The sequence below is a fragment of the Mercenaria mercenaria genome, chromosome 6 (genome assembly GCF_021730395.1).
Source record: "Mercenaria mercenaria strain notata chromosome 6, MADL_Memer_1, whole genome shotgun sequence".
NCBI lineage: Eukaryota > Metazoa > Mollusca > Bivalvia > Venerida > Veneridae > Mercenaria > Mercenaria mercenaria.
Window position 1 is genome coordinate 2,484,349 of NC_069366.1, and position 144,179 is coordinate 2,628,527.

At 34.3% G+C, this 144,179-nt stretch overlaps 1 protein-coding gene across 1 annotated transcript; it reads left to right on the plus strand.

Moving 5' to 3' along the window:
• The first annotated feature begins 20,593 nt into the window (after positions 1-20,593).
• On the plus strand, positions 20,594-113,483 carry LOC123549843 (uncharacterized). The gene is made up of 6 exons (XM_045338283.2): positions 20,594-20,980; positions 27,714-27,812; positions 40,142-40,243; positions 61,795-62,090; positions 103,980-104,084; positions 109,270-113,483. The coding sequence occupies exons 1-6, from the start codon at positions 20,932-20,934 to the stop codon at positions 109,774-109,776; spliced, it is 1,158 nt and encodes a 385-aa protein (XP_045194218.2). The 5' UTR covers positions 20,594-20,931; the 3' UTR covers positions 109,777-113,483.
• Positions 113,484-144,179: the final 30,696 nt, after the last annotated feature.

Sequence of the window (144,179 nt, forward strand, 5' to 3'; positions counted from 1 at the left end):
ATTAAAAGATGAAATATTCTTAAACATATTATATTTACACAATAGATAATCAACAACACTACAACCTGTGTTAGTGACACGAGTATATTTTCCCACCTTCATAGCGTTACCTATTCTGCGGTTAACTAATCTCAAACCTGTTTGCCTACACAAATCTAACAGTAAATGACCATTATTATTTAAATGACCTTGATCTTGAGAAAATCTCTGCATACCAGTATCAATCTGATAGTCATCAGGCAAAATATCATCAATACAGGTGTCAAATTCAACAAAATCAGGAAGTGTAGATGTACGTGAGTTAAAGTCACCGAATAAAGAACAATACTATTCACCATGTGAGACATTTTCTACCCGCACAAGTGTGTCATTTAGCCTATCAAAAGCATTATTTTCAACCATAGCCTGTCTACTACTTTCATCAGGAATTATATAGCACAGACCGATATAAAAATCTTTGTCAATTGCCAACTTTTCGGCAGATAATTTAACCCAGATTATATCATCTTGGGACGTACAGACAAGTGTATCACTCGATACAAACTTATTTCTAATATATACAATAATGCCGCCCAAATTACGTTTAGCGTTACTTTTTACTAATGTTCTATGTAAAACATATTGCTCAAAACCATCAACATTCAAATCGGAATACAAATCAGTCCAAGTTTCAGTGAATAAAATAGTGTCATTCTCTTGAAATATTTTTCTAGCAAAATCTGTTTTCAATTTATCTGTCCTTCTGCTACAAAGTCCATTTATGTTCAAATACGCGCAACGAATATCGACCTTCTCCGCTGCGTCCTAGCTTTTAAACTCCTGATTGCGGTCACGTGATTGTCCTCCACGATTTTTCTCATTTGTTCTATTTTTAGAACCTGGGGAAATCCTGTTTATACTATGTGAATTATCGCGTCTATACGGACTAGCCGAATGTGTTCGACGAATACTGCGATTTCTGGCACGTGAAACATGCGACACTGGATTAGATGTATTATCGTCTAACACTTTCACTTTCACTTTCACATAAGTTTGTTCATTCTGCCCTGTGCCATAAGGATTTTGTACGCGTGAACTATTATCTGTGGATTTAATTTGATCATTTTCAAAACTAGCCAAATCAGAACTCACGGAGTTAAATTCAACCGGACATTGAATATTATGTGAATTTCCACATTCACTGGATTTGCACTGCCATCAAGAACCAGAGTAGTTTCTTTTAGCAAGGTAGGAATTTCACCAAAATGGTTATTTATAGATTCTAAATTTTGCTGTACAACATTTGGTATGACAGTTTGCGGACATGACATTGGTCTCATTTGCATTAAATCAGTCTGCTGGACAGCCGATTCATCAGTAATATTTGAAACAGTTTCACGTCCTCCGGCTTCCGCGAACTCTGACTCCAACCTTTCAACATTTTGACTAACTCCTCTGTTCAGTATTGGAAAACACGGTTGGCCGGACACATTCATAAATTCACCCTGGCACATTCCGCATTTTGCACTGGAATATACTGTTGCTGGCTGTTTATATTTATGGGCTGTATCCGAGCTGATGTTTCTACAGCCGTATCTGGGCCTTGAATGGAATGAAAGTTTTGATTACTAGCCTGTGTGGGGACCTGATTTCTGTTAATAAGTCCACCTTCTGTCAGTCTATTGTAGTTGACATACTGGTTCCACAACGGAAATTCATCGTGTATCACCTTTCCTTTTGCAATAATTTTGGCCGGGTATACTACTTTCACTTTGGCATTGGGGTTTTTGGCACGATATTTTTTATAAATGGACCACAGTCGAGCTCTTGCAGTCTGAATTTCCTTAGGGTAATCATTGTCAATGGATAAACCAGGATGCTGTTTCAGCATGTAGGCCTTACTCAGTATGTATTCTACATCTCCGTAATCACGGAAGCTCACTATTATTCCGGTATTCCTCTGAAAATTAAGTTATTTCTTCTAGATCTTTTTGTTTGTTTGTTTGTTTTGGGTTTAACGCCGTTTTTCAACAGTATTTCAGTCATGTAACGGCGGGCAGTTACCCTAACCAGTGTTCCTGGATTCTGTACCAGTACAAACCTGTTCTCCACAAGTAACTGCCAACTTCCCCACATGAATCAGAGGTGGAGGACTAATGATATCAGACACAATGTCGTTTATCAAATAGTCACGGAGAACATACGCCCCGCCCGAGGATCGAACTCGCGACCCGAGATCCGTAGACCAACGCTCTTACCTACTGAGCTAAGCGGGCGGGCTTCTTCTAGATCTCCCCTCTAAATCTATAGACTTATACGCCAGTGCTCTAGTTATTTCTGTTTGAGAATTTGTCACCTGTACTACCTGGCCTACTTTCTCATTCACGTGTGATAAGTTTTTTTGAAAAACAACAATATTCCGACTACAATCCACCTGTTCATTTCTAATATATTTCAGTTCGTCAAATATGTGCTCTAATTTATCATCTATTGTGCTAGAAATAAAGTCTTGCCTATTAAATCCCATATTCTGTTGAACATCCATTTCCCGCTCTGTGAAAATTTCAAATCTGTTTTGAACCGGCACACTAAAGTTCGATGCAAAGTTCATTTTGACCAGAAAAACGTTAATATTTCCACCTGTAGTAAACTATCAATTTCTTATCTCAACAGTAACAAAAGAGTTTTCAAAATCTCTACACGATTAATCACTAAAATTTTAAAATTATCCCTGCATAAATTTTACATGATCACACTGTCCGCCATCTTTAATCTGATATCATGAACATGAAATGTTATATGAAAAATATGTTTCTTAATATATAAATGGAACAAAAAATAGTATTAAGTTCTGAAGCTGTTAAAAATGATAATAAAAATACTCCGAGTGATTTTACAATCAGATTTAGTCGTTCTTTAATTTCAGATAAAAAACTTATGTTGTTGGTTTGGATAGTATTAACACTATGACTTACTCTTGGCATAATATAAGTGATGAATATGACAATAAAAGAATTCGTTACAATAATGGTAAAGAATGGAAAGATATTATATTTACAAATGGTTCTTATAGTTACACAGATATTAATAATTATGTAAGGGAAACATTAATAGGTAATGGTGATTTTGAATTTGATAAATCAGACATTGCTCCAATAAGTTTGGAATTTGATTTAAGTAGTTTTAAGGTTTTGATTTTAATTAAAGATAAATTTTTGTTAGATTTAGGAATGTCAAATTTTCATACATTGCTTGGATTTGAGAAAAAAGCATTGAGGAATACTGAATCGGGAACTACAACACCACCTATAACTAACTCTGTGGATACAATTTACATTCATTGTGATCTTATTGATAATTCACTTGTTGATGGTAATTTAAGTGATATTATCTATGCTTTAAGTACTGCAGATTTAACAAGAGCTTATCCATTTACAAAAGATCCAAACAGAGTCGGATATTCTGAAATTAATAAGAATATTATAAATTCAATAAGAATATATATTACAGATGTATTTGGTAGAATAATCAATTTTAATGGAGTTGGAACAAGTTTTACACTAATTTTAAAAGAAATATGAAATTATAAAATTTAGTTTTATATAATGTATAAAAAAGTTTATAACAAAAATAAAGGAATATTTATTTATGTTGATGGTCACACGGGAGAAGAAAATATACACGGTACAGGTATCTTTGACACTTTAACAAAATTGTTTTCAAGTGGAGTTGCATCTTCAATTAGCACAGCTGGAAGAAAAGCTCTGGAAACTGCAGGAAAAGCTGCACTAGAAAGTGGAACAAAAAAGATTGAAGCGGAAGTCGGAAATTTAGCTGCTGATAAAATTGTTGAAAAATTTAAAAAGAAACCTTCTTCGGCAGTTGGTAATGAATTACAAAAAAACAAATTCAAATAATGAGGGAGAGGATATTATTATAAGATTAAATAGATTATTGTCAGGTTCTGGGACTTCAGCTCAGCGTAAACGTATTAACAGATTAATTTATAAAAAATAAAATAATATATAATATACATGTTTAGAACAAAACAGTATTGTAATAGATACGAACTAACTCCTATTCAATTAGATACAGCTTTAATATCCGTCTTAGGAAATAATGTTAAACAACAAAAAGCGGGTATCACTTTACAATTAATGATAGAAGTTCAGATTTTGATTGGTTTAATGGTTATTTTGAAGTAAGTTTTAAAGTTAATAAGTTTGCTGATAGTTCTAATTATGCTGGTGGAGATCAAATTGCTTTAATTAATAATGCAGCTTCATTAATTGATCAGCTAATAGTAAAACAAAATGGGTAATAAATGTAAAACATTTAGTTGAACTATCTAAGGATTATGCAGAATCAACTGGAACAAATGAATTTATTTATTGAGATACTACTGCTACTGCTGCTGCTGCTGCTGGTGATAATAAAGGTTTTGCTTCTAGGAAGTTATTAATCCAGGGTGGTAATGAGGTAAATGCTAAAATTCCATTAAATAATTTTTCATTTTTTTCAGGGTTTGGAACAAAACATGTTACCCCCAAGTCAAATACAAATAACATTACAATTAACAAATGATGATGAATTAATTTACAGAGCTGGTGGTGCTGATACTGGTAGGGTAATTGTAACTAGATTAATATTGTGGGTTCCACGTTTAATTTTTAATCCATATGGACTTAATTTTATTTCTGAAAACTATATGAAAGCAACAAGTTGGAAATATCTTCGTGAAATGGTAACACAATCAACTGATACACGTCAGGCTAGCATAACTTTTAGAATAACAGCTGGTATAACAAAACCACAACATGTATTTGTTTATTTACAACGGCCTAACAAAAGTAATTCCCAAGAAAATAATCCACATTTATTAGATACATTTAAAATGCAGATAATAATAATTGTATATTGGAATCTTGCCGCCTTGAAGTTGGTAATGGTGTTTTTATCCTGAAACGGAATAAACAAGTCTATCAAGAATTTATAATGATGTTCGTAATTATTATTATAAACAAAATAACAAAACTACTGGAAGTCTCTTAAATAGATTTAATTTTCAAGTTTATTTGGATTTGTTCATTTTAACTTAGAATTCAAAAAGGAAGGAATGACAGAAGATCCTAAGCATATTACATTAACAGCTAAATTAAATATTCCACCAGCAGGTGATATTCGTGTTTATGCAATTGTATTGTATGAAGAAACAGTTAAAATAAATACTGTTGGAAATGAACTTGCTATTGTTTAAATAAAATAAATTTTAAATATATAATGGTATCAAATTATACTGAATATAAAGTTAACCTTACAGATGGACAAAAGAAAAATTTAGCACAAACTTATAATAATAAAATTCCACATATTTTTAGATTAAAACATGAACAATTACGTGGAAACTTACCTTTACTTTTAACAAAACACAAATTAATCAAATTACAAAGTCTATTAGAAATAACAACGGATTAGAAATTACAATTTCAAAAAAGCAAATGTCCAGTCAAGGTCAAAATGGTGGATTTTTAGGAGCTTTAGCTGGTTTGTTAGGTCGGACAGTACTTCCGGTAGCTGCAAAAATAGCTCCAAAAATATTAGGGCCGTTAGGGGTTGGAGCCCTTTCTGGTCTTGCCAGTACTGGTGTTAGTAAAATACTTGGAAATGGTATGATTTCGGTAGCTAATGATAAGAGAAATATGATAACACCCTATATTACTCCTAATCAAAGAAAACAATTGAGAGGAACTGGAGTGATTAAATTAACACAAAAACAAAAACAAGACGGCGGATTCCTGGGTATGTTGGCTGCTAGTCTCGGAATACCTTTGATTACATCTTTGTTAAGTGGTAAAGGAATACAAATTGACTCTCAAAAAAGACTTTACAGAAGATTATCTATAGTAAAAAAAAGTTATAAACAAACCAATTTCTAACTTTGAAATTGAACAATGGGTTAAACAACTCGGTATTAAAAACTTTAGGGATGTATTTAGTAGAAATAATTTACCAAAATCAAAAGCAAAGGCTGAATGCGGAATAATCAATTTAGATGACTCTGTTGGGTCTGGAACACACTGGGTTTGTTACTTAAATACTTTGTACTTTGACCCATTTGGACTTCCTCCACCAAAAGAAGTAATTAATTACATCCCGAATTTAAAATACAACAATGTTCAATATCAAGACAAAACAAGTATACTCTGCGGTTACTATTGTTTATTTTTCATTAAAATGTTACAAGACAAAGTACCGTTGTATGATTTACTGTATAAAATACTAAAAGTTAATAATCAAAGGAAAAATGAACAAACAATTATAAATTATTTTAATTAATAAGGACAAAACCATTGTAAATTGTTTTTAGTGCGAAGATTAAAGTTTCCTTCTGATTTTTTTTCATTTTTAAATATATGTTTTCTTCATTTGGTTAAACCGGAGGCTTTCATTTGGTTTAACCAAAGATAGAATCTTAGATTCTGCTAAAGATTTTCAGGGTAAAAGTGTACCAAGTTAGTATTTTAAGTTTAGGGTAAGGCCAAAGTGCACTTATAGAATCGGGCAAGGGGTCAAGTGAGGTCAAACAACGCCAATCGCCTTAATCATCTAACTACTCTTCAAAGCTGGGAAGTCGCGATATGACCTATAATTGTATTTCTAATTTAATCTAAGTAACACTGAATTTGATCCATGCTCTTCAAAATCAACGCCTAAAAGCAAGCTGCTTAAATATCAAGAAGTTTTTTCTCTGTAGTAACTAAGAAACGACAACGCAAAGCATGGTCCTAGAAAAGGCATCAAGTTTACCAAATTACATCACAATATCTCATTCCTAGCTGATGACCTTTATGTTCAAAGCGTGCCTACATGATTTAAAAGGTATACTATATATAGCAAACACCATGTCAATTCTAAGGCCATATATTGAATGTTCACTGTTAAACCTATGTTGAACCTAACCCTAACCTTTAGTCAGTATATAGTACACTCAGTACGTGCGTACATCCAATCGGGGCGATTTATCGTTGACGCAATGTTTTGATTCCTTTGATAAATCAGATTTAAACTTGATACCATATTCAAATATTTGCGACTGAAACGTTGAGGCTTGTGCACACTACGGTTAACTAATCTATACTTGTGAACTCAATATTGTTTACCCATTTTTAACTGATTTGAAATCAATGCCTTGAAATGTCTGTTGGTTGCGGGTTTTGGTAGATTTATTTTCTGTTTGAATGCCAGTCTATGAATATACATGAAAGAGAAACAAATACAAATTTAATGTGCCTCATATTTAAGATGAACACTGCCTGACCTTGCATGTGATGTAACCATGGGCTGGAATACCTTTTCATTGATAGATCTTATAAAATCTAAATTGTCAATGTGAGTGGATACAGGTTGAACAGGAACTGCTTGTTCATTGATAATTCATCAGCGTTGTTCATGAATGGAACTATTTTGTGTAGAACTGCTTGTTCATTGATAATTCATCAGCGTTGTTCATGAATGGAACTATTTTGTGTAGAACTGCTTGTTCATTGATAATTCATCAGCGTTGTTCATGAATGGAACTATTTTGTTTAGCACATGAACATCCTTTAGATGCGATTCGGAATGATGTAAAGATGCTATATGATCGTCAGAAATACACTTGTAACTTTGGTAGCGGGATATACCCGCAACCAAAAAGGATACTTATTTTTGTGGACAAAATCTATTTGGATTGAAATTGCACATTTGAAACTAAGGGAGGAAACTGAATCCCATCTGCTAATGCAATATCTACTCAATTTGACCAACCTTTGCAAGTATTGCTCTGGAAGGCCGGACAGTTCGACAAGTGGACGAAAAGAAAGTCGAGCATACCGAGAGGTCAGAGTGAAAATGTTTAAAGTACATACAGATTTGTTTAAAATAAAAACACTTTTACTCTCATCTCTCGATATGGACAATGGTGAAATCATATCCCCACGATTATCCGTAGATCTAAAAAGCCGTAATCATTATCATTATTCAAAAAGGATCGTTACTATCCTCAGTCTACTCAATTGCTATCCCCTATGCAGTAATTTTATTTGTTCCGTCTATCCTCAGTACACTTTCAGGTCATCAAAAGACACAAATATATCCGCAACAACATAACATATCGTATTGATATCTAACATAATACGGGACGATATAATTTCAATAAAATCGCTCGATTCAGTTTTTACTCTTATTTTCTATTTGTTGTTTTATGTTAGAAATCCTACCGCCTTACTGAACGTTTGTTAGTGACCATGCAACTTTTATCGAGGAGTGTACTATTATACAAGAAAGGAGACTCATTTCCATCATAGACGTACATTGCTTATGATCAAGCTATTCAAAACTCTTCAATTTTGATAAATATATCAACATAAAATACAAAAAATGATGTAAAACTTACCGTGAGTCAAAATAAAACGTTCATTTTCTTATAACTTTTTGAGCTATATCCTGTGTCCGTTTCCCCACAGTGAAATGAAAATATATGCGAATGATTACGCCTGCCTATCATAGTAAACAAGTAAAACCGTCATGAAAAATTACGTAAAATGGTATTTAGATATTTCAGAACAGATATAATAGATAACAGACCATTCTTCCTTATGATTTGTTACTTAATTTTGTTATTAGTCTGCAAATATCTGAGGAAAATGTGACTTCTGATGGCATTTTTTGTTAATATACGGATATTATCCTACAAATGTTTCTTAGGATCAAACATGAAATTTAAAAGGAGCTATCGCCTTCTAGAGTTCCTCATTACAGTATAATGGGGCTAAAGGTCAAATGAGTGCATTTACAAATATTCAATATTTTCAATATAATTTTGTATCAGATTTTTGACGTTATTAATGACATTAATGACAAAATGATTTAATCCCACAGATTGCAGTACTTGCCGCATAGAGACCAGCACCAAGTTGCATTAATTCTGTGACTTTTTATTTTTGGGTTATCTTATTTTAACTGCCATGGCTCAATGATTGTACGCACAGTTGAGATCACCGTTATGTTTATTTATTTGAACTGGTCATTAAACAATGTGTCCAATTGTCTTTCAACTCCTTCAAAATAAAACAAAAGTCAGTTGTCGAGTTAGAAAAATTGTTGAGTAAACGATTATAAAATGACACTGCAAATGCATGTCTAATACCTCAGGTGGCAAAAACATTTGAATTTAAGCTTTGCACTGACTATCAAAAGAATATTTAAATATTGTACACCTTTTGATAAAAGTTAGCGAAAGAGAAAATATGGTAGGTTTGGAGGAGGAAGACTACAACGGAAAATGGATTACATATAAATATATAAAAATTCACACATAAACAGATAAAATAACTTTACTGTCATGTATACAACCAAGTACATTTAGCCCAATAAGGAGATCGTAGATCTAATGATCGAGGGGTCGTGAGTTTGATGCCCGGGAGGGGTATATGTTCTCCATGACAATCTGATAATAGACATTATCAGGAGTAATTTCCTCCTCAAGTTCTGAATCATATGGAGAAGTTGGCAGTTACTTGCGGGGAAAGGCTAAAACTTGTAGAAACGCTAGAAACACTGACTAGGTTAATTGACCGCCGTTCCATGACTGAAATACTATTGAAAGTAACATTTACATATATGGAATGCTTCTCCAGCTCCTAACAAAATGATTTCAATACTGGTGATAATTCATTATATAATACATATTTATGTTAATTTGACCATGCGGTGATGATTAGATAGGACCATTTTAGAAGAATAACTGAAATATTGGTCACATTAGAGGTGCACACAGCACATGTACGGTAATATACAAAACAGAACAGACCTGTAGGATGTCAACTAGTTAATCTATACACCATGTCTTTGATTTGCTGTAATATTTTTCTATTTTTACTATCGGTCAGACATTTATCATCACATTTTATGCAATTGCAATTAAGTAACACATTTCAAGAACAATCACCGAAGCTCTTAATGCGAAATTGGCATTAATTTCTTCTGAAAATTCAGCACGCTATTTTTGTTTTGATTCTTATTATTTTAGAACTTGCTTCTACACTCTCACTTCCAGTTCAAAAGTTGAAAACGAATCAGATCGTAACAATTTACACATCTGACACTGGTTTCAGACAGGATGCCCTTGATACCACTGTAAAAACAAAGCTAGTATCTTCGAACTGAAACATTAGTCATTCAGAGTTTTACAAATTAAATTGTAAAAATAAAGATATAAAAACATCAGAAAAATTGCTTTCGATTTTTTAATAGCAACATAAAATAAAGGCACATTCACTGAAATATTGCAGATATACCTTTCGATATTTTACATGATTACTGATAGATGATGGTTTAGCTAATCAAAATGATGAAATATGTTTTTCTTTTTTTCTTTCTTTGTGTTTAACGCCGTTTTTCAACAGGATTTCCCCGTGTTCATGGATTCTGTACCAGTGTACCAGTACAAACCTGTTCACCGCATGTAACTGCCAACTTCCCACATGAAATTTTGTCAAATCGTCACGGAGAACATACGCCCCGCCCGAGGATCGAACTCAGACCCGCGATCCGTAGACCGACGCTCTCCCTATTGAGCTAAGTAGGCGTTGGTTCGATAATAACTTAGAGATATACAATGCGTAAAAATAACTCCCTGCAGGATGAGAATAGAATAAAGAAGAGATTTGAAATTTAAAACGATGGATTTATAATAAACACATACTGCCGATTGAATATGTCAGGCTAAGACGTCTATAGCTTGTGAAGTGAGATTATTATGGGGTTTATCAATTTTTTTAAATAAAGGTAAGAAGTTATTTTTATGTATTGGTAGTTCATTCTAGCATTACGCACTGAATTTAATTGACAATATATATTAATTTTACACGTTTAAGGCCACATTAGCGTAGGTCACATTTGTTTCATATTATAACATCAGTAGATTCCTTCGTGATAAATTGGTACATTTGCTCTTAGACTACCCAGTTCTATCACCAACCAATCACTCGGAGATCTAAAGGTGTTGTAACAGGAAAACCAAACATGCTTTACCCTTATGTTCACAGTCATGAAGATCATACTAATAACATTAAATATACTTCCAAATTCACTGACAATTATTAAGTTTTCTGAAGTGCTGCCATCTTCAGAACCAATATAAACAAATAGTTACAAAATTGTAATTATTGAACACATTTGAAGAGCGGTTACCAGTTCACATAATAGCCTAATGTTAATGTGCAAAGAACTATTTTAGCTAACTCAAAAATATGAAGAGTACCATTTTCATGCTAATGGAATAAAAAAATATAAAATCTGCGGTTATCTAATATCTACATCTAAACTCTGACATCGCTTAATTTTTGTACATAAATGGTATTTCTAAATGCCCACACATGCCTGAAATTACTACATCACATGCGTGAACCACTGGAATAGAGTTCTAATTGACAGCATAGAGTATTTAAGACAATTCTTGAGAGAATTTGCACATTCCATACTATCACAAAAACACACCTAATCAAACCGAGTTTGCTATTTTTACGTCCTTGAGTTCTATGTCTCCGAAGGAATCTTTAGATCTGTCAAAAATTAGTACAGTCAAACTATGTTTGATAGAGCTCGACGGGACAAGCAAAATGTGTTCGAGATATCAGTAGTACAAGCCAACGTGAAGTATACATTATTTAGACCTGACGATGAGTTCGAGCCAAGAGTAGTAAGCGAATATACCAGTCTTTATAAAATACGAGCCATAGATTTAACTACCTGTACTGTTCATATAGACAATCCTACAGGCAATCAGCAAGCCATTTTTTGAAATTGTTAGCCTGAAAACGGAAACAAGATGCCTTTATAAATGCAAATAAGTATCAGAGCGTACGAAAAGTTTTGAATTTTGCCTGTCCCAAATGCAATAAATCTACACAAAGTAATTCATTTTACTTGTCAAATTCATAATTATCACCGAAAAATTACAAGTTTATATTAAAAAGTAGCAACAATGGCGTCATTTTGACGTTTATAACAAAAATGCACTTATTGACCTTCGACCTTGTGCTGTGACCTAACTATGACCCCCAGAAGGCGACAGCCCCACAGAAACTTTTTTCAAATTTTATAAAGTTAACAATGAACATGGCTGTCGGGCATTAACAAAAAATGCCATCAAAGGCAATTTCTAGGCCTCTTTTCTGGATATATAGGTAAACTGTAGCCCTTTTTTGTTTATTTTATTACTTTGTATGGCAAATAATTTAAATACAGGATATAATAAACAGTCATAGTTGGGTTTGTAGCTGGTATTTGCACTTTTATGACACCGTACATAATAGATATATTTCTTTCAAAAAAACATTTGATAGCAGCTATTAAATAAAAATCCAGGAGTGTGACAAGACTGGCCGTACCGACGACAATAACTATCTGAACAAATCAACACCCTTTACAATATTTACAAATTTATTTACATAAAATGAGTATTAACAATAAATAAATGGTATGTAGAAAAGAAACTGATTATAAGAAAGAAAGAAAAAAATCAAAGTTCAGTATCTCCAGATACAAAGTTCTGACAGTTCCATTTTAATGTGACGTGGCACAGATCGTTCATTTAATTGCGAACTTTAAGTAGCACAGAAAATATATAACATATCTTCAAATCAAGTCCCTTTAAACCGTGATTACGTTGATTCCGTTTTGGCTCCCTATGGTGGTAGGTGATTGCATCCCTGAGCTGACTTCAGAGGATAACAAAAATCAGCATCTTTGCGGTTTACGACACAACCATGGGACGAAAGCTCTGCGCTAGGAATATCACATCCATAACTGTTTATGAAGTTGCAAATTATTGAAGATAATCCATTTTCTCGGGTATTCTTTTTTTCTCGCCGAATAAATGTATCAAAATATTTCTCAAAGGCCTCGCAGTTTCTATCCAGCTCCCATAATGTTTCCTTGACCTGGAAGAGATCAAATTTTATCAATGTGCCATCTCTGTAAATATACCATGCTATTCAATTAAAATGACAGAAACAGTCTAAAATCTAAAAGCAAACATTTTCTGTTGTTACTAAAACTGAAATCACAGTGACTCCAGAAGTCAACTATTGCCAATATCTCTGTTTATAAATTAAATTTCAGAGCAAAAATTAATGTTATTAACCAGAAGCATTTTCAAAAAAAAATAGGAACCACCACGGAAGGTGCTTAGTTATATGGAAAGTAGAATGTTTCGATCATAATATTTGACCTTCATGTGTGACGTTGGACCCAGTGACCTGGTTTGTGCAAGAATGTCTGGATGAAAATATCAATCAAGGTAGTTCTTCACGTTGGATAAGCCCGAAGTAATAGCAAAATACCACTTATCTGGAAAAACAATCTTCGAAGCAGTTTAGAAAAAATTCAATGGCCACAAAGTAAAGCTATTTGACATTTGAATACCAAGATTGACCTTGACATTGGAGATAGAAACCTCGATTTTCCTTTCTGCGTATCATTTTGTTGAGGTTAACACTTCATGCTAGGCTTATAAAAATTGTGAAGCCGGTTTAGAAGTAATATGGAGTTGACAGTTAGTTAAGCTGTTTGAGTTCCAGAGTGTGACGATATCTTGATAAGGTAAATAAACAATATTGCAAGCAGTTGGAAAAATAGTAGATATGATGATTTTTTATGTTATTTAACGCCATTCCTGAACTGTATATTAGTTTATAACGGAGGGCATTAACACAACAGGTGTTCAGACACTATGTCTTTCATCAAATCGTCACGCAGAATATACGCCCCGCCCGTGGATCGAACTATGGACCCAGATATCTGTAGATATGTGCTCTAGCTAGTACGCTGAGAGGGCTGGTTAAGCAGACATGATGAATTGATGGAGGGACATACATGACACTAATATAGCTTTCATATACTATGTATCTGGGGGTATAGTGACCTTGCACATTTATTTACATATCTAATGCTTATGTTTGCTCAAGGTTTCCACAGAATTGCATCATGTTAGCACGAAGTGAATTAAATAAGGCAGCTGACAAACATACTGAAAAAAAAGCCAACATATCTTTCATTTTTCTCTGGGCATGTAAAAGGAAAGAAAGCTTTAAATTTTATGCCTTATACCATGTGCCAAGAAAACAAGAGGAAAACGGACCACACAGTAATGACTGATATAAAAATATTTCAACTTTCATCGAAAATCATATTCAGTTCAAATATTTGTCATTCCATCTTACTTTCAAAGTAATAAAGGAATACTTACATAAGCATACAATTGAACGTCTCTTAAGAAGGCCTATACATTTGCATACTCAATAATTATTTGTAGCGTGTTAATCTGTGTTTTTTGATAATTTTTATGCAAACGCTAATTATACACACTTTTATGAATAGTTGTAAACTATTCATTGTTTTTCTTTACCATATAATTACCGAAAATGAGTAACTTCCCTTTGCTGCAGTTTTATTATTTATACCATACTACAGACAGCTCGATCTGTTTAAATTCTTTGCATCAAGTTAAAAATCCTAAAAGATCGATAAGAATACCAGTCTGAATCCAAATGACAAACCAAATCGTAAAAAATATATTATCCGAACGTTTTCTGACGAATACTGTAGAAAATACAAATTAATATTCGGACTAAAGTAATTCATGTGTGTTGTCATTTAGGCTTTTCCCCCACATAAATTGAAATCAACATCTTTCCTGACACATTCCAAAGATGAATATATAGACTACTTTTCTACTATTTAGTAATATTTCCCTGGAACTTATTGTATAGGAAATCGAAGTTACCCCAAACCTTATCAAATAAAGTGTCATTTAACGTCTGTAAAATATCTAGCAAAACTGGGGTGATTTAAATATACTAACGAATAACGTAAGTACTGTAAAAATACATTAAATTGACACAGGTTGCACATGGTGACTTTATCAAAGTTTACCCAACCCATAACCAAGGATGGAATTTAAACAGGAAAAGTCACACTCAAAGAATGCAGCCGCCCATTCAACATTTCAAAATTTGCCTTGATGTACGTTAAATGTAAAACATGTGTTACAGAAATAAGAAAACCTGCAGTTCTCAACTTAAAGAAAAGAATGCCACTAAAACAAAAACTTTAGATCATCAGAAGTTTATATTGGCGGCTATACTTAATCAAACGATATTCCGTCAGTGAGATTGTCATGCATAAAGGTTGAAGACTTTGGTAATTCTAATGCCTTTTGATTTTGTGTGCCTGATCTGTTCATAAAGTTTTATCATGTTGTAAATAATAAGACTGAGGAAGATATAGAAGAAACTTTCAGGTTTGTGTATATACTTTGTACTGTACTATTTCTCTAGCAAAATGGGTCTCCTTCAATACAGGGGTAATCCGACTATGATCTAATGTCCTAGTCATATGAGCTGCTGTATTTTGTACATGTTGTTTACGGTGCTATAAATACCATGAAATACTGCATTGCAATAGTCTAATATGAGGTAGAAAGGCACTTCGTAAAGGTGTTGATTGCATCTCAGGTTAAGTATCGTCTGGTCAGACCTATTATGTGCCATTATGGATATTCAGCTCTATATACAAAGTTGAAGTTAAAAAAGTCTAACACTGCCTGAGACATACATAGTTGCAGAGTCCCTGGCCTCGATGTGTTAACACTGTACCTGCTTTGATATCAATATTATAATTTCTGTTTTATCAGCATTGCATGTTTACATTATAGGGCAATACATAACTATAGCTTTTGTAGGCTACATGGACAAACACAACTTAGAGGCTTTGGTGAAGTAACAACATATCATACCATAGCATCTCCTTTTCGCACCAACACTAAATATATGTACATTTTGGGATCGAGTTTGTGACAGGTAGGTACAAAGTATTTTGTCAACATAGGGGTCGATAACTCCGCATCAATCAGTCCTTCAAGGGGTTTGTTCTTTTCCAGATGGTGCTCTTACTGGATATCAACGTCTGTCTCCAAATCCTATAAAATGAGATGGAGTAAGTTCTAGCCAAGCACATACTTGAATATCTTTGGTACGTTACCTAAATCGATGGGAAGTATTTATAGATTTTGCTGTTAATGGGTAGAGTTCATCCAAAAATTTATTAAAAGGTTATTGCTGCAAATTCTGTTGCAAGTATCAAATCACCAAACAGTTTGTTTAAACCTGACATTTTATAACGTTTTGATTCTAACCGATCTGACCTTAATGATACGTCTTGTGTAAGTGTGTAGCATTCCGTACGTTTTCAGATGTTTGGTAACTCAAGGAAATAGGTTTGGTTTAGGTTTAATGCCGTTTTTCACCAGTATTTCAGGTATGTAGCAACAGACAGTTAAGCTGACCGGTGTTCCTGGATTCTGTACCAATACAAACCTCTTCTCTGCAAGTAACTACCAACTAACCCAGACAAATCTGAAGTCGAGGATGAATGATTTCAGACACACTGTCCTTTAATTTTATCAAAATAGAGAAAAGTGGAAACTTCACAGGTCGCTCAACACGACAAAAAACGAAAATGTTGTAGGCTCGGTTTGATCAAGTAATCACAGGGATTGAACTCACAAATGGGCGATCCGTAGATCTGCGCTCTCCCCATTGAGCAAAGTGGGCGGGCTAGATAACTGCTGTCTCTCTATAGATTTTTGATGTCTTGGAAAAGCCCCATTCAGATTTATAATCCATTCTATTGTGTTAAAACGTATCTCTTAATATTTGATTATTTATTGAGCCTTTCAGTTTATGCCGTTTACGTTTGAGCTTGCTTTTTAGTAGTTTGGCCTCCTATAAGTAGTCTGTAAATCGGCGCAACTTGGTTAAAATACGACTATTTTGAGTGAGCAAATCAATGTTGTCTATCAGTGAACATTAGCTGTTATAATACACACTCATTAGGCTTTGCCTGGCAAATTCATATAATAAGAGGGTAGTTTTCAAAATAGTTATAAGACATGTTGATAGTTTGATAACAAAGACTAAGATAATTAACTGCATATAATCTAAAACAAGAGCTGTCACTAATAGTGACAAATGCCCCCTCAGCGCCTTGACCTTTGACCTGGTGATCCTAAAGTCAGTAGGGGTCGTGTACTTAATAAGTACTATCAGCATGTAAAGCTTGAAGGTCCTGGGTGCAGTGGTTTGCGAGTAAAGTGCCTTCATGCAAAAAGTTAACGTTGTGACGAACGAACGAACTTACAAACGAACGGACAGTTGAAAACTAATATGCCTCCCTTCGGGGGCATAAAAACACATGCAATTATAATAGTTTGTAATCAAACCCCTAATAGTGCTTGCCTAATAAAAACAGACAGTGGATTTAACTATACACTTGCGATATAGACGGGTATGGGATGATGTTTAATGTCCTTGAAAAGGCATATATTACCTCATATGCAAAGGCAGTAATTCTATGTACAGCTCTTTGCCAATATTGTAGTGATTGTTGTAAAATTTACTATATGTCAAAAAATACAGTATTCAGTCCTAAATATCATACGGTGTAAATGCTGAGAATTCTTTACAGTTTATTTAGAAATATTTGGCGTGATAACAGATTATTGGAAGAAATTTTGAATTATGGCGGCCATTTCTAAAATGGCCATCTAATCGGCTATCTTGGATATAACATCAAATTATTTTTGTTTTCTTATATAGATAATAGTAACATTTGTACCAAGTTTGATGATTTTTCCCAGAAATGGCACGATTTTATGACATTAAGTCACCATACGGCTGCACTAATGCGAAATAAATTCTAACAGATCGATACAATACATACAGAATCCAGTTTTTTTTTTTATTTTCAAACCATTTGTTGGCATACCAACCACATTTGTGTTCAATGCAACATAATATTAATGCTCCAAAGGGCTACAATGTTGAACCTGCTATTTTGTGACACATCCACTCGATTTCTCAAACAGTTCAGCCAGTTTAACAAATAGATTCATATTTACATTTCTGGTAAGACCTGAGATGACCTTTGACTCCATAGTGTCCCAGAAGCAGGAGTATTTCCCTCAATGTTAAAATATCATTTAGTTTTAAACACCACAGAAACATGTGAAATTTAACTTCAGTATCTGCATTAGGTTTGGAGAAAATAACTTGCCTGCAAAACTTAAAACAGGATCGTCTAAGTCTAAAAGGGTCATTCAGTCATGTAGAAGTTATGGCCCCTGACTTTGTAAAAATAGGTCATTTTAGTGTTGTGTCGCGCCTAGCTCCAAAAGTATATGATATAGAGTCACAAAACTTTACAGGCATGTTGGTCTCCATGTGTAGTTGTGCACCTGGGGTTTTGCGTCCGGATTCATCCAGTCATGTAGAAGTTATGGCCCCTGTTTTGGAAAAAATTGGTCATTTTAATGTTGTGTCACGCAAGGCTCCAAAAGTATTTGACCTAGAGTCACCAAAGTTTACAGGAATGTTGGTCAGCATGTGCAGCTGTGCACCTGGGGTTTCGCATCCGGATTCATTCAGTATTGTAGGAGTTGTGGCCCCTGACCTGGGAAAAATTGTCATTTTAATATCATGTAGTGGGGGCATCTGTGTCCCATGGATACATTTCTAGTTTCCGTTTTGATTATATTATATTTAAATATTTTATCCGAATTAAAAAGTGCAGAACATGCAAATACACGAAAAAATTGCTTTATAAAAAGTACTCTTCAACTGTCCGATAATAACATGTGTTCACAAACATGTAATGGTTCTTACAGATGGCCACAGGTAAAATATTTCGTCATATTTTGGTAGCGAAATAAAACAATTTAAAAAAAGGAACGGTAAATATTAGACATATTCTGATTGTGTTTTGAAGACTCTTTTTCATACGAGCATTTCCATTTGTATACCTTCCACTGTGAAAAGGATATTTAACACGAAGGACTGTGCGGGATTCCATATATTACCCATATACGGAAAGAAATACGGGAAAACTAAAAGTGAAGGCGTGTACGGTGCCATATTTGAAAGTCCGTATACTAATAAAATACGGATTCCCGTGTACTATAAAATACGGACTTCTTGATAAACGTTTCCGCGTACATTATTGAAATACAATCTTTTTAAAAGGGTTATTCTGATCATGTACAAAATCGTATTTTCCCGTATATGTCTGGTGTACGGGAAAACATTGACTCTTATATTTCGGAAACACGGGATGAATATTTTCCGTGTATGTTTCGTATACTCCGTATATTTTCCGTATATACTGGAAATACGGGATATGTATAATTTGAATATTACGAAAATACGGGATAAATATGTCCCCTACATGTTTCGTATACAACCCCGTTTCCCGCATATTCTGAAAATACGGGATTAAGATAATTTGTATATTTTGAAAATACGGACTTTTATTTGCCGTATAATTTTTGTATATAAGTAGGTATATTTCCCGTATTTGCCGAAAATACGGGATTTAAATAATATGTTATACAATTTAGAAAGTTCGGACGTTTATTCCCGTATATGCTTCGTATACATCTGTGTATATTCCATGTGTATGTTGGAAATACGGGATTTAAATAATTTGTATATTTCGAAAGTACGGGACATATTTCCCTTATATGCTTCGTATACAATCCTGTTTATATTCCATGTATGCCAGAGATACGGGGTTGGAATTTACACGTCTTCATGGAAAATACAGGACGTATATTTCTGGTATATGACACCATATATTTATATATACACATATAGAATATTAGCTCAGGTTGAAATAAGCGTTTTATTTCTGTGAAAGATTGTTTACTTACTTTGATCATATTTGCATTTGAAAAATAGATTGATTGAAAGAGAAAAGAACATTTTAGGAAATAATAGTAGTTGCTGATCATGAAAGATCCCTTATTTATTAGTGGAAAGTGTTACTGTCTGTTGCTAAATATAAAAAGTTAAACAGTTGTTAATTTGTTGTCTACTCTTTTTTATGAAATCTTAAGTTTCTTATTTTTTTGTATAGTCACCAACTTGAAATCAATGAAACCTGCTGGGTGTCGGGTGTTATGGGTTCCAATATTCAACATTCAGTGTAAATATTCTTAGATAAAAAAAGATGGATTAATCCATCTGTATTTCTTACAGTTCAAAAATATATTCGCTAATCATATCAAATTTAAATAAAAGCACCGCAATGCAGAGCAATATACAACCACAGTTTTGACATTTGGCTCCTAAGAGTGACCTTGACCTTGCAACGAGCCATCCAAAACATGCACTCAGCACGTCGTCTTGATGTGGAGAACAATTCTGACAATTTCTTTAAAATTCCTTTAAGCACTTTAGGCACATATGATATTTGACCTCTAAGTCTGACTTCGACCTCGAAATCAATAAGGGGCTCAAGAGTTACAGAGCGGACACGAAATTGCTAACGTATGAACAGACCTGCACAGCGTCATTACATAATACGTATTCTATCTGAACTATAATCATTGAAAAGCAATGATACATGTATTTTATATGTATATATATATTTTAACTCTTGGTGTTACATGTCTCTCTAGTGGGCATGCGCTCTCCCTGAAAAATATAGATCCAATACCATAAAAATGACTTTACTTTTGCTATCACTGAATGTATTTTGAAATGTGTCAGTGGCATATTGATCGCATAAAAATGCTATCAAGTTGAACTAACATTAGCACCACGTTTAAGGAGCAAGCGTCTTGAATTTTTCTTGTTGATTTTAAATATTCGTGAAATTCTACTCAACAACTAATGTAGCCTTCGCCGTTTATTTTCCACTATCACTGTTATGAGCAGTAGCTTTCCAACATATCTGTGGACCGACGACATTTTACAGCTTTAATACATATATTTGAAATGGAATACGCATACAATATGTACATTTTAGTACTTATTGCTTAAAAAATATATCAAAACCACAAGGACTAAAAACATGTATTCTGATTCAAATAACAAAGTGCTGAATTTTATCTTGGAAAAAGGTTAGTAAATGTTTTGTTTCGATTTTGTTGTTTTGTTCCTAATGGATCGATTTGTATCATTATTTTATTTTTAGCCATAAAGCGAGTTTGAGTAAGGTATCATGAAACAGCATTTTAACTAAACTATATTTTTATTTACAGAAAGTTTTGCGATACGATCAAGTTTAATTATTATTTTCTGAAATGTTTACAGACAATTGATCAGTGAAAGATTAAATAATGAAAAAAAAAACCTGTTTTAAGAGTCATATATGCTTGATTTAATGTTTTGCTAATACTGCTCTTTTATAGATTTGATGTAGTATATTAAATGAATAAAGGTATTGCATACATATTCTGAACAATTTTTAGACGTTGTCTAAGAATGTAGAAGTAAAACTAAATTAAACTAAGACAGTCATTTTCAACACGAAATCCATTTTTTACTCCTTAAACTTATTTTAACTACTACAAACATTTGGAAAACTTCAACATTATGTATTTGCAGATATACGACCATACCTCAATTGAAAAACAAGCATAAAAATGAACTTTCTAGACTTCGTAAATTAACAGAAAAGCTAAACTGATACAAAACGTCTACTAATCATTATACTGAAATAGATTTAAATAACTAAATTTCATTATTTATACTAGATAGCCTTCACAAGCTTGACCTATTAACTTTACAAACAAAAGCTTATATATAATTAACAATTATACTAATATATATAATAATAATACCATATATAATATTAAAACACATTGATTTTCAAAAGCTTTTAAATTTCCGAAACTGTCTATGGATATAGAAATGAGAAAATACGATTAAAAGTAAAATGAGTTAAAAGTAAATGATTGTTAACATGAAAATTTTTGTTCATTCACAAACACGGTCTTATTTATAATTTGTTTATGATGATAAAACATCAAAAACTTTGATTTGAACAAAGACTGAAGAAAATAGAAAAGAAGTTAGACTTCATAAAATAGAAAAAGTGGAAACTCCACAGGCCGCTCAACACAACAAAAACGAAAATGTTACAGGCTGGCTCGGTTTGATTGCGCCTGTTCATGGACGGTAGTTAAAATGCATGCTAACGCCCACGCCCTCTAGCCCCGGGTTGAGCAGAACTCAACATTTACACATGCTAAAAAGTACATAAAACAATTCAGAGACATCCAGATGTGTTCATACGGCGGTGCACATGGAACCTTCAATGCTACACTAGCGTGTAATTCCATGAAAAGCGGTGTATGGTCCCCAGTTAAAATAATGGGTTTGCCCTAAACGAGAAAACAATGAGCAGAACTAAACAAACTGGAATTTAGAAAGGGGAACTGAGGTTATGGAGCCTGCATATCACAGGCACTGCCAACAGACACAATTAAAAAGCAGGCACCATATCCAAGGGGCGATTAAACAATACCCAAAGCTATGAAAGCGGGAGTATTGGAACCACCCAGGCCGAAATGTTCATGCTGAGAAACTAAACAGTACCAGTAACACGACATAAAAGTCGTGCTGAACGATCTGAGAAGATCGAAATATAACAGCCCTGATTGAATGTACGGGGAGATTTTCATAAAGTTAAAAACATTTGAAAGATCACTCCTGTTTTCTTAAAAGATGAAAAAAAAAAAAAAAAAAAAAAAAAAAAAAAAACAACAATTTTCAGACTTTGTAAACTCATGAACTTGCTCTGGTCGACAAACATTTTCTGTGTTAGCAAAACATTTAAAATCGTTTATAGTTTTGTCTTCGATAATTTTAGAACAAGACACCTCATATTTTTAACTTGACAAGGATTATTAAAAGTAGAGAAGTCATTTGAATTTTCAAATTTAGAAAACATAAATCAATCTTATTTTTCCACATGCAAAGTCCATTTCCTAAATGAAAGGACTAGCTTGTTGGTAAAAATCATGTATTACCAAAAACATTTAAAAACCTTCAATGGTTTGACTTCGTAAATTTATAAACAAAACTTATATACTTTGAAACCCCATATATTTTAAATTTGTAATTTTACAATCTTCTCTAAGAATACAGACAGAAGAAAAAAAGCTGAACTTGTACGGGCGGCTGTTTTATTTTATGTGGCTTTTCCTGACCGACCTTTGCACTTTTCATCAATTTAAAACCAGTCCTCTTCACATTAAAGACTTTGTAACGTTACGAACTAGATACCTAACACAGATTAAAACTGTCTTGAAAGAAATTGACTTTCCAATAAAAATAGTATTTGTTTCTTTTTATAGCTAGGCCATCGTCAATTTATAATCTTTTAAGTACAAAATAGAATTGTATGACCCACAAGACAAACTATTTGCTATTTAGAGTACACAACTTTAGGCAAGGACAACTTTTTTACTACTCACCTCAACTTGTTGTTTTTTGCCGACATTGTTGCTAACGCAAGTGCTTGTGATGACACAGATGCGTTCTCAAGCATCTGGCTCGAAAAAAAAGCACTTTTAAGTCGGTGGCCGAATATTTATGACCTGGCCGAATTTACGACTCGAACCAGAAAAAGTAATATTTCTCTCCTATATGACAACCAGAAATGGACGAAACATAACCTTTAATATATGATAGTTTTAGAATTGCCATATTATTCGAACGTAGAACCATTTGATGAATTCAGCATATATTGTTAGTTAATGTGTGTATTTGGAAGCCTTCTTAACAAAATCAGACAACGATTGTAATTCATCTTTTCAGTGTAACAGTTTAAAACGGGCCGAGGAGGAGGAACAAGTGTTTCCTCGGTGATAGTGATCAAGCATTTATCTACATGATGTCATCGGAAAATAGCTACAGTGATTATGTAGTAAACTGATTTGCAACAAAATACAGCCTTTGTTAACAGAAGTGTTATATAAAGATTACAGTTTTCTTTATTTGCAAGTTTCTTTAAGTATGTTGTCTTTCATACCCATAACAAGTACTTATAGCATAAACCTATGACCAATCTCAAATATTGAATAAAAAAATATTCCAAGAATGCGGATAAGTATTATACGGGCTCTTTTTTATGAGAGGTTCGGTTGATATTTGATATTGATTATAAAAATTGTTTCTTGGGGGCATTCGTGACCTAGCGGTTAAGGTAGCTAAATTTAACGGGCAGGCTATCAGAAGGTGGGTGGTTTGAACATAAATGTACAAATACTAATAAAGCCTGTTAGAAGACCCTTCGGAAGAATAGAATGCAAGTAAGAAAAACAATTTCAGGCAAAGTTTGATTAAGTCTGTCCATGAGAGGTAATGTAAAGTTTAACACCCCTAGCAACGGCTTAAGCGGAATTCTATTACAAATCTCTTGAATAGACACCATGAATTCAAAGGAGCGTATATGTGTGTTCGCTAATTACATCTTTAAATATTCACGTCTTGTTTAGACAGTTTGATAAAAATGAGTAGTTCGTGTACAATAAAAAACAGTATTGTCAATGATAAACTGAAACCCATTCTAATTAATGAAATCAGTAAATCTAACACCTGTTTGTGTACGGCATAGATTCTTATTAGGGTGTTATGTTTACTAACTTTGATAAAAAAAACCAAAACAATATGATTACCAATATATGAAATACCAATAAGAAAAGTAATTTTCGTCGTTGTATTTCACAGCACACTTTAACGTGTATTCGATCATTCTGTTAAGTAGTAAAAAGAGAAAACTATTTCTGTAAAGAGTCATGACATGTGCTGTTTATTTTCGATCAAGAATTTGTTAATAATTTTAAGGCAAGAAGGGTGTCTTTTATTACAATTACGACATCATAATGCGGAAAATCTGTTCTTGTATTTCAGTTGTGTTCAAAACCATATCAAGACAAATATGTGTTTGTATTCTATATTAATGATGCTTTTACGTCGTGACATATTATTTTAAAGTTATAGTCTGTTTTGTTCTGTTAAAATGACAGCAAATACAACAGACACAGCTTTCATGTCAAACGCTGCGATAATTTACATTGCATTGCGTTATTACATATTTTGTAAGTGACGACATTTAAGATTGATACAGTAAATTTTGATAAGTCAATTACTTATTCATAAATGTTGCCTCATTCAATCAATATATTTTTCAATTATCTTCAGATTACATTATGTAACCAAAGATAATCAACAATAAACAGTTATTTGCTTTTACAGGCAGAAATCTAACATTGTTCCATGTTATCTGTGCAAAATTTAATACTTATATCTACCCTATTGCACTATACCATTATATGAGTATGAATTGAGTAATATTAATAATTTCTAAAGTGTGATGCGATTCGGAAAGGCTGCGGTTTCAGAACGTTTCATTTTTTTGTTGGATATTTATCCTCGTTTTTCTCCCACTCGAGTATAAGCGAATGAAACCTTCAAGTTCTATTACTTAAACACTTTTAACATTTTAACATAAGGCATACCTAAAGTAGGGACAATTTTTAGTTTAAAAAGTAAACGTCAGATTTGACTACATCGCCAGCGGACCGGGTTCGATTCCCGGTCCCAGCTGATATCCCGACTAGTGTTCAGTGCTTGGTGATATGCTTAAACTGGTACTGTTCCCAGAAGTATCGGCCTAGACTGGATGATTTGGAGGTAAGTATGACACCTGCCGTTGGCTCGCCTGGAAATAAGCTGTTTCATCCATGGGGACTTTCGTAAACTACCCACGTTAAACAAGAAACTTCACCTTTTTTACCTTTAATCATTAAGCACTTTACTTATCTTTTAAGAAGTTATTTAGATCAGAAGACATGGGTGTTGTTTGTTTGTTTGTCTCTTTTGTTTAAATTTAAACACTTCAAACACAATTTTGCATATCTTGTCAGCAATTATTGTTTTTACTGTTTCCGTCCACAATGAAAGATATTTGTAAATATGACGATAGAAAATAATTTGTTAGGAAATGTTAAAGTTTGCACAGATTCAACATAGAAAAGTTATTTGGTGCATTTGCCAAAAATATCATTTCTTGAAGGCATATAAATGTATTTCATTCATTTACAGTTACTGTAGCTTTATGCCTATCTGTATCAAATCTAAATACCATTTGTGTTCATGCTAAGTGGTAAAAGTATGTAACAAATGTTTACCAAAACTGTTTTGTACCAAAAACTGTTTTTAGTAACGTACAGGGTAGGTACGACGAAGGTCAATAAGTTCGTAGAACTAAGTATGTATGATACAAATCAAAATTCATTTTTTTCATTTTTGAGCAGTATACTCAATTGTTAGTTGAATGATAACAGTCTTTCAGTCAACACTGACAATTTTCACTCTTGAATCAGAATTTTGAGTTTAGAGCTCTAATTAAGTTCCTCACTGAAGAGTGATCAAATGTCAGAGAAATCCATCGCCGCATGGCTGATGTGTATGGTGATAGTAGCCCGCAGTATTCCACAGTGGCAAAGTGGTCAGTCGAATTAAACGTGGACAAAGCTCTTTGGAGGATGACCCTAGGTCAGGTCGGCCTGCTGATGCCATCAGGAAGGAGATGGTTGATCTTAATAGGGGTCTTGTAATAAATGATCGTCGAATCAAAGTCAATGCACTTGTTAGAGAGTGTGGCATATCCCATGGAAGAGTTTGCACTATTATTCATGAATATTTGGGGATGTCAAAGACTTCTGCAAGATGGGTTCCCCAAAACCTGAACATACAGGACCGTCAGCAAAGGTTGGAATCATGTTGAGAGCTTCTTGAAGTTTACAATGCCAATCCAGAAAACTGTCACACTCGCCTCGTAAGAGGAGATGAATCATGGATTCACAATTGGGATCCAGACACTAGAAAAAGAATCAATGCAATAGAAGCGCCCTTTCTCACCCCAATCTAAAAAATGTCGTACACAACCATCAGATGGCAAAGTAATGGCCACAGTATTTTGAACTCAAAAGGGGTGATATTGATAGATAAAAATCCGCCGATAGTGCAATAACTGGGGCCTACTATGGAGATCTTATCAAACAGTTAAGGGCTGCTATTAAAGAAAAAAGAAGGGAGATGCTAGCCGCTGGTGCACTGCCTCTGCATGACAATGCCCCTGTGCACAAGTAAAGACTTGTATAAGCGGCTATTCGTAAGTGCAAGTTCGAACAATTGAATCACCCTCCTTACAATCCAGACTTGGCCCCAAGTGATTATTATCTGTTTCGAAATTCAAAGTCGCACCTGCGTGCAACGACATTTCAAGATGATGATGAACTTAAGGCTGTCACACAGGCTTTGTTTGAGGACCAAACAGAGGACTTTTTTTAAAGGCATAGACTGCCTAAAGGAAAAGTGGGACAAGTGCATTGAGGTAAAGGGGGATTATATTGAAAAATGATATGGAAACCGTCAGCCTACCTCTATTATAAACCTCGAGTTCTACGAACTTTTGACCTCCCCTCGTACCTGAATTCTGCTACAGGTATAAACAATATATCAACAAGATTTGAATACCTTGTTTTTGTTGTAGATGCCACTAGTTCATTGACTCTATGAGCGTTGGATTTCTATTCTTAAGATTCTTGAGTGTGACACATTTTCTTTAACTTAAAATCATACACAGTTATTTTATTATCTTGAAATCGCTTCTCTTTCGAGACATTATTGAACCATTGTTATACTTACTTTGATTTTGTTTTTTCAGGTCAGTAGATTGTGTTTAGTGCATAAATAGAATTGATTTGATAATATCTATCTGTCACAACGTAATCCCATTAAAAGCTGCAAAACGTATTATCCTTGCGCTTTTGTTTTCAGGTGATGTTACAGGTATATTGCATTGGCGATTTCACATAATGAACAACAAGAAATCAAACTCCATCGTTTGTATGCTTCTTCTCCTTGGTGTCTGTTTATGTAAGTATATTAATTTAAATCAGTGCATGTAAACAAAATTACGCGAGTAAACAAAACTATAAATATTTGAGTTTATGCACTGTCTGCACATGGAAGCAATGTAATAAAAAATAGATATAGTTTCTGAGAAATACGACATAGGTAAAATATCATCAATTTGCTTGTATGAAGTATTCAAAGTCAAATCATGAATAAGTCTATGAATATTAGTTTGTGTTTTGTCTTTGTATGAGAATTGCAGATCTGCTCGCTCCGCAAATCGGTAGTGTAAAAGGCATACATGCGTGTTAGTTTATTGTTCCTGCCATATCTTGTGGAAAGAACTCATCATCTGAGAAGTGATCCCCTCTGTTATTCTATCACTTACAGCGCGACATAAAGAATATCATAACAGACTTAAAAATGTTACGCGACTCTTATTCTTACAACAAATTTAGCCATTTAGCATATCTTGATGTAGTCAGTAAACTACCAACTGTATTGCAATTTGAGCATAGTACACGGTTTGACTAAGGAAAAAAACCATCAATTTTGTAAAGCAAACGAAGCACAATCGTAACCATTTTAATTATATACTCAGGTATATGTGGTGTCGTGATGATAATGCTTTTTATCCCGTTCGCGCTGTGGATATTTTATACATTGAATAAATAAGATTGTCTTAGTCTTTTTGATAAAAAGCTGATATATGAAAACCTTATCTCAAAGGTGGTTCTTTCAGGAAGCCAAAGACAATTTTTGCTAAAAAGCTAGTGTAGTAAGCGCAACAAGTCCAATATGCGTGTGGTAGGTGTAATATGGCGCAGCAAGTCTAATAAGCTTGTAAGTATAAGAAGTGCAGTAAGTCCAAGACGGTCTGAGAAGCACACAATGTCTTAGAAACGTGGTTAATGTAATAAGTGCAGCAAGTTTAAGAAGCTTGGTAAGCGTAGGAAGTACAGCAAATCTAAGAAGCGCAGTAAGTGTAAAATGCGCAGAATGTTCAACACACGTCCAATACACAAAAGCATCATTCTAACCCCCACCATGTTCAAAAGTCACAAGACAATGCAAATAAAAGTTAATCCTGAAAATTGAATCATAACACACGCACTTGCAGAATGCATGTTTTGTGTAGCACAAAATTTCTTTTGAATATATATTATATATATATATTCCTTAAGATCCAAAACGCACGTACTCAATACCTTTGCAAAAGACAGAGCAACAAGGGAAAACATCCTTAAGGGCCGACGCGAAACAGCTACATAATCCTACACCTGTTCCGTCAAACACAGTCAAAGAGGAAAGCATAGCATCCAGCTGTGAAAGGGATGAACATACCATATATACGGTATGTCTCTATACAGAAGAGTCATAACATTTTTAAATGAAACGTTGTATAACTTTACTACATACAATTTAAAATTGCCATTACCCAAACCCTTACGAAGTTTGTAAACCACATGCCCGTTAAATCGGGTTTTCTTATTGCTACTCTCGCATAAGTTTCTTCTAATTACTGTTAGTTTTCAAAGTCAAATCTGAATTGCGATAGTAGAATTTAGCAAGTTATAAGCGTAATTTAAACAAAAGTAATATTTTTCTTTGAAATCTTTAATATGACTACACGCTCTTGGGTGCATGATTAAATTGAGAAACATATATCCCATTGGATGTAGCCTGGGGACTACATTCTGATCCAGATAGAGAAATTTACAATACTAAATTCAAAACCATCCTTTATAAATTTAGGTATGTATATTATTGTCATAAATAGAGAAAAGTATATCTGGAAAGGACGCAGCAGTATCCGAATTATTACTTTTATTTTAGTAGAGCTCCCTGTGTATTTACCAATTGAGCAAAAACACGGACTATCCATATTAAAAATATTGTCCTGATAGCGTGTAATATCAAATGCAGTGATAATGTATTCGTGTGTATTTAGAGAAAGGCCCAACATAAAATCTCTTTCATAACAATATAAAACAGATCTGCGACAATGGGGATGGGGGAAACAATTTGATCCTATGAAATACCAGTTACTTATCTTAAAACTGCATTCCCAAACCTGACGTAAATCTTGTCAATAAAAAGGAAAGGGGTTTACACATTTTTTTATCGTAGGTCCACATAGCATAATTTTGCACCTAGTTATAATTAACGCAAACCTGGCGAAACGAAATAAAGTCGCGCACTACCTCTGAAGTGTCAGTGACAAAATGAAACGAAATTATATAACAAGGGCCACAAAGTGGAAGTCATTGTAATTGCAGAAGAATATATATAAGCATTTTTTTTTCAGTCATATAAACGACGGTGTCTACTTGTAGCAGTAAACACTTTGCCAAACTTCACTGGAATACTAGGCCGTAGACACGAGACATGATACGCCACTCAGTCACATTATACTGACAACGGGCTGACCAGTCCTAGTACTATCCTCTAAATTCTGAGCGCAAAGCAAGGAAGCTACTAGTACCATTTTTACGTCTTTGGTATGCCGCGGTCAGGGATCGAACCCACGACCTCCCGCACTCAAACATATACAAGAAGGTACATCTAACCAAACTACGTTTGCCTTCGGGTATTCATTCTCTAAGTGTTAAAGAAATTACTGTAGTATGACAGTACTTTGATACGGTCCTGTTTAAATATATTTTATATCTGAAACTGAAACTGATTAATTCGATTAAATGCCCTCCAGTTAAGGACAAGAATTTCACACATCTTTTGAATACATTGCATCTTACGCACCTCACCGTAAGCTACACCATACAGTATGACATTGCAGAAATTCAGGTGTAAAATAACTAAAATTTCAGTGGCAGCTTTGGTTAAATCTTTTCGGATGTTTTTAAATTGGTAGGAAATTCAACATCGCTGTACGACATTTGCGATTTACACGATCTTTAAAGTTCAAGATTTTATCCAGAAATACAGCAAGATATCTAATTGTGCTATCATTCGAGGTGTCCGACCGCTTGTGATTCTACGGAAGCAGATGTGAGACGAAAGCTTTTATTTGCCATATGGTCGTCAACAAAAACATAGGCTATTGTGGATTAGGGAATCATATCTAAAACAGTTCCAGCATAGGTGAGATACAGCCACTGACGGAGGCACTTGCCTTGAGCACACTGCATCCTAGCTGTCGGTCTGTTTAATATGATTTGTTGATATTAACCTTGCAAGTCAATGCCTTAAGCAGCCGCCTATCCATTGGAGATCTGTTTTACAGACAACATATTGTATTTTTAGGACATGTAGCAGAGTTTGTGGTTGGCAGTGTCAAATGCCACACTTAAGTCAATTGCAAGAAAGCCGTGACTTCCTGGTTGTGCATACCACTTAGAAGATCATTATCGATTCTTCCTGTGGTATAATAATACTGAACTAGTTGTTCAGTCTCGATTGAATGGTATAATATTTCAGCCGATAAATAAAAGTGAAACTAACTAAAACATGAATTAACTGCTCTCTATATATGAACTCTTTCGTAGCTTCAGAGGACAAATCTAGCGGATACATGGTTATCTGACGAAAATCTTATTTGAAAATGCTGTAGAAATCATTTAGCTCTGATGTTCAAAACCACTGTTCTGCAGCTAATCAGATTTGAAGAACCGCATTATTTGTCGGTATTGTTGCATATCTTGCGCTATACCGAAACAGCTAGAAAGAAGTGCTAAGGCCAAAGGGGGTGCATGACCTAAATAAAAAAACAACAAAAACAAAAAAAAAGGATGGATAATTGCACAAAAGATAAAAGATAAGGTTAGATAAGGTAAGATTTCAAAACTCAATGACTCGCATGAAAGTATAAAACAATCTGTCTTAGCTTTAAGCTCAAATTGTCGCAGGAATAAATGTATATTATGTGCTTTTACCGATGATACTCCAGATATATTTCATCAAAGGATATTCAAAATGATTTTGTGGAAGTTATCGTATCTAATGCGTTAAGACAAAATGTCTCGGTCAGATAATAAACAAACAGTCACGCTTAAACTCAATGGCTCGCATGAATAAAATGTATATCTTGCACTCAAACAAGACCCGCAAGAAATATATAAGCAAGCGGCTAGCTCTTAAGATCAAATATCAGCCATTTTGTTAAAATTTAATTGCTTCAACAATCAGAAGGCATAAAAAGATTTTTTGGAAAGTATATTTTACGAATAGCCGGATATATTTTAAATATAGCTCCAACCGAAAATAATACAAAGGTATATTATCTGAGTGAAAAAATCTGATCTTGGCTGACTGAACTCGGTTAGAGCTGTATTTAAAATTTATCCGGCAATTAGTGAATAAATATTTCCAAAAAAAAAAAAGCTTTTCACGTCTAATAAAATTTTGAAAAAATGGTCATAATAATTTCTTGTCGCCGTTTTTTAGATTGCGTCGGAGATTCCTAACAAGCAGATTTTTTATGTTTATAGTGGAGGCTTAATGGTATAAAAAGACATTTAGTTAAACATTTAGCCGTTCATCCGCTATCCTACCGCGCTTTTGGTTTTAACGTTGAACATATGGGTTTTAATTCTGGAAAAGGGCGCACATGCCCCTTTTATCTTAACAATTTAGTTATCGGTATTCAGATTCAAACATTCCGAGTATGAATTCATTTGCTTAAGTCCTAGAAAATTTTGATTTCAAGCAACAAGTCCGCACTCGAAACTAACAATTTAGCCAAAGTCAAATACCTTTGGCTTCAATACGGCCTATATTTTCTTGTTTTACGCTTGTTGTCAATGAAAGTGATATTCTGGAAACACCTTAAATTCAGCTGATTATGGATCATCTGACATAATTACCTCCCCTCCTAGGGCGGCTATCATGGAAACAGCACAGTTTTAAACCTGACTATCAAGGAAACTGCACACTATTAAGGAACGACCTCAATACTAGAATGGATAATGGAACCCGAATCTCTTGTTCAACCTGTTCACTCTTACAACACTGAGTCATTTTACCGTTTTTTTTTATTTACATTTATACAATATACATAATAATTTAAATACATTGCAGCTAATTACATGACTAAATACATATATGAAAAGTTTCCTTAGTGTTATACAATTTTAACTTCAAGTTAAATGAGCCTTAAATGATCATGGAAAAAGTAAGAATAAGAAAAGATCAGAAAAAGTAGTTAATCAGAGAAAATAGTAACGGCTTTGATAATAAACAACTTTTGTACAAATTAAATATCCAACACTAATATAAACATTCCAATTATTGTTGAAGCTACCAAGAGAAGCGTTTTAGAATGCCCTATACCTTTTGATTTTTAATCTGTTGGACAGTTGTATTGTTATTGTCGTTTTACAACTATATATGTAATAGTTAGAAAACAAGAGAATGAATGATCTTATTCTTTTTTCTTGAATAGAAAAAATGATAGAAATGTATGTTGTGTAACATCTACACAAATTTCAGTTAGCCATTGAAACAATTCGTTCCAAAATATTTGTGTTTTTGGCAGCACCAAAGCGTATGTTCTTTTCTCTCTATTTCCATATTGCAAAAGGCACATAGGCTGGACTTATTTAACCTGCAGTTAAAAAGATACTCGTTTGTTGCAATATTTCTGTGAAAAAAAATGTAATACAAATTTGCAGAGTGTTTTCCTTACAGATAACAAACACATATTACATGCCGGTAAATTATTTTTCTGGGAAATGTTTCTCAGTGTTGGTATATTGTCTGGTCCTTCGGGATCATTGATTTCAACTCAAAGATTGGAAAATTGAGTACTACTTAAGCCGGTGCTAGGGGGCGTGGGTAGTGTTGCATTTTACATTACTGGTCAGGAACAGACCCCATCAAACCGATTCTGCAATTTTCACTGTTTGAATTGCTCTCGGTGCTTCCGAGGGATCTTCATTTCAACTTTTCATTTGGTTTTACATTTTGAATTATTCACCTTTTCTGTTTCTTATTTGTAATAGTTTTTATACGCCCGTTTGAAAAACGGGACGTATTATGGGAACGCCCCTGGCGGGCGGGCGGATGGGCGGGCGGGCGCGCGGTCGGGCGGGCGGTCGGGCGGCGTCCACAGACTTTGTCCGGAGCAATTCTTCCACATGCATGGAGGGATTTTGATGAAACTTTGCACAGTTGTTCACCATCATAGGACAGAGTGTCATGCGCAAGAACCAGGTCCCTAGGTCTAAGGTCAAGGTCACGCTTAGAGGTCAAAGGATACAAGAATGAAAACTTTGTCTGGAGCATTTCTTCTTCATGCATAGAGGGATTTTGATATAACTTGGCACAAATGTTCACCACCACGAGACAAAATGTCATGCGCAAAAACGAGGTCCCTAGGTCTAAGGTCAAGGACACACTTAGAGGCTAAAGGTCAGATACAAGAATGACTGTCCGAAGCATTTCTTCTTCATGCATGGAGGGATTTTGATCTAGCTTGGCACAATTATACACCACCATTAGAGGAAGTGTCATGCACAGTTCCTTTCTTTAGAATTACTTCCATTTGTTGTTACTATAAATAGCTTATATTGTAACTTCTTCATTACATGTCGTAGGAAAAAATTGAGACCACTTTTCTGTAGTACAACATGCATGCTACATCCAATTTTGAGGTGTATTTTGACCAATCTTCACCTAGTAAAGATTTTTGTGTGACTTACAATTTGTTTTTTGATTTTTTTTTGATTAACTTCCCTTAGATTTTAAGGTATCTCTACCTGGTAAAGATTTTTTTGTGGACTTAGGAAAACAAAATACTTACAATGATTACTAAACAACCACAAAATTAAAATTCATTTGCAATACAGCAGCTAGAGTAAAGAAATTTGCTGTGACGGGCGTATATTGTGACATTCTGGCACTCTTGTTTCTTTTTTTTTGTTTAAGACTCGATAAATAAGTTTGTTTCTATTTTGTCGGATATTATGTGGGTATTTCATTCATTAACTCTTTTTTCCATTTTTTTGGGGATTGATGAGATAAGTCTATGACAGTTCAAGAACTCGTTATTAGGAACGTGTACTCTATTTATAACTGGGTGAAAGTTTTGAAATTAGTTGTGCCCATAGTTTAAATGTCTTTAATACGATTTATGTTTTTACTTTTCACTTTTCCATAGCATAAACGTAAGTGGAGTGTCATTAGTCTTTACATACGAACTTTGCTAAACAATTTGTTCTAATATGTTTGGTGGACTTTCAATAAAATTTATTTTACTCCATGCAATTAATATGTCATTTATGAATTTGTGTTTAAGCTTTAATTCTAATATGTCTCTTGTATTTATATTGCATTTGAATGGAAACATTTCTCCTGAATGCTGTGAGAGCGTCTTCACAGAAGCGTTATTTGTGCCGTGTGGCGGCCGTAAAATGTCTCTCCGTACATTCAATCAGGGCTGTTATATTTTGATCTTCTCAGATCGTTCAGCACGACTTTTATGTCGTGTTATTAGTACTGTTTAATTTCTCAACATGACCATTTTGACCTGGGTGGTTCCAATACTCCCGCTTTTATAGCCTCGGGCATCGTATAATCACCCCTTGGATATGGCGCCTGCTTTTTAATTTTGTCTTTTGACAGTTCCTGTGATATGCAGGCTCAGTAACCTCAGATCCCCTTTCTAAATTCCAGTCTGTTTAGTTCTGCCCATTGTTTTTTTTTTTTTTTTGTTTTGGGCAAATCCATTACTTTATCTGGGAACCAGATGCCGCTTTTCATGGAATTACATGCCACAACACGTGTATCATTGAAGGTTCCATGTTCACCGCCGTTTGAATACATCTACGGATGTTTCTAAATAGCTTTTTGTACTTTTAGCATGTGTAAATGTTGAGTTCTGCTCAACCTGGGGCTAGAGGGCGTGGACAGTAGCATGCATTTCCAAAACCGTACAAGAAGAGGCTCAATTAAACCGAGCCTGCAACATTTTCGCTTTTGTCTTGTTGGGCGACCTGTGAAGTTTCCACTTTTTTATTTTATAGTCTTTCCACGGTTCATTATTTGAATCGCTTGTAATTCTTTTAATCTAGCTTGCTTTTAATGAGTTTGAAAATATTGGTACGTCAATCATAATCAAGCCCTGTCTTCAAATTCTTGTATTATTATATCCCTTTTAACTGTATCCCTTTTTTGAGTTTCATTTGAATTCATAATTCGTTTCTTACGGGGGTATTTCCTCCGAAGGATAGGCAGAATAGAAAGGTCAACTTTTGAAGAATTAACGATCTACCTATACGAATATTACTTATAGTTGTAAACTGTCTAGCTTTCCATTTATTTTTGCCCGTTTGAAATTGTAATAATCTATTAACATAATTTAGATTTTCTGAGGACCATGTAATGTTTCCAGATTTTTTTTCTACGGTATACTAGGTCATGCTGGTTTCGGAGTAAGCCTATCCTACGAACAGTACATTTTTTATAGTTGAGTTTAAGACCTGAGATAAACAAAAAGTTTTCAAAAGTAATTATCGTTTCTTCAAAGATGTTATCAGAACCATCTAAAAACAGAGTGACATCGTCTGCATACATGCTGTTTTATACGTCTATATCAAATTTCTTATAACATTTAATAGTCTGTTTTTCTCAAATTGCTAAAGAGAGTAGTTCAATAGCTAAAATAAATACATAAGGGGAAAAAGGGCAGTCTTTTCTGACTCCTCGTTAAATATTAAAGGAATAGGACAAGAAATCATTATACAGTAAACATCGTGTCGGGCTTTTATAAAGTATATTTCCCCAACTTTTCAAATCTGGGCCAAGATAAACGTGTGATTTAAACTATTATACGCTTTTTCAGAACCAGGAAAGAATAAAATGTCAGGCTTGTCATTCTGTTCTGCATACTCTAGTACATCATATATCAATCTTTTCTTTCACCAATATATCTTCCTTTGATAAATTTGACTATTATCAATTAAATTAGTTAACACTGGTTTTATTCTGCTAGCAATTGCTTTACTTGATACATTGTAGTCAATATATAACAAACTTATAAGTCTCCAATTTTAAGCTGTTTATAGTTTTTTACTTTCTCATATATTGAAAGCTAACCTTGGGGAATTTTCATCCATGTACTATGGACTTCATCAGCCAACAGATCTTTTTTTTTAAATTGACTGGGACACAGTTGAATTTTCATTTAAATATTATAGGTCTCCACTTCGACAACAGCGATAAAGATTTATTTGGTGTTGTGATTAATGTTATCAAACTTTATGCTTGCAATAGGCTTATATGATTATTTTCGTAAAAACAGTAAAAATAATTAATTTGACTGTTGTTAATGCATATATCTTTTACATTATTTTTTGATTAACTTGGTTGTATCAGGGTTCTGTCAAATATTTGTTTCGTTGAGGAAATGTTTGACCTTCTGTCATATATTTGTATATGTAAGTCTGTCAGGGTACATACCAATGAGTAAGTTTAATTCAACTACAATTGAACATATATAGATATAGAAAGTATGAATTCAATCTGAAGAATGATGAAAATTTATGCTCTTTTTGTTAAAAGCATTTTTTTAAGTTACTATAATTATAGTAAGAGGGGTTTATATTCTATGACACTTGTAAGATGTACCGTAGCCGCGCCTTAAATCCGCTGGATAAATAACTCAGTACACTGTTTTTTGTTTCCATCTAGTTTATTTTCCGTCACTAACAGGATAACTTCTAACTGACAGAGCTAACAAAATTCCATCTAGCACAAATAAGTCTATAAGCACTTCATAACTTCATTACTCCATGTCTCCGTCTTCATTCCTTCTCAGGCTGTGCATAGCGCAAGGCCTCAGCACTGCCTGCTTCCAAGCCACCACAATATTCCAAGATATTCCTATTTTTGACAGTTTAAAAGATCTGAGCGAGGAAGAAGTTAGAAAACTAATAAACCAACTACAGACGAAATCAGGTGAACTGGATATTCTACCAACAAATGTGCTAAAACATAATTAGTTGAGCTGTTGCCTGTTATTAACAAATTGGTTAATTTGTCGTTGCGCGACGGCATCTTTCCAACAAAATGGAAACAGGCAATTGTAAGACCTTTGTTGAAGAAAATGGGACTGAAACTTGAATTCGCAAACTACATGCCTGTTAGTAACCTATCGTTTCTGTCAAAATTAATTAAAAAAGCAGCTCTGTTCAGGCTCAGTGATCATGTAAACAAACATAATCTTCTACAAAAAAAAAAAAAAAAAAAAAGAAAAAAAAAAACAGAAAAAAAAAACAGTCTCCTTACAGGAAAAACCATTCTTGCGAATCAGCATTGTTACGTCTAGTAAATGATTTACTGGATGCTATGGAGAAGAAAGAAGTTACGGCTCTAATTGCCATAGATCTCAGTGCCGCCTTTGATACTGTAGATCATGACATACTTGTTGATGTGTTAAACAAGCAGTATGGCGTTCGTGGAACAGCACTGAGCTGGTTTGATTCCTATCTGCGCCCCAGAAGTTGCCGGGTAAGTGTCGAATAAGCCATGTCATTTCCACGCCAATTAAATTGTAGCGTTCCACAAAGGAGCTGCTTAAGACCGTGGCTATATCTGACATATGCGGGGACACTGTTTGATGTTATTCCGCCGTCGATTTCAGTTTACTGCTTTGCAGATGAACACACTGGTAATAAACGCTTTAAACCATCATCTCCAACATTAGAATCCCAGGCAATAAAAGAACTGGAATAATGTGCTAAAACAATCAAAAACTGGATGAATGAAAATAAGCTCAAAATGAATACTTCCAAAACCGAGTTCATCATGTTTGGTAGTAGGCAAAAGCTCTCTAAGTGACAAAATATGCATTGTAGGTGATGAAGAGAAAGTAGTGAGCTCTATTCGATATCTAGGTATATACCTGGATGAAAATTTAAATCTAAAAGAGTGTGTAAAACGAAAGTGTAGAAAAGCAATACTCAACCACTTTAGAATAAAATGTATCCGGAAATATCTTACCAAAGAGGCTACCGAAACCCTTGTGCTGTCATTGGTGATATCCCATTTAGATTATTGTTAGGTCATACTGTATGGTATTGCTCAAAGCGAAGTAAACAAAATGTAGCGAATTCAGAACATGTGTGTAAAACTTGTCCTAAATCGAAGAAAATATGACAGTTCCAAGCAAGCGCTGTATGATCTTCACTGGCTACCAATCAAAGCCAGAATCACAGTCAAAATGCTCACCTACATGTATAATTGTTCATTTGGAAACTCTCCAGAATATCTTTCTGAATTTCTCATAAAACAAACACAGACAAGGAACTTGCGTTCTTCAAATTCCGTTACTGGGTGCTTTGTTGTTCCTTCCAACAGGCGGAAAACGTTCAGCGACAGAAGTTTTGGTAGAGATGAACCTAAACTCTGGAATAAATTGCCTTTCGAAATAAGGAAATCAGACACAATAGATGTTTTCAAAACGAAGTTGAGAACTCATTATTTTGGAAATTACTTCGCACTCTTTTAGAGATTGTGACTGAGATTTTTAAGAGATTGAAGTAACTTGAACTGGATGATTTTATTGTGTCAATACATTCGAATACTTTTTTGGTTTATAACAAATACAAAAATACAGATTTTTTTTTGTAATAACTTTTGGACATGTCGCAATAACCCACTTATACTTACTTAATAACAAACAGCTATCTTACTGTATCTTAATACTCTAATATTTAATTAATCTTATATGATGTCTGATCTTTTGTTTAATGCTTACTTAATAGTTTATTCACAATGATATCTATGCTCATTTATGTCATATGTCATGTAAAATGTCTTAATTTTTGTAAAAATAGGCGTTTAAGCAAATAAAACAGTTTCAGTTTTTTTTTTTTTTTCAGTTTGGTTACTGTGTGAGCGGGCGTCCCCTTCAGCTTAGTCTGACAATACACATTTTGTCCCCATATTTATACCGATTGGTCAAATACATCATTTACATAAACAAAATTAATGAATTCTGATACAAACCGAAAGTAATAAACAATAAAAATATTTCTCGTAAATATAGATAAATTTTCACTCAAATTACACCCTATGTCAATCACTTTACTGCATTATAACACTTATATGACCTGAATAATAATTTTAGATGCATTTTATGTGCACTTCGTGAGAAAAACAACATGTTTTTTTTATAGTGACGCACTTATTAATTAATCTAGATCTTAACCTGTTTAGTCTCGCCTTTTTGTAAGAAAAGTGTTTCTTTCTTAACTTTTGAAAATATATAAGGAGAGTGTGTTTTCTTTCAACAAATAGAAATTATATCAATTTCTAAAGAAACCTACAAATATGAGAGATTGCTCATACGCTGTTTGATATAAACATGTGATAAAACGTACATTCTACAGATTTCAGATTCATCTACCTAAATTTGTCAACCAACCGATACGATAAGTCTGCTGCCAGAGTGTCTTTTAATAAGACAAAATACACTTCATTAACCCCAAAACGTAAGTAAATGCAGCGGAATGCCAGATGCAGTAAGTACTTGAATTTATCATTGGTCATATTTGTTTGCAATACGATGTAATTAAGTAAGCAAAAAGGCTTTAAGATGTAAACAGAAATAAATGAAAATGATAAGCAGAGACAATTGATATGAACTTATCTTATATAAAATGACCAGGATGTGAATTCATTTCAAAACATGTTTTGTAAAACTAGCTCTGTTTCGAAAGACAGCATATCTATAGTGTCGCAATTTTTTTCAAACGTAACATTCTGCTTCCTTGTATCAGCTCTGTCTCCACCACACATAGACGTAGATCAGCTTCTGGGCGCAAACTGCACAACGATAAACAAACATGTTCTCTCCCGCACATTTCAATTGTTGTTTAGCCAAGCTGCTCCTGGAATTATAGACACAATTTATAGGACAAAGTGGCAACAAAAACTAACTAAACTTTAATAGAGACAACTATGCAACTTCACATCTTTTAGTTAAGATTTCAATATGCCAACTCTTTCCTATGTTGTTTTAAGAAGTGCATTTGTGCTATTTGTATGTAAGATATGCTATTAATTATAACACTAAAATTTTATGCTGTAACCAATGAAGATTAAAACGACTTCAGTCATTAGTGTTCATATACAGATATTTCAATAATAATTAAGTATTTATTTTGTTAACTGTGCCGATAATATGAAAACCGTTGTGTTATGATTAATTTTATGGACTTTAAATGCAAATATCTTAATTGTTATTACGAATTTATTTTGCTAACTTTCTCATTTTAGATATGCTTAAAATGGCATTGATAAACTTCTTATTCTGATTTGGTCATATGAATGACACTTTAGTCATCGCAATCGTACATTGAAAATCTAAATTCGTTTCTTTGAGCTACATAAAATAATAAACGCTCCCCGTACTGCTGTCGACAATATTTTACACTAAGAAAATAAGTCCGCCTTCAGCTGTTGTAAGGAGTATTCGTACATAGAGGTTCCCTTCAAAGTTAAATGTTATCGAAAGTTCAAATGATGACACCTGGTATCAAAAGTACATAGTTGCAATGACCAAAGAAACAGTCAAAGCTCAAACCGGTTTGTTCCATAAACATCTTCCATTTGAGTAACAGAAGGTGGAGGGGTTAGGCTTGAAACTTTGTCGGGCTTTTGGCCTTGACGACCTTTACTAAAAATGTTACATTTTCGCGGAAGGGTTGATTACGCGAACCGCCCTGAGGGGTCAAATTTGAGGTTTAATTCCGACTTAGAAAGTGAGCCCGGTCGGGATTTTCTGACAGACTTTGGTTGGTCCCCATATACTAAACGTTTGGACTTGACCCATCCCCTAACTCTAACCAAAAACAATCCGCAAAATAAGAGTTAAAAAATTCAAGCTCCAAGAATTATGTACTTTTTTTAGATTTTCACTTTTCACCATCACATTTTTTTCAGTTCTACAAAATATGGTCATGAATATTTTGTAAAGGGCTTGAATGATGTTGGGCAACACCCGGGCAAAATTCCGCATGGATAGCGCAGTCGGTATGCAAAAGATTAAGGTCAGATTAGAACCTTTTCCTCTGATCCCTATGGTCCAGGGATTGAATATGTCCCTGACATCTATTTTTCGAAATAAAAATGTCAAAATCTGTAATTTTCTCGTAGGGTTCGACCTTTTTAGCTAGATATTTTTAATACTACACAATCAAATAAATTTACGAATTCAGAACCCTTTGTTGAGTTAGACCAGTCTCTAGAGTCGTTCGAGTCCCTGGCCTGAAATTAATTTTTTTCTCAAAGAATCGGTCGTTTTCAATCAAATATTATGGCAAAAGTACTAAAGATATAGTAGTAAATGTTAGATGTATTTGTAGAACTATTCAAGAGCTATGTCATAATATAGTATAGCACAAGATCTAAACCTAACTCTAAGGGTCGACCGGGCTCGAATATGGGCAACAGGTTCAAAGGTGAAAAATACACGGAAATATACATTGTTTCGCTAAAAACTATTTTACAACAACTAAGGCTCTCAAGTAACACGTTTTGGTGTATATCTATTATTTCTATGGAAATATATAGTTTTGTCCGTCTGTATGATCAGAGACTGTATAACAGTATTTCTTTCGAAAATTTCATCAATTTCATTTTATTAAAAAAGCATTAGGAGTAAGATATCAAACTGAAATTTCTTTTAATAAGTAGTTTGCACTATCACTTAAACGAATCTGAAAAACATTTTTCCCGATAGACACTTCGTCGGGATCATTTGTTGAACTTTGCTTCAAATATTAGTAAAATTAAGAAAAAATGCCTATAAAATATTCATTCAGTGTTAATAAATGCAAATAAAAACTTGTATTGATAGAAAAAGTACAATATCTGAAAGTTTGTGTACGTAATTTAGGATAAAATCTGTATTTATGTACTTTCCCTTTCGTAATAAGCCAGTTTTTTTATTTACTTCAGTTGAACGCAGAACATTCCAAACAAAAGATATCCTAATGAAATAACTTTTATAAATTAAATATAAACATTGTCGAAACAGATATATAACTTGTACCGCATACGGTTTTGACGGGGAACAGTGTCAAAGTGTACCATTTTTCAAGAAAATATTTATACGTTTTTCATATTTTAAATACAGTGATGGGCCTTGTTGAAGGAGTCATATCTTCATAACTTAATGCCCGATTTTAATAACAGATACCTTATTGCAAAAGGCAAATCAGTACCCAGAGGGAACAAGCCAAACCGGGTTTGAACCCTGTAGGCTAATATTCTCAAAATATGTACTTTTCAAAGCAGTCAAGGAAGCCTTTAAAACTCAAGTTATATCTTCACTGACGACTCCAGAGACGCCATTGGAGCAATTGTCACGGCTCCTCTCGTCAGGCCAGCTTAGTTTTGGCCAGCACTCTACGTCAGAAAACAAGTTTGGTCCCTCTTAGACATGTCCTGAGCTCCATTGGCATCATATTGGCTTATAATAGTTTATATTTAAAGCTTAGACATCATCAAACATAACCATATATGATATAGGTATGTACCCGGCGAGACTCGAACAACGGTCAAAATCTAACATAGTGTCAACTGGAATTCACTTAAAATTACAACACCGAGAAGCAGGGTATATCATTGGACGACTGTCCTGTAAGTAACCTCATGTTATACAAGGGTATATTAAATCCCAAATCTGTTCATCAATGTGTGGATAGTGTTATAAACTAATTCCATATTTTGTTTGCCAAACATAGCAATATTCGAACCCAATACCCCGATGTAAGTTTTATAAGACAGTAGTTAGGTTTTGGCTAGGTGTCCGGTAATCAATTTAAATCCTTAGAACGGTATTTACAAAGAGGAGAATATATCTTTTTCTTTAAAACCGGTAAATGATTTCCGGAAATCATTGTTAAAATTTCATATTCAATAGATATGCCTCGAACACGAGTAAGATTAATTATAAATAAAATATTTACCCCCCACCAAAAAAAATGTAATAACGGCAACTTTATGAAAACTTATCAAAACTTTTTACCAGCAATTACCTTATACACAAAGAATGCAGTTCATAACAGTACACGTGTATTGATATCCGGACCTCAAAACTCCTAGGAGAAGAACACGATAGGTTACATTGTAACTTTTTTCATACTCATTATTTTGTTTCTAGAAATGTTGTATCATGTTATGCTTATTTGAATAAAAATACTGTTTAAACTAAAACTCCGGGTCTAGAGGTGCCGTTACCGTACCCCTAGCCACTTCCCTTTTATTGCTGTTTCACAACAACAGGTCATCAAAATATTTGCTTTGAATAATGTGAAAAGCTACTGACCCACCGAAAAGATATTAAACTAGAGTTGTCACAGGAATGACCCCCACAATATGGCCTTGTCACAGAACTAAGCCAATGTCAAAGCCGAACTTGCTTGAATTTTGACCTACTGACCAAAAGATCAATAGAGGTCATCTGCTAGTCATGATCAACCTCCCTATGAAGTTCCATGATCTTCCGCCCAAGCGGTCTTAAGTTATTTCTGTAAAAGTTTTAAATGACCTTTGACTTTTGGAACTCAAAATTAATATGGGTCATCTTCTTGACATGACCAACCTCCAGATTAAGTTTCCTGATCCAAGTCTCAAGTATTCTCAAGTTATTGTCCGAAAACTGTTTAAATGTTCCGGGTCACTGTAACCTTGATCTGTGACCTACTGATCTCAAAATCATTAGGAGTCATCTGCTAGTCATAACCAACCTCTCTATTATTTTTCATGATCCTAGGCCCAAGCATTCTCAAGTTATCATCCGGAAACCGTTTAACTGTTCCAAGTCACTATGACCTTGACCTTTGTCGTACTGACCTCAAGGTCGAACTTAACCTGTATTTTATAATGTTACACATGTGTACCAAAATTTATGATCCTAGGCCCAATCGTTCTCAAACTCTCATCCGGAAACCATTTAAGTGTTTCGAGTCACTGTGACCTTGACCTTTGACCTATAAACCTCAAAGTAGACCTTAACCTTTCATACTCTTGCTCCTGTGTACTACAATTTATGATCCTGGGCCCAAGCGTTCTCAAGTTATCATCCGGAAACCATTTAACTTCTCCGAGTCCCTGTGACCTTGACCTTTGTCGTATTGACCTCAAAGTCGAACTTGACCTGTATTTTATAATGTTACACATGTGTACTAAAATTATTTAAATTGGTCAAGCTTTTCATGAGTTATCATCCGGAAACCATGCAAAACCAACGGACCGACCGGCCGACCGCAAAGCTAACTCCTACCGACCGACCGACCGCCAAGCTCACTCCTAAATATCCCTCCAAACTTTGTTTTGTTGGGGTATAATATAAGATTCTTTTACTGGTTGTAGGCGCAGATATCCGGCCTCGAGGGTAACTTTTTAGGCGGTAACGAGGCTCCCTACCGAGTTACCGCCTAAACAGTTAACCGAGAGCCGGATATTTCCATCTGCACCTATAACCAGTGACAGAATCTTTTTCTTGCATACCGATTTCAAGAAATAATAATAAAAATAAAATCAATCGAACAGCTTTCTACTTAGAACTATTTCTTATAGCAGTATATTTAAACAAAGCGCGGGAAAGCAACGTCCGTAAACAGGAAAGAGCGTAATGACGTTTCAAAACAAATAACAATGTTTAGTTCCGGTTTTGTTTTATCAGTTGCAACGCAACGTAATGAAGATAAAATAATAATATAATGATAAAATAACGTGATTTGAATCGAGAAATATATTATCAGGAACCAACAGGAACTGTCAAGGTATTGATTTTTATTCCGTTTTTTAAATAAAATATAAACTACTACATAAATCTTCTACATATATGTAGTTCGTCATACGTCATTTACAGCACGAGAGTCATCTTACACCCAAGGGTGTAAGATGGATTTTTCCAGCACCGGTAAAAATACCGGAAATCCCCGTCTGGTATGCAAGAAAATATTTTAAAGCACTTGCCAACAAACAACATCTACTTTATAAAACAGAAATCTACCTACATTTATTTCATGATTTCTGGATTCTGTGTCTAAATGCATTCAAATGTAGCTAACAGCAGGGTGAATATCATCACCTGATCAGCAGATCTGACGAATTTAGAATTTGCTTTTTCGTTGCTTCCTACTGTATGTACATGTTTACTCGACTTCTATGTTCAGTTGGTGAATGTTCGAGAAGTTAACCTTCTCCAAATGCTGAAGTACACGTAACTCGTTCTGAACACTTATCAATTCAGCAAATGTACAGTATTTACTTCAGTTACGTATTTCCATTACTACAGTCAAAGATCTACTCGAGAAACACGAAAGTAGCTGTCATTTTCCTGCAAACATGTATAATCCCATTTGTAAAACCAATTTCTTCTGCATCAGAAAAATGTAAACACACCATACGTATTTTTCCGCGTCTCTTTCGGAAACGCACGGAAGACAAGTGTGCACTGAGGCACCACGTGGGGATTTGTAAAAATAGTAATATTTGTCAAACTAAGCAATATTGCTGCTAATGAGACCAAATACGCAGATTTGCAGTATTATAAATTCATTATAAAGCTTTTTGACGGGATATCATATAACCCTCCGCTATCGCCTCGGGTTATATGCATCACCATTAGGCTATATTCCCACAGTATATCAAATGTCAAAAACCTTAATAACCAATAGTATAATACATTTATATTTCTATGGCATAAGTGCTCCATTCCGGTCGAAAACCCATTAGTCATGGACAAAATACAATGTTAGAAGGCCAAAGGGTTTTCTTATTCGATACGCCCATACCCCTAGGGCTATCCAAGGTACTCGCACAGGGTATCAATTGATAGCTAGGACCCATATCGACACATCCATATAGACACTTATCGCTTGCATCCAATAATCCAATAACCTGCCGAACGAATAGCACCTTCTGTAAAATGCCGTCCCTGGTGACAAACTTTTCTATGTAAATGTCTAACAAGAAGTGTAGCATTATAACACTTGTTTGGAATGATAAGAGGGTTTTTATCTTCAATAGCTCTACGCAATCGCCCACCTACTCTCAGCAGTCCATTATTGTCAATGATTGGATTCAAAGTGACAATTCTACTGTCCCTTTTTGACAGGTTTGTTGCTTTCAAGGCTTTCAAATTCATTTTGGAACGATACCCTCTGCACATTTGAAATTATCAATTTCTCTGCTTCAAAGCTGATTTGCCTATTATCAAACTCTCGAGCCATTGACCGCCTACTGATTTCGCGACTGTGTAAGCCACTGCTGAAATAGCGTTTTCAGACGCATCAGATGTTGTTCAACTCTTCCTGTCAAAGACTGGAGAAAGTAAGTTCTAGGAATTCTTAAATCTTATTCTTTCAGTGAATCCCTCAACTTAGTCCACTCATCAAGTTTGTCTGCTGGAAGAGGTTTGTCCCAGTCGGTGACACTTCGCATAAGAACTCTAAGCAGTAACTTTTCAGTGATGACTACGGGCGCGACAAAACCAATGGGATCAAAATATCGTCGATAGAACACCTCGACGGGAAAAAGATTTTTCTTCTGGTAACACTCGAAAAATAAATCTGTCAGACTTTATATCCCAGTGTAGACGTAGACCAAGGCTTCTCTGTTCAGACATTTCTTCTGAGGTAGGTCTAATTCAGCATGATCCTTCGCGAGGTCATCTGGAGGAAAGGCATCAAGTACTTCTGTACTGTTCGAAGCAAGCTTGTGTAATCGTATGCTACCATTTATCTTCAGAGCCATCTGAGTTCGTTGAATCAAAACAACAGCCTTTACTGGATTTGGTAAAAATATAAGTCCGTCATCAACATAGAAATTCGAACATACAAAATCCTTGACATCAACCCCATACTTTTAATATTTTAATATTTTATAAAAAAAACACTGATTAGTGTTATTATTAAAATACAAATAGGGATAATGCGCTTTTAAAAAGTAGCAGGAGAAATGATTGGCATATAGAAATATCAACTAATATATTGTGTGAAGTGGCGGATATCTCCTTCCTTAGATACCAGCTGAATGTTTGCATTATTCCATAGCGAACATCTAATCAGAAATAGATGAGGGAAAATGATATCAGTCTTGACTATATAAAATTACCATCCGAAAGTAGTATGATTGTACCATCAAAACCAAACATCAAAAGGAAATACATTTTACAGCAATTCCGTAATAACAATTAATTTTTCGTTTAGCTTTACGTGATTCGACTCATTATTTTTAATCGTCTGAACAATACATTTCACAAGTGTATAGTTCTGTTTATTCACTCTAAATTCACGTGTAAAAATGATGGCAAAATTAGTGTATACAAAGGATATTGTGGTTTATCAAATCATCATCCCAAAGAAGTTAGACTGCACCCTTGGAAAAATGGGGTGCATTTTCCGATACCCCTCATATATATGAAATCTGAACAATATTTATATAGATTATTTATATAGATTAGGTAACAATAGGCCATAAATTATTAAGAATGTGTTTTTTATGATATCAGTGGTGAACTAGTCTTAAGTTTCCGATTGCCCTATTTAAATTTGTTCTACATGTATAAAGAGCAATGTTCTGCGTTCCATACAGAAATATAGCATCTAGCATCTAGAGTGTTAAGAATGTTTTCCACAATTTATCTTTCTGGTCTGCCTTTTAAATGCCAATTGAGCGAATTTCATGACAAACATGATGTTTATGTTTCCTATAGGTCAGGTAAACAATTTAGTGTCTAGAGGATTGACACGCTTTTTTCTATCATTTGGCTTTAATCCAGCTTTAAAGTTAGCCTTCGTTTGATAAAAGCAAACATTCTGGCCTGCACCCGTATTCAAAAAGCATCTGAAGGATAAGTTTGACTGAGGTTGAAGAGTTTGTAGCTTAAGTCTAAGTCAAAGTCCTATTCATTAAACAGTTTAAACTTAAGAAACATAAAAACGTATTAAGTTGGGTCAATTTTTTGCGTAAAGTAAATTCTACTAGCACCCTGACTTTGCTTATAAGAAACTGCATAAGCCGTAAAACAAAATGGCGTCAGGTGTACGATTAAATCGTTTGTTGTTTTCAGATAAAAGCATTTTAAACATAATAATGCTTATTGTATCTTGTCTGAAAGTAACGTTTTTAAAGCTAATTGAAAACTAATTTATTCCAAGATGTAACAGTTTACAAATTTAGGCATAAAAACATTTTCTTTTTTTTATTATTTCTGAAAACTATCATTTCTTCCTAGCAAAAATAGAAAGTAGGGATAGAAATTGAAAAAAAATATTCTATTCGTGTACAATCATTGAAGCTTTATGCCTATTTGTATTACAACTGAACTTTATTATCTGTTTTCGCGATATGCAATAGCTGTTACCGAGTGGTAAAAGTCTATGTTAGGCATGTTATATGAATCTAAATGGTAATAAATGTTTATCAAAACAGTTTTTTTTTAAAGTATAAGTTTTCAGTTGCTCTAGCTCGGCAATGTGCCCCTTCTGTCTGGTCAAAATATTCAAAAGAAACAGAAAGTGGAGTCGAGATTAAATGAACGGATGCAGGATTATTTGCACCGTGAAAAGTAAGCTTATTTTTATTTCAGTTTCTTAATCCCAAACAATAGATAAGCAATATGGAATGACCCCTATGAAAATACTTGTTTGCCAGTTTTTATTTCAGCTTTGCGACACATGCTGTTTCGCCGGCAGCAATTTGTTACTGTTTTTTTCCCGGCACTGACTTTATCTGGCTGCATCGAAGCGCATCATTCTCTGGCAAAGCTGTAAGCTAGATTTTTACCGCAAGATAAATGTGGATGAACTTCAGCTTTGTGGTAGAAATATATTATAATACAGGTTTCTAATTTGACCAAGCCGCACCAAAAGCATTTGCCATTTTCCTGAAGCTCACATGACCGGCGGATATTCTGCCGGAGCATTTATTTGATAAGAAATCGGCGGACCTCTTAGCATTTTTTGTTACAAATACATATGAGTTGAATAAGACGATTAGGCCCTATTATTCTGAGAGGTGTAAACAGGATCAGTGAACAAAATATCAAAGTAATTCTCTTAGATAACATTTCCAGCACTGGACGTATTACATTTGTATCTTTTAATTGCACTTGACTTATTAAATTGATTTTGTCAAGCGATCAACTTAGTAAATGTATCTGGAGATCGCAACTTATTATTTTGAGCACCCATATTGTAATCTTTATTACATAAGTGAATATCTTTGGCACTTGAGAAGACATGCCATGCGTTTGAGATGGAACGTCATGCAGTGCTTAAATTTTTATCTCAGTTCTTCTCTTATTTCGATCAGACAAAATAATTATTATTTTAAGTGCTTAACTTTTTTCATGGGCACATAATGCATCATATCAAGACATCTCATACCAAGCATATCAGTTTTGGTAGATACAACATATTATAGCTTTAGTCATCAAATATTAAATCTAGGCTTTCGAGCAGTATTTCATCCATGTTGTACAACAGAATAAGAGGTGTTGGGTTTTCAGCATGGCCAAGAACATAAAAAAGTACAAATAAGCTATTTATAGGAACGACAAAGATTGATCAATGCATGTCAAAGTTATGGACTTAGGTTTTATATCACCTTTGGCCCTAGTTGTAACCATGACCTCTGAGATATGGGACTGGGCTTTGTACTTTACACGTGTTTGTGTGCAAAACTCCGTCTCATGGAGGCGAACCTTCATGCCAAATAGTAATAAAATTTCATCAGTACTTAAATTATGACCTGGCCAAGCTCTAAAATGATTTTTTGCCATTACGTATGAACTTGACCTTTGAGATAAGAATCTGGGGTTTGCGCCTGATAAAGGTATACATTCATGCCAAATATAAACAAGATCCCTTTATGCATATCAAAGTTATGGCCCGGTCAGGATCTGACATGACCTTTGTCCTCTGTGTGTGACCTTCACCGCTGAAATAGAAACCTGGTGTTTGCGCATGCCACTCTTATTTAGGTACACAATCATGCCAAATATAAACAAGATTGCTCCAGGCATGTCAATGTATTTGTCTGGATAGAAGATAATCCGGAAGGACTCAAGCACTAACGCACATACGTAAACAACCATTCAGACGATTATGTCTTCACTCTCATCAAGCGGGTCCGGCAACTGGCATCATTTCTTGACCTCATCAAAACGACGTGCACAGTGCACAACCAAGCTCGCTCTGTGAAATTTTGGCAATTTTCATTGCTAACTCGCCTTCCATAGAAACATGACTGATATTGTAATCTTTATATCATTATAAAGAAACCTTGCAGAAAGACTGTAGGTATGTCAGGCCGGTATGTGATACTAATTGCAACATGTTAAAATGCCAAATAGATTACGCAAAGTGGTTAATGTTGATTATTGTCTATCAAACAGACTTGTTAAATGATAAACGCTAATTATTAATTGCGAATGTGAAACACTAAATGTCAAATGCTTAGTGATAAGTCCTTATTCAAATTAAGAGCTGAATTTATAAATGGAAACTTAAATGTATCTTTACATAGTCATTGTCCTCTAAATACATTAATGCGTTTCTGATTAAAACTTTTTCTAAACATTTAAAGTAAAATATTCCCATGACCCATGAAGTTTCAATGTTCTGGGTCAAGTGGTTCTCAAGTAATGGATTGGAAATGTGCATTTTTCGTATTCTTGTCCCTGTGACTTTGACCTGTTATAAAGTTACCTTAATATTAATTGTGTTCATTTACACTGTATGTCCAATCACCATATGAAGTTTCAACATTCTGGGTCAAGTGGTTTTCAAGTTATGGATCGAAAACTGTTTAGCATGTAGACCACTGATCGAATGATCCCCAAAACAATACGAGTCGACTACTCTGTCAATTCTATCACCTTACGAAATTTCAATGTTTTCGGTCAAATTGATGTTAAGGTATTGGTCTGAAACTGTTTCCTACGTTCTGGCCCCTGTGATCTTGACCTTTGATGGAGAGATCCCGAAATCAAAAGCGTTCATCTTTTCTGTATGTCAAATAATTCTATTAAAGATTAAACATTCTGGGTCAAATTGATCGGAAACTGATTTCAATATTCATGCCCCTGTGACGTTGACCTTTGATGGAGAGACCCCCAAAATAATAGGTGTCTTTTACTCTGTAAGCCCTATCACCTATGAAACTTGAAGGTTCTATGTCAGCTGGCCATCAAGGTATTGATCTGAAATGAAATGTGGTAGCTTTTGATCACTGTTGAGTGATCCCAAAGTCAATAGGGTTTATTTGCTCCGCAAGTTCAATTATTCTTTGATATTATAAAAACGCTTAATGTCAAATTTATATACATGTACCATTTTTAGTTTCTTTGACCCGAAGTCATTAGACATCATCTACAGACCATCGTTTAAATTTCTCACTTGATAGTTGTTATTTGACATAAAGCATTTAGCAGTTATCATTACATTGTGCATTTAACATTCAGCAGTTAGCATGGAGCTTAGGCCTTCCCTACATTTATTAGAAAAGCTGTACATATAGAGATACAGATCTTTTACTCGCCAATCTAAAGAAATTGAAAATAAGCATCACTTAAACATTTGGCATTTACCATTTAAGCAATGATTTTATAAATAATTATGGCAAGTGCCGGTAGGTATGGTGCGGCCGTCCATTCAAACTAAATCAAACAAATGGGATTTAAACCAGCTCCGCCAAAACAGCAACAATCAAATTCTTTATGTCAGTTTTGTTTTTTCTCTCTAGTTTTAAAGAGCTCGTGTATTGGTCTTTAATTTATTCCTTGCATGAACTTACATATTTGTCTATTTGTCAAAAAGAATTATTGAGAAATGGAAACAAAATAAAAAAAATATTGCAGCAAAGAGAAACAGTTCAAATGGGTCCATTTAAGTATATATGTACTAAATTGACTCACTGCGGAGCATTATTAAATTTTCCTCAAATATGTTGTATAAAAATGCTCATACATGTTCCTTTGGAGTGTTTAACTATTTTTGTGGAAAGTTCCTTGACAGGCTTTATTAATTTGAACTTAACTCAAAATAGTCTTTAAACAGATCCAAGATGCAGGGACCTTACATATTTAGAAATTCAATACAAAATCATGTTTATTTATTTTTGAAATGTTTCTGTACGAAGAATCTTATTCTGTTCAAATATGTTGTATATATCTAAATTCGCAACACAGCAAAGACTAGGCATTTCCTTATTAAAATATAACAGTTGAAACATGTATAACTATTTTTTTAACTGAAATGAACTGAATATGCGCTAAATCCTAAGAATATTGGCATTATCATAAGTAATTTCAATGCAATGTGCATTCTCTGAAAAATTTCCTTGTTCCAAAGTATTATTATATATCCTTCATTGCTAGCATATATGTTATGTTTTTCAAATACATTTTAAAATAACCATTGAAGAAGACTAAAGTGATGCTATGGTATCTACTTACTGAATAGCTTGCCGGTCAATAGTCAGAACTATTGCTCAATGTTTAAAGGACTGAGGGTCAATGAATAGTTTTTATTATTGACCGGTAAATCATTCAATTTCTACAAGGCTAGACCTATTTTTAACATTTACACATTTAAAGTGTATATTGTCTTAAACATCCATGTTCAAACTATGTCAGATGTTGGTCAGATTGCATTATTTGAGGCAAACGTACCAAAATTTTTCCAAGGAAGCATGCTTCCAGACACCCATACGAACTCTGCAGCCCGTAAGTGTAAGTTACAAGTTATTTGAAGCATCAGAATGTGGTTTAAAGCCCAGGGTTTGAATTGCGGTAATTTAGCAATTTTTTCTTGTCCAACTAATTTGACGTTTAAGGTAGTTCTGCATGTTTGATAAACTGGAAGTGATGGCGTAACGTCATTTATCCGGAAAACGTTTAATAAAGCCCGGATTCGGCATACGGAAATAAAAAACAGTTTATTAATTAAAGGCAACATGTGAAAAAAAAATTCTCTATCTTTCTAAAGTTATAATATGATATTAAAACATTTGAAACGTTTAATAAATCAAAATAATGTCTTAAAATTAGCTTCAAAAAGACGGTTCATTTTAATCATGGCCAAATATCTCAGAAGTAAGCACACGGACCTATACATTTTATTTACTATATCATAAGCCATATGCTAATCTAAGAATGTGGAAAGTTTCATTAAAATCTACATTGTGGAAAATTTTCTATTCGCGAAGATGTTACGAAAGTTGCTATTTTCCCATAGACTCCCGTTATGCAAAAAAAACGCATGAGGTCCTAATTTTTCAAATCTGTCTAGCACAAAATTAATCACACTACCCTATCCTTTTTATTTGCTGAATTTTCTAGGTATATGCAAGTTTTGAAAAATCAGAGTTTAATCAAATTCTACATTGTAGAAAAAGTTTCAATCCAAACGTGCAGAACTACCATAAGGTAGCATTATACATTTAAGATGGTCGTTGTCTAATATGACTTAGAGGGATGACAACCATAAAATATCAGAATCGTAAAATAAGCCATCCAGTAAGGCTATAATAACAGGTCCAAGGGAAGCAGGCTTCGGAGTAGCAGAGCAGCGACAGTCAAAAGTTGTCACACTGTCCTTTCATATTTCGACTAGGGTCTTGGTTTTAGATTGTTTCCATAATTTTGGGAGATAGTAAATTTATATGCAGGGTTACATCTCAACTTGAATCAGAATGGTTTCTTAGCCTTGCTTCGAGACGCGGTCTGGGTGCACATTTTCAGATTACAATTTAAAGTCAGATATATAATTATTTGAAGATAGTGGATAGGGTTATGGTGGCATAGTGATACACTGACCCAATGAAAATATTTGCATAGTATATCAATTATATTTACAAATCTTCCACGGTTATTCCGGTTAAGCACCATTTATAATCGAATTCTACTTTTTATTTTTTTCATTTGATCAAAAAGAAAACAGTTATCACTGAATGACGTAAAAAATAATGTCAGAATTTCTAGTCTCGGAATCTGATAGCAGTGACAGATCGCTGGTCAATTGTAAAGCAAACACATGATGTGACCTTCCAACCTAATTTAATATCCCTAATGAGCTGCAGAACAAACTGCAGATTAAATGCAGCTTTCTGTTTCTTTACAGAATAGTGGGGTTTCAATGGTTAAAATTTGTGGTAAAGTTTTAAATCTTTCTGTTTTTTTTAAAGTGGATTTATTTTGTTCTATGAACCTTCTACTTCAAAAAAGTATCATCCTCAAATTTTCATGTCAATATTTTGGCGGCCATCTTGAATTTAAAATGGCCGCCATAGAATTCAGTGATATAACCAAAGAGAACTATCTTGGTCAATTTTAGGTATATAGGAACCAAAACAGTATCAAAGTGTTTCTAAAGCATTGCCCTTCCCTTTACGATTACATTATTTAAATTAACTTATTAACTTAACTGCATATTTATGAATATTAATGAGTATGTAAAAAATATGACCAAATTTCGCACAAAATGGACACATATTAAAGTTATACAAATTATTTCTTGGTACGTTGTAGTCAGTGAAGATGTCAAATTGTATCAAATTAAAAGGTAAGACAATGTGCTTTTAATATTTTATCTGTTTATGGCAATATTTAGCAGATACAAGGCTTTAGTTTAATCATAAGTGGGTGGGGTAAGAAACTGGCCCCTGAACACGAAAATCCACTGTGTCGATTTAACTTGGTCAATTTAAGGTATATAAGAACCCAACGAGTATCAAAAATTTCCTAATCCATTGTCGACTCCTTTACAGTAGCTTCATGTAAATTAACTAAATCAGCATATTTATGAATATTAATGAGTATATCTAAATAATATGACTAAATTTCGCATAAAAATTGGACATATATTAAAGTTATACAAATTATTTTTTTGTAAGTTTTAGTCAATGAGGTAGTCAAATGGTATCAAATGAAAAGTAAGATACTGTGCTCTTCATACTTTTATCTTTTTATGGTCATATCTAGCAGATACCAGGCTTGAGTTCAATCATTAGTAGGTGGGGTACGAAATTGACCCCTGAAGACGAAAATCCATTTATGCAATCATATCTTGGTCAATTTTAGGTATATAAGAACCTTAAGAGTATCGAAATGTTCCTAAACCATTGCTCTCTCATTTCCAGTCATTTTATGTAAATTAACTAATTAGCATATTTATGAATATTAATGAGAATGTAAAAGTATGACCAAATTTCGCTAAAATTGGCATATATGAAAGTTATATAAATTTGTTCTTGGTAAGTTTTAGACAGTGAAGGTGTCAAATGGTATCAAATAAAATGGTCCACTGCCATTGATTATCCCACTCAGAAGAAGTTGAGAAGTATGGCCTTATATACCAAATTATTCCTTGGTCTAATACAGATATAATAAGTATGTATCTCTTCTAGAGTCCGCGACTGATCCGAAAATGACGTCATCAATATGGCGACCGATTACGAAAGTGAATACTGCTGAATATCTGAGAAAAAGCGTTACATTGCTTATAATATCGGCTATTATGTCATTAACCCAGCCATTGTGACATTTCAAATGAAATTTACATTTTATCAGAAAAAAAAACAAAAAAACTTTGTTTTTCAAATTTATTTGAAGACTTTTTTCTACCCCACCCACACAATGCATTTTATACGTCGCTTCTACCTCTTGATATTAGATGTTTTTAACTATTATTATGGTGTTGAATTTGAAACATGATTATCACCGAAATTTAAAAAAAGATTGTACAAATTACATGTATTGTTTACAATTTTATCTTGATCAGATTTAAACATGATCAATGCAATTATGCTTGTAGAAGTTATACCGAAGTTTTAACTTAATGCAAGTGTTAAATTCATGGAATATTTTTAATTACTCAAAATGACTGGTTAATTTTATTCAATCAAACTTGACATCAACTCTGAGAATGTTTTACTTAATTCGTTATCAGCCCCGCAATACCAAAGCTGTCTAATCACAGTATTATTTATTACCCATACATTCAAATTTTTTAGGCTTTTCACGATTAAAGTCACCGTATTGCAGAAGGAAGGGCATCAGGGGCAGATGCTACTGATAAAAAAAATCTTTTCATCATCTTTCTTTCATTAAAACTTTAAACTATAACACTGCAGCTTTAGAACACGATAAATACATGATCAAAGTAAAGCATATAGACAGCATGCTCAAAAGGTAAAAAATAAAGAAACGCAGTGCAGCAAGGCCTGCAAACAATGCTGGTATGTTTAAAACGGTAAGCTGGCAAATATTCTCACACTTATATCCCAACCATATTCCGATGTTATAGAACAGTATACATAAAATTAAGCCCCTGGCAGCTGAATGTCTTTTTTCACGCAAGGATATCTAAAGGCACGTTATATGAAACACAAAAATGATATGGTAAAAAATTATATAAAAAACCTCTGTTCCTTTAACATTCTGGAATTCATTTTCGCTTAAGCAGGTGCTAGGGTGCAAGGGGTATTTCATCTTTCTTTCTAAACCTGTCATAAGCACACTCTGTCAAACCAGGTTTTCTATTACTTTAATTAGTTGAGTTCAATACTTTCAAGGGATCTAACAGCTTTTAACAAAATAGAAAAAAGTGGAAACTTCACAGGTCACTCAACACGACAAAAACGAAAATGTTGCTGGCTCGGTTTGATTGAGCCTGTTCAAACCATTTACGCATGTTATCCATGCTGTTGCAGAAAGCAGAACGGTATTAAAGATACGACGAATCTTGAAAGCAGAAAATATCAAAGCAGTTTAATACCAGTTTATGAACGACCTATCATGGCGTTGTTTTCTTTTTATTGTTAGACACGATAAAAGAGGAAAGTGTAGCATCCAGCTGACAAAGGGCTGAACACCAAATATGCACAGTATCTCCAAAAAGACGGGTCAGATAAAACATTTTATTATTTTATCAAATACATATGCGAACTTTTACATTGAATTTGGTATAAATAACTACTGTAATAATACACCTTGTAACAGAAGTGTTTTCAATTGATAATTAACTTAAAACACACACACACACAAGTCTAAATTACGATAGTGACATATTGTAGAATATTCGCGTAGTTGATAATAGCGGCCGATAGTTATGCAAAATAACATATTGATAGTGTCCATTTAATTCTTGAAAGTCGTTCTTGCAAAAATGTATTGACAATTATCTAAAGGTACAGGAAAAGGTATTTATTTAACGTCGCATATATAACTGACATACAAAATAACATATAAAGCTATTGTGCGGCAAACCAGGTATCTAATACTAGATACTTACTTGGGCTGATATATTTCAGAATTTTGTATGGGCAACATCCTAATTTATATAGAGAAAAAATCGAGTAAATCTGTGAGCTCAAATGATTTTTTGTATAGAGATATGTTAATCACATGCGATGCAATAATGTAGTCTTTGAATTGTTAGTTGCATTTAATAACTGCTGCACCTCCCTGGCATAAAAAATCAATTATTTGGGCAACAACGGATTGTCCGTATTTGAAAACATCATCAAGAATGCATTATTGTTAATCAAGTAACCGCTCTTGACATTGTATAATGTTTTCTAATTCATCCAAAAAAAGTCTGTGACAAGCTAGGTAAAGTAAATAGTAGATAGTTCACACAAAATATTAATTACCTCTCCAAGAACTGCATTCCCTAACCGGACAAAGATGTTGTTCAAAACGGGAGGGATTTACAAACTGCCTCACAGGTTCACATGGAAAAAGGCTTAACTTAAATTAAATGTATAAAAGGTGTGTTTAATTAATTTTAAAAACAGTTCCTTTCTCATTTATTAGATTATTTGGTAAGTAGGTATCAAGAGCAAAGAAATCATATGAAACTTCCAAATTGGACTGGATTTTAATTTTTCTAGATTTTGCAAGACTTTATACTGATTCAGAATGTTTTTAGCAGTATTAGTCTAAATTAAGTCGCAATACCTGTTCACGTGGTGTAAAATAACAGTTCGACGTGAAATTATATGATTAGATAAATAAGAAGTGGGACATGTTAAATTATCTATTTAGCGAGCTTAATGTGACATGCAGTTAAGAATCTAAGATCATCTTGCTGATCATCTCTGCCTTAAAAATACATACTTCAGGGATGTGATGAGTGACCAAATCCTGTTTATTGGAAGGACTCAAGTTGTAGGCTTTAGTACTATAAATTTCCTTATGTAAAACGTAAGACTTTTCTATTTTAATCGAATAAACTGCGTCATTAAACAAATATATGCTCACTTAATATCGTTATTTATTCATTTTCGTACTCTCCTGGGTATTGTTTTTTAATTTTAAGCATAACAAATTCCATCTTCTATGTCATAAAAATGTTTAATCTGCTAGAATGAATAGAATAAACATTACCTTCAGTAAATATATAGTTTTCAAGGACGTTGTCACCTGTAATTATTCACGGTCATACATTTTCTGCCTTTTTTATTTTCTCTTTAGCCGCCATATTTATGATGTCATAACTTTTTCTAGTCGCTTGTCTGGAAAGAGATACATGGGAAATAACAATAACTTACTTCAGTCTACAATGTGACATAGGTCTCTACATTTTTTAATATTTTTCTCACGGCGGCCCATATATCCTCACAAATCAGCATGTACTATAATGATTTGGTAACTCATGTTATTGTAATAATTTGGTAACATATTATTTCCATGGACATTACATGATGCGGTAGTATGTACATTGTAACTGTCCTAGAAAATATGCTTTCGAACAAAGGTAATGAATCCTGCATAGAATAACCCAGTTATGACGCTAGTTGTAAAATTTTATTTTAAAACAAAAACTTATATTTTTGTAAGATTCTTGTAGCGTAAATTACAACAGTTACATAGTGATGTAAAACTATTGTCACACAGATTTAAAAATCTTGAATATACCACATATCATAAATTAGCAATTATACCAAGCCAAAACTAACCTTTTGTTTATTCAAGATGCATTGTTCGAAAAATAATGGAAAACATCCTTTGAAGCTAATATCGGCCTTTTTGAAATGAAAAATGGCTGAAATGACCTATAATGTTGATGAAAAAAATTGACATTGTATCTGAGCTTAGACGAATCATTAAAACAAGAGCATTATGCGCATATATGCATTCAAACCCATCTTCTCCATCATTTAGAAGGTATTTAAAGCATAAAAATGGCGGCCATTTTGTTTTTCAAGATAGTCGCCATAAAAGTGACATGAAAATTTGAGGATGATACTTTTCTTTTTTATGAGAGGTTATCCTTTCATAAAAATCCAGTTTATGAAAATCCAGGAGGATTTAAAACTAATTCTCCATTCACAACTCTCTAGAAGACCTCTTTCTGCTACTAAATATAGATAGACAAGTACTTCCGTTACTTTATTTAGATATGGTCTACCCTTGTTTTAAAGCTGTAAATATTACAAAACTGACGTTGAACGAAATATTTTTACTTAAGTATTCTTTTATACTTAAGTTTGGTTCATAGCTAAGAATTACTTAAGTAAATAAGCAATTATCCTACACTTATAAGTTGTTTTATGCATAACAAATATACTTGATTAAAATATATTTCTTACCTAAGAAATACTTCAGTAAATAAGCAATTATCTTACCCTTATACTTAAGATGCTTGCTTTATGAATACGGCCCCTGGAGCGTTCTTAAATAATTTAGTTCCAAGCTAAATCTAGGTTTCGTAAAGACAATCGTTCCATCCAGGTTTCAAAAAGACTGACTAAAACTTTCTACAATATCCCTTTCTCTTTCTGATATAATTTCTGACTCCTTATAACCCAGTTTGATAAAAATTCAAGAAAACAAACAGTTTGACCAGGTCAAGTATGACTATAACAATGACAAATTTTACTTGCTCTAAGGCCACCGGCTCATGTAAAACATATACAACAAATATTTTCAAATTGCATAGCAAATGCATTGTAGGTCAAGTAAAGCTCAACTACCAAAACCGAAATCTAGATATAGTTGTTAAATAATTCTATCTGGTCACCTAATGTTTCAGCCTGTATTACCCAGTTTAAAAATTTGCCAAAATTATCTTAACACAGCGTTCTGACCAAGTTTCTTTACAACCGGGTCAAATGATAAACCCTTGAGTGTAAATAGCGAGATTGTGAACGACGGGAAAAAACGGACGACGGACACAGTGCTACCACAATAGTTTACTTTGTGCTCAGGTAGGTGCGCAACTCCTGTCGTTGAAAAACTTTCAGATACAATTTTACGATGGTCGTTCAATACCTTAACGATATGTGTAAAGCAAACTTTTACTGACTGACAGACGGACTGACGGACGAACAGACAAAGTCCAACTTATATACCCACCTCATTTTGGTGGTAATTAGCCCGGCGGTATTATCATTATACGCATGTTTTTCATACCGTTCATTATAGAATTGAATTATGTCGAAATGACTCCCTTAAAAATTGATCGTCCTAAGAGTTCACAGTCCATTTATCCAATGTCTAATATTAGTTTCTTGAGCAGTTATCACTCTTGGTCTAGCATGCTCTGATTATACTGATTTCTTCAACGTAGATTTTGAGATTTGTCGTTTTATAGTCAAATACTGCTTATTTGTCCTTTATAGGTATCTCTTTACATACATGTTTTTGTAGAAATGTGCTTATATCACGTTTAAGAAAGTTCAATAGTTTAATTCATAATAACAACGTCAATAATCTCATGCCATAGTAGATATGACGCGATAACTATCTTACTTTTTCAAAAAGACACGTGTAGTTACACCATTTATTGCTCAATTTTTGCATATATTTGCAAGCATCTACGATTGTAGTTGCACTACTATTTTCCGTAGAATAACCATTATTGTTTTAATGATTTCACATCTAAATATATATTATGACTTGACGGTTATTGCGAAAAATATACCGGTAGTAGTATATGACAAAAATGACAATGATACATTAAGAATAGTCACATTACCATTCCAGTGATAATTATTCTTTCAAATGAAATTCCAGAAAATAGTTGCAAAGAAACATTCAACAGAACGCTGGAAGATAACCTAAATGTAATACAGAACTACCCAGTAGGCAACGCATCGAAGTATTTAATGCGGCTTGGCATATACAGAGTAATACCAAACCAACTTAGAAAATTTCCTGTTTTCGTCACGGCGTTTGACAGCTCACACTATAATGAATCTCAGGGCTTTTTTAAGTGCCTGCATGAAAACTTTTTGTACAATCCAAAGTACAAAGGAGACGTACTTATAGTAGTTTACGATATGGGATTGACGGAATTGCAAAGGAAAACGGTAAAGAAACATATTAACATAATGATTTATTAAGTTAGCTCTGTAAATTAGGCATAGATGTAAGGTATATGAATTAAGATAACTTAAAGAGTAATGTTAAGTAGTTCATGACTTTTCCATTTTATTCGTATTACATACGAAGCAACGTAATTGATACAAGTTGAATTTAAAATCACTTTGGAACATTATCGGGCGTAACAGTTAAATGTTAAGTTTGCAAGCATGGTTATTTATTTTCAGTCGTATAAAGATTTTATGCTGTATGATATTGCATTTGTTTACAAAAGCTAACATCTACGTCTGTTTTGATGATGTAATTTTAGAATTAAAGTGCATTCCCTTTTATAACTTTTTAAGACTCTCGAGACATTTTGTTTGTATTTAGTTTACTTCAAAGTCAAGTTGATGCGTTTAAATGTTTTCTTAACTTCAACAAAATTATATTATGGTTATTTTATATCTAAGTGCCATATTTATTTTTTTAACAAAACAGTAATTGCTAAAGAATCATGACGAATCTTCGTGTGGCTAAGTATAACACTTGATTACTTTGCTGTCTTTTCACTCCAAAGAAAATGTTAGAAAGGTTAAAGTTCAAATATATCATGCAAACATTTTATCATGGTTTATCTGCATTTTTTCTGTTTGCCGTTTTTTTCTTAATATATTTTATTTCATAATCATGTGATCATTAAAAAAATATATGTTGTAATATAATTATTAGCACCGCCTTCCTAGGAGATAAATTCAGTTGGTGAAAGAAAACACGAGTACGGGATTAGACTCCGACTCGGGGACTAACTAAAGCTCAGACCTTGAAGTGAATCAACTATTCCAAAGTAGATCTCACATTTAATTTTTCAACCTGTGTCTTATTCCACTAATTAATAAATTACCAAATGTACACGAATCCTACATATTAGTAAGTAAAGGAACTCGACGCTTGTGCAGCGAGAAAAGGAACCCTTCCGAACAGTCATTGTTTTCACATTTATGCTCATTTTACCGCGTAAATAATCTAACAATTGTTTCATTGGTCGCAGCAATAGTATCTAGGCAACTTATTACAAAATAAAACTATCTAAATTTCCGTTAGTGCAGTTGGCCAACCATGCCCAAGATGAGATAAGTAAGAATAATTGGTTATCAGCGGTGCGTGTTCCAGTCAAATGCCTCGTATCAGCAGACGACAATTACCAGATGTTAAATAATAGAAAATTAGACGGTGTAATACAAAATAGGTATGTCATCCGTGCAGGTCATTTACACGGTTGAAGTAGAAAAGATAAAGGTTGGTATCGGGCCTGATACACAAGCATAAAACGCAAACTAGTAAAATACTAGCACACTAGATTAGTTTGAGGAAATGAAATGTACAATACCATTTAAGCCCCCTTCTACCGGCTAAAGTGGAATTTTCTAACTGTGGCTGAATGTTTTCAATTATCCCACTGGACCAAAACAAATTACAACACTGAGTCTAAGCACGTAGATGCTTTTCAGTGCTGCAACAAGTCACTTTAAAACTACTGTTCTACGCTTAATAAAACAATAGGAAGATCATTTGAAAGCATAGAGCAGAATCAAGCAAAGAAGGGCAGTCTCAGGTTATCAGAATTCGTTAATGAGAGAAAATGAACCTTGCAAGTTTTTAATTCAGTGCCGACAACCCTCACGCCCCCGACACCGGCTTGAGTGGAATTCTAATATTATAAAGTTCTCCATGATCCAAAGGACCAGAAAAAAAATCAACAGTGAATACATGTTACACTTCAGTTTCTGTGTTCATTTGTTAAGAAACATTTTAGCCGATAGCACAGGTTAGATATTTGCATCTTTGAGATAAATGTTTTACAAAAAATGTAACAGGTAATAAGCAATCTGAGGAAAAACTTATTTACAGTTTCGTATTTTTTTCGGCTTTTAAACGCGTTTGCCTTGTGTTGAAAATGGCGGTCATTCTAGCCTCAGCATGATAAGGTGAGTATAAAATAAATTACTTTTGTTCAAACCAAACAGTGCACATGTTTCTTTATAGTGCAGGACTAATCAAAATGACAGTTTACAAAATAAATAATATATGAATCTTGTATTCATCAGCTGGCTTATTATACATACATGCATATGTAAATTCCACAAAAATTTATACTGAAATATATATGTAAATGTAAATATATATGTAAATGAGATCAAAGGCGCGGTTGCTGGCTCTAAAAGCGTTCGATAATTTTAATCTTTATAATTTTTAAAGCATTCCCAGCCTAGGTCTATAAACTTTCACCATTTTCGTTCCCTCTGCAAACGATGAAGTACCACTAGAAACTACTGAGGTACCGCCTTACAGCTGAAATGAAAACCGCACTGGTATTATATTTGTTTCCAGCGAGCTATATTTCAGTTCTGTAAAACAAATTAAAGTCGCAGCGGGCAAGATCTGGGATGTACGGAAGGTTCGGACACAATTGCCACTTGGAATTGATATGTTCTACTGTAGATGAGGCATAGGCATTATGGGACGGGACATTGCCTGGGAAGAAACTTTTTTTAATTATTTTTGTTTGTGTAGAATAGTATCTAACAGCCTCAATTTGACCTTTTTGGATGGTAACTACGAGGCTTAACAAGCCGTATATTATAGCAACTTGTAAATACAGACAAACAATTTTTCCTCTGACGTTACACAAGCAGCGAATATACATAAATTAGCGGCATTTTTGTGAAAGAAATATTTTCGCAGTTATTTCCTACACTAAACTCTAGGATATCATAGCGGTCTTAAAATAGTATTTAGAGGAAAAGAAGTTCACTATAGATATCTAAGCTAAAAGAAAAACTGTGTATAAACGATTCGAGAATAAACAAGGTAGCTGATCACTTATTCTACTGATCCATAAGAATGTCTTAATTATAATTAAGGATTTACATTTATAGAAACATTTTAATGAATAATTATATACTGAAATGTAGGTCATGACGGCTTATAAGCATGTGTTTGAGTGCCAGACCAATGAAGGTTATTCAAGCTATTCGTTTTTGAAACGACATGTTCGATTGCAAGCCAGTCAACCGTCGTGGGGATGATTAAGTTTTAAACAAAGTATCTAATGTTCACTTGTCTACAATATTTGATATTTGTCACTTGTTTTTCGCAAAAAATATTCCAAAGCGGAGATTCACGAATACGCATTGCTATTTCCAACACCCGTCCATCGGCGTCCAGATTTGGTATATTCTGTATGTAAGCTGTGATATATCAGTGACTAGTCAAAATTTAATAAAAACTAAAAGGTATAGTCCACTGTGTTCATCTGACATGTGATGCACAGGTGCTATTACTCTAGCTTGCTTTTTGTGAAAGTTCTGCCTTTTTTCAGTTAAGCAAGTTTTTAAGGTATTGGTATGTACGCAGTTATCTCGGTAACCTCTACTTATGATAGATTGATCTTACATTCAATCTACAGGTTTCATAACTCAGATTTCCGCTAAAAATGTTCTGTCGCTTTTTAAATTGAGTTTTTTGATATGCATGTGGGTATATTTGTTTTATATTCACTATTTTAAAATAATCACAACTTCACGCACTTGTTCACTGTGATTATCGGACATGATGTGCAGAGGGTCCAGCATTCTATTTTGCTTTCTTCAAAGACTAATGCCTCCTAATTTGAATAAGCTTTTGGTTAATTTGTTTTATAATAGCAGTTATCTTATACAGCTTTATGTGATAGGAAAGTTTTATAATTTTATCATAAGGTTAAGTCATTGATTCATTCTTTTAGCTTTATCTAGTGGCAAGGCACTGGAATCGTTTAGCGTTTGATAAAACAAGCAAGTGAATGTTTATTAAAGAAGTTTTAACATTCCTTTTCCTGAAATTTAGGATCAAGAGACGGACAACGGGAAGGGCGACTCCTGTCAATGCAGCTCCCTAGCAAAAGATGCATAATTCATGATTTTACGCATTGTTGCATCTTACGGTAATGAACTTTGAGTGAGTGAGTGAGTGGTTGGGTTTTACGGCGAATCGACACAAAATGGTCATATATCGCGAGAAGAAGTCATATTGCAAACGCCAACTGTAAACCCTAAACATTGATGTAAAAACGTAAAGCATACCTAAAAACATCCATTTAAAAATGTAAAAACACTATGAATAATGAAAACATATCTAAAAGCATCTGTAAAATGTAAAGATTCTAAAAAACAGTAATGAAAAATTTTTGTCTGTGTCAAAATAGCAGCTGAAAACAAAATATTGCAAGATGTAAATAAAACAAGAAGTGTTGATCTTTTATATTTCCCTATCTTTGAAAAACGATAAAATTTTTTCCGACGAAACGTTGTCAAATTTTTCTCTCAAAGATTGAACGCATAATATGTACTGCTTTTGTGTAGAAAAATCCACACAGTCGAGAAAATGTGTTTAATAGTTAGCGGTGTTTGACATGGTACCATTCGGTTGTCTTCTTTTTTAAAAAAGGTAAAGGTGAGTCAAAGGGTATGCCCTTTTCGCAGGAGAAAGAACAACTTCCCCGGAAAGATCGTTCCCTTGGTGCCTTTCCCCCCAGGTAGGTTTTTTTCATGAATTTAGAATGAAGCACGGTTCCAGACGACTGCCATTTAGAAAAAAATGTATTTGTTTATATTGGGCCAAAAATCGGATGGGGTAATTTCAAATTAGAATGTGATAAAAAAAGGGATTTCTTTGCTGAATATCAGATCCTCTTTTCCCATGAATACCAACATTACTAGGAACCCAACAAAATAGAAAAAACTTTTTAAAGAAGTTCATGAAGCTGGAAGAATATTTTGAATAAATGGATTTTCCATATTTCGGTTTAAATTGAGAAAACAAAAGCGAGTGGGAAAAAAGAAATAATTTTTCTGCATTATTTTTGGAAAAAAAATTTTTTTAGGGGAGCTAAACAATAGTTTTGGGCCTGGGCTGAAAATATTTTGCATTTTGGCAAACGAAATTTTTGATTGATGAGGAGGCTGACAGCCCAAGTAAAACCTTTTGATTATTTTTGAACCGTTGTGAAAATTGCAAAATATCATTGTAAGTTATTTGATTTCATTTTTGGGAAATTAAAAATTTTCGGGTTGTTTCAGATTTTCTAAGGCAGTTTTCAAATCGAAAAGAACTTAGGGGTATAAAGGGGTCCAGGTGGGTATCGGGAATTGAATTTTCTTTAATCCCACGAATTTGAAGTCAGTTGCGTCTAGAAGATTGTATGCGAAACCCCAAACGGTTTGTTTTGTTTTGGTTTTTCCTCATTGAATCGGAGTACTTTGGTTTAAAAATAATTTCATGGAGGATTGGTTGTTGGCGCCACTTTTAAAGCATTTTGCGTGAAAGTTTTTCTCGGCGTTGTAAAAGATGGTTCGTTTGCTTCAGATATAAACTTTTCAACTGGCGATGTTGGGAAGCCCAAAGCAAACGAAGCTTGATTATGTATGGTATCTAACATTTGTAAAAAAGATTTTTTTGCGGAACCAAAAACAATCACCCTAATCTAGCTTGATCAAATTAAACCCTTTTAAAAGTTTAATAAAACCGTGCGATCGGCTCCCATCAGTTTTTTGAAATTACCTTTAAAGTTTTAATGACTTCAAAATTTTGGGCTTTAAATATTTTATTGCGGTAAAAAAGAAGTTTTTTTACAAAGAAACACCAAAAATTTTGTTCATCAACAACGGGAAATTTTTGTACCATTTAGAAAAGCTGGGGTCAAATGATGTTTCGTAATTTGAAAAAGTGGACACGTTGAGTTTTCGATTGGAAAATTTAAAAACCCTTTTTCCCCAGGGCCCCAAGTTTGGACTTTATTAAACATTGTTGTATTGGTTCAATCGTACGCATATTTTTTGAAGATAAATATAAAAAAAATCGAAACATATAATAAACAGCGCCCCTGGTAACAAACATTTCACAATTTTATTAATTTTGATGCTAAAAGTGTAACAAAAAAAATTGAACCTTGTGGAACCCCCGTTCTTGCTAAAAAAGAGTCAGTAAGGGTATCACCAACACGTACTTTAAAACTTCGACAGAAAAAAATTGTGATATAAATTTTGGGCAGACGACCTTTTAAACCAAACGTTAAGATATAATAATCCCCATATTCCATGTTTTTCTAATTTTTTCAAAAATCAAAAAAGACAGACCAGATGCTTTTTTTTAAAAATGCATCACAAAAAAAATTTTCCAGTGAAAAGATGATCGGTTGTGCGCGTGTTTGGAAAGCCCCTTTGAAAGTTTGAATTAAAAACCTTTTGATTCGAGGTACCAAAATAGTCTAGAATTAATAACGTTCCAGAGTTTTACATAAACAATAGTAAGAGTATCGGTCTATAATTTTGGGTTCGTGCAATTTTTTCCGGGTTTTTTGTTGGGAATAAAAATAGCTTTTTCCCAGGATCTGGAAATATACCCTTTTCCATGTGATATTGTAATTTCAGGGAAGGTCTAATGATTTTTTGTGGGAAGTGTTTTTAAAATTGTAAGTATTTGGTCTGGACCAGCTGCAGTTCATGACATTTGTTCTAAAGAGTCAATTAATCTGTGTCGAAAAAAGGTTTATTATAATCTTCCTCATTTTTTGAATCAAAATTTTAGAGGTTTGCTTTCTTTTGATAATTTTAAGTTTTGAAATTTTTTGGTCATAATTAGTGGAAGAAAATTTTTTTAAAAAACTTCACCCCGGTATAACAATGCTTTTTTTGGTAGATGCTGCTGGTCAGATTTTTTAAGTGAGAAACATTTGAGTTTTTCCTTTTCCACTTATTTTACGAATCATTAACCACACTTTTTAACCGATGACCTAGAATTTAAATTTTGAAACGTTTAAGCCCGGAGTTTTCTTTGCTTGGTTTTTGCGAGCTTTGCTCTGAAAAAATTAACAGATTTCGATTGTCTTTTTGTCGGGCGAATATTAAATTTTTTTCGGGCCCCTTCCTTTTTTGAATGGCGGGGTTTTCAATATCGTTATACCATGGTTTATTTTTTGATTTTTCATTTTTGAGTTTTTTTGGGAAAGGGTTGTCTGCAATAGCTGATAAAAAAAACAGAAAACCGATCAATAGGATAAAAAAAATTTTCGAAAATTCTCCAAAAAAACAAACATTTTTGCATAAATACTGAAATTTCTGCCAGTCGCTTTATTAAATTTTAAAAAGAGGAATCAGCTGATGTTTTTTGGAAAAATTTGATAATTATTGGGGGAAAAGTCATCCCCTTAATCATCTAGCACCTCCATTGAAGTCAAGAAAAAGCTTGGTTTACAAATTGACAATCAAGAGAAAGTATGCCCGTAGCAGGAGTAGATGTTTTGGATTTATCATTCATAAGCGAGAGAATTTTTTCAATAAAGGTTTCAATAATTTTACCTCACTTGTATCAGAACAACCCCAAAAACCCTGGTGACCACTGAAAACTCCCTCAGAAAAACGGTTGCGGTAGTTGTTTTGTCAGGTTTTCAGATCTTCAAATTAAGTTTAAAAATTTAAAGGGGGTATATGCATTTAAAAAAATGTTATAGGTCATCCTGTTACATGCAAAGCAACTTTACTAAGGTAGTTTCAAAAAAATTTCCATGCAGGTGCATTATTTTTAAAATTTAGCGCCACCAAAGCCTTTCTAACTTTTATTGATAAATTTACTTGAATAATTTTTAAAGGATATTTGTCACTTTCTTTTAAAAAGGTTTTTACTTAAACACACAAAAAGGGATATATTTTGATAGAAGGAGAATTTCATTATAATTGCTTTAAGTCCACGGGAGTTCCACTGGTTATTTTATTCGCATAAAATATGTTCTATCGGGGAAAAATGGTGTTCCAATTCAGCTTCTCGGGGAAGACTCCAGAATCTTTTTTTCCGTTAAAGTTTAGGAGGGATGGGAGGAGGGTTAGACGAAGTCCATCCTCCCCGCCTCCAATACATCTACCCGCTGTGTTTAAACCCGGTTTTAGTGGTTAAAGGGGTTTAGGTCCCTTCCCCACTCCCCGGATTTAAGTCAATTTTTTTTTAGGGTTTTTTTTTCCCTTTACCGAGATGAAGACTTGTTGAATTTTATAACTTGTTTTTCGTTGTTTTTGTGGGTGTAAAATTTGGGTGTTTGTATTGCAGCTGGAGCTTTACCTTGAGGATTTTTCTGTACATTTGATTGTTGTTGCTAGGTTCCGAAGTTGGGGGCTGGATTTTGAGAAACGGGCACTGAATCTGTTTGAGTAAAAGCATCAATACACGTGTTGTTTTGTTAGCGACAGATTAGTGATTGATGAATAAGTTTGTGCGAGTGATGGAGATGTAAATCTAGCATTGGCAATATGCCTGGCTTCTGGAAATCCAATGCCTTGTGTGAACTTGACATGAAGAACTTCCTTCTCGAGTTTCCACGTCTTGCAGTCGCGAAACCTGGCTGAATGTGGCCCGCCGCAATTCACACAACGCAATGTATAATTGCACTTGTCCTCGTCATGGGAATGGCCAGCTCGACAGCACTTTGGGCAAATGTGATCACTTTTGCAGTTTCTCTCATTGTGTTCGAACTTAAAGCAGCAGTAGCATTGAAGTGGATTAGGGATATAGGTTGTAACTTTTGTCATGAGGTATCCAACTTTTATGACTGAAGGAAGGAAAGGTATGCCGAAAGTAAGAATAATAGTGTTTGTGTTTATTTCTTTTCCTAATCGTTTAATTTTGATTCGTCTAGCTGCCGTGACATGTTGATCAGCAAGGCCGTGCACAATTTCCGACTCCGAAACTCCAGCAAGATCAGGACAGCGGATGACCCCCTTGAGGAATTCAGAGTGCAGTGTGCAATGCACTTACATGGCCGGTTGAAGAAGGATGTTAGTTTAAGTAAATTTTGAGCATGTGCTGCTTTTTCTACTTCAACGAGCAGATCTCCTGTGCGTAACTTTTTAACGGACTTCGGAACACCAGCTACACTTTGAAGTGGTTTTTCAATTACGAATGGAGAAAGACTTGTCATTTTAAAAGTTTCATCAGTTGACTGAATTACCAGAAACTTTGGAAATGCCATGTTGGATGTGAATGGTCGGTGAGAGGGATTCTAACCTTCCGTGCCATCTGAGTCTGTTTCGGTATGCGGTCGTTTGTTTTTATTTTGATTTTCCATGATGAATTTGTTAACATTCGTCACTCGCAGCCCCCACCCGCCGCGGAGTGAAAGTAGATTTTGCAAAAAGGAAAAATGCCTAATCTGGGAAGCCTCGCGCTACGAAAACCGTACACAGCAGTTTAAAAAACAGTCATATACAATACGAAAGTTTTACTGTTAGGAATAAAATTGGATCAGGACAGGATTTGGACTTTTCTTGCATATAAGGCTGGATATTACGGCTATTTGACAATTTTAAAGTATTTAAATTGTTACTTTTATGAATAACTTGTGTTATTGTTAATAGCAACTGGTTCGTTTTTTGTTACTTTCGCTTACTGTTTCAAGTAATTGTTAACTTATGACGTAACAATATTCCCTTGAAAATGTACATATTTAGTTTGGAAGTGTATGACGTTACGCACGATGTTCATTAATTTTTGTCTTTTTAGGTGACATATACCCCCTAAATTCGGATGTATTGAGCGCTGTACCCGACGCAATTTGATGACCAATACATCAAAATAAAGAGACATAAAATCTGTCTACTTTCAACAACATCTAAGTTAGAAATTCACTACATTTTATTAAAAAACACCAAGTAAAGTGTTATATATTGAGTAAAAACGTTATGTAAACGGGTTACAATTTCAAACAAGCGCTTACTTAAATTTGTTAATAACGCCTTTGTTAACGCGGGAAAAAGTCAAATAACGTTACCCTGAATGTTGTCTGCAGATGACCTCAGTGACGGAGCTGAAAACATTTGATGTCGTACGCACAAAACAAATCCTAAACAAGATAACTTCAAGACTAGACATGTAGACGATTGGATATTTTGCGAAAAGTTTAGAACGATAAGCCAGTTTATTTGAAAATTATATAAAATTTATATATCTTATTTTAGATTTATTTTCATATTTTTATTGTTGCAGGCTCAATGTGCATGCAAATAATTTTAAATGCTACAAACGTTGTTAGAAGTTGGCATAAACTTCAAAAGTCGGTGTCTAGTAATAATGTCACAAAGTAGAAAATTAACGTAGCCTTGGAAATTTTGGTGATGTATATACTATTTCAGACCTGAATATTAACTTTATCGTGATAGATAGTTCACAAATGTAAATATTTATACAATGTTATTTTTAAGATAATTTCGAAATTGTACTTGGTAATTAAATATTTAGATGTATGATTACTTTATCGTTTTAATTGAATGTCCGGTTAAAATGTCACCAAACTGATGTAACTCTTATTTCCTCGACGTTACAGTACTGTATGTAGCGTTTTTCTATAGTTTATGGTTATGTATTCATTCATATAAGTAGAATAGTTTTAGGAAACTGATCCCATGTATTTTGTCAAATATTGACATTGCTTTCTTTTTACTTAACGTCTATATTTTATAATAATACACTGCATAATATTGCTTTAGGAAAGCTATTATGACTTTAACAGATAGTGCCAGAATTTGTATACATGACAAGACAGCAATTAAAGCTATATACTTTTCTAAATAATCTTATAAAATATTGTCATTTACAGTTTTGTTTCTATTACGATAACGTTTTTGCATAACCTTTAAGAACGTCAATTTTGACGTTTTCGACGTTACCATTCGGTATACCAACAACTTTCGTAACGTCTGTACATTTACAATAACCTAAGAATAAATGATTGTTGACCACATTTGTTTATTTGAACAAATACCACTAACCGCCTTTCTTCTCCTTAGAAATATGTGAAGCAAATATTGTTGTTTTAGAATTAGCAGTGAAAACTGCTTTTATCAAATTAATTGGGTTCACACTTGGTAACCAAACCGTTACATTCCTGTTTCTACTACACTCCTCGTTTAGTGTCCTTTTGAAACTATTTATGCTTTGTACATGACATTAGTACAGTTGATGCATACTTATACTAGAGATTAAGATTAGCAAAAGGTATACTCACATCTATGAAATTGAAAGTGTTTATTATGTTTATTAACAGTAAAATAGAAAATTTCGATCATGTGACATAAAATTAAAAATTTATTAAAATTTTGAAGACACAAATTCCATTTAATTCGCAATGTCAGTGTTGCGATTACCTTTTCGGCATTACTGAACAGCTATTGATAACAAAATTTGAAATAGGAAATATATTCAAGAATTAACATTATGTTATATTGATCCAAACAAACTACCAGGGGTAATGTTACCATAAAGTTACAGATTTCTAAATGCTGTCAAAATCTAGTTGAAGACGAATCAAGAAAAGACGAAGATAGTGTGTGGACAATATGGTATTTCATTTAAGACAAAGTTTATTACACTTCATATACTGGTCAAATTATAAAATGTTTAAACCTGGTCAGCTTCAAACAACCAGCTATATCTTTCAACGACTTTTTCTTTTTATGGAGGACCTACCAGGATGTGATGTATGGCTCTGGCTGATTTGCTGTTCTCTCTACTTCCGAGAAATCTACCTTTGCCGTTTTTATTTTGATGGCTAAAGATCTTTTCAAACTTTTGTTTCGATAGAGCCATAGAGCCATGTAACGCAAAGTAGTTCCACAACAAAAAGAAACTGTAACGGAAAAAAATATTGTAGACGAAGTTTCTTCAAGAATCCAAATAGAAAAAAAAGGAAAGGATGGTTGCGGAGGGGTAAGTGGTATATAATAAGGTCGGATGGTTAGGAAAAGGTGGAAAAGGGAAGGTAAATATTCAACAGCAGTGCAGACACGCACGTATACAAGACACGATTTTTGAAGTTTTTGTATCTTCCCCGAACAGGACATTTATAATTCTGGAGATGTAGATTTTGAGTTAAGGTGGAGTACAGATGCTTAAATAAAAAATCAACATGTCTATTTTAGACTATCGACTATCTTGAACTGTAAAAGCATTTATTGTATATCTACCACTGTCTCCTTATCTTGGAAATATTTACGCACTGGCAAATGTGTCTTACCTTATTTAAAACCGGAAACATTGTTCCATGAACATGAAAAAATCAGCAACAAAAAGCAATTCCAATTTTTTACTTCAAAGTTCAATATTGAATGTATACAGTTTACATTACCTATTGGGAACGTTCAAAACTTTCGAAAACAAAGTACATCATACACAATTAAGAAAATAAAATTGAAGATAGTGTAGTTGAAACATACAATATTTATGATTTTCATTAATCTATTCCACGTCGATTGTAAAAAATGTTATAAAAATCATATTAATTACATCCGACACCTAATAACTGAATGTATCATCGCAACGAGGGTACTAAAAACAACAACATAGAAGCAAATTTCCTGACAACGATCATTCCATGGAGCGTCGCGGTAATGCTTAATGCACTTGCCGCGAAACCCCCTCCGGTAAAGAGAACTGTGTCATACAGGAAACTCCGTTCGATTGACGTTGATACGTTCAAACCTGATATTCTCTCATCCGATCTTTTGAAATTGTCACAAAGTACATCAGATGCAGAAACTCTCGTCTCATTATACAACAGTAAACTTTCAGCTTTAATTGACAATTATGCGCCTTTGTGTTCAAAAACCATCACATTAAGACCATCTTGTCCCTGGGTCTCGGAGGAGCTCCACGACGCCAAACATTTAAACGTAAACTAGAACGTGAATGGCAGACTTCAGGACTCGCCGTTTACCACTTAATGTATCGGAACCAATGCGCAATCGTTAACAAAATGTTAAAAAAGGCAAGACTTGATTATTACCCAGAGAAAATAGAATAAAGTGAACGAGACCAAAAAAGCTTGTTCAAAATAACGAAACATTTATTGAACGGTCCAAGTGAAGCGGCACTTCCATCAGGCAAGAACCCAGAACTACTAGCACAGGAGTTCAGCGATTTCTTCATAGATAAAATAGAAAAAATTAGAACTAATATTGCATCCCTTGATCAGAATGAATCATTTACTCCAGAAGACGGACGCATATCACTATGTGATACCGCGCGTTTGACTAGTTTCAGTCCAGCAACAGAGGAGGAGGTGAAAAAGCTTGTTCAAAAGTCAGCTAATAAGTCATGTGAATTAGACTCTCTTCCTACATGGCTCTTGAAATCTTGTATAAACGAACTTCTCCCAATATTGACGAAAATTGTTAACATCTCTCTAGAAAGTGCAACAGTGCTAGAATCATTCAAAACATCACGAATAATACCATTGTTAAAAAAGCCAAGTCTTGACCAAAACACACTCAAGAATTACAGACCTGTTTCCAATCTGCCATTTCTCTCAAAAATCCTTGAGAAAGTGGTAAACAGAAGAATTGAGGAACATCTGACGAACAATCAATTACATGAAATAAACCAGTCAGCATACAGAAAATTTCATTCAACTGAAACCGCGTTATTAAATGTTCAGAACGACATTCTCGAATCCCTTGACAAAGGTGACGTCACAGTACTTGTGATGTTGGACCTGTCGGCTGCATCCGACACCATTGACCATAACACCCTTCTTCACAGACTCGAATTTAATTTTGGATTCGCCGATAAACCCCTTCAATCCCTTCATATCTAACAGACCGCTACCAAACAGTATGCATCGATGGCAAACTGTCTGAACCAGTCCTTATGAAATTCAGTGTTCCTCAAGGATCTGTTCTAGGCCCAAAATTCTACACGATGTACACAAAGCCAGTCGGGTCCATCTGTAGAAACCACGGTCTAAACCACCACTTTTATGCAGATGACTCCCAACTCTATCTATCGTTTAAACCAGTTGACCAAGCATCAAAGGCAGCCACAATCACACGAGTTGAACAATGCCTAAAAGAAATCATCTCATGGATGAATTCAAACATGTTAAAATTGAATGCAGACAAAACTGAAGTAATTCTTTTTTCGAGTCAAAAACACTCCAAACATGTTGAAAATCTAGAACTGAAAGTTGGCGAACCGAGCATAAGACCATCAAAAACTATTCGAAACCTTGGTGCTACGCTTGATTCGAACATGCACATGGACCATCATGTTAATTCTGTGACTCGAACATGCTGGGGCCAAATTCGACACGTTGGTCATATTCGACCATATTTGACAACTGAAGCCACAAAAACCCTGATAAACTCGCTTGTGACCTCACGATTAGATTACTGCAATGCTCTTTTGTACGGCGTGCCAAAATCAACAACGAGCAAACAGCAAAATGTCCAAAACACAGCTGCACGTCTTATTACGAAAACAACCCGTTTTGAACATATAATACCAATCCTTAAAGATCTTCATTGGCTTCAAATACAAGATAGAATCAAATACAAAATTCTCATTCAAACATTCAAGGCCTTGCATGGACAGTCGCCGGTGTATATGAGAGACTTACTGGAGGTGTACATGCCAACTAGAAACTGAGGTCAGCAAGTGCAGCAACAACCCTTGTGCCACAAAAAAGTCGACTGGTTACCTACGGGGATAGAAGTTTCAGGGTTGCCGCCGCAAAACTATGGAACTCTCTCCCTGACAATCTCAGAAAAGATTCATCACTTAATTCATTCAAAAGAGCTCTCAAAACACACCTTTTCAAAATTTTCTACAACACATAGATACCAACTGTGACTGTTTCAACCCATAATAAATATGCCACTGTTATTTTGTAATACAGAACTACGGCAAGTCATTCGTCGCTGACGAAGATCTCTTAACTGTACAATTCATCATGTAATTAACTAAATTGACAATCCAGCTTTTATTTCATCATGTCACATTTTAAGGGTTATGACCTTCTATGTGTGTTTTTTTTTCGCAAGACTTGAGTTTCACTGGTATTTCTATTTAATACAGTACATGGTGACACCATTTACCGGGAGGTTGAACCACTATATGCAGCCCGTCTGGGCGTACCAGATGTTTAAAGCATTGGTATTGGCAATAGGGGTAAAACGACCTCAAGGGTGCGGTCATGGCTGTTTGTTACAATAAGGCTGTAAATAGTATCATTGTTCATTTATGATATTGTTGTAATAACTATTATTTTTTTATTATTATGTACAACGCCATTGAATATATCATTTATAAAAAAGGCGTTTAATCAATTTGTTCAGTTTCAGTTTTGTGATTGCATATGTCATGTTTTGTTATTTTCCTACATATCTGCGATGTGTCACATGTTTAATTGTAAAGCGCCTTTGAACGTATATTCCATATGAAAAGGGCGCTCAACAAATCTGGTATAATAATAGTAATAGTACATATGTTTTTCGTTTTTGGTATAATGCTGTCAGAGAGCAAACAAAAACCTTCCGAACTCCTATCAGCTACCACTAGACTTATATTTCTGGAAATATTACTTGCGAAAATGAAGAAGATGCCAGTGAATTAGACAAGTCGTCTTTCCATTGATAGTGGAGATGGACACTTGGTGCCATTTCGTGCATTAGTTTAAAGAAGAACCACTGTACTTCATTTAGCCTCCCGGATTGATTTCTGACTCTCAAGAGTTATAACGTCCAGCAAGAATACCAAGAGTAGCGATTGGTAAGTCAGTCAGAGCCAACGTCTATATTCCTTGTTCGCGAACGCTCCGCTTCCGCTAATATTTAAAGCATTATATTATTAAACTAGATCAATAGAAATAGAATTCCAAGCAAAGGAAGATCAGAAACGAGAAAAAACCGAAAACTTCTACTCACAGCCTTTTGAAAGTACAGGGCACTTACATGAATTAAAGCTAATAAAATAAACCAATTTACCAATGTTGTATTATATAACATACAAGAAATTGGGATTAATACAAAATTTGGTATTTCGAAGTATAAAAATATCAGACTTTTCATCATTATTGTTGAGGTAAATATTAATTTCTGTGATCATACCAAATTGTATGGACAAACTTTACAGAGGGTGACAGTAGGAAACATTTGCCTATTCATTTAACAAATCTATATAAATTCGTTTAAAACTATAAAATAGAATCGAGAGTAAAATATTTGTTAGTCTGGTTTTGTTATATGCTTATAAACTGAGATACAGAATCAGATATAGCAAACGAATTAAATTAGAGAATGTTTCACATTTTATAATGATGTAGGTATAAAATATGGCACCGAATATTAATAAAATAGCATGTTTTATGTATATTGCACAAATGAAGGAATCGGGTTCGGGTTTGTGTTTTTTCCGTGTTGAATTTAATAAATTTAATCCTAGAAAAGTTCGGATAGATATTCAACAGTAATGCCTATGCCCAAGAGCACTGTGAATGGATTTAATTGAATTCCACTTAATCTGGTGTATGAGGCGTTATAGGTTTTGCGTATTTCATAAGCTCTCATAAACAGTCAAACCGAGTCTGTTATTAATGCTTCCAAAGAAGCTTCTTATAGATGTTATCGTTGAAATGTTTACAGTATTGTCTGTCACCTATTCCTTCAAACAAATTCAAAGAGAAAAGGAGAGAGCACTGGTAGCCTCGTGGTAGAGTTTGGGAAGAAACTTCCTGAGCCGCGTCATACCAAAGACATGTTAGAATGACACAAGTAACCGTTTCGTAGGAACTTTAGCTTTTAGTGCCGGTATAGCGTGAATATCACACGCGTGGTAATAGACCCACGCGTGTGATAATTACGCGGCTGCGTGATAGTCACATGGGTGGTTAGGTTTAGACATATATATCATTATGATACACCACATACTTTGCAAAGGGTTTTTTATAAATAATTATTCAGTCTCTCTTTTTAGAATAGTTTTAAAATGCCCCTCTATATTCATTTAAATAGAATATCAATGTGGTGGACTGATATGAATAATAAGAATCCAAAGGAGGGTAGTGATGGGTAAACACATAAGGTAAATGGTTATGGCTTTATTATAACACGGCGGGCGGCTTGATGTTATGTATATACGATTATAATGTACTTATATAATGCATCAAATGATTCAGAATGTTTTCTGAATCTATTCTCAAAAATCTCTACTCAGTTGCCTAGCATGACATCACAGGCGTGCATACTAAAACATAATAACAATTTAATTACTTTTTTATATAAAGAAAACATTATTCTGTATAAACTGTTTGAGTATTTTTGTGCATGACAACACAGCATGCGCATGCGTCGTATTCATTTAGAAATAATATTTTTCTACTGCATTAAAACGAAATGTTTTATGATGAGCTGATACGTCTTTTAAAAAATAAGGGGTGGAAAATAATAGGCCCTTTTTCGATTGAGAAAAAATGCGGTTCAGTGTGTGGCCATTATAATCACACGAGAGTTAATTTAGCGATATATACCAAAACCACGCAAAAATTATTCAGGAAGGATTTTACAGGCATAAAATATTTGATCTGTTTTACTGGAAACCAGGCATGGATAATGACTGGTGCTTTTTGATCAAGAAATATGCGGTTCAGCATGCGTTATAATCACACATGCGTTGTTAATTTTAATGAAAAAGAAAACAGGTCAGGGGCAGTACTAGACATTTTTTTCGTTGAGAAATATGCGGTTCTGATTGTGGCCGTTATCACCACATGATCGTTCTTAGTTTAAGACATATATAATAATTCGATGCATACACTTATTCAGGAATAATTCCTGCAATTACTGGCGTACAATATTTGGATAATCAAGTGCGTAGCAACTCGGGTGTGCGCATCAAAGCAACATATGTTGAAAAATAAATGGGAATTTTTTATAAAAAACAGTATCTCTTATTTAAAGTTCGTTTTAAAATGTGTTCGTGTATCTTATTTAAATAGAATACTATTATGTTGGACTAATATGACGTTTAGATTTAAAGGGGCAGGTAATGATGGGTAAATACACACTAGAATCACCCGATTTATGTATATTAACATAACACCGCGGGGGGCTTGATTTTAGGTATCAATTGTATATAATAACCTATAAAATGCATACTATGCATCAAATAATTCAGAATGACTGATGTATTTATTCTAAAAAAAAAAGCTTGTTCAGTATGTACCATAATGCATCGCATGTGTGCATGCTAAAATATAATAACATTTTGACACAACTTCTGTTTTTCTTTTTATCAACAAAATAATTATTCTGTTTAAATTGTTAGGGTATTTACGTGCGTGGCAACACAGCATCCTTTGAAATAAATTACAAAATTATATTGTGTGTACTGCATTAAAATTATCATGTTTTAAAATATGCTGATACATTTCATTTACAAAACCAGGGACGAATAATACTTGACTATTTTTGATTGAGAAAAATGCGTTTCAGCGCATGGCCGTTCTTATCACTCGGGTGTTTTTAATTTTAGACATATATACCAAAACCAAGCAAAAAATATTCACGAATGATTCCTGCATTTACAGGCATAAATATTTGATCTTTTTTATTGGAAACCAGGGACGGATAATAAATGGCGCTTTTTGATTAAGAAATATGCGGTTCAGTATGTGCTATAATCGCACGGGTGTTGTTAATTTTAATGAAAAAAAAAGGAAAGAACAACAGGTCAGTGGCGGATACTAGGCATTTTTGGTTGAGAAACACGTGGTTCTGCGTGTGGCCGTTACCATCACACGGGCGTTGTTAGTTTAAGTCATGTATAACAATACGATGCTAGTAAATAATATTCAAGATATATTGGTTCAGAAATTGTTGACGGACATATGACGCTCGACTGACGGACATCGAGTGGTTACAACAGCTCATCATGAGCCTTTGGCTCAGGTGAACTAAATTGGGACAACCTAGAGTAAAATGTCCTTATCACTGCACTTCCTCACACTGACCTCTATCAATGTGTAAAGTATGAAGTCAATACCTTTACAATGTTCGATTTTGCCATGGACAATGTTTTCAACAAAAAGGAGATAATTCAATAATAGGAAAAGCTAGATTTCTGATTCATTGTCACTGCACTTCCTTCAAATGAGCTCAATCATTGTCTGAAGTTTTAACTTGGTTTGAAAATGTACTAGTAATCATCCGTGTGACGGACGGATAGACAGGCGTTCCCAAGTATGGGTACTTATATGGCTAATCTTCTGTTCTATCTATTGTTCTTTTAGCTACGTAAAAGCAAATAGCCACATAAAAGCTTACGGAATGAATGGAATCAAAGAAAAAGTACAGTTACCTATTGTTCCCATAGCCACCTAAGTACGCAAATGTAAGTTCGGACAGACAGATGGAGGAACGGACGGATAGACAGACAAGGCGGTTACTATATGCACACCTATTCCCTTCCTCCTCCCCCTCTCGGGCAGCATAAAAATGATCTCACAAGTTTTCACGAGAAAGTAAAAAATGTTGTCCCTAAATCGTGAGACAAATGCTAGCAAGACCTAGTGACCTATTTTTTTCCCATTCTAAATGTCACAGTACCAAACCAGTGTATTGAGGAAAATAATGTAAAATAGTTTTATTGACATTGAACAAAAATATTGCGACATCTAGAGTGTTAAATTCATACATGAATAATTATTCAATTACCAAAAAAAAAAGAATGCATTAGTCTTCATTGTTAAAACTTATAATGCATTAATGTTCTATCTGTAATATCTGACAGTAAACACACTGCGATCTGTAGACTAGCTCCTTGACTATGATATATAATTAATTATAAAGGTTTTTACAGGATATACGGTGGGCATATAGCCTAACTTTTATTCATTTAACCCGAGGCGATAGCCGAGGGTTATATATATCTCAGCAGGCCAAATGCCCATCGTATCGCCTCTGGTTATATGAATCACAGTCAGGCTATATGCCCACCGTATATCCCGTCAGAAACTTTTATATAACGAATTTATAGTCTCAATAGCAACGATTTTCCTTAGTGTGACAAATATTACTTTTTTGTTCAATTACTCACTTGGTGCCTCAATCCACCCCTTGTTTTTTTGTGCGTTTCCATAAGTGACACGGAAACATACGAAGATAACGGTGGGTTTGCATTTTTTTTTTTGGTTGCGGAAGAAATTTGACTTGGAAATGGAATAATAAATGTTTTAAAGGAAATGTACAGATAGTTTCGAGTTTCTCGAGTAAGAACTTGGACTGTAGTAAAGGATAACTGAAGTAAAACTTGCATATTCGTTGAATTATATATCTCAGCTGTTCAGACTTGGGTCACGTGTACTTTTAGCCTGAACACGGAAGTAGAGTGAGTATGTCATTATGTGGATATAACGTGGAAATCTGGGAAGAATCAAATGTTTGATGTCAGGTCATCTAAGTGTAAGCTGAACAAATGATGTTATTCAACTTGCGGCCGCATTGAACTAGAAGTCATTTTAGAAACAGAATCCAGGAATCATTAGATACTAATTAAATGATAACACCATAGCTGTAAATAAAGAACAATGTCTAGTCGTCCGTTAATTGGAAGTGTAGCCTGTGTTTTAGCTGTGCAGTAACCTGACCTATAGAATTTTCTAGCCGTCCGATATAACGTTGTTGATAACTTCTGTATTATTCTGTTAAAATTTTACTATGATTAAAATTAATTTAGATAAAATTGGATAGCTTCATCTAACCGGTATTTTTGTAAAAATGGTGCTGCTCATAAATATCTGTCATTGATTAAAAGCGTTCTATTTGTGTTGTTGTTGTTAAAATGTTATGTCAAGAAAATAGACAAATATAAGGTTTAAAATAATGTAAAGGTTGATGCCAATCCCTCTAGAAATTGATTAATTTTATAGAATATCTATATACTTCAGTCGCATTTAAAAGCAATTTTTGAAAAATATGCTTTGTTTGGTCTTTGAAATAAAATACTTTTTTATATTTAATGCAGGTACCAATGATGATGATACCCTCTGGTCAATCACTGCCAAAGAATTAGCTATTCAAAGAAATATGGCACCTATCACACATATGGAATGGAACATTTTTGCCAAGATGCAACATAAACTCTGACACCGACCGTACTTTATGACCAGTGAACAATACTGGTATCATAAATTACACCATATTAAAAACTCTTGTCTTCGGTATTGCTGCAGCCAATCAGATTTTGGATTTTATAAATGTATTTCATGAAGTAACTTACAGGACAGTAACTGTTGTCAAATTAATTGTGTCATATGACATAAACCCTGTTAAGTCATTACTAACACTTGTCAACAAATATATTTATTGCTTTGTTGATAAGGCTTTTTTTTCGAAAACTATGCATAATTTCTGCAGCAGAGCATAGACTTGCGCAGTATTATTCTGAGAAAGAGCAAATTCATATTTCTGGATGCAAAGCTAATTTTCATTACAAACACATAGTTATATTTAATCTTAGAATTATTTTGGTCGATGAAATAAATAAGTTTTTTAACCAAAGTAAAATTGAAAATTTTGAAATTAAAAGATCGAAACAGTGATGTTACAAATGACGTCACATACCCGATACGAAAATTGAATGTCAGAACAGTCAAACCTGCTTAAGGGGTCATCTCTAATTAGCAGCCAACTTGTCTTAAGCAGCCTGTGTCTCATTTCCCAAAATGGTCACTTATTCCATAAATTACCTGCATTAAGCAGTCACCTGATGTAAACAGCCATTTTTCCCCATGCATTTGGCTGGCTGTTTAAGACAGGTCTTACTGTATGGAAATATGTTGATGTATGTAATTCGCTCGTGACATTTGGTATACATGTAAGAGTATAATATGAGTATGTAATTCAGGTATTGATGTTTTCAAGCTTCTGTTTAATTTGTCGGTTTGTAATTTCTTTACTTTTCAAATATTACACATTATTTTAAAGTTCTTTAGTTGGGGTAGTAGGACTTTTTATTCCGGATTTCAGAATTTAAACACTTTTAGACTGATGTATCCAGTGCCTGGCTTATTTTCATGTTGAATTATTCTATACAGATATTTATGTCGGAACAATGCCGAATTACCTGAGGATATTAGTCGAACTAATTTGACATTTAGATTGTTTTATAATTTGTGCCGGAAATCTAAACGTCAAAACTTTGAAGGACCAAAAAAATGGAAGATAAGTCAAAGAACACAGTCATGTAAAGTTATTGGTTTAATCACTTGCGCATATTGGCGTGTTAATCGTGTATAGTACATACATAGATTCGTAATTTTGGATATTATTTGTTAATTTTGGCATAAATCAATCAGGAATTGAATCCGCTTTCAATATATGTAAGTTGTATTTAAATTTATAGCCAATCCGTGAAATAATCAGCATTTAAATCTATAGCATGTTATGCGTCGGCAGCGATGAAAATTTCATCGAAAATTGCTTCAACTATTTTGGTCTTTCGAGTGTTTGATGCGAGCGGGGATACTACCCATATGAAAAAGAAATATCTCAATATTTCCTAGGATCGCGTCAAATTAGTTGGACTACTGACGATATATAATCACGGAAATGGCAGTCATTGCGTGTGTACTATATTAAGTTAATGATATATCTTAAAACAATGAAACGGTTGTAAATGATAATGATAATTATTGTTGTTTGACCTCACTGTAAAATAAATAATTGTTTTATTATCAATTTATTTGGATATTTGAAATTAACATCATTTCCGGCGAGCACTGGAATACACCTCGTGGCAAGTGCTGGTTTGACCACTCTTCTGTTGAATTTATTTTGTATTTTAAATTCATTTCTAAAGACTTAAAACTTCTTTGCTGTTATATTCATTTTTTTTTTAATTGTTACTGTCAATGATTTTTACTCTAATGAAATTTGCTTACTGTATTGTTATTGTTTATTAGAAATAAATAAATGAAGTGATACAATTTAATTAATTTAATGTGTAATGAGAGTAATTCATTTCGTTTATTGAATTAGTTTATACAGACTAAGTAGACTTATTTGCAGTGACCATTATTTAGTTCCCGATGTACACAAGCTTAAATGCTTGTTTAAAGCAATTGGTGAATATTCCCATTATTGGCAAGAAAAACATGACTCCTTCTGCTTTGTCTCCTGTGAATAACTATAAAATGACGATCTTTCCAGATATTAAACTTTAATTAAGGTATAGAATTACTCCATGATTGATATAAAACCATCTCAAATAAGGGTAATCATTGAATTAATTTTCGAATCGAGAGACGTCCGCCATTTTGTTTCTAATGTAAACTAAAAAATGGCCTTGCTCAACGGCCAATCAAAATCGATATTCACTTTCCATATATAGCGTCTGTATAGAGGGTCCCGCTGAAGGGGAAAATCGCTCACGGGATGTACGGTTTTACAAAACGTGCATTTTAACAAATGAAGATCTGGGAAATTCATTTGCAGTATTATGATATTTCATATATTTTATTTTTTTTTATTTTTAAAATTGTGAATATAGCAAGCCTACACCAGATGTCTAACATCATAATGATAATATTACAATCAATTCTCATAAAAAGCCTCTCAAACAGACTGGCATTTGTCACTAATATATAAAATAACAAAGGTTAAATGTTTTGACGATTTCTTTATTATCAGTTTGGTAACTAGTCTATGAGATCTGTAACATATATTGTATAAATTGCAAATACCTTTATAAAGAACAGTCACCATGTTCATATAGATCTGTGTTTCCATCCTTCTCTATACTATGTAACTGTGGGTGGTGAAGTCTTTCCATTTGCAGATGTTAACACCTTGGTTAGTATTTCCACTAATAAATGCTGGTCATCATGATCAACCAGTGACTTTAAAGTCCCAATCTGAAATATACATGTTTATTTTTTGATAACAGTTACATCAAAAACAAAAATATACATCTTGCCAAATTAAAACCAATGAAAAAGAAAACAGAACAACAAAATCTGAAAACTTCCTGTTTTCATGAAATCTTGTAACTTAATAAGCAATATTAAGTTCTCTAAGTGATACATTATTATCAATACTTTGTAATCATATCACACAGCTAACACTTACACTTTTTTACGCAAGTATGTCACTAACCGGAAAAAAGAAATTAAGTTCATGGTTATGGACACTGTACAGTATGCATGATCAAACGAAAGTAAACATAATTATCTATAATCTTTTAGTAACTTTTTTTTCAAATTTTCAGGTGTCTTGGTGTTGAAAATGTAGCCCTATTATCAGTTATAGTAGATTCATCTATAAATGCAACAACATTGTCTCTTATCGCCTATGACAGATCCTATTTGTGCGGACACATAAATTTCTTTCCACTCTTTTTCCTTCATCCTGTGATTTTGATATTAGTTGATTTCTTAACTAATCTAGTTTTGAGTTACTCTTCTCTACTTCTTGTCGCTGTCTCATTGTACAATCCTTCTTTCTTTCTCTCTTATTTTTCATTTAGTTTTCACATTGGCCTGTATTGAGTTTCTGCCTTTCTTGCCATTTAACCTCTTATTACATATTCAGCATTTTTCTGCCTTTTAAGTTCCAGAACTGCAGCTGCCTCATCAGATCAAAACTCTATATCTGAATCACAAATGCACAATGAAATCAGACATACTTCTACATAAAAAGCAATTAAATTTCAATATAAAACTAGATATTATAACCATATGACACAGATGCGCACACATACTGTGCCATTCTCTACAAAGCAAAAATGATCATAACTGCCGCCAGAAAAAATATACTCAGAGAAGAGTCCTTCCCCCTATGGTCATCTGCACACAAAGCTTGTTCCTCTGTTAAAGTTTTGAAGCAAATCAGGCTAAAAGTTTGGGAATCGTTGGACACACAGGATTTCCCCTATCGTACTATATTTCATTTAGCAAAAATTATCAAGGGCCATAACTAAAGTAAAAACAGTCACAGAAAAAATTTATTCCTTTACGATCCTCTGCACATCAAGCTTGTTCATCTGTGAAAGTCTGAAACTAATCAGGCTACTAGTGTTAGAGGAGTTGGACACATAAAAATGTTTTTCTATATTCCTTATGATTGAAACAGAAACTATCAAAGAGCCATAACTGTAGGAAAATAGTCGCAGAAAAAAATTCCTTGCTTTATTGTAATATACACATCTTGAGCTGTGAAAAGTTTGAATCAAATCAGGCTAATAGTGTGGGAGGAGTCGGACACACAAGATTTTTCTAGATGTATTCTATATTTCTATATAAACATATCATAGTATCATAACTGTGGTTAAAATAGTCACTGAGAAATTCCTTCTTTTATGGTTATCTACACATCAAGGTTGTTCATCTATAAAAGTTTGAAGCAGAACAATCTAATGGTGGGAGGAGTTGGACACACACGATTCTGAACGAACTGACGGACGTACATACATAGAGCAGCAACACTATATGCCCATCACATAAATATAAAATCTCATCTAAATGAATATACATGTACCTGTCATCACATGTTTATTTATTGTACTGTACTTTTTGAAGAGATTTTTCTTTCATTTGCAAGTTTTTAGATATTCTTTTTAATCGTTAATACTCATAAAGATTTATTCACTTGAACTGTAAGATGTATAATAATTTAAACAGACATTTCAGTAATACTGGCTGCTTTTTTACATTGTTTTAATTTCTGTAGTGTCCGTAACCAGATAACGCTGCCGCTCTGAAACATTTTGAAAAGAAACATTATTGTAAGCTACATGAATTTGAATTATCTTAACAATGATGCTCCTGAAGAAATTTATCTTAGTGAATAAGTATTAATTATCATTATCACATCTTTACATTTTTAATATGTATCTGTGCAATTTAGATGATAAACATGATTTTTAGCACCAACTGTATCTATATGTTTATATCTGAAAATATTTGTCAACAAATACATATATTTGTTTTTTTCTCAATAATGATATACTTTGAAATGATAATTTTTCATTTTTCTGTTAAAAGATGCAACTTTTTTTTTTCAGCTCTGGTTACGGACACTACAGTTTCAAGTAGCATTATTAAATATACAAAGTGTACCTTTTGTAGTGAAATTATCAATAGACTTCGTTAACTTTGTCATCAGTGATACTACCATATTGAAAAAAATAGAGATTCTTTTCTTTATCTCTCGTCGCTTCAATGTTTGTTATGACATCTTTCAATTTTATGCTGCAGCAACAGAAAATGATGCTGTATATAAAGATGCCGCAATAAGGGTTTTCCAATGTGGTTGCAACATCAACAAGTCTATGAAAAATAAAGTTGATAAATTAACTTGTGAAATTAATTATTACTTTCATAAGAATAACTATAAATAAAATTAATTTTTTTTTATTTACGCCATTGAAAGACAGGTTACGGACACTACAAGGTTTTTGTAGTGTCCGTAACCATATTAGTGGTGCTACAGAAAAAATGTAGTTAACGATAAAGGAAATAGCATAAACAATTAATGTCAACAGTTAAATTTGATAAGAAAAAATCAATAAAGACTCTCATAATATCTTACTAATCTTCAAAATACAATTGGTTACGGACTCTACATCTTTTCATAAGAACATTGTTTTCAATTTTAAAATTCAGTACATTTCAGAAATACATGACTTTAAATACATCTGCGGATGTCTCTAAATTACTTTTTGTACTTTTAGCATGTGTAAATGTTGAGTTCTGCTCAACCCGGGGCTAGAGGGCGTGGACGGTAGCATGCATTTCCACTACCGTTCATGAACAGGCTCAATAAAACCGAGCCTGCAACATTTTCGTTTTTGTCGTGTTGAGCGACCTGTGAAGTTTCCGTTTTTTTCTATTTGATTTTTTTTTTTCTGTAAGTACTATTACAACAGAGAAATGATTCTGGACAAAATATGAAAGAAAAACATAATGTTAACATTGCAATTATTCTGAAACTGCAGTGGTTTGTAGGTGGCGCCTGGTGTTAGGCTGCTTAATTTGAGGCTCTCAATAAAATTGGATTTTAAGTGATTTATACTGTTCACAGAAACTGGATTTTTGGCAGAAATAATTATGAATATATACTAATCACGCAGATGAATTTAATTTTTGGAGTTACTATAGCATTTATGTTTTTGAATCAATCAATTCATAACAAAAGATTTCATAGGATTCATAGTGACCTAAATTTTGTGAACTCCATCTCAGTGATCATAATGGATGATCCCAATCACACATTTACCGTTATAAAGTATAGTGTTGACCAATTGGTGAGATTTTCTTCAGTGCCTAGACAATGGATTAAACCTGATCAGAATGTATTGACTAGATTAAAAAGCCTGGGGATATTGAACTTTAGAAGGAAAAAAGCAGGTCGCCCAAGGACTAAGAAACAAAATGGTGTAAATCTAAATAATCTTGTGTATCCAAAACGTTGTAACACCTTAGGCAGTTATAAACAGAATGTTATATGTATGACTTTAAATTGCCGGTCCTTAATCAGGAAAGATCTGCTTGTTGGACAATTGCTCCGCGAAGAAAATATTTACTTTGTAATATTAACAGAAACTTGGTATTCAGATGAGAAAAAACACCAATTTGAATCCTCAGACCTTAACCAAAATGGTTATAAAATTAGTGTATCAAACCGTAGAAACAGGGTTGGCGGGGGTGTTGCATTGACTTGTCGAAGTGGTATTAACATGCGTAGAATGTCAACCGGTGTGACTCAAAGTTTTGAGTACGGAGTATGGCAACTTATTTTCAAAAACATCACCATGCACTGTGTGGGTATATATAGGCCTCCTGCGTTGGCTACGACCAACCAGTTTGTGGCGGACTTTTTCCAGTATGTAGAAGATGTGGTTCCAAAGTATTCCAATCTCATGTTCATGGGTGATTTTAACCTACATATTCAGGATGATAGTAATGCTATAGCGGAATTCAAAAATTCATTATTTGCTCTTGGTTTGACGCAGCATGTGGATTTTCCCACCCATGTCCACGGTCACAGTCTTGACCGAGTAATCACCGAAGTTGCCAATGGCATTGACATACTTTCATGTGAACCGGATCCTTTCTTGTCCGACCATAGTGCTGTCAAAATCGTAACTAAGGTGAGTAAGGAAAATATTGTCAGCAAATCTGTTGTTTTTCGGAACTTTAAAGACATGGATGAATCTGAGTTTGCTAAGGATCTCGCAGATATGTCAATTTGTAGCGAATCCGTCGATCAGTACGTAGAGAAATTTGAAGATGAAATTAATATACTTCTTGATAAACATGCTCCGAAAAAAGAAAAAATGCAAATTTATAGAGCTCCAAAACCCTGGTTCACTGAGGATATTCATTCCATGAAACGACTGGTCCGTAGATCTGAGAAATTGTGGAGAAAATACCGCCAACCCAAAAACTATGAAACTTTCAAAGCAGACCTAAATAACTATCACTATGCTCTAAAACGAGAAAAGGAGTTAACTATAAGCCAGAAAGTACTCGAGTCCAAGGGAGACTCAAAGAAACTCTACCGCTTTGTAAAAGACTTAACTGGGAGCAAGTCTGAGAACCCCATGCCAACTGTGGAGGGCGGTAGTAACTAAGCTGATAAGTTTGCTGATTATATTATGGATAAAATAACGAAAATACGAGAGTCTTTGAAAGATTTTGAAAACTTCAGTCCGGTTTGAAAACTTTGAAGAACTCACAAATGAGGAAGTTGGAAAACTTATCAATCAATTACAAACAAAATCATCAGAACTTGACATTCTCCCTACGAATGTTTTAAAGTCATTCCATAATGAGCTGTTGCCTTCAATCACTAGGCTTGTGAATCTTTCCTTGACACAAGGAGTGTTTCCGATAAAATGGAAACAGACGACTGTCAGACCACTTTTGAAAAAGTCGTCTGGCCTTGAACTGAAATTTGCCAATTATCGCCCTGTCAGCAACTTGTCATTCTTATCAAAATTAATTGAAAAAGCAGCACTTTATAGACTAAATCATCATGTTAATAATCATAACCTCCTCCCAAAGAACCAGTCTGCTTATAGACAGTTTCACTCGTGTGAGTCTGCTTTGCTCCGACTTGTGAACGATTTGCTCGATGGGATGGAACATCAGGAGGTAACAGCTTTAATAGCTATAGACCTTAGTGCGGCATTTGATACCGTTGATCATGACATCCTAGTCGACGTACTGAAAAATCAATATGGTGTTTGTGGTTCAGCACTGGAATGGGTGGATTCGTACCTACGACCTCGTAGCTGTAGTGTGAGGGTTGATAAAACATCATCATCTCAGCGTGATCTAACATGTAGTGTTCCGCAAGGAAGCTGTTTGGGCCCCTGGCTCTATTTGACCTATGCCGGGACGCTCTTTGACATTGTACCCCCATCTATTTCCGTGTTTGGATTTGTAGATGACCATACTGCGAACGTTCGTTTTCAGTCAACAATCATCGCAGAAAAGACTGCAATTCAAGACCTTCAAAATTGTGCTACTGTTATTAATGATTGGATGAACAGTAACAAACTAAAAAAGAACACATCTAAAACAGAATTTATAATGTTTGGTAGTCGCCAACAGTTGAATAAGTGTTTCACCACAGACATTGAAATATGCAGTGATAAAATCAAAGTGCAGAGTTGTATTAGATACTTAGGCGCTTTTCTAGATGACACACTTAATTTCAAGGAGCATATAAAAAGGAAATATAAAACTGCAATGTTGAATTATTTCAAGATCAAAAGTATCCGTAAATACCTAACCAAAGAAGCCACTGAAATATTGGTTTTGTCATTAGTAATTTCTCACTTGGATTACTGTTATGTTATTCTTTATGGTGTTGCTAATTGTGAAGTAGGTAAATTACAACGTATTCAGAATATGTGCGCCAAACTTGTTCTCAACCGTAAGATGCGTGATAGTTCAAAACAGGCATTATATGACTTGCACTGGCTACCTGTGTAGGCAAGAATCAATTTTAAGATCCTTACTTATATGTACAACTGCTTTGTTGGTAATGCTCCTCAATATCTAATAGAACTTTTGTCTAGTAAAATTTCAAAACGTACACTACGTTCGTCAGAATCATCAGTAGGATGCTACGTTGTCCCTTATAACAAGAAAAAAACATTCAGTGACAGAAGCTTCAGTACGCTTGGACCAAAACTTTGGAACGAGCTGCCATTAAATCTCAGACAAAGTGAATCAGTTAAAATCTTCAAAAAGCAGTTGAAAACTCACTTCTTCAAAGACTACTATTCATTGTTCTAAAATTCATACTACAGCAATTACATTGAAGCAAATCAAGACTTTGTGTTAATACTGATGAATTGTTTTTACTGTTTTTAATGCATGAGTGTACAACGCCATTGAAGATGCTTTGTGTGTTGAAATAGGCGTTTAAGAAAATTTTCAAGTTTCAAATTTCAATTATTCATTATAACAAAAGGAAGGAATTTCAGTGAAAAACTGCATAACATCTTACCCATTTCACATTTTTCTCGACAGCTTCAACAATTTTCATCCAGTCATGACAAATCAGACACCAAAATAATCCTTAAAAAATTGTCTTTATGCTGATAACACACATTTACATGGAAATATATAATATCGTACCATTATTTTATTTAAAATATATGGACAATTCTAAGTGCAACAACATAACGCTTCAAAAATGACTTTTTCTAGATGCGTTTTTTTTTGTCACTGCTTGAAAACTATTTGAGCTAGATCAATAAAATTTGGTGCATAACTTCTTCATATTTAATGTTATGAAGTGAAAAGGTTAAATTGCAATAATGTGTTATGAAATGTATGAAAACCATGTATAATGTGATATTCTAAATGCTCCCTATATTGTGTTTTACCCGCTACGTATAGTACTGCCGCATACTTTCACCGTTGATAACATACCCTACGATAATGTAAGATATATTTTTTGAATTTGTATTTAGCCAATTATTTAGATATATGTAATAAGAATAAAATTCCTGACAAATGATCTGGAGCACATGCTTTATTGAATAAAATGTACTAGTAATACACGAGAGAGTTTCTAAAAATATGTAGAAAATGTAATACTAGGAGTGGTGAATGTTAAGTTATGCAACACATGAGCTTGGCCATGTTTGAACCTAAGGAAATTATTTGGACACTTATGGTAAACAGCCAAAACCTGATATATCACCGGCCAAATATGCAAGAAACATGTGTGTAAAATAATTTTAGAATCGGACTATGCTGTTTCTGACCAGAACAACTTTAAGGAGGTAGGTTACCTTGTTACCAGGGTAAATTCAAATTAGTTGAACCGCAGCATTTTTTTTTTGTATTTTGTGAAATTTAATGTTTTGACTGCTACAATCTCAATTTCGTTTATCTCTTGCTCTTCAAGTACAATTGTTATACAGGTTTTAAGAACAAGACATTCCAAAGGTATTTTATAGAAGGAAAATACGTATATTTTGCAATTTTCAGTGCATTTTGGTTTCATTGTTTTCCTTAGAGGTCTCCATAATTAATAATTTTACTAGTATGCGCGTTAGCTTTCTAATATATGTTTAAAATATATATGTCGCGGGGCTCGTGTTTCCATTTGCTCTTGTTTTTAAACAACTATGCATGAAAATAGGGTTTTGTTTTTCTACGGTTTCAATGCAATTCTGTTAATGACCAACATGGAATATTTGTGTAAATTATTAGCAAAATACCAAGCACTTTACATGTCACCCTATTTTTCTTAAAATGTAAAGTAACCATGGCAACAGAGATGTTTAAAATAGCTTATATCTTGCTTTATATCGTAATTTCTAATATATCAATATTAAATAAGATGATCTTTCTTGTTAATGTAGCTTAAAAACATTTTATTTCTAACATAAGTAATATTTTCGTGTTATTTGCATTTATCTTAACAAATTTCACCGCTTAAAATACTTACAGCAATACCCCTCGTCGGACATTGTTTTATGGAAAAATCGTTCTGCATGCTGCTATTATTATTATGGATATTGTTGAAATGCAAATAAAATGCCGAAGCTGTGTTCCTAGATAAGACCAGTGTCAACGCTTTTGAGTTTTAGATTTAGATATATAGGTCATGGGCTTTGTTTCCATGGTAACATCAATTTAATTCCAGAAACCACAATTTTCTACTGAACAATTTGAACACTTTTAGAGCTTAGTTTTAATATATAAGTAACAAATTATCAAGGGAAACTGAAAAATAGGTATTACAAAACACACTGTCGAATTTTAATTTGAAAATGGCCGTATTAAGGATGTACGAGCGATTTTTTTCTAACGTTAAGAAATTTTTCATACCCTGTGAGCTTGAAGAACATTAGTTTCTAAGACAAACAAGAGCGGAAAAATCATAGCTCACCGTACTCGTTTTAGTTTTATAGGGTATTTTCTTCACCCACTGAAATTTTGTAAAATGGAAAAAATTGTTGGTACTTTATAAAACATATAATATCCTATTTAATCTTATAGGGATTTCAGGTCTTACAGGTTAATATGAATATATGGTGATGTCAGTATTATATAAGCATTAATGTCACTAACAGATATATCTAATTTTTACATGTTGACATAATTACCCCACCCACTTTATTTGGATAAAACGTATTTAGATCTACAAAAATAAAATTCTGAAGTGAAGATTTTCAAAATATTTGGCAGCCTTAATGACACACAAAAAAGCTTCAAAAAAGAAAGAAAAAAAGTTGGGTCACCGTGCATCTAAGAGGTTTATTAAGAAAAAACTGTTAAAAAGTGGTGAATTTTGATATTTTTTGTTCTTTTTGTTTTAATTTATATTTTCTAGATAATATAAAGTGCTATCTTCAAAACTTTATTTGTTTTATAGCTGAACATTATATGTATCAGTCAGATAAATATCAAAACCAAACCTGATCTACTTTAATAAATATTTGAAATTACCTATCCCTTCCCATTGTAAATCTTACGTCAATTTTCGGCAAATGCCAGCCAAAAACAAGGGTGATTTTTTTTTCGCAAAAAGCATAATATATTTGGTTAAATGGTACTTTATTAGCAATATTTTAATTATTTAGCATTAATATTTGTCGAAACATTTGTTAGAAAGCAATATTCAAAGAAACATTTTTCAAAATGGCGGATATCCTGAAAAGAAAACGCTCGTACATCCTTAAGTAACCTTTAACCCAGCTATATTCCTAATAGCATTGGTTACCATCATCCATTTCTTACATTCCGCATAACATTTCAATATAACTACATAAAAGAAGCAAAATATTAATAATTATTCCAAGCGAAAGACACATGAAAAATATTTCAGCAAATAATGGCTGTTTAAAAATATTTAAAATATAGAAAATGCTCAGAATTACGTACTTTCAAAATAAATTGCGCGGTAACTGACACCTAACGTCATGACGTCAATGCCGTCATTTTAAAGCAGCAATGTTTTGAAGCGTTTTGGAGGCAATTTATTCATTATTTCTGCATTATCAAACCATTAAGCATCAGATCGGAGATTCATGATTTTGTTTCTGAAGAATGGATATACAAACACATTTATTTAAATCGTCACGGTAGCTTCCGGTTGGACATGCGCACATGAAAATATTAAAGTAACCCACCTCCTTAAAGTTTCCAATATATACATAAAGGGATAAAATAACAACTCCGCCTGACGGCCATGTGTATGACAAAAATAATAACTTGAACAGTCTTTGTATAAGGTCACACAAGGACAATTTGTGTCAGATTATTTCAAAACCCGGCTAGCAGTTTCATACAAGAAGATTTCTTTTTAAGTTTCTAATATATACATAAAGGGAAAAGTGACCATGCCCTCTGGCAGCCATGTTTTTATGCATAAAGAGACAAGGGTTCATAAAAGATGTAACTGAACCAAAAATGTATTTTTTTTAACTAGAGCTCGCGGGGATACACAGTATCAACAGCTGTAGGAAAGTATGTAGTATCAATGTCTATAATATTACCCAAATAACGTGATGTATTGTTGATTGTAGTCATCACATCTGCATGCGAATCGGATATTTTACAGACTTCATCAAGTCGATCTCAGTTCATTGTAATTTTCCGTTTATGTGTAAAAGCATGTTTCATTAATAAAACATGTAATGTCTGTTAGGTGTTCAATCCTTTGACATGTGGACGCTATGACTATTCAAAATTAAACCTGCACCAAAATCCTTTATTTGATAAGTATATTGTAATACTTACTAATTTTAAATTCATGTACACATTGACGGCTGACCGGGAAACTATTGTATCTGACATCCTGACCAAAATGTTTTTATTGCATTTTCCTAAGCCTTTTATTGTCACACATCTACTGCAAAAATATTATAGAGACTTTCCAACAATATCCTTTTTTAATAATGTGAGAATATTGTATCTGCAACCATCAACTATTTTGACTGGGAAACTATTGAATCTGCCTCGTAGCACATACAATATTTTCCCGGTAACATTTTTTGTTACAGTCTCAATTTGAAAAAAAAATCATTTGTGACATTATGGTGTGTAATTTAAACACCGAACAAGGAGAAAATAGAGAAAGGTGGAAACTTCACAGGTCGCTCAAAACTTGTTATAGTTGTTTAGGTTTTATGTGAATATTAAAGAACCAATATAAATAATAGTGTACATTAACATTTTCACAGAAACTGGTTATAAAATAACATGTTGCATCTGCAAACTTGTATGGAGGTGTCAGGTCCTGATTTACTTAGAACAAACAGTGAAGACCCTGATCATATGTCACGTTCTGTTGTGTCTGTTGTTGGTCTTGAGTATTTGCCAAAGTCCTCTTTCGCAGATGCTAGGCATGAATTGTTTAAACTAAACCTGTCCAGAAATGTTTCTGAGGGGACCCTCTACCACGATGTTTATGCCAAGATATTTCTGTTCTTAAAATCACTTCTTTTACATATATTTATGTAGGAAAAGATTCAAACAACTAGTCTAAAACCAAAAGGGCAAGCGCTTCTATATTTGCTAAATTGGTATCGCTGAGGGGAGCGTTTCATGACCCTGTGGATTCTCGTTTTATTTTTTTGTTGGAAAATTGTAATTATTTTTTCAGAAAGAACTCGACATGTAACCTTCAAAGCTAATTTCCATTTTGCAGAAAATTAATGCTGAATACCATTACATAATTGAGCCATGTCATGCAAAAAAGTATTCATGGCTGGGTAAATTTTTGACAGGACTTAGTGTAGATCCAGGCTTTCCTGTGCCTCTAGGTTGTTGAAATAGGATCAGAAATTTGCTTCTTGAAACAGTTTAGGTCTTTTGTTAGTTAGCAAACAGTGTGGGCCCAGATCAGACTGATCTAGACCCGCACTGGTTGCAAAGTCCTGAAGATTACCAAAGGCAGTTGTTAGTGCCTGGCTCTATTATAACCATGTTAATTTATACATTCATGGCTTACACTTTAATGGCTATGGCCTTAATTTCGTACATACTTTTTTTTGAAAATATAGAAGATGGATGCGGCCATGTGTCATTCTGTTATGTGACATATGGCTTATCTTGTAGCTTTTTCCTGTCATTTACCTTTGAAAATGGCAGCACAACCAAATTAGGTCAATGGTGCATTACCATAAAAGTTTCCCTTTTGACTCCTCCCTGATTATGCTGTTCTATCACAATGGAGGGTTGTCTGCTTCTGAGAGGGTAAGGACATGACAAAATGCCAAAGTTACTATTCATTTATCGCACCTGCGTGTGGTCATGTGCTTGCTTTCTGGCTTTTCATTTGGTGTCTGTCATTTTTGTAATTTTAGTCTCAAATATTGATAAAGTTGATTGAACTTATTGTAATAAACTGAAGTTCTGTTAGAAACATTTTTTCGATTTTGCCATTTTTTATTTGTACTATAAAGATTTTAATTTTTGAGTGTACATGAATACCTTTGTCCAAAAGAAAAAAAAAGTAAAAAAAAAAAAGAAAAGAAAAGAAACAATGTCGTGTAGAAATCTCTGTTTTCAGAAGTTATTTTTAAAATGATTCTTGAAAAAATATCTAAGGCCATAAAACATTAAGGGTCGTGCCAAAAATTTTGGGTCGGTCGGGATACTCTAAACAAACAATGGAAACAAACAATGTTTTATGCCTTACACAATCACTTCCAAAGCAACAGGACTCTGTAACCATGCCGGTGCTGTAACATTACTGAAATAATGAGAGTTGAATTAATCGCCTGTCCTGGAAAATTAAATTCGTGTTAAAGATATGGAATGGGCGAAACCTGTCCGAATTGAATTTACCTAGTAAATTTCAGCCGTACCATGAGAAAAACGATATAGTGCATTTGCGACCAACATGGATCCAGACCAGCTGTGCATCTGCGCAGTCTGGTCAGGATCCATACTGTTCACTTTCAAACCTTATTGGAATTAGAGAAACTTACAACAGTTAGCAAACAGTAAGGATCATGACCAGATTGCACAGATGCGCAGGCTGGTCTGGATCCATGCTGGTCGTAAATACTCTATGTTGGTTTCTCATGCTGCAGCTCATTTTTCCCCTTGTATAGCTTCATTTTAGCATTTCTTGATTTCTTGTATGAAGTTTATATCTGGATGTAATGAAATATGTACAGTCAAGTATTAATGCATACGGTTGCATGAAAGAAAAAAGAAAAACAAAGATTATTAAAGGTATTGATAAGCATATTTTTACTTATTTGACCAGTATTTCTGGCTTAAAGTATTGTTTAGTTATTTTCAGAGCCTTAACAAATATTTGTTTACCAATTTATCAATGGTTAGATACAAAAAGTATAAATACAGATAATGAAAAAAAAAAATGAAAAAAAAAAAATCAAGTGCAGATACAATAGTTTCCCGGTCATCAGAAAGAAAATACTGTATCTAACATTATTTTCATTGTATATTTGCAATTTATGTTATTTATAAGTAAAATAATAATTCTATGCTTAAAGCAATATAAATTGTATAAATAATAGCGTGAACTAATAATAATATTTAATAAACAATGCAGATACAACAGTTTCACGGTAATTTTTTAAATTCAATAATGTCATTTTGAACGTGAAACTATTGTAAATCTCAAAAAATGAATTATTTGAGTGCATTTTAAAAGCCAATATATTATTTCTTATTTCAATTGATAATGATTTACTAAGAATGGTAATACTAAGCTGTGTTTTCAATAAAATATACAGTTTTTTTCTTTTTCCTGTAAAATTTACAAAACTGCAGATATAATAGTTTCCCGGACAGCCGTCGACATCCGTACCATACATAAACTGTTAAAGTGTTATGCTTATGGATGTTTTTATTTGTTCCTTCCTATATTTTATCAGTTAATAAAATATGGGCAGGAGTTTGGATGCGTTATAATTAAATCACGAGTAATAATAAGAATAATCAAATTAGGCTAGTTGACCTTGTGTTATGAGTTACAAGCTTAAGTTTTATTATTATTATTATTATTATTATACCAGATTTATATAGCGCCCTTTTCATGATCAATTTCACGTTCAAAGGCGCTTTACATAGTTCAAATGCAGCCACACAGGGCGCATAATTCATCCTCTACTAGTACAGACACAGAGCGATCTGACCAGAGGGACAGAGTGAGACAAAGCCCCCACGACAGAGAGATCAGAAATCAGATACAGGCTTGTCCGGCTAACTTAGCCTAGCTCGTTGCGAATAGACAGCCTGGTTCTTTAACGTGCCCAGTGTATAGCACTGATACACGCAAGGATAACCTGGGTTCCTGACCAGTACACCTCTAGTTAGGTGGGAAACACTGAAAAGCGTTTCTGAAAATTCCCGAGTAGCTGCCGGGGATCGAACCCCCGACCTCAGGATTGGAAGGCCAGTGTGCAAACCACTGAGCTATCCGTCCACCTATCACAGAATGATATGGACATACAATACAACACAAAAAATATATCAACAATAAAAGGTATTTAGCCTGAATCAGGTTTTACTCTACATTTTAATTGTACTAGATATTGTAAAGAACATTTAACATTAGGAAATAATTTCCATTGCAAAAGCTTGTTTTCCAGTGCAAAGTGAGTTTCAATAGACCTTGAAGAAAAAGTGTGTTTTCAATGATCGTTTGAAAGCATCCAAGCTTTTAGCGTCTCTAATGGTAGCCGGAAGAGCATTCCATAACTTCGGTGCAGCTGATGAAAAACTACGATCACCGTACCTCACAGTTTTGCTTTTTGGAACAACTAGTTGTTTTGAGTTGTTCTTGGATCTCAAATTTCTTGCTGGCTGATACAGTTCCAGCAAGTCTTTAACATAGATCGGTGATTGGTCATGCAATGCTTTGTATGTGTGCACTAGAATCTTAAAGTCAACTCTATGAGTAACTGGTATCCAATGCAGTTCTTTTAATACCGGCGTAATGTGATCATAACGCGATATTCTCGTTATAATTCGAGCTGCAGTGTTCTGAAGACTTTGAAGTCTATTCAGCAAGACCTTCGGAACACCATACAAGAGCGCATTGCAATAATCAAGGCGTGAAGTAACGAGTGAATTTACTAGAGATTTTGTAGCATCTGTATTTAGATATTTCCTGATGTGGCCTATTTGACGTAGCTGTCCGTACCCTGATCTACAAACTGAGTTAATATGTTTTTCCATGCTCATTTTGGAGTCTAGAAAGGCACCAAGATTCCTTACACATTTAGATGGTTTAATGTCCTCTTCTCCAATTTTCACAGTAACCGATTCAATATGTTTTTCGTTTTTTTTGAGAGGTAAATACAATGACTTCAGTTTTATCGGCATTGATTTTCAACATGTTGCTGTTCATCCAAGATACGATTTCTACGAGACTGTTTTCAACATAGCGTAAAGCACCCTTTTGAGAGACCAGATTTGTTGGTTTAAAAGATAAATAAAGCTGCCCATCGTCGGCGTAAAAATGATGATTTAGTCCATGTTTCTTGCATATTGTACCAACTGGTTTAGTGTACATTGTGAAAAATTTTGGTCCGAGAACATACCCCATGTGAGACACTGTATGTCATTTGCACTGGTTTTGACAATTCACTATCTATGATCACTGTTTGGTAGCGGTCGCTCAGATATGAAGTTATCCATTCAAGTGGTTTCCCTGCGATACCAAAGTGGTCGTGGAGGCGGTGCAATAGCGTCTTGTGGTCGATAGTATCGAAAGCAGCCGAAAGGTCAAGCATCACTAACATTGTTACATCATTTTGGTCAAGGGAGTTGAGAATGTCATTTTGAACCTTCAGTAATGCAGTCTCAGTGGAGTGAAATTTTCTGTATGCAGACTGGTGTTCTTCGTGGAGACTGTTCAAAGACAAGTGGCTTTCCAAACGAGCATCGACTACCTTTTCAAGTATTTTAGACACGTACGGTAAATTAGATACAGGTCTGTAGTTCTTCAGAACATTTGCATCTAGATCTGACTTTTTGATGAGTGGTCTGATCAACGAACTTTTGAAGTATTTCGGTACATATGCTTTCTCCAAAGAATAATTGATTATTTTAGTGAGAAATGGTAGCAGTTCTTTTAAGCATTCTTTCAAAAGCCATGTTGGAAGTGGATCTAGCTCACATGATTTACTTGCAGATTTATTAATCAAAGTATTTAGAGTGGGACCTAAACTTGATACATGTTTTTTTTTAGATCAATCAGTACAACTAATGTTATGTTAGTTTTTATTCATCAATTATGCTTTCTTTTTGCTTAACTGTGCAGATATGTTGCCATGCCTCAGTACACTACTTACCTCATATACTGTTAGAGACATACCTTTGAGTTATTTTGGAATGATTATCTAAAATGAATACTTAACAATTATACTTTTGTTTATTTATATTATTTGGACGATTTTGATGTTAATTTTTTCTTATAAGAAGACGTGCTTCTGCATATGTTTTCTTTTTTTTCTGTAAAACTATTATTTGTAAATATTTGACCTATTGTAAAATGATAGTGTGTGACCTTTTTGATGTTTTAATATGCAACAAAATTTTATCTTACAAAATATATAGAATAAAAAAATCGCGAAGGAAAAGAAGAAGAAGGATATAGAATTAAAAAGATGAAACATGTCTTTGCTTTTGGCGGCTTCCTTTTATAGGCTACAATCACAGTAATCAATAGTATGGTATAAATATAACGGTTACATTTAAACTTTGACCAAATCAATATTATTCAATACTTTTCCGGCGCATGCAAATATAGGATATCAAGAAACGAAATAAAACATTTGTTATTGCATCACCTATTACGTTTTATGCTATTTTTTATTTATGAGTCATTGTTTACTGTAAAGCATGTTCTAATCATCGTTAATGATAAACGTTTACATAAATGTTCTAATTATGTGTGTCAATAAATTATCTATATTTTATGGTTTTCTAGATAGTTCCATCACAAATGCGGATAAACAGGGTGTTAAATTTACATTCTTTTTCAAAGTCTAGATTTTTGTGAGTTTTGCAGACTCCTCGTTTTTACTCTTGGTGATACACGGAAGTAATGGAGTCTTTCATGATGCTTTAAATATGAAGCTGTCGGAGGACAAAACGGAACCTAAGCAAGATCTTATTGAAATACTTTGGACATTTAACACTTGGTGGATTAATATTAAGATTATTCTTTAGAAATATTTTTAAAGAGAGTATTGATATTCTTTAAATATACTTAATTCAGATTCGTGTGAGATTTGGAAGAAGTATTGATTTGATTTAAATGTTTACAAGACATGATTTGCACTATTCTAGCATAATAGATTTTGAACTCATGGCTAGTTATCATTTTCTAGGTACTGAAACTGTTCCTTTTCAAAAAGAACATTTTATTGTTAAAAGCTCCTGGTTTGTTTTTTTTCCGTTACCTTTAATATTGTAAGTATTAAACCTTTGGACGTAACATTTTAATGATGTTCCAGTTTTGCAGAGCTTATTTTTTATCGCTATGCAAGTAAAGTCACTAAACGACGTAAACAGAAAGCATAATTGCAACAACGTTTATACTTTCAACCAAAGGGTCTTCCGTGGTCAGGTGGTTAAGGTTGATGACTTCAAATCATATGCCCCTAATCGATATTGGTTTGAGCCTCGCCTGGGAAGTTAATTCTGTATGCATGGAACCCATCCAGCTGGCATCTGGAAAGTCGGTGGTTCTATCTAGGTGATCGCACGTGATGTAGTGGGGCACCTTCAACTCGAAAGTCGCCATATGATTTATTAATGTGTCGGTTGACGTTAACCAAAAAGAAAGAATGAACGGTTCAGTAAAATTTCTGATGTTATTTTTCTTCTGTCAAAAAATGTATAAAGAATATGTAATTCCGAAACAAATGTTTGATTTTGGAAATAGTGGAAGAGCTCAAAGACTAATTATTTGGTGGTATGAAGTTAAACCTATAATGTTCGCAAACATTTTACAGTCGTGAGTGATTGTGTTTATGGCAACTATTTCATGTCGGTGAAACAAATAATCAATTAGGTTACTTGTTTCATTTTCAAATGATCCTGTGAAACTGACTTTATCAAGGCAAGGCCCAAGTCTTCGATTTTTTTCTTTCTTGTCTAAATGTTTTACTTTTTACATTGACGTCAACGGATAAAAAAGCCGTAATTGTACAAACCAATATTGGAAAGACTGATTAAAAAAGGTTTACTTTAATTTACAGATTTTTAAATTAAACAATTCGTAGCTTTATGCAACATGTACATTTCGACAGTGCCAGTTGTAATAAATTGACCGATGCAAATGTCAACACGCCTTTAATATTGTTTAAAATAGAAGGTTGTATCTGCAACTTTCTTTCACTACATTTTCGTGTATTTTGCATTACCTACACATCCATGCATCCATAGTTAAATCGTTTCTTTGCGATGTAGCTGCGTTCTTTACTGTGGATATTTTCTTCCTGAATTTCTGTCAATGACGAAATAAATAAAGCTATTGTTGAACAACAATAATCTTTTAAATTATATTATATATTCACAGGTACAGAAATACTGCAAATGTGAGATGCGAACACTTCAATTTGAACGATATCCAACTCATGTCAGAACACTTTCAACGTACGCCTTCAAGCCTATCATAATACAGGTTATACATTTTTAGATATGGGATATAGGCAGCAATGTTATAATTTTAGTGTGGTCTGTCATCTGCCGTTTGGTCTGACGCTACCATTTCTGTCCCATTCGCAACATCTTCCCTTCATGATCTATTAAAATAACTCGGTGGCATTTTCAAGTTTTCAACTGTCCGCCTTAACATATCAACATATAAAAAACGAGAAAGCTGATCCCAACTGCAAACGATGTCGTCATAATTGTTAGAGAAATTTGTCTCAGCAAATGCAGATCTCGCTAAAATACGCTTTTTATCTTGTTTATACATTTTACTTTCAGGAACACCCGCCCGCTTAGCTCAATAGGGAGAGCGTCGGTGTACGGATCGCGGGTCGTGAGTTCGATCCGTTGGCGGGGCGTATGTTCTCCGTAACAATTTGATTAAAGACATTGTGTCTGATATCATTTGTCGTCCACCTCTCTGATTCATGTGGGGAAGTTGCCGGTTACCTGCTCGCCGTTACATGACTTAAATACTGTTGAAAAACGGTGTAAAACTCAAAACAAACAAACAAACATTTACTATTAGGAATTATAGTATATTTGCCAGCCTTCTGCCACGAAGGCAAACTTTTAAAACACTGGAGGAGCAATTGAAATTAATAAATTCAACCTAATTTAAGGTTAATGCTTCCAGGATGTAAATACTGTGGCCGAAGAAACCCTTTACATCTCGAACCTTCTGTTTATTTATTGGACGCAGTAATACGGACCAAGATTATTATTATGACAGCGGTATAAATAACAGAAAATGCAATCAAAATGCTACTTCATTTGATAACATGCAATCAAAAATATTTTGGAGAATAAATAGCAAAATATATACGTATGGAATTGTTATTGCATTGAAAAACTTATCCTATTTGATTGTGCCATGACAAAAAAGTGTAAGATTTATTGATGCTTTTCTCTTAAATCCTACAAAAACGGGCGGGAGTGGAATTTCGTCTTGCAGCTTGCTAAGTCGCGCCATTAAGAGTTGGGCTGTCGGGCTGTAGGTGCTCATATTGTTGAGCACATTGGTGTAATTATACAACATTTTTAAATTTTACTTTGTATGATCTGGTATTTTCTCACTAAGGTTAGAGCCTTTCACAGCGGGAAATGAGAATGAGTAAATTTACACTGTCTTGTCGAAAATAGAGTAAGTGCGAGGTTGGAATGCCCAAAAGACGTTTAAAAGCCCAGTTTCTTTTATATTTATATAGGTTACTGACCATTCCAAGGCGGTTCCCCTATTGTTTCTCTTGTTCATGTTGCGTTTGCGGTCTTGTTAGTTGTTTGCGTTTTTCATCTTCCTTTCCCTCACCCATTCCAACCTTCTACCTTGCATTTTCGCTCCCTTGCATTTGCACACCCTCTTCTTTCAGTATGAGAGAGTGATCGTACCTATCATAATTTTGGCTGCCAGCGGTGCCCCATCTCTATTTTCTTCGTACGTGCGTGTGTGTGTGTGTGTGTGTGTGCGTGCGTGTGTGTGTGTGTGTGTGTGTGTGTGTGTTTTGTTGATGCCCAATTCTTGTTTATTCTTACTTGTATGTTTGTTTATCTGTGTATGCCAGTTATTTGTGTGATTGTCTTGTGTACGTGTGTCTGGGCTGCTGTGTTTAACGGTATATGGAGACTGCGGGTTAGGAACGTGACTTACCTTCCTCTTTCCACCTTTCCCTAATATCTGACCCTTAAATCGACCCTTTACTCCAACCGCTCCTCCTTTTTATCCTGTATTTAACAGATCATTAAAATGCACTTGTTGGATTTTTGAAGCTAAAAAAGGAGAAAGAATATCCGACAGGGATAACCACGTTCTAAAAAGGCAGCCTCCCCACACCCATCACGCGGACGCACACACGATCAACACACACACACCACGCACACATACACACACACGCACGCACGCGCACGCACGCACGCACGCACGCACGCACGCACGCACGCACACACACACACACACGCACACACACACACACACAGAGCAAACAAACAAGGACAAAATAAAGGAACACAGTGGGGCACCGCATTGAAACAGTCAGTGGCAAAACGACCACTGGGGATCTTAAACCGGTTTATGGTGAACCTAACCTCACTCTTACTCTAACCATGTTCCAAAGTCACAGGACAGTGCAAATAAAAGTTATCTCTGCCAGGTGAAACCCTTACATACGCAAAGGCAGCAGAAGGCATAATGTAAAACACAAAACTATAAATATATATATGCAATCATTAAACTAAAAATCTAAAACGCATGTACTCAATGCCTTTACAGAAGACAGAACAACAAGGGAAACACCATTAAGGGCCGAAACAGGCCAGAAGAAGGAAATCAAAATAGCTCAGTCATGGTGGGATTTAAGAACTACGAATCGTACCACCTGTTCCGTCAGACAAAATCAAAGATAAAAGCGTAGAGGGCTGAACACCAAACATGCGGTGTGTCTCAAAATTATTGGATCATAACCTCTTTTAATAAAACGTTTGACGACTTTACTATATACAATGGTAAAATTGCTATGACCCAAAATCTTACGACGTTTGTAAACCACATCGGATCCCCATAGAAACGGGATTTGATACACCTTCTGATAGAAGTGCCTTTAAAATTGCTGTTGTATTGTAAAACCAAATCTGAATTACGATAGTAAAATTTAGTAAAGTATTTATGTCTACAATATTTTTCCGTTACAACTTCTGTTTGCTGTTTACCTTTGCGATGCATGGCTCTACGACTGTATTTGAGAGTGATCTGTGCTTCCGGGAAGTCTACCTTTACCTTTTATCATTCAAAAATCAGTTCTTGAAACATGGAACAAAATAGTTTTAAAAGAGTTTTTTTTAATCAAAATGGCCCTTTGTGCAAATACAATTACAACCGCTAGAAAAGTGTTACTGTGTTAGAAAACATTACGTTAAACGACGCACACAGAATATTTGCTTTATTCATGACAAGGTCTCTAAAGCTGTTAGTTTGCAGGAATATTTTCACGCTATCTTAGATAATGTGAATTGTATATCAAGAAATGCATTTTCGCCTGAACAGTCCAAAACGTTTAAGAGAGTTTTCCTAAATTATACGAAAAAACAACAACAAAAAGACCCATAGAATAAATAAATAAAATAAAATAAATAAATAAGCATTGTCCTTGCGGCAAGACGTGCGCACATTGCAAAACTGGACATGTGTTTTACTATTATTATAATAATAATTATTACTATACCACATTTATACAGAGCCTTTATAATGATAAACACGTTCAGCGCAAACGCAGCCACACACGGCGCGAAATTCATCCTTTACTAGTACAGACACAGATCGATCTGACCAGAGAGACAGAGTGAGATAAAGCCACAAGAACAAATAGAGAGAAATCCATTGTAGATACAGGCTTGTCCGGCTAACTTAGCCTAGCTCTTAGCGGATACACAGTCTGGTTCTTTTACGTGCCCGGTGTATAGCACCAATACACCTGAAGCCGTCGTTCCTGTAATGAACCAGTACAGATCTCTTAGTTAGGCGGGAGACGCTCAAGAGCATCTCAGAAATTTCCAATGCCTGGACCGGGGTTCAAACCCCGTACCTTTGGATTGTTACCACTAGTCCACCGGTAAACCTGTTTTGCTCGGCAATCCATTTAAACGAATCCTTAGGTTTGAGTAATATTACCTTTATACTACATAGAACAAGATTTTTTTAACATACATTTACATGAAAACCACGTTGAAATGTGCCATACATACAACGACTTTCACACAGGGCGCCAATTCATCATCCCCTAGTACAGATGCAGAGCCAACTGACCAAAGGTACAGAACGAGAGAAAGACAACGAGAGATATTTTGAATACTGATATGCCCAGCTTAGTTAGCTTCTATAACTTACCATATGAAAGTCAGATACACAAAAATCCCTATTTTCTGAGAATAACTAGTACTAGCATCTAGTTAGTCTGGGCATGGTCTTGAATAAAAATAACCTTTTTTTTCTATACGCCCAGGCACATAGTCAAACTTGGAAGATGATACGATTGTTCGCGATGCTAGTATTATTACGTGATAAGTCAGTCTGAGGAAGACCTTTTTGCTGCCATCGTTAATGAGTCTACAAATTTAAAAACAATTTGAATTGGAGGTGGGATGATAAAACTGGGCCCAAGAGACCTATGTGTAGAGATAGACCCTAAACTTTTCAATGATAGAAATGCATTAAATGAAGTCTAGAAATTGATTTTCAAGTCCTTGAAATAACCAAAAATGATTTCACAAATGTGAAATTTATGATAGTTTTGTTAATATAAATAACAGAAGTTTACATATTTAATTTAAAGTTGTGATCCACAAAGAATGACAACTCTTGCATTGGACTAGTACTTATAAGCAGAGATATCTATTAGTTTACTTCCCTTGCAATTATACAAATTAGTTTAAAATGAAAACGGTTTAGGACACAATATCATATTTTTTTTTGCACGACAAAAACATTTAAAATTTATTCATATGTGTTTGATTTACACCTCAAAACCTGCTTCCTATGATTTTGTCAACTTACTTGAGGAACAAATTAACTTTTAACAAAAATGAAAACAGTAAGTATTTCATAGTGCAGATAATGCAGTTTAGCTTGTATCAAAATGTCACAACAGAAACACTTTTGTAATACAGAATACCTGGCAGAGTTAGTAAAGGTGCAACTATATTGATCTCTTTCGGCTTTCACAGATAGACAGACGATAATTTCAGATATTTTGTTATCTTACAGTCTTTCTAAAGATAACTATTTATTCGCGAAGATAGAGAGTCTTCCTTCGTTTCGAACTATTCATGTAAAGTATAGACTATCAGTCAAAATTTTACATTTACAAAAGAACTTTAATCACTTACAATTTTCGCTTTTGTCTATGAATTCACTTTAAATTGTGACACTTTTCCATAGCCATTTATAAACACTATGAAGTGATTGGCTCTTGGTCATTCATTTTAAATCTCAAGATTGAATTAATATAAATTATGCTTAATTGAGTTAGAACATGTACTTTTATATCACTAATGTACGTGTGAGTACTATTTATAATCTGTTTGATGTTAGCATATTTGCGTAAGTACAGGTAAAGAGGTATCATATCAGTAACTAGATATAGATCTAAGTTCGTTTTTTTTTTTAGGAATCACTGATGGACTTTGGATTTGTGTGGTGGATTGACACTTCTATACGTTTCATGACTACAGATATTGATTCACAAATAGAGTATGCTAAGACACACAGTTTCTTTTACGTAGTATCACGGAACTTCCTGGCTAAAACGGGTTTAACAAAAAATACTCTAAATGCCACATTTGATTTTCTTCATGAGGATCATTGCAAATTCAGACCATTCCATGAAATCTGGGGTGGTGTAATTTTATTTCACTTTGATCGAATTTCACGTGCTATTGCACAGGCATGGGTAACATGTGCATTAAACGAATTATGCATTGCACCTAAAGGTAGTGAAAACAAACGTGCATGCGATGAGAAACAAAACTATGACGGAAGATGTCATAGATTTGATCAATCGGCTATAAGTATTATAACACGCAGACTGTTTCATAATAGCGATTATCCAATTGATATAAACTTAACGCTTATTTTGAAAACTAAGCGCGATGAGAATGTACAATATTTCATTTAAATAAATACAAACAGAGATTCATCACATTGCATCATGTCAACAAAAATAATATCATCGTCTTTAATAAATCGTTGTATATTTATTCTATACAGTAATTAGCAAAAAAAAAAAAACAATTGAACATCAGAATTATCACACGATCAAGCACAGTGTCAGTATATGTCTTTGTTGCTTTGTCAATACGCCGTTATACTATAAGTAAATACGTACCGAATAAATGCCTAAACGGCCACAGAGAAAAAGTTGACCTATGTTTACATGTATGAAGTATGTGGCTGGTTAAACTTCAGAGTTGAGAAAGTATGTGTAGTAAGTCGGTGATGTTAAAAGATACGGAAATACTGCTGAAAAACCGGCATTATGCATAGGTATTCCATTGAGCAGTATTTGTTGACTACTGAAATCTGAGTTATTCGTTATAATAAATGGGTTTCGTTGAGCAAGATATTATATATTATGTTGTTTACAAATAAATAGATACAGAAAAAAGAAGCTGAATATAGGGACGATCGTAGGGAATTGCGCGACAAGGGAGTCGGCGCATACATACTAGATGAAGTGAAAGAACGCTTACTTGAGCTTCAAGAAATTCAAGAATATTGCAGAAGAAGCCAAAGGGCAGACGCAAATAGAACTCACAGTCAAAGAGCAAGATATCGAACTTACGTAAAGATCTTATGCCGAAGCATTCTTATTTTTTAAGTGAGTTAAGACAACATGGATGCTTATCTTGAATTGTTCGCAAAATCGTTACGTAGCCAACAATGGAAAGACGACAATTGAGTTTTCTGTTAAATGGAAATGATCTTGAAGTATTTTCCTTCATGTCCCATGAACATTCTTCAGACTAGTAGGCTTAACCGTTATCATAACCGTTCTTGAAAGATGCCAGCTAATGGAAGAATATTTTTGGGCTTGTACTTCAGATTTAGGGTAGACGGTATTTTAATTTATGTCTCGACTTGACGCATACTTTAATAGATGCCATAAATTCTTACGCCGAGTTGAAAAACTTAGTAAAATGAATGCAGTACTCTAGAGATCAAAACCCTTATTCTATTCTTGGCATTACAAAGAGACACGTTAAATATGAATTATCAAAAATAGACATTCTGTCTATGAAGGCAAGAAGAAGAAAATATTGTTAGCATGATGTAGTTCACTAGTAAAATTAGGCACCATGGTTGTCAAGTAAAATCTGCACAGATAACAATTGAATTAGCTTAGATCATTTGCTTTCTAATTTATGAATGATTTGCTATAAAGCAACATATTATGCATAACAGATAACCAACAAGAGAGCAAATATGCTATATAAGGTAACATAAAAGTGAAAACATCGTAAGTAACATCTTAATCAAGAAATGCAGAATTTGATTCTTGTAACACTACTGCCTCATAATTTATGCTTCTTATTCTTCAGACATTTCATCTAATTTTATGTTCGAATTTAAGTAATCCATAAAATTTCACTGTTACACTGTTTAAGCTAGCGCTAGGGGTATGAGGGCAGTTTCACATTTCACTACATTTAACGAACAGACATAATTAAATCCAGTCAGCTATTATTTTGCCTGTTTGTTTTGCTTCAAAAGGATGAGCTTCAAAACAATTTGCTATTCCTTAAATACCCTTTAAGTGTCATATGATGGTTGTAAAAAGTATCCTCGTTCTCACTTTCAGTGTTTTTTTTATATTCTGGTCCTTTTGGACCATACTTACTAAAATAGAATTCCTCTTAAGCCAGTGTTAGGGGGCGTAATGTGCTTTTCACACTTCATTACCTCTCATAAACAGCCATGATCCAACTAAGTTTGCTTTTTATTTGCTTGTTTGCGATCTTTGCTTCAAAAGTATCTTCTTAAAGTCTATTGCAAAATGTTTTCAGCCACTCATTAGTGTTGTTCACACAGCCCTCAGTATCTTTCTGTCAGTTTTAAATAGCATTATATGATTGTTTTCCTAACAATTTGGTTTTCATAGACTTAATATCATTCACATTCTTGACTGCTTTTTCCAATTTTATAAGTTTAAATCTAAAGATTACTTGAAGTAACTGAAATTTCATTGAAGTTTTTTTAGTTTTTGTTCAGTGCAGCCTTTTTGTGTCGGTTCGCCGTAAAATCTAACTCACTCTCAACAGTAAATATTTCATCAATAAGCCCATGAATATCTCAATACAATTCATGTGGTTCTGAAACAAAATGCTTTATTTCTCACGTAAATTACTAAATTGATGCACTTCACAATAACACAAAACGAGATAAATATTCTATTAAAACGATTTTCATGAAAGGAAGCCCCAAATTGTAACCCTATTATCAGTGTATAAATGTTAGCAGGGATGTATACATGATTAATGTGTACAGAATATATACATAAAAAATATATAATCCATGTAAAATGTAAGTATTGACAACAATATTGAAACCATCAGATATTAGTATAATTAAATGATAGATGCATTAATTTAAAATGAAAAAAGGAACATTGAATGTGTAATGAATGTATCAGATAATTTCTTTGTTGACAAAAGTGAAGAAAGAATCTCAGAATTAATACTTTAAAGTTTTAACAAATCCATGATATCATTATATTGAAATCAGTGGTTAAGATTTCTTCATATATATTTCTAAATACAGCAAAGTACAGTTGTAACTTACTTTAACCGTTATGGAAAACATCTCATTGCTTGGAAAGTATGGAGCTGTACTGTATTGTAGAAGTTTTAAAAACTTGATAACTACATATTCCTCTACCATTTTCTGAGAAAATAACGATAGAATATAACAAATTTGATGGAATGGTAACATAACACGTGTTAAGTATGTTACAAACAGATTCCTCCTTCAATCAAGTATTTACATTATATTTTCATGTGTTTCAGCTCAAATAACACAAGTTTACTGATCACAGTTTAGTTCATCATGTTGTTCAGTTTTAGTTATATTTTATTTTCAGAGATGTCTGTTTCAGCATAGATTAATTTAAGCAAATTTGCTAAAGTACCTAACGTAGAAAAATCATTTGCCTTCACAGTAAAAAAATACTATTCTAGAAAACACTTAGAGACATTAAGACCAGATCAAAGCTTTCTGATCTATATTTTCTAAATAATTGATGCAACAAAACAAGGTTATTGAAATGGTAACGTAGCATATGTAAAGTATGTTACATACTGATTACTCCAAACAGGTGTTCAAACTTCATTTCCAAACAATATAGCTCACATAATTATTATTTAATTGATAATATTTTATTATATCATTTTATTAAATTTTTGTGGTATCATGTTTCCTGAGATGTTGGTTGTGGCTATGGTTAATATTATGCAAATTAGTTAAACATACCTTTTTTGAAGTAAAAGAGTTACAAAATACTATTTAAGAAAACTCTGAGAGACTTTCAGATCAGATCAAAACTGTTTTCTAATAAAGTTTTGTCATTTTGTAGCATTCTCATTAATATTCATGAATATGCAAATTAGATAATTAACATACAGCTGCTGCTCTTTAGATGCCAATGTCTTAGCTCCATTGTGACACAATTTTTATTGTTTTATCATCAGAACTGACCAAGATATGACTGATTATCCTCTATATTGTCGTTTTTTCCAAAAATGAACGGTTGCCATGGAAACAGTGAAATCTTATACAGTTGAAAGGAGTTTTTCATGAGAACATTTTTTATGCCGAAAGGGCTGGTCCTGCTGAACAATTTAGTACCTGTGAAAAAATGTCCAGGGGGTGCATGGTAGACACTATTGGCCCCTACCTATTACTCATTTGAACGAGACTTTTAAAAAAAAAGTTAAAATTTTAAAGATATCTCAACTGAAACAAAAGGAAAGGCAAATTTAAGTTTCGCTTTTTTTACATAATTTGATCATTTTTTTTCAAAGAATTTCTGCATTTTCGCGGTCAATCAACGGAACTGAAAATTCCTGATTTTTATATAAAAAAAATAGAGAAAAGTGAAAACTTCACAGGTCGCTCAACACGACAAAAACGAAAATGTTGCAGGCTCGGTTTGATTGAGCCTGTTCATGGACGGTAGTGGAAATGCATGCTACCGTCCACGCCCTCTAGCCCCGGGTTGAGCAGAACTCAACATTTACACATGCTAAAAGTACAAAAAGCAATTTAAAGCTTGAATAGCTTGAATATGATTGACGTAACTCATTAAAAGCAAGCTAGATTAAAAGAATTACAAGCGATTCAAATTAAAAATTAAAAAGCAGGCACCATATCCAAGGGGTGATTAAACAATACCCAAGGCTATGAAAGCGGGAGTATTAGAACCACCCAGGCCAAAATGGTCATGTTGAGAAACTAAACAGTACCAATAACACGACATAAAAGTCGTGCTGAACGATCTGAGAAGATCGAAATATAACTGCCCTGATTGAATGTACGGGGAGACTTTTTACGGCCGCCACACGGCACAAACATAAATTATCATAACTTGCTTATACATGGAGGTATCTGTATAAAAAATCACTGTTATGTAAAATGTCATGTTGATTTCATTTTCTGCAGTTATTTCACTTTTCAACTCATGTATAAGGGGGAAACCTGACATCACATTAAAATGACGAGTTATATTATTCAAATTTTATTCATACATTTACAACATACAAACTCAATGAGAAATCAACATGATAGTGCTTATATGAGCATGATGTAACTGATAAAATAAATTAAACTCAACACGATATATATATATATATATATATATATATATATATATATATATATATATATATATATATATATATATATATATATATATCAGTGACAGTACAATAAGTTAACAAATGTTCCTGAAATTATTTCAATGACTCAATGTGTAAAATGGTGCCGACGTGAAAATGCTGATCCAAATGCATTATCGTCTTGGAAACGTAATATCTTTAAAATTGTCGATTCCCGTATTAAATTTTATAAAACAAATGAACACCTACTTCCACCTAAGCCCAAGTTCACTTTAAGACATCTGAAAAAAGAAATCTAAGAATTTCATTCTAAATATGTTTTAGTTCCAGCAGACAAGGTGGCTAACAATATTATCATCATTTGACGCTTACATTATATACATGTTTTACGAAACGAACTTAACAGTACCAAAACTTACGTATCGAGTAATTCTGATGACCAACGATTGATCAATGTTCACATCACTGAAGTTTCTAATTTAAAAATTCGTATAGATGACCAGCAAATTAAACTTCCTACTATGTACTGGATTCCAAAATTACATAAACAACCATATAAAGCTCGTTTTATCGCTAATTCAAGCTCCTGTACCACCACAGATATTTCCAAGTTATTAACATCATGCCTAACTGCTGTTAAAGCCCATGTGAAAAGATATTGTGTCAAAGTATACGAAAACACTGGTAAAAACTTATTTTGGTCGGTAAAATATTCTGGCGAAATCCTGGATAAATTTAGAATTAAAAATTACAGGGTGTCTTCAGTCAGTAATTACGATGTTTCCACTCTTTATACGACCTTACCTCATAACTTAATTAAGGAAAAACTTACTGCCCTTATTCAAAAAACTTTTGCCAGGGAAAATGCTACTTTCCTCGCTTGCAATTTCGATAAAGCATTTTTTACTAGTTGCATTGTAAAGAATTTTACTATGTGGACCTGTGACGAAGTTTGTAAAGCCCTTTCCTTTTTATTGAACAATATTTACGTAAGGTTTCGGAATGCAATTTTCAGACAAGTAATTGGTATTCCCATGGAAACAAATTGTGCACCGCTTGTTGCAGATCTATTTGTATATTGTTATAAAAGAGATTTTATGTTGAGCCTTTCTCAAGATACATAGGCAGACATTATTACTGCATTTAATAATACATCACGCTATCTGGATGATATACTTAATATGGATAATCCGTTTTTTATCAGTTAGTGGAAAATATATATCCGAGAGAGCTGCAGTTAAATAAAACTAACAACTCGGATAATACTAGTTCATTTCTAGATTTACATCTCTCTATTTACGACAATTTCATACATACCAAAATTTATGACAAGAGGGATGATTTTAATTTCAATATTGTAAATTTCCCACATTTGGATGGAGATGTACCCCAGGCTACATCTTATGGGGTATATATTTCTCAGTTAATTCGGTTTGCAAGAGCGTGTAGTCATGTTAAAGATTAAAATGAACGTAACTTATTTATTACAAATAAGCTTCTTCAGCAGGGCTACCGTTATTATAAATTACGTAAATACTTTTCTAAATTTTACTATCGTAATTCAGATTTGGTTTCAAAATACAATAGCAATTTTAAAAACATTTCTGCGGGAAGGTATATCAAAACCCGCTTTTTATGGGGATGTGGTTTACAAACTTCGTAAGATTTTTGGTCATGGCAATTTTCCATTTGTATTTAGTAAAGTAATTAAACGTTTTATGAAAAGAGGTTATGACCCAACTGTTTTGAGACACACCGCATGTTTGGTGTTTAACCCTTTTACTGTTGGACGCTACGCTTTCCTCTTTGATTGTGTCTGACGGATCAGGTGGAGGACTCTATGATAAGTAGTTCTTAAATGCCACCAGGACTGAGCTATTTTGATTTCCGTCTTCTGGCCTGTTTCGTCGGGCCTTTAAGGGTGTTTTCCTTGTTGCTCTGTCTTCTGCAAAGGCATTGAGTACATGCGTATTAGGTTCTTAAGGACTGCATTTTTATATTATATTTACAAGGGCATCTTTGTGTTTTACATAACATACCTTCTGTTGCATTTACGTATGTTAGGATTTCACCTGGCGGGGATTACTTTTATTTACACTGTCTTGTAACTTTGGAATATGGTGGGGGTAAGAGTGAGGTTAGGTGCATCATAAACCGGTTTAAACTCCCCAGTGGTGGTTTTGCCACTGGCCGTTCCAAGGCGGTGCCCCACTGTGTTCCTATATTTGTTTGTTTTGTCCTTTTGTGTTTCATTTTCTGTGTTGTGTGCGAGGATTGTTCCTGTGAGTCTTGGGGGTGGGGGGGGGGGGGGGGGGGGGGGGGCTGCGTGTTTGAACATGGCTTTCCCTGTTGGATATTCTTCCTTGTTTTTTCTTTACTTTTGTTTTCTTAGTAGATAAATGTATTTTACGTTTAAAAATTTGCCGTTCGCGGTCCGGGCTTCCATGAAGAGACTCAATCAAACCGAGTCTGCAATTTTCACTAATTGCCTTGTTCTCGGTGCTTCCGAGGGATCTACTTTCCAGATTTTATTTACAAGGGACGGACCAAAATCTGTCAATCATTAATCTTTACATAAACAGGTTGTCCTATCGGGACTATAAATTACGACTGACCCAATTTACATAATAGCCCACGTGCGTTTTGTTTGTGATACCGCTTGTGGGCATTTGATCTTAGCATGAAACAATTGAGGAAGGAGTTAATTGAATTTATCGACAAAAACTGGAACTGTCCTGTGTTTTCAGTTTACCAAGCATTGTTTGCTGTTTACAGATATTGTACTGTAACATGTTCTTTGGTTTCAATTTCTCAACTATGGATTCTTTGTTTACACAAATCTCTGAATTATCAATTATCAACCGGAAACTGATTTTCTATTTTAGTAACAATGAACATGACACCAGCGCCCTAAATGCAACCGCAACCTCCCTCTTCTTGTAAGGCAGCTACATACCAGGTTTCATCATAATATCTCACTCCTTTCCCAAGTTATAGACTGGAAATTGTTTTTCTTCTTTTAGTTACAGTGATCTTGACTTTGAAGCCAGTCGTCCAAAATACAGTTCCTACCTTTCTCTCCTTGTGTGGCTTCTTCATATCAAGTTTCATCAAAACATCTTTTTAAGGGGTCAAGTTATGGACCGAAAACTGTTGTTTCCATTTTATGTAACTGTGATCTTGACCTTGACCTCAGCCACCCTAAAGGCAATCCCAAGCTTCCCCTTTTCTGTATATCAGCACCAAAACGAAACCTCGTAACATTTTTTTAAAAAATCGTTCATTGTTTTATTTTTATTTATTTATTCATTTATTTGTTCTTTCTGATTTCTCGTTCACTTACTCAACAAATGGTTTATACTATGTTTATAACTCTAGCCTTAATAGAAGTGATAAAATCTTTCAAAAAACTTATTTGTGGAAATGGCCAGGGGACGAAATATCGTATGTTATGGCAGTTTCATTAATGTAGATAAATGAAGCCTATAAAGATATATGGTTTACACTTCAGTAGCTGAGTCTGTTAAATAAACATTTCCATTTGATAGATTTAAAAATCAAAGTTGAGAAAGTTGAGATGCAACATTTTGGCCGCACCCATTTCTAATTTTGAAACATTTTAAAATTTAGTTTTTTTGTTTGTTTTGAAAAGTAGGGGTTTTCAAGATTTCGTTTTTGTGCCGATGATATAACTCCTTTATATTTTTTATCATTATGAGGATACTTCACTTCAACTATTTCTGTCCAGTATGAATTCTCATCACAGAAATAATTACTCATGTGAAACCAGGGCTCATACAGAGATTAACACATTAATTTTACACTTAAACAAGAAAAACCATTAACGGAAAAAGATCAGAGTAACAATCCTGTGTTGCAAACATGTATGAGAACATGCTATCATACTCAACACTACTTTCTTGCCAAAAGACTGCAACGAAATAACTGGCGTCGTTTTGCAATTTAAAATATTACTATTTTTTCATATCGAGTTCTTAAGAAGGATTGTAAGGCAGTTTCTAAACTTTCTATGAAATTTACTGAAGATTTCAGGATATTTCCATGATGAATTGTCTATTTTCAACATTCCATGATATTTTCATGATCGACTTATTTTCCATGATATTTTTAGGTCTGTGCGAACCCTGCGAATCATTTCAAAACCAAATCATTCAAAAATGCCATGACACCTATCAATTAAAGACCTGTTTCCGGATATTATGTTATGAGTCCTTGTTCTGATTTTAAACACACTTTGAAATTGTTTTGTTGCCATTTGAGTTACTTTTCCAGGAGGCACCATTTTATCATGAATGTAATTTCTGAAGAGACACTTAAATATTTGATTTTCCTCATCAGTCCATATCTTTTTTTCCTTTTTATTGGTGGTGGCAGTTTTGGATCTGTATCTGTTTCAGGCTCATTCCCCATTCCCTTCGTTAAAGACTGGATAACCATCAGAGTCATCAATCTCCACACCTAAGCAATAAAGATAATCATCAATGATCATGAGAATTAATGAAACAGGCTTACACATGTTTTAAATAATTCAATTACAGGTCAACTGTAGAATGCTCCAGACAAAATATCTGAGCTCAGGCCAATAGTGCTTGGGACAACACTTTTAAGTTTCAGCTGTATTGACATCTTTCAAAACAAGATGGCCTTAAACGCTTTAAGGTTTTCTAGATAATGTTACATACCAGAGCTAAAAGCTTTATATGCCTTGTGGTTTCAAGAGAGATTTTTGATGCTCTTCCTGTATAGGTCTATGCAAAAACCATGCCACCTCAGGTTTGAGCCATTATGACCCAAGGGGCTTTGATCTGAACTAACACTGTAGAGGACCATTAGTTGAAGCCAAGTGCAGTAGCTAGAAGTCCTGGGCCTAGTGATTTCTGTGAAAATTTCCCTAGTTCTTCTATACTCTATGCAAGTCCAGAATGTCATGATCTGAACAGCAAAACATTTAAAACAAAATTTCAAATCTCCGAGCCTTGCAGTTTCAGGGAAGATTTTTGAAAAAGTTTACGGACAAACGCACAGATAAGTAGACAAAAAGTAATCACATAATTGTCACATAGTAACAGGTTAGCTAAAAATTATTATCAAGTATCTGACTGTCTGTATGAAACTGCCAGCAACGATCATTTTGTCCTCAAGAGTCTGCTTTCAGACGCTGAAGTAACAAATAAATATAAATAATTAGTCATCGTCTCTTCAAGAAATGTTCAGTTTAATAGTAACAAGTGTTCTGTGACACCTATATAAAATAACAGAGTAGAACCTTTCTAATCTGAACCTGTCTAAAACGGATTCCAGCAGCTTCTGCCACTTTTTTTATTTAATATATATGGAATATCCTGCTCCTTTTCAAATATTCAAGGTCTCCAGAAATTAAAATGACAAGGAGTCGCATAGTAGCTTTTTTACAAAGCTAGGCTTGTTTTTCTAAGAGAATGTGATATATTTTTATATAAATTGCTTTATAATATACAATCAACGTATTAATACACAGCAGTCCAAAGAAAAGGTGAATCACACCATTCAAGATACATAAAGCACTCATTTAACAAATTTTATATTCAGTTTCCGGTAGAAGAATAAAGCTAATAGACATGTGTCTTCTTGAATATCTAATATTGAGGTTCTAAATTCTTCTGAGACGGACCTGCTGGTCATGCTTTTCTCGAGGATAAGCCACTGTGATTGTGATATTGGTGTCAAGATGTATCGGATGGAATAAAAAAATGGGCGAGTAGGGGCCAAAATCAGGTGCTTGGAGACTAATTTGGACTAATACTTTAGTGACAGAATAAACAAAATAATAGGTAGGTGCCGTGGATGGAACAACAAAAGGGCCATGATTGCCCTTAATATTTCACTTGAGTACCTTTGAGATAAACAACCAATTTGAAAGATCTCTATTAGTTTGTGAATCCTAGGCGCAAGCACTCCTGAGTTATAAAGGCTTTTTTATCTATGTAAAACAAGTGATCCCTAGGTGAGCTTTGTTTTCACCCTAGAGGCATAATTTAAACAACTTTTTTAGAAGACCACTAGGCAATGCAACATACCTAATATAAAAAGTCTAGGCCTTGGAGTTTCAGACAAGAAGATTTTTTATTTTTTCGTTTTACCCCAGGGTCATAATTTGAATTTTTGTTGTAGAAGACAACTGGGCAAAGCAACATACCTTATATCAAAAGTCTAGGCCTTGCAGTTTCAGACAAAAGGTACGTAAAACTTGGGACCCCAGGGCGGGGCCTCTTTTTACCCCAGGGCATAATTTGAACACTCTTGGTAGAGGACCACTAAGCAATGAACATACCAAATATCAAAAATCTAGGCCTTGCAGTTTCGGACAAGATGGTTTTTTTTGAAGTCTTTTTCCTATATATGTCTAAGTAAAACTTCGAACCCCCAGGGCGGGGCTTCTTTAAACCCTAAGGGTATAATTTGAACAATCTTGGTGAAGGACCACATGACAATGCTACATATCAAATATAAAAGGTCTAGATCTTGTGGTTTCAGACAGGAATATTTCTAAAGTTGTTTTCCTATATAAGTCTTTGTTAAGCTTTGAACCTCCAGGGCAGGACCTCTTTTCACCCGAAGGGCATAATTTGAACAGTTTTAGTAGAACACCATAAGGCAATGCAATATCAAATATCAAATGCCAAGGTCTTGTATTTTCAGACAAGATTCTTTAAAGATTTTTCTTTTATAAGTTTATGTAAACTTGAGACCCCTGGAGCGGGACTCTTTTTAACCGAAGGGCATTATTTTAAGAGGACCACAAGGCAATACAACTTACAAATTATCTAAGGCCTAGGTCGTGTGTATTCAGACAACAATATTTTTTCTTTTATTCCTACAAAAGTCTATGTTAAACTAATGGGACCAAGGGCATGGCCTCTTTTCATCCCAGGGGCATAATTTGTAAAATTTTCATATAGGACCATTAGATGATATCACATGCCAAATATCGGGACTCTACGCCATGCTGTTTTGGACAAAAAATTTATTTATGTTTCTCGTTTTGGTTGCTATGGCAAAAAAAGTTCTGCATGGAATTAATTTTCTCCGAACAATTTTGAAAAAGAGGACCACCCAAGGATCATTCTTGTGAAATTTAGTGTTAACCTTCCCAGTGGTCATGAAGAAGAAGACGTTTTTAGAAATTGTTGACAGACGATGGACGAAGGACATCAAGCTTTCGCAAAAGTTCACCTTGAGCCTTTGGCTCAGGTGAGCTTAAAATATCAAATCCGGCTGGCCAACCTATCAAGCTGGTCAGAATAATTCCTACGTCTCATTCGATGCTTTTGCTCCATCCTTTGCACCCATATATTATTCTCTATGTAATAGACAGATAGTAACCAGCCTGCTTCTTAGGGTATCTAACTTCATTGTGACTATAGGAATCATTCCTCTGTCTGAATAAGGGTCTTATAAAACTTCCTTTTTTAATTTTAAAGCATTTAACCATAATGTTTATACCTTCTCAATGACATTCTTTTGATAAAACGGTAGCATTCATGGAAAACTGCAAGAACCATCACCTGTTTACAAACAGCTAGGGAGGTGTTTGTGCTGCAGGGTATATTTACGTATAGGTTCGAACCAAAGCAATGCAGACTTAATCTGATATGACACCAATCCTGGATTTTACAGTAAGCAGAACACAGTTAAGGTTTAGGAGTATATCATCAAAACACAGAAATATTTGATAAACGAACAACATCTTTACCATTATTTAACCTGACCATTACATGTTTTGCCGTACTGTCCCGTGCGACAAATTTCACGAGCGGTTAACGTTTGTTTAACTCCTGTTCATCCATAAAAAAGTATAGAAAAAACATCTGATCAATCTTCATGATAACCTTTTTGACCTTTTTTTTTGTCATTGAAAAGGTTACAGGCCAGAGTGAAACATTACAGGTCAAATACCATTTTGTTAAAAAGTGACGTTAGAAACCTTATAATACGACACGGATGCCCCAACTTACACAACTGGCACAAAATTGCAAATTTCTAGTCCGTCAAGGGCTAGACCCAGCTGCAACTTCACAAGCACGTGAATAAAACCCAAGGTGATGAAATTCACGTCCTGATTAACATTCTTGCAAACTTTCATAGTTCTAGTTCAAATACTTTGGAGCTACGCATGACACACGTTCGAAACTGCCAATTTTGATTATGTCAGGGGTATTTACTACTACAGTGTGAATCCATAAACAAAGCCCAGTATACACAACTGCACATGAAAAACTACATTCGTCTAAAGTTTCATGACTATAGCTCTAATACTTTTTGAGATACATGCGACACAAGTTTGAAACTGCCGATTTTACTAAGTCAGGTGCGATACCTCGACCACTATTGGGTGAATCTGCGAGAAAACCCCCAACTACGCATGCTGACCAACATTCACATGAAGATTCATGACTAGCTCTTATACATTTTGAGCTACACGCAACTTCTGCCTAGACCAGAACTAGAATTCTAATATAACTCTATATGAACTAGTATCTGGACAGCGACCAAGGGCAAACTTTCCACACATTTCAGACATTAGTTGAACAGCATCTTCTAAATGAGGAAGACACAGATACCAATATACTTGAAAAAGCTCTCAATACAGAGACGCAACAGGGTGATGATGCCTGTACTACAGACAGTACCTCCGCATCTTCCACTTGTGAAGGTGTTGTTTCAGAAGCTGCTACCCTACTTCTTCAACCAAGTGCAGGCGTTTCTACTGAACATCCACAAGATGACGAGAGTGACTGTGATACAATTGAAAAGAACAAAGACAATAGTCTCGTACACACTCCTATTAAACAGTTAAATAACAAACCATTACGCTGTAATTCACCAGAATCTACCCATAGGAGAGGACGCATGTACCAACTCTATGCTGATGGAAATATCGTTGCCGAGGGTCATATCATACAAGGTCCCACTTTTCTCCATGGATCAATTATAAACAAAGAGATTCGTGTTTTTGTTTAAGTCACTAACTTACTTGATACCAATGGAACCGCTTCAACGAGGACAGTATGTCTCTTTGGAAATGAGCAGCCTCCTGGATGATGGGCCAGATACTCCACATGCTAAAAATGAGAAAGAGAAACAACCAAATATCAGAACCAGGTAGCTCATCTACAGAAAACCTACCATAAGGGTCACACGGTTGGCATTAAAATTGACAGAACTAATAAAGATACAGGTATTCTGCAATGTATAGTGTTATCTGTGAAACAAAATGTTAAGTGCAGCTATAAACTCTTCACATTATCCGGTATTCTAGTATGATAACAAAAGTCCCATAAGTCTGCAGATTTCATTTTTGTAAGAACCTAACATGTTCTATGCACAACTAGGATCGGTACTTATCACTAGTGTGAAGTTTCATTAAATTGTGTCAAGGGGTTTAGGAGATTTGTTGCGCACACGATTACATTAATTATGTAGACTCTATGTATATAGTATGACAACAAAAAAGTCCCGCAGAATATTTCTGAAAGAACCCAACATGTACAACTAGGATTGATACTGATCACTAGTGTGAAGATTGATTTAATTCTGTCAACGGGTTGAGATGATTTGGTGCGCAAAATATTGCGTCTATGGAAATAAAGACAGACGGACGGACAGACAACCTAAAACCAGTAATACGCACCTGATATCATTTTTGTAACCATGTATAGAATTGACGTCAAAAACGATTATAACTGAAACTTTTGAGACTGTTACCGGACTACTACCCACTGCCTTACATATAAAAATGAAAATGATAAGTATTTGCCGGTGGCTACATCTATAGTTCATGAACATAGCTACAGTCAGAAACGCGGATTAATACGGGAAAACCGATGATTTTTCCGTCTATAGATAAAGTATATGTGTATATATCAAAGTAAACCTATATACCGTTCGACATGGGAATATTTTCTATACCATCACCGTTTTGTTGTTGTTGTTTTTTACTCATGATTCGTGGAACTGCTGCCGCGAAGTTCTCAGTAAATAATTTTCAGGACGACATTTGATAAAATAGAATTGCTTACAATGATCATAAGCAGAGCTACAGGCGCCGCATTACAGTAATAGACATGTGGAAATGAAAACATATTTTTCTTATTCTCTCGTATTCTAACGAGTAAAAAATTCGCGGTATTAATGGAATCGGTGTTATTTGGGTTTCTTCATAGTATGTAATGAGTTAAAAGATGATTTAAGCGTCCCGCTTATTGATTTCAATATTGAATAATAATGTGCACTGCAGCAATGTTTCAATAATAAAATCATCGCCGGCTTATTTTTATTTAAGGTACTTCCGCAAATTGAAATTAGAAATTCATGTGAAAAATCAGAACTCCTCGAAACAGCTTTCGAAATGCAAGGACACAAAACATATATGATAAAAGTTGAAATGATTCTGTAGGTAAACATGCGAGCATGAAAGCTACGCTGAATCTTATCTCCACAGTGCTTTTGAAGAAAATGGTGAAAAATATTGGTGCAAAATTTTGCTATCGTACGCACCCTAAACTGCTATAAAATAGTTATTTTCAAATCAAAGAAATGCCAAAATAGTGCACGCGAGCGTTACTTTTTCAAGAAAATGCCGTGAAAGATTCTAATGCGCAAAACACGTGCACAGTATTTGTAGAATATTTCGCCGCCATGTTTATTTCGAGGAATTAAATATGATTGTTCTTTTACCTCAGATTTCCTAACTGAAATATATTAGTGTCCATTTAGTATAGATTTGAACTGTCCGATCTCCGTAATCTGTTACCGATCCTTTACATTTAAAGAATAAACGCAATGTGTATGATAGTTTTTCGCTTTACACACCTCTCTTGGACAAGAAAGCCGTATCACTTAAAATTTGTAAGCATCCGCTGACAAAATAGTATTGAAAGATCGGAACGTTTTTTAAAATAAAGTTAAATTTCAATCATTTTCAAAAACTGGAAATATTGCACATTGTGTTGAATATATAAATAAAACGAAAATCCCAAAAATAAACCATTTTAGAACTTTTCCGGGAACTATAAGTTTCAGCCAAACAACGCATTTCAAGATGACACAAAACTGATTTCTCTTTGTAAACAATGTCAAAGTTCACCTGAGGAAAATTGCTAAAAAAGTTAAAGTGCTTTCTTGTTTCAGTTTTACATCCTGTAGAAAACAACCAACTTTCAGCTTTTAATGCATACATGTTCTATAATTATTCCAAAAAAAAGAAAACCCGTCTGATCTGTTCCGTAAGAAAAAAAACGAAGCAATTTTAACTATTTGTTTACACTTCAACCACGTGATATTAAAAGCATGTACTGTCACGGGACTCCAGTGCGTTTTGAACCTCAAGGTGATTAAACTGAATGTTCTTTAAAGTATGGTATCTCAGTTGAGCCAGATATTTGTTAATTTCAGAGAACATACAAATGTACATTAAAGAAGTGTTTATGAGATAATGCATGTGTACGAATATTTCAAAGTCTATTTTATATTAACGACGGTAGAAAACAAGTGTACACTCGGCAAATAGCAAGTCTATTATTTTCAGGTGTATACTGGACACTGATCCCAATGTTCGTAATTTTCAGATGAAGAACTCGCGATCCTTGGTTTCGTAGACAGTCTTAGAACCGGATCGCTTCTTTCGCTGTCAACACTGCAGTAATGTAAAGTCAGTGTCCATTTTTATGCCGGAATTGCAATGCACATTTTGTATCAGTTTAAATATATGAAAACGGGAAAAAGATCATTCTTTAACGAAGAATCAAGATACAAAAAGTCACTTTTGAGATATTTCTGATTATAATCATCAGGTTTTCGTGCGAAAACCTTCAACCGATTGCATTTTGTTTGTTTTGTAGTTGTCTACAATATACAATTTGTATTACCTTCTAACATATTTGGCTGTACATTTTTTCTGCGATTTATTCTCACTGTGATTTTAAAAACATCCTGCATAAATCCTCATATTGTATAAAACACCGATACATAAAAAATGGTTAGTTTACGACGCACGAAACCTGTATAAAGGATTCACTTAACACATCTTACTTGTCCCGGTGTAACAGCCCAGTTTTCTCCAGTCAGTTTTTCCCCGGGGAAAAAATCAATCAGTTGGTTTTGCCCCGCTCCTGGTTGGTATGTTTCACCCTAGTGTATGTGCATAAACAAGGGAGAAAAAAAACAACCGGTTAGTTTTTTCTCCCCCTGTTTCGTTTCCTCCCTCCCTTGTTTTGTACATAAAGAAGGGAAAAAGAAAACAACCGGTTGGTTCCACCTCCCCCCCCTTAGTTGTTTCCCCAACCCCTTGTTTTCGTACATAAACATTTTTCACCCTAGTGTTTGTGCATAAACAAGGGAGAAAAAAAAAACAACCGGTTAGTTTTTTATCCCCCCTGGTTCGTTTTCTCCCTCCCTTGTTTTGTGCATAAAGAAGGGAGAAAGAAAACAACTGGTTGTTTTTTTCTCCACCCTGGTTGTTATTTTTCCCTAGTTTTTGTGCATAAACAAGGTATAAACAACCGGTTGTTTTTTTCTCTCCCTAGTTGTTTTTTGTCTCCTCGTTTTTGTGCATAAACATGTGTGAATAATAGGCGATGAAGGGTGAAGAAACTGACTGGTTGGTTCTTGCCCCCTAGAGTGTATGTATGTACATGTGTAAATAATAGGCGGTAAAGGCTGAAGAAAATGACAGGTTGGTTCCCTCCACCGTAGTATATATGTAATTACATGTGTAATTAATGCACAGTAAATGGGGAAGAAACTGACTAGTAGGTTCTTTCCCCCTAGTGTTTATGTATCTACTTGTGTGAATAATAGGCGATGAAGGAGGAAGCAATTGACTGGTTGGTACCTTCCCCACTTGTATGTACAAGTGTATGTGTCTACATATGTGAATAATAGGTGGTGAAGGGAGAAGAAACTGACTGGTTGGTTCTTTCCCCCTAGTTTGTACAAGTGTATGTGTCCACATTTGTGAGTAATAGGCGGTGAAAAGAGAGAAAACTGACTGGTTGGTTCTTCCCCCGTAGTATGTCCAAGTGTATGTGTCTACATGTGTGAATAATAGGCAGTGAAGGGAGAATTTTAGGGGTTATTTCCCCAAGTGTGTTCTTTTTTCTCCTTTGCTGATGCACAAAAACTAGTGGGGAAAAACAGACTGCAAACTTAATCATACCTAAAATAGAAAATTTTGCATCAACAGATGACCCATTTTGTACATGAGTTTAGTAAGTCACAGTTCAAGACTACAGTGCCAACTAACATCATATTTACAAACCTGCCTGTGAATTCAGGAAAAAATGTATTATTCATTTTGTAAATACTTATACATCAGGGCCAAAAACCCTGCCTCTCAGTTCTTTACCACTTCTCAATTTATCATTAAGGCAAATTAATAGATACATTATTAATAATAAGAAATAATTAATTATGCAGCTTCCCCCCCCCCCCCCCCCCCCCCCCCCCCCACCTTATATTGAATTTTATAGACGCGCATATTCATACTAACAAGGTGGGAAAGAACCAACTAGTCAGTTTCATCCTCTTTCATTGTGTATTATTCAGACATGAAGATATACACAAACCAGGGGGAAAAACCAACCAGTCAGTTTTTCCCCCTTCACTGTGTGTTATTAACACATGCAAATATACACACACCAGGGGGAAAACCAACTAGTCAGTTTCTTCCCCCTTTACTGCGTATTACTCAGACATGCAGATACATAAAAGGGGGCAAAGAACCAACTAGTCAGTTTCTTCCCCCTTCACCGTGCATTATTAAGACATGCAGATTTACAAATACCGGGGGGATGGGAAAGAACCAACGAATCAATTACTTCCCTCTTCACCGTGTATCATTCAAACATGCTGATATAAAATGCCAGGAGGAAAAGAACCAACTAGTCAGTTTTTTTCCCTTATCACTGTATATTTTTCAGACATGCAGATACATACATACGAGGGGGAGGGGAAACCAACTAGTCAGTTTCTTCCCCCATCACTGTATATAATTCAGACATGCCGATACATATTTACAAGGGGGAAAAACCAACTAGTCAGTTTCTTCAGCCTTCGCCATGTATGCAGATATACAAATACTAGGGGGGAAAGAACCAACTAGTCAATTTTTCCGCCCTTCAGCGTGTATTATTAAGGTAGTAGATGTGTAATAGAGTACCTCCTTTTTGAAGAGTATTCAATTCCTACCATAAACCCACATTTACTGCAATTCTCAGGGGGGCGTAGGTTCAAGCCCTACTGGGACCAAATTTTTTTCCCCTTATTTTCGATTTTTTCTAGTAAGTTTTTACTTCTTTCAAGACTTATGATAGATTTATTGTACAAAAATGAAAAAAAAACATATGCTAAGCGATTTCTTGCTGTTCAAAGTGAATTTACTACTTAAACAGAAGGGGTACAGTTACACATCTGTAAAAATATTGAGTTACATGTGGTAAAAGTTCTCTATTTTGCTTCCATTCTTTAGATTACATACTGTGGAAGAAATTTAGGTAGGATTTACATCTGTCCCAAGGTAATTTTTGAATGAAGTAAGCAAAATTCAAAACAAAACAAGGATTCGACCTTATTTTTTCAACGTTGAAATAAGAATTCTGTATCATTAAATCCGTTTACTTGAGGAACACTATATAAAATGATATCCACATTTTTATTTTGTGTTTAATAATTGTTTAACAATAGTTTGATGATTCTTTTATTAAAATTAATGGTAAAATGAGTTCTCTGCAAACATTTTATATAGCGTCCATCACTTTGAAATTTTTCTCTACTTGAGCTAGAGGAGATACCACAAGTTATACAAAATTTAGAAAAAACGGCATGGTAAAAGTTGTTTAAAATTTGCAATGCAGTGCAAAACACGGTCATCTTTAAGAATATACCATGCAAATGCCATTTTGTAAACATTGCTATTACACCTCTACTACCTTAAGACATGCAGATATACACATTATACCAGGGAAGAAAATCAACCAGTCAGTTTCTTCCACCATTCACCGTGTATTATTAAGACATTCAGATATACACATATCAGGAGGAAAAACCAACTAGTCCGTTTCTTTACCCTTTACCGTGTCTTATTCAGACATGCAGATATAAAAATACCAGGGGAAAAGTACCAACTTGTCAGTTTCTTCACCCATCATTGTATATTATTCAGACATGCAGATACATACATAGAAAGGGGGGGGGTCAACTAGTCAGTTTCTCCCCCCCCCCCTTCACCGTGTATTATTCAGACATGCAGATATACACATAACTGACCAACTAGTCAGTTTCTTCCCCCATCACGGTATATTATGCAGACATGCAGATACATACAAACAAGGGGTGGGGGTGGGGGGGGGGGGGGCAACTATACAATTTCTTCCCGCTTTAACGTGTGTTATTAACACAGGCAGATATACACATACCGGGGGGGGGGGGGGGGGGGGGAGAACCAGCTGGTCAATTTCTTCCCCCCTTCACCGTATATTATTCAGACATGCTGATATACACACACCAGGGGGAAAGGACCAACCAGTCAGTTTCTTCTTCGTTCACTATGTAATATTCAGACATGCAGATATACGCATACCAAGGGGGAAAGAACCAACTATTCAGTTTCTTCCACCTTCACCATGTATTATTCCGACATGCAGAAATACACATACCAGGGGGAAAGAAGGAACTAGTCAGTTTCCATCCCCTTCACTGTGTATTACCCAGACATGTAAATACATAAAAGGGGGCAAAGAACTAACCAGTCAGTTTCTTCCCTTATCACTGTATATTATTCAGACATGCAGATGCATACATACCAGGGTGAAAAACCAACAAGTCAGTTACTCCCCCTTCACCGTATTTCATTCAGACATACAGATACATACATTCAAGGGGGAGAACAACTAGTCAGTTTCTTCCACCTTCACCGTGCATTATTCAAACATGCATATACATACAAACAAGGGTGGGGGTGGAAACCAACTAGTAAGTTTCTTCCCTCATCACTGTATTACACAGACATGCAGATACATAAATGGGGGCAAAAAACCACTGAGTCAGTTTCTTCCCCTATCACTGTATATTATTCAGAGATGCAGATACATACATACAGGGGGGGGGGGGGGGGGGGTAAACAACTAGTCAGTTTCTTCCCCCTTCACCGTGTATTATTTAGACATGCAGATACATACATAAAAGGGGAGAAAAAACAACTAGTCAGTTTCTTCTCCCTTCACAGTGTATTATCCAGACATTCAGATACATACATACAAAAGCGTGGGGGGGGGGGGGGGGGGGGGGGGGGTACAAACTAGTCAGTTTCTTCCCCCTTTACCGTGTATTATTAAGACATTCAGATACATACATACAATGGGGTGGGGGGAAACAACTAGTCAATTTCTTCCCCCTTCACCATGTTTTATTCAGACATGCAGATACATATATACAATGGGGGAAAACAACTAGTCAGTTTCTTCCCCCTTCAGCGTGTAATATTCAAACATTCAGATACATACATACAAGGGGGGAAAACCCAACTAGTCAATTTCTTCCCCCTTCACCGTGCATTTCTAAGACATGCAGATATACAAATAACAGGGGAGGAAGAACCAGCTAGTCAATTCCTTCCCCCTTCATCGTGTATTATAAGGACATTCAGATATGCACATACCAGGGGGGAAAACGAACTAGTCAGTTTCTTCCCCTTCACCGTGTATTATTAACACATGCACATATACACATACCAGGGGGGAATCCAACTAGTCAGTTTCTTCCCCCTTCACCGTGTATTATTAAGACATGCAGATATACACACCAGAGGGGGAAAGAACCAACTTGTCAGTTTCCTTCCCCTTCACTGCGTATTACTCAGACATGCAGATATACACATAGCAGGGGAAAAGAACCAACTAGTCAGTTTCTTTCCCCATTACTGTATATTATTTAGACATGCATATACATACATACAAGGGGGAGGAAAACCAACTAGTCAGTTTCTTCCCCCTTCATCGTGTAGTATTCAGACATGCAGATATATAAATACCAAGGAGGGGGTGAGAAACAACAGATCAATTTCTTCCCCCTTCACCGTGCCTTATTAAGACATGCAGATATAAAAATACAGGAGGGAAAAGAACCAACTAGTCAGTTTCTTCCCCCTTCACCGTGTATTATTCAGACATGCCAGGGAGGGGAGGGGTTGTGGAGAACCAACTAGTCAATGTCTACCCCCTTTCGTCGTGTATTTTTCAGACATGCAGATATACACATATCAGGGGAAAAAGAACCAATTAATCAGTTTCTTCCCCCTTCACAGTGTTTATTACCCGGACATGCAGATATACACATACCAGGGATGAAAGAAACAATTAGTATATTTCTTCCCCCTACACCGTGTATTATTCAGATATGCAGATATACACATACCAGTGGGGGAAAACCAACTAATCAGTTTTTTCCCCATCAATGTATATTATTCAGACATGCATATACATACATACAAAGGGGAGGAAAACCAACTAGTCAGTTTCTTCCCCCTTCTCCGTGTGTTATTAAAACTGTATATGCGGAAGTTATGCATCACTGAACAGTTGCATATTTAGCATCCGGTTCTAATGCCGTAATACGGTTTTCATTTAAAATAACTGAGAAAAGACAGCTATAAGATTTATCAATATCCGTTTTATTGTATATGAAATACCAATATATTTTCTTAACAGTGTGGGGGCATTTTTAAAATTGTTCATCCTTTTAACTTTTATATCGCTTTTTGATTAATGTATATATTCACATCTTTCGACTACCGTATTTATGAACAAGATCTGTATCGCAAACTTCTTTTTTATTTGAAGTGCTGCAACTTATTTATATGCTTGCTGTTAATTTCGTGAGGTTCTAGCTAGTATTCGCTAGCAGTGAAAACGGCTGTTGATTCAACGATCAACATACCCTATAAACCAAAATTTGAACCAATGACCTTCTGGTGAGGAGAAAGACACTCTTCCCCTGCGCCGCAAGAGGTACACCGACCCTTACGGTAGGGAATCACAACAACATTTTTGGTATCAAAAATGTATATAGTGTATATGGAGCATGAACCTTCGTATTAAAGCAAGCGCGACGCTGAAATGCTATTGTACGACGCACAATTTTGAATATGCACGGTAATATTACGGATATTTGAAGAACATGCTAAAGGCAAGTAAAATTCGACAGAGTACCGGTATTAAGCTGAATCTAGAGGCATCCTACATGTAGACATTTGTGTAGCCGACTCGTTTAAATGTGACAAGAACTAAAAATAATAGAGTATGACATCTGAAAACTGCGATTACATTTGTTAAATGTAGCCTGTTCACTATCCATATATTTTCAAACGTATGTATTGTATTAGCAGATAATTACATCAAAATACACTAATTTCTACAATGAAAGCAAAAGTCACTACACATATAGGTAAAAGAAACATATAAACCATAAGTATCTTTTTCTTGCGAACCTTTAAATATTTTCAGAAAACCCCTACTGTAAGCACGCAGTCCGCTGTCCGCAGTCCGCAGTCCGCGTCGAAGTAAGCTGAAAATCTCTATTAATACATGTAGATACACACATTCTATTGGAGAAAAAAAAACATTAAAAAACTAGTCAGTTTCTTCCCCCTTCACCATGTATTATTAAAACATGCAGATATACATGTACGCATACCAGGGAAGTAAAACCAAATGGTCATTTTTCCCCCTTTCAACGTGTATTATTCAGACATGCAGATGTACACATGCCAGGGGGGAAGAACCAACTAGTCAGTTTCTTCCCCCTTCACCGTGTATTATTCAGACATGCAGGTATACACATACCAGGGTGGTAAGAACCAACTAGTTTCCTCTCCCTTCACAGTGTATTAAACCAACCAGGGCTAGGGTGGGGCAGAAAGTACCAACCGTTTTTTCCCTTGTTAATGCACAAAAACGTAGGGGGGAACCACCCAAGGGGGAGAAAAAACAGCCTTGTTTATGCACATATCCTAGGGTAAAAGAACAACCAGGGAGAAAATAAAAATAACCAATGTTACTTAATTATAAATTGTTAAGTGAACCATATTCTCATATCCGTTGACTTTTGTTTCAAAGTAATTCCGCAGACGTCCCAATGCATTAACGTCTTGGAAACGAAATATATTTAACAGTGTTGATTCTAGAATGAAATTTTATCAAACTAATGAACACCTACTTCCACCAAAACCTAAGTTTACTTTAAGACATTTGAAAAAGGAAATCCAAGAAGTTCATTCTAAATATGTCTTAGTTCCAGCAGACAAGGCGGCCAACAATATTTTCATCATTTGACGCCTACATTATATTAATGTTATACAAAACGAACTAAACAGCACTAAAAATTATACAATGAGTCCTTCTGTTGAAAATAAGTTGGTCACTGATCACATCACTGAAGTTTCTAATTTAAAAGTTCGTATAGACGATCAACAAATTAAACTACCGACCATGTACTGAATTTCTAAATTGCATAAACAATCATATGAAGCTCGCTTCATCGCTAATTCAAGCTCTTGTACAACTACAAATATTTCAAAACTATTAACATCATGCCTAACTGCTGTGAAAGCCCACGTGGAAAGATACTGCGATAAACTCTGGTAAATACTTATTTTGGTCGATTAAAAATTCTGGCGAAATCCTGGATAAGTTGAAAATTAATAATTACAAGGTATCTGCAGTCAGTACATACGATTTTTCTACTTTGTATACCACTTTACCACATAACTTAATAATTGACAAACTAACTGCCCTAATTCAAAAGACTTCTGCCAGAGAGAATACTACATTTATCGCTTGCAATTTTGATAAAGCTTTTTTACTAGCAATATTATTAAACATTATACAATGTGGACCTGTGACGAAGTTTGTAAAGCCTTTTCCTTTTTATTGAACAACATTTACATCAGGTTTGGGAATGCAGATTTTAGACAAGTTGTTGGTATTCCCATGGGAACAAATTGTGCACCACTTGTCGCAGATTTGTTTTTATATTGTTATGAAAGAGACTTTATGTTGAGCCTTTCTCCAGATACGCAGACAGATATTATAACTGCATTTAATAATACATCACGCTATCTGGATGATATCCTTAATATGGATAATCCGTTTTTTGGTCAATTGGTGGGTGTTATTTATCCTAGGGAGCTTCAGTTAATTAAAACTAACAATTCGGATACTGATGCTTCATTTTTAGATTTACATCTCTCTATTTATGACAATATTATACATACCAAAATTTATGACAAGAGAGATGATTTTAATTTTAGTATTGTAAATTTTCCCCATTTGGATGGGGATGTACCTCAGGCTACATCTTATGGGGTATATATTTCTCAATTAATTCGGTTTGCCAGAGCGTGTAGTCATGTCAAGCATTTCAATGAACGTAATCAATATATCACAGGTAAACTTCTTCAGCAAGGCTAGCGTTATTACAAATTGCGTAAATATTTTGCTAAATTTTATTATCGTAATTCTAATTTAGCTTTAAAATGCAATAGTAATTCAAAGACACTTCTGCGAGAAGGTATTTCTAAACCCGTTTTTTTATGGGGATGTGGTTTCGTTTTGAGGAGGCTGCGTTTTAGGTGTGTGGCATTCCCTGTTTGATATTTGTCTTTGTTTTCTATGTATAGTACGGCGGCATAGGAGAACATAGGAAATATTTTAATTTTTTCTGTGTGCAGGTGTTAGCTATCACGTGCGTATGTGGTAATTCACACGTGCGCGGGTGATAAATATCACGTGCGCAAGTGACAGCTATCACGTTCGCACGTTATACTACCATGTGCGCATGTGATAACTAACAGGTGCGCACGTGTTAGCTGATCAATGAAAAACGTGAAAGATCTGCAACTTTTCTAAAGTGATGTCTTTGATAAGGAAGTGTTATTTCGTAGTTAGCTGTAATTTACGAAGTAAGTGTTTCTTGTTTTTGAAAAAGGCTGATATCTCGATTAGTTTCGTTGGTAATTTTTCACGTTCGCACGTGTCAGCTAACAACTGCGAACCTGATAGCTATCACATGCGAACGTGTTAGCTAAGACAGTTATCACGTGCACACGTGTTAATCAACACATTCGTACGTGGTAGCTAACATGTGCGAATGTGGTGCTAACATGTGCGCACATGATAATTAAAATGTTTCCTATGTCCCCTGTATTCCACCGTAGTATACTCTGTTCCAAGACTATTTTATTTCTCGTGGATGTAGTGGCCTTTAGTATTGACCTAGCACATATGAATGTTATTTCGTATATTTCCGTAAATTCATTTTCAATGTCCAAACATAGATAGTGATAAAATTATTACATATATAATTCTTAGTTGATATTATACTGTCGCATGTGCATATAGCTGAGCGGCAAAGCGTTTAGCTGCCAACATCAAGGTAGTGGGTTCGAGACTTTGGCTATACCGTTTCCCCTAGTTTTATTTGCAAGCTTACTACTTACTTTCAAACTTATCGTGATATTTATGGTCCATTTATTTAAAGTTATCATATTCACCCGTTGTAAAAAAAGTCGACTATCAAAAATATTCTAGACAAAAAGACACATTACCTGTCACAAGCGTACTAGAAAATAAATACTTTAAGAGAAAATAATTAAAATTCATAAAGATAAAACAGGTAGCGAAAACATTATATGACTTTACTTTAAAGAAATGATAACCGTAAAAAAAAAACAAAGACAAATATCAAACAGGGAATGCCATGCACCAAAAACGCAGCCTCCTCAAACCGAAACTCACAGCACGCAGATGCGTGCACCACACACACACACACACACACACACACACACACACACCCAACACATTAGGACAAAACGAACAAACAAAGGAACACACACACACACAAAGCCAACACATCAGGACAAAACGAACAAACAAAGGAACACAGTGGGGCACCGCCTTGGAACTGTCAGTGGCATAAACACCATTTGGGAGCTTAAACCGGTTTATGGTGCGCACCCAACCTCACTCTTACCCAGACCATGTTCCAAAGACACGGGACAGTGTAAATAAAAGTAATCCCCTCAAGGTGAATCTCTTACACACGTAATGGAAACAAAAAGTCAGGCACACTGTGACACTCATTAACTGTATAAAATACAAATAATGCGTAAATTAACGAAAACGCTCGAAAAATATTGGCAAAGATTAATGAGTGTCTTTCATTAAATCAAATGATATAAGCATTTACACTGATTTACCTATCTCCACGAAAATAAACTGTACATATAATTTCTGCGGAACAGTTTTATTGCAACATTAGTTGATAAAAATTGTATGCATATTAACTTAATTTAATAGATAGACATAGCCCAAATACACTAAGCCTTGTAATCCAGTCTGACAATTTCTAACATTTTTTACCTGCAAATTGACAATATCAGAAACTCGATGAATGCCAATTAACACAAATTAGCGCAAATTAAGTGGGATCTTTAAGGCATAGATATTAGGTATGGTTTCTTCCGTCCAATCAGTGGGGAATACGCTTCGCGCGTTCATGTATCCCGAGGCGATAGCATCTGGCTTGAGCGACCGCACGCGATAATCTGTATATTCCATATTTCAGAGGGAAAGGAAGTCGCGGATACGTACTTATTTGATTTAATATGTTTTAATTTTTAATAAACTGAATTCTTTTTATAACAACCCAGACCATGGATTATATTTCAATTAATCGGAAACACGGGTTGCTTCCTATTAAGTATGTCGATTTAAATGATACACTTCAGAAGAAATACTCTTTTATTGCTTTAACAAATTCCGAAGTGTCATAAAGGTCAGTTTAATAAATTTTGTAATCTTAATATAAAAAAAAAATGAAATTCAGAATAGCCGTTAAACAGTTCATTCATTCATTTATTCATTCATTCATTCGATTGATCTTTTTTTTTCACAACTCATCATTTAGCTATTATTTCATTCATTCTTTCATCCGATAGTCGAGAAGAATGTCAGTCACCAAAGGTTGATGTTGCAAGTATTTGAAATAAAAAATATCGTGCAAAAATCATTTGATGAATACCATTGGGGTTAAACGAGATTAAAGTTGCAAGGACAAAAACAACTCCTGATAGAAGTTTTATTTCGTAGAAGCTAGGTAGTCAAGGCTAGCTTCTTTAAGAATGAATAAGGCGGCACGCACATTTATTCATTCCATCAAACCTGGAATCTCGGAAAAACATTCATGAAGTTAATTGTTACAATCTTTTATCTTTAGAAAATGGGTACCGGTAATCATTGACAAAATAATGCTTTTTTCAAGACGAAAATGTAAGAGGTTGTGGTGCGTACCATTTTTATATCAAAAAAGGTTGGTAATAATAAAAAAATCATATTATGTAGAATTTGATTATTAATCTGAAAGTGTCAAGAATTTTATACTGACGTGAAAATACGAAAAACTACATACATACTATAGATCTTTTGCATTACCAACTTTTAGTAACATTTTTAAAACCGGTAAAGCGGGACAGCTTTACCTATGATAAAAGTCAATAGAACAAATAATCCAATTCGTCGATTTCCGTACTAAGTATTGTTGTTGTAGAAACATGGGGGTGGAGGTGTAGTGAAACGATGACTAATAGCTTTGGTCATTATAATTTTATCTGATGCATTTACAGGCGGACGGTTTACTAAACGATGTACTTGAATGAAGTTTAAATTAATATTAAAGTGAAATGCGGAACAAGTCGAATATGTATATAATACTTTATTTATTGTCAAATAAAAGTAATATTTAGTAATAAGAATATGGTATCTAACATATTTAAAAAGCGTTACATATTATACATCTAAAACAAACATTTACTTTCAGGACCATACAAAAAATAAGTAATTGCTCAACTTAGTCTGTTATTTTATTTTATGCGTCACCGATCGATTTTCAACGGACCATTATGACATTAACACATATTAAATTTGACAGCATATCATCTAGGGAATAAAAAGATAAACATGTTTTGACTAAGAACAGTAGTTTGTAAGTTTTAAATACTATACGCTGATAATTGTGTAAGTAAACACAGTATGAAAAACTGGAAAAATGTGGCTGTTACTATATACTCATGTAATTGTATTTTCAGCATGCGCAGTTAGTTTATATATTAGGAGGATTTTCTAGATTTAGGTAAAAGTGGAACATAGTACATCTTTAAAGGGTCGAGGAATGAAACATGTTTTAAGGAAGTCACTTCTATGCTGCATCGGAATTAAATGTAATTGAAATATAGAAACCCGTGATCTTTTAAACTGAAAACAATATCAATATTAAACCAAATACACCATCACCCTGCCGGGACTTGAACTCACGACCCTTCACATATTATTCTACATATGGTCTATTTCATGAATCTTTCTGGGTGAGTGAACTCTTCTTTGGAGTGAAAAAGAAAACAAGAGATAAATATCAAACAGGGAATGCCAAGTACCAAAAACGCTTCCGCCTAAAAACGAAGCCCACAGCACGCTGACGTGCACGCCACAAACTCCGGTTGTAAACCGGTTGATAGTGCGCAACCAACCTCACTCTTATCCCCACCATGTTCCAAAAGACACTGGGCAGTGTAAATAAAAGCAATCCCCGACAGGTGAATCCCTAAAACACGTAATGGAAACTAAAAGTCATGGCATGTAAAACACAAAAATGCTCGTGTATAAATATATAAAAAGCAAACCTTAACAACCAAATACGTATTTATGTACTCAATGCTTTGCAGAAGACAGAGCAACAAAAGAAAAACCCACAAGGACCCGACGAAACAAGCCAGGAGACAGATATCAAAACAGTTCAGCCCTGGTGGGATTTAAAAACTGCTCATCATAGAGCCCTCCCTCTCTTCCTTTAGACACAATTAAAGAGGGAAGCGTAGTGTCGAACTCTAAACGGGTTGAACACTTAACATGCGGTATGTCTCAAAACAGTTGGGTCGTAATCTCTTTTAATGAAACGTTTTATAATTTTACCAACTACAGTTGGAAATTTACCATTACCCAAGATCTTACGAAGTTTGTTAACCACATCCCAATAAAAACAGGTTTTGAAATACCTTCTCGCAGAAGTGTCTTTAAATTACTATTAAATTTTAAAACCAAATCAGAATTACGATAGTAAAATTTAGCAAAATGTTTACGCAATTTTTAATAACGGTAGCCTGGCTGAAGAAGTTTACTTGTAATATATGGACTACGTTCATTGAAATCCTTGACATACCCATACGCTCTTGCAAACCGAATCAATATATTCCCCATAAGATGTAGCCTGAGGTACATCATCGTCCAAATGGGGAAATTTACAATACTAAAATTAAAATCCCTCTTGTCATAAATTTTGGTATGTATATTATTGTCATAAATAGAGAGATGTAAATCTAAAAATGAAATATCAGTATCTGAATTGTTAGTTTTAATTAACTGAAGCTCTCTAGGATAAATAGTACCCACCAATTGACCCAAAAAATACGGATTATCCACGTTAAGAATATCATCCAGATAGCGTGATATATTTGGATCGTCTCACAATCGATCCAAAGTTAACAATGCAGACATTTCCTTTCTGAAAACTGAACGAAATAATGCGGAAAGTAGTCCCATGCCACAGATTAAGTCAACTATCAAAATATAATTATTCTGGCACAACTGTATTTTCAGCTGTCGAACATCCAAAATAATAAATTCTTAAGGTATTTTTCAATTTTTATTATATACGTTTCAGTTGTGTATTTTTGACTGCAGTTACATATTAATGCACGAAAACCTACGATGCCAGCTTTGTTTGTAGCACAGTCTGATCCTTAAAACGTTGTTTAAAGATTACAGCTAGCCTAGAAGAGTTTTTTGTAGCGGTTTTGATGGTAACATCAATAAGATTTTATTGGAATAAAAAAAATCCAAGACAGGGAAACAGCTGTAGTTCGATTCGTCTTTAAAAAGTTACCTCCCTTTGTTTCATTTACGTCCTTTGCATACATGTCAGACATACATTTTTCCACGAACAAAAAGAGGTTATTATCTCACTGTATGAGATCTCGTTGTACGCGTCTGTTGATCACTCAATCAAGTTGGCAAACGCTTTGAAATTAGATTAATTTTGGATCATTTTTTAGAATGATAATGGTGATTTTTAGTGTTATTAGTATTTCCTACATGGGGAAGGAATGAATTTATGACTGGAAGTCTAGGAAGTCAACAGTTGTTATTTGAAAAATAGACTCGATTCTGTTAATCAGGGCCAGGCGTACCGCCTGTTTTAGGGCGCTTTTGTTTGTAACAAACTCAGTTCGGTTTCAAACTGGTTTGCCAAACTTTCGATTTGTTTTGTAAAACTGGTTTTGATCTCGAAAATGTTTGTGTCATTTGTTTCCAAAAACCGCTAACCGGTTTGTCAAACCGACCAAACTGCCCCGGGAGGCGGTTTGTTCGGTTTGTTGTATCCGAAATTTATTGCAGTTCGAGAAAAAATGGCGGACCGTGTGGACCAAAATGGAAACGGGTAAAGAAACAAATTAAGAATTGATTCATTTCTGGTGAAAACCCGTGGTAATCTTTATGCTCAGCCGAATTCATTTGTCAATAATTACTTCTAAAAACATTCTCTTTGATTGGCATACATCGTTTTCATCAGTTTCCCTAACCATCGAAATATTCCATTCATTTTGTTCCAAGATTATTCGGCCTCCAGCAGTCCAAAATCCAATTACTGTTATAGAATAAAGTTTTAATTTATAGTAAATGTGTCTGTTTCTGAAGGATAACATACATATGCAATATTTTGTATTTTAATAAATGTCTCTGTTGCTAAGCAAGGGATTACTTCTTGTAGTGTAAAGAAACACACTTACTTTTGTAAGAATTCTAGGTGCACATTGACATAACTTTATATGCACATAAACACCATTAGTATATAAATACATATGCAAAGCAGTTCTCTAGCCTGACTAAAAGATGCAGTTTAAAATTTTAAGAGCAAAATGAGTATTTTTTTATTATTTTCATGCATACAACTAGTCATATCAATGAACATTTCATTTTCCAACTAAAGTTTCATTTTTTTTTATCCCTGACAAGATATTAATTGAAAATAAATTGACTGAACTGACAGCTCTAGGACCTATTAACTTATGCAGAAAAATGGCCGAAAAACACTGCAAAGTCATAAATACTTGTGGGGGACTAATTTCCATGGATTTCATAGTTGTGTAATTAATTTCTAACACGCCGAAAAGTACCATCGTTTTTATCTTCAAAAGTTGAATTCCATAAATCCGTGTCCCCATGAAATAGCCATTTCAATATAGACAAAGCAGTTATCAACAACAAAAATAAAATGACTATTAAGTCTGTAAAAAGAGCTGATCCTTGTCAAATGTTGTACAATTTATTACAATGCTAACTTCGGAAACAAGTTTGCACAAGTTTGTTTCAATTGATAATGCATTGTCTCGTTAGTGCCTTGATGATGATGACTTTCTCCTTGTAACTCACAGATTCTGTTGGTTGTTCTGACTGAGCTCCTAGCTTAGCCAGTTTGTCTGCCTCTTCATTGCCTGCAAGTCCACAATGGGATGGGATCCACTGAAGTGCTACTTTGCAGGTTTTACTCAGGCTCTGCATTCTCCTGGCTAGCTGCGGAGCTTTATTGTTGATCAGAGCTTCCATGACAGACAGTGCATCTGTGAGAAAGACGACTGAGGAGCTTTCTTCTGCCGAGTCTTCAATCATTGAGTCGGCCTTCATGAGTGTTTCAGTTTCTGCTTTGTAATTGCTGCAGTGTTTTCCTGTGGCTGTGTGTAGTGTGGAGAAATTTCAATTCACCGAAATACATATACATAATAATTATATACATAAGTATTAAGTATTAATTTTCTTTAATAATGTATATCCATGGTTTCTGGTCCCCCTTAATACAGTGGCATAAAAGTTCAAAGTATTAAGTATTATCTGATCAAGTCAGGGGTGTCACTGGATGCCATCCAACTAATTGTTGCCAGATTTTGGATGTACAGTGTGTCATCAGAAAAAAATATCAGAGATTAAATATGTCAACCAATTTTTGAAGAATCTTAATTAATATTTATTTAAACAAGCTTTTGTGAGGTAAGATACACTCGCTGGCCCAAATACAACTGGTTACTTAAAACAGTCCAGCACCAGAGTCAGAGTATATGTGCTTTGCGTGAACCTTGAGTAGTATAACTTCATCTATTTTTGCACATTAACTACATCACAACTGTCAAACTTTGCTGAGTGTGTCTAAAACAAGGAAACAGCAATGATTTCAATTTAGGAGTTTTCCCTGTTACAAAACACTGAATCTCTAATTTTCAGCAAATTGAAATAAAAAAAGTCTGCTGGATAGTGGATACAGTTAAATGATTACATCTTAGTCCAGTCTTAGTCTTTGTGGCCGGATGATTAGGGTAGTTGATTTTAAATTATTTGTCCTTCACTGCTGTGTGTTCGAAACCTTGCTCAGGGTGTAAAATTCTTTCATGTGTGGATTTTTAAGTAATCCAGCTGACTTAAAGGACAGTGGCTTAACCTAGCTGCCCGCCCATGCCTTAAATAATGCATTGAAAGTTGATATATGACCTATAATTCTGTCAGTCTGACATTAAACTTAACAAAAAGAAACATTTGTATTCACTCAATTGGTCTAATGGCTTATGTTGTTGAGTGCAAAAGGCAGTGACTCAACTGTCTATGCCATAATTAGCCTTGCTATATACACATGTTAAATAGTGTCGGCACATGAGGATTAGTAATAGTAGTACATGTTATTTAATATGTTTGGCTCTTAGATACAAAATTTGTCATTTATCTCCATTTAGAATAAATTTAATCACCAGTTTTTCTAGGTTCGTCATTTTGTTCATACAAACCGCCTGTTTGTTCAATAACTCATTTTAACAGAAACCAGTTTAAGTTTATCATTATTTTTTATCCAAACCAAAACCTAAAACCCAAACCGGATTTTTGTAAACAAAAGCGCCCTAATACTTCAGGTAACCTTTTGTTGATTTGATCACAATTGATCAAGTTGGCAAACGCTTTGAAATAAGATAACGCGCTAACATGTGATGATGTGGAAGTATCTCCAGTTGCTATTCTTTGTATTTTATAGTTCTTTGATTGAAGGAAACGCTAATTATTTTCATCAATCAGTTCCAAGATATATATATATATATATATATATATATATATATATATATATATATATATATATATATATATATATATACGTCACGTTACATTGTATGTACACTGTCTGATGAGCCGATAGGCGAAACTAGTTTATATTTTTATAATTAAATACTGTTGGAAAGGCATGTGAAGTCATTTTTAATTATTTATTTGATTTATAGACTCCCATCTTGTGCCGAGTCTTTTCATTGTCAAGTTTTTATATATAGTTTATTATTGAAGTGCGTCACCGTCTGGTAGCTGGATATCTACTACAAGCCTGGGTTCTAGGCGTCCAGTAGTCAAAGTAATTTGACGTTGTCCTCGGAAATATTGAGATATTTTTCATATGGACAATATCCCTACTTGTGTCAAACACTCGAAAGACCAAAATAGTT

Coding starts and splice junctions, on each gene's coding strand:
- LOC123549843 (XM_045338283.2), top strand. CDS start 20,932: ATGTATTCTGATTCAAATAACAAAGTGCTGAATTTTATCTTGGAAAAA. Junction 20,981..27,713: donor GAATTTTATCTTGGAAAAAG/GTTAGTAAATGT, acceptor TTTTGTTTTCAG/GTGATGTTACAGGTATATTG. Junction 62,091..103,979: donor CGGAATTGCAAAGGAAAACG/GTAAAGAAACAT, acceptor ATATATTCACAG/GTACAGAAATACTGCAAATG.